General features: G+C 43.9%; 1 protein-coding gene across 2 annotated transcripts; it reads right to left on the bottom strand.

The window, feature by feature from the left end:
* Nucleotides 1-27,276: 27,276 nt before the first annotated feature.
* MICOS10 (mitochondrial contact site and cristae organizing system subunit 10) lies at nt 27,277-134,151 on the bottom strand. 2 transcript variants are annotated; one of them, XM_069240160.1, is made up of 4 exons: nt 133,997-134,148; nt 50,621-50,668; nt 34,583-34,692; nt 27,277-27,463 (listed from the first exon to the last, which is right to left on the bottom strand). In XM_069240160.1, exons 1-4 carry the CDS (start codon nt 134,058-134,060, stop codon nt 27,437-27,439), a joined length of 249 nt encoding a protein of 82 aa, XP_069096261.1. In that variant the 5' UTR covers nt 134,061-134,148; the 3' UTR covers nt 27,277-27,436. The 2 variants fall into 2 exon arrangements, with proteins under 2 accessions (XP_069096261.1, XP_069096260.1); XM_069240159.1 differs by lacking the exon at nt 27,277-27,463 and adding an exon at nt 33,952-34,089 and having other exon boundaries at nt 133,997-134,151.
* Between the last annotated feature and the right edge of the window lie 10,028 nt (nt 134,152-144,179).

Here is a 144,179-nt window from a genome sequence, read left to right as displayed (position 1 = left end):
ACAATACACGAACAGCAAATACAGACCTACCATAGTGTTCTATAGGTTACCACAGAACCCTAGTTCATTTGTCCATATTCAACAATCATTCTTAGTTTACCTTTTACATGATGGGTCCAGTAGTTTATCCAATGGGATGTGTCAAATCCAGGTCCATTTTAGTCTGGAGGGCATCAGACCACCATTGGGGCCTACACCGACACAAGGGTGCAAGCACTCAGAAGTGCATCTTCATACAACTTGTAACCCTAACCAAACCTCTATACAGGAGCACATAAAATGCGTGGTTGAGTAGAAGGTGTATTCTTGTACAATGGGGTATCAATGCTGTTGTGTCTACTATGTTGCCCTCTTACATTATTTGGTAGATCACAGGATTCAAGGTGGACAACTGTGAGGATTTGGGTGTATTATATGATCCGGATGTGGGGTATTATCATGGAATACACTCCAAAAAAACTCTTGGGTCCAGCCAGGCTTGTTTGAACAACCTTAAGCTAAACTGTGGGTGGCTATGCTTTTGATCAGCAAGGCTTGCACAAAGAAAGTTAGTGTAAAAGATTTAACAGTACCAAACAATGAAATCAAGTTACACAAGAAGAAAAAAAACAGGGCACCAATTTAGAAACAGATTATAGTTTTATGAATTTTTATGGACCTTGTTGAACAAAAACCCCAAGAGGGTTCCTGTTATATATATTTTTAAATCTAATCACTTTCAAATCCAACCACAAACAAGCTTAGGCAACAGAAAGTTTGGAAATTTTTGAAGTTTGTAAAAGTTATCTTTGGTACTCCAGCACTGTTTGGGGGACCAATTCTGACAGGATGGCAGTCTGGGGGCCCAATAATGTAGATTTGTACAGTTACTTGGCCACTAGAGGATTTTCCAGTCCAGTTCCAAACTTTACAACACAATTGCTATAGCCTACAATAGAGTGGTACTGATGCTGGGGATGCAGGATGACAAGATGGGAAAGGATACTTGGTTGCTGTGCGGTCGACCAGATTGGCTCTGTGGTGATTCCTCAGTCGACAGGTGATGTTTGGCGACTTCGGCCACAGAGGTCGGGGTCCAACAAACCCCTCTTTTAGACAGCAGAAAGACATCTGCTTCTACACTGATAGTCTCCAGGCACAGTGCTTTGAGCAAAAACCTTTGGTGGAAGCTGGTGTCCCTCATGGGTGACCAATCTGGACTCTGATGGTAATCCCAAGTCTGGATGACTCTGGTGCAACATTTTGGACGTCCAGAATTGGTCTCTTGGGTGCCCAAACACTGCAGATCATCTGCTGTGGCTACCAACATGCTGGTTCGGGTTTCTTCAGCTCATTTGTCCCTGGATCTGGTTCCAGGGTATCAGCCAACTGATCCTTGAGTCACTGCTTTGGTCTGGGGCATGACCCTTTCCCACGCTAGGAGCCACAAGCTCAGTCCCAACCTTGCTAGCCCAAAGTGCAGCTGGTGCAGTCCAGCAGACAGTGCAGCCTCTCTTTATGCAAGTTCAAGGCCAGCAGGGCAGTCCTTCTTCAGTCCCTGTTTCAGTTCTGATGTGATCTAAGTTTCAGAGTGCCAGGGGTGCCATATTTATCCCAGGAAAGTGCCCTGATTGGGCCACGCAGTCATTAGCCAATGTGCTACTAGGTCCCCCCGCCCATTTTGGGTAATTAATTTCCGGCAAAGTGTGGCATTTGGCAATCACAGGGTACACTGTTCTAGCCATCCTCAAGATGTCTGAACCTTTCATCGACTGCAAGGTGCTTGGTAGTCCACCCTAGAGGTGTGTCTTCCTGGGGGCAACACGCCCACAGGGAAACTGGTTTGGGGTGTAGCCTTCCCTCTCCAGCCCCATCTTCAGCCTGTCTACCTGAACAAAGGGAGATTCTCTGAAGTGTTATTGCCATTTGCCCACCTGTGGCGGATTCCCCCTTTGAAGCTTTAAACACCCAGAGTGGCTTCCTGCTAAAGTAAGATAACACTTCCCTCATTTGCAGGCAGCTATTGTTCCTAAGTCTGGGAGTAGTTCACACTGCTCCCCAGGCAGGCAAAACGATACCTGTGTGAGGCCACTAGACTAGCCGGGTCACAGCGTGGCAACTTTCTAAAAGTTGCCTTAACACATTACTTTAATAGTGACATTACATTCGACTTAGGCATTAGGTCAGGTTTAATGCTACAATTGATCTGATACCTTAGAGTACCCAGGTAGGTTGTCTCATTCAGAAGTTAGCCAGGCTTGGGTGCCAGCCGGGCCTTCCAACTTTTCCACAAAAAAATGACAATTTGGGAAGTGTTGCACCGGAGACATATGAAAAAAATATATGCCTGCAAAGTCAAACACTTCCCTTTGTCTGCGGTGGCAGGATGGAAGCCATTTTGTACTTTGTCATAGGGTGGGGCAATCAATGCTGCAGCCCTGGGTACCATACTCCGTTAGACCAGGGAGTCCCACAGGGGTCTTCACTGAGTCCCACCCTTTTCAATCTGTATGTGAGACCGTTGGCTGCGGTCGTCAAGCGGTGGGGCCTAACCATGGTATCCTACGCAGATGATACGCAGCTGGCGGTCACACTGAGTGGGGACTCAGACCTGGAGGCTCCCAGGTTTTGTGATGGTCTGCGGGAAGTGGCTAACTGGATGAAATCCAACTGTCTCCAGTTAAACACCAAAAAGACGGAGATTATGGTGGTTGGTAAACAGGTGGTTTTGTGGGATGATAAATGGTGGCCTTCGGAGTTGGGTGTGACTCCCCTCCCAGCGGCAGAGATATGGTTGATTCTTGGGGTATGGTTTGATTCTTCTCTGAGTTTCATCTGTCATACCAAGAAGGTGGCGGCTTCTTGCTATGGCATCATCAGAGGACTTCGACCTATCCTCAAATTCTTTGATGCACCTACAAGACAGCTGGTGGTTCAAGCATCAGTTCTGTCTAGGTTGGACTATGCCAACTCCCTACTGGCGGGGATAAACCAGTCAGAATTTCGGCGGCTCCAGCGGGTTCAAAACGCTGCGGCCCGACTGGTGACTGGTCTCCCCAGGCGATGTTCGGTGTCCAATACTCTGCGCTCTCTCCACTGGCTCCCTGTGCAGCAGAGGATTAGATTTAAGGTTCTCTGTTTTGCATTTAAAATCTTAAAGGGTACTTCCCCGCAAATCATGGAGAAATTGCTGATTCCTTATGTTCCCTCTCGCACTCTTAGATCGTTAGGCCAGAACTTAGCAGTGGTTCCGCGCTTTAAGCTGAGCAGAATTGGGGGCCGCTCTTTTCGAGTCCTGGCAGCGAGTTGGTGGAATTCTCTTCCTCCACAAATCCGGGCCATTGATGAGCTCCTTCAGTTTAGGCGGGCTATTAAGACCTTTTTATTTGTCTAAGCTTATCTGTTGTGTTTTGTCTTCTTTTGCCCGCTTTTAGTGCTGTGTTGTGTTTACCTTCTCAAAGCGCCGGGACGCCCCTTTGCTGGGGCAGCTGTGCGCGGTACAAATAAAAATAACATAACATACACTAGGGACTTGTAATTAAGTCAGTACTAGCCAATTGGACATACACTTTGAAAGTGTTTAGAACACTGGCACTGAGGTCTGGTTAGCAGGCCTCATTGCACTCAGTCCAAAAACCAGCAGCATCAGTCTAAGAATGTGGGGGTGAATATGCAAATAGAAGCCTTTCCATACAACCAGCACTAGGCGACTGCACACAATCTGTCCAAGTCAACATTAGCTATTATGTTGAAGTTTCTTCCTGGTATGACAGTGCGTAGATAAAGTCTCTGACAAATTGTATATAGGTCTGCATAGAACTACAGCTAATCAGTGTTCAGGCCATATATAGGGAGAAAGGGAATGTCAACCATTCTATTATGCCTTGCACTACTAGACCTCCCTACAGGAGCCTGACCTCTCTCAAACAAACTGGGGTGCCATCAATTTTGCCACCCCCTGGCATGATTGTCATATGAGGCAACAAGCATTTCCGTCCCAAGCTCACAGACTGAGCCTTTTCCAGGTGTGAGGACAGGTGCTTTCCTTGTAAGTATGCCACATCAATATTATGTCTTCAGGTAGCAGTAGGCTGACCCAGTTATAAACTTCCGGGAGTTATTTAGCATTTAATAACATTTAACATTTCAAAATAACTTCAGGGATCCCACTGTCAGCTTGTATGACTCAATTTAGAGGACAATCACTATCAGGTCTCTGGCCTGGATCTAAAATGGGCCAACCGTTTTCACCAAAGTTCCAGTCCCCGTTGTGACCTCACTATTAAATCAAAGCTATCATAATCTAGACCATCTTCAGAGAAAGCACTATAGAGCCATAAATCATCCAATTATTCCTTTTCCAGCTAGGTCTCATGATCAATGTCCACAAGTGCTCATAGTACCATCCAGAAGATTTCAATAAAAGATAGAGGTTGACTCATCCTATTTTCTTTAATAATCTGCTTTAGACCTTCTATAATGGCGGATGAGCCATCCAGTCTACTGCTGGGTATTTGCTTCCACGTGTCCTAAACGGAAGATCCTGTAACAACAGTCTTTGTATGTGACTTTAGGAGGGAGCAATACTTGTACTACTTCATACATAGTTTTTGGTCACAGAACTTCCCAAATCAACTTCCTGGATCCAGGTGTTTAGTTTTTTGTCCTGCGAGTGGGTTTGCTCAAGAAAAAGAAAGAAAAACGACTACCTCCCAGTTTTAGAAAACGGCATCAAGAGGACACTATCATTACTAACTTCTACTTCACAAGGATTAGGTGTTCAGTAGTTTTCTTCATTTAGATCACCTCACAAAGCTTTTTGCATAGTTGCAAACAGTAGTTGCAAGCTACAGTGTGCTTCTAGACAGAGAGGATGGTTCCTTTCTGAATTGGTGGATGAATATTTTCTATACTTTTCGTATCTTGACGTTTGTCTACTTCATCTTCATTTGGTTTTGATCACTTGACTCTCTAAAGGGAATGTGGAAAGCATGCGAGCTTCCAGGAAGCCCACCACGAGTTCCCTGTACACAAGAAAATATATTTATTTCTGTCACTAGATTTTAACCTACTGACTTGTCTAGCTGTTTATACCACGACTAATGACACATGTATTTTTACTGTAATAAAAAGGCAAAAAGAATGAGTTACTTGGCTTCAGTTTATGGTGGATGCTATCTAAATATAGATTCCTCACCTGTACAAGATACCCCAGGGACCACACTGTATCCAAATGACTTAAACATCAATGGTTCTGGGTGCCAGAGGTTCGTATCACACAAGTCCACACCCACATTTCTTCCATCTCCCAGAGTGACAAATGGAGCCACGTATAAGCACCATCCATGTGCACTGAAGTCCGTTTCTTTTTTTTAATTACTCTGTCCGCCCCTTGGACGCAGAGCCCAATAATAGCCAATAAAATCAGTAGGAAGATTCCTAGGTCGAGCCTTTTTAAATTGGAAGAAAGACCTTTTCACAGAACAAAGATATGGTAGGGCAGTGAGGAGGCTGCAGTAAAATAGAGTATCCATCAAAGCTCTACCGAAGGTAAGTTACGTGTTCATTTTGGACAACCACACTCAGTCCGCTAGTATGCCCGAAGGGCCCATGTCTGCGCTTCCATCTGTGATTTCAGGTACAATCTCATTTCCAAAATGAAATAGGAAGAAAGTGGAGCCAAAAGGGTTCTTGTGATGGATACTCCTAACTGCATATTCTCCACCAGAATGGATACCAAAGCAGTACCCTCTCAAGCTGGTGGGCAGAACATCTCAGATGTAAATGCCCTTTCCGTCAAACCTGTCAAGGCAGTAGTACTTTGTGAGTGTATGGACTGACACCAGCATCACAGTCTGACCATTGTGAAAGATGGGTTTTCTGTGTGCAAGGGCTGTGGTAACAGACTTGTCTCTGCTGGAATGGGCCTTCAACCCTTCCGCAGGATGCTTCTTGGCCAGTGTGCAGCAGATTTGATGCAGAGGACTATCTACCTAACAAAGTTTTTTTTTTTTCTTTTTTGCAGTGCACTGCCTTTCTTTGTCCGAGAGAACCATACAAGGAGTTGGTAATCTACCCAATAACCTTTGGTGCGATCCTTGCGGAAACTCAAAGCCCTTTTATGGCCCAGTCAAAGTCTCTACTCCTATGTCAATGGGTAAGGTGGGGCAAAGAACGTTGAGTGACCGCAGCAAAAAGGCCACCTTGTTCTGCATTAACTCGGTCTGAAAAGAAAAAGGTGGTATAAGATAGGTGCACCAAGAGAACTTACAGTTCGCTTACACTATGAACAGAGGGCAATGCAACCAGAAACAGTCTTCAAATTCCCGAGACGTATTAGACAGCTGTTCACAAGTTCAAATGGTGTGCACATGAGGACCAAATTAGGATTCCACTGTGGCATAACAGAGTTTGGGAAGAAATAAAGGAATCAAACCTTTAAGAAACCTCATCACAGCATGTGATTTGAGGACCAAATTAGGATTCCACTGTGGCATAACAGAGTTTGGGAAGATATAAAGGAATCAAACCTTTAAGAAATCTCATCACAGCATGTGATTTGAACAAAATGGTCTGACAAATACCCTTTAACAGTGCCCACAGAAAATCCTGGCTGGGCCAGGGCTAAAATAAATATGAAAACAAACATCTTGGTCTGCGATGGGTTAGTATTGCAGGTGACACACCAGGCTACAGTGTTTCCCCAGCACTTGGCATAGACATATGTAGAGCAGCAAGGAATGCTTGCTGTAAAATAGTTAATATAACACTTGCTCACTGCGATATAAGCATCTAATATAACAACTTATCTAGGAGCTATGCAATGACCTATGAACATATTAAGCATAGAATAATATACACATAATTATACATATACACGCACGCATCCACACCTTTAACAGGGAGTAACTATACATTTGCTAAACAGGCTTAAAGAGTATGTGTACAATTTATTATTATGAAATAGTAACTATGCATATTTCCTAAAGAACTATACATATCTATAATATACACAGTCAGATTATAGATATTTATCAACACAAGCATATGCAGCTCATTGCTGTTTGGATATGGTGGTTATGAAGGAAAGAGCCAACTCTTGAGTAGTCTGCTGAAGACAAGATAGTTATCCGTAGATCTTATATTTGGGGTAATGAATTCCACAGTTTGGCTGCTTGAACAGAGAAGGATGTACCACCTATTATCTTTTTCTAGTATGGTGATGTTTTAAGGGGGGTGCCAATCTCAAGAGAGGGTTTCTTTGTTGAATGCATTTGATTATTTTGTTTCTGGTGAAAAGCGGCCCTGTTCCATGTATAGCTTTGTGGGTGATACAAAGCAACTTGAAGGTGAAACTCCTGGCAACCGGTGACCAGTGTAGTGCTCTCAAGGCAGGGGAGATGTGGTATTGAGGCTTTACATGTAATAGTAGCCTGGCAGCTGAGTTCTGAATATGTTGTAGTTTTTTCACAATAGATAGAGATGATCCATGGTAGAGGTCCTTGGCATAATCCAGTTTAGATAGTTCAAGAGAGATGGTAGCCTGTACCTTGTGTGGAAATCCAAGGTGGGGGAAAATGTGTTGCAGAGTCTTCAAGGTGATGAAGCTTGATCGTGCTAATTTGTCTACTTGGGCATTCATTGTTAACTTGGAGTCCATGGTAATTCCAATAATTTTAACTGTCTTAGCTACTTGATGAGGTGGTCCCGGATCGTTAGGCCAGGCGCACAGTGGGTCATAATTTTTGCAGTCGCCACATGTGAGTATTTCTGTTTTGGAAGCATTTAGTTTGAGATGGCTGCAAGTCATCCACTGAGCAATGGCTCGGAGGCAACTGAAGATTTGTGAGTTCAATGCCTTTGGGGCATTCGAATTTAAATAGTATTTGTGTGCCATCTTTATAGTTGTAGCATGTGAGTTAAAAATCATTGATCAATTCTGGTAATTACATAATGTAGATGTTGAAAAGCATAGGTGAGATAGGATTTGGACAAGAAGGCGGAGAATAGGTAATATTAGTTCTGTTTTGAAGGTAGGATGTAATCTAGTCGAGAGCAGTCCCTTCTATGCCTGCTTCGTGGAGTCTTTGAACTAGGGTGTCAGTCAACATTATCAAAGACAGCTTAAAGGTCCAAGAGAAGTAGTGCAGCAACTACACTGCAGTCAACTGTGTTTTTAAGATCATCCCAGATTGCTATGAGTGCTGATTCAGTGCCTCTTCCTGGGTGGAATCCAGTTTGGTAGTCTAAAAGTATGGAGATGTCTTCAATGAAATAAGACACCTGGACGAATGCTGCTCTTACTATCAGTTTGCCCATGAAAGGTCCATTTGTTGTTGGTCTGTAGTTGTTGAGGTCATACGGGTCAAGGTTTGTTTTCTTTATTAACAGACATGTGTATGCCTTTTTCAGGTCTTCAGTAAAAGTTCCTGTGTTTAAGATTTATTGATTATTATTCTTACAGGTGTGGCAGCAGAAGTATATAAAAGAATGTTCCTGAAGATTTTGTGGTGACAAGGGTCAGAAGGTGGTCTGGCAAGAGCAAATACAGAATACTGCTGTTGGCTTGTATGAACAGGGAATGTGTGTCTGGATGGGTGAAAGTAAAGTATGAGGTTTTGTGTTGTGTGGGCGATAGCAGGATGTGTTAGTGGGAATGGACAGAGTTGTTTTTGATGTGAGAATGAAGGTGTCTTAATGCTGTATTTGTTGTGGATATATGTATAGGTGTGGTATGTGGGGTTTTGTGCTGGTTGATGAGACACTGCAATCTGTATGAGGTCTGTTTGTGGTACATGAGTTGGATGCCTTTGTCGATATTGTGTTTGGAAGTTGGAGGATGTTTAGGGAATAAAGTCCTTTCTGGTAAATGGAAAGTTGGGCAGCATTTCTGGCCCTAGTCCGGCCAGTCACAAACAGGCAACTGCCCTCTCCACTCTTAGCCCAGACGCCCAGAGCCCTAAGCTTAAACAGCCCTACTGGCCAACAGAAACCTAGTCCTAACCCTAGTATCAATCACAATAGAAGCCTTAAAACCATGGACCAATAGAAATCCCAGCCCTAGCATCAATCACAATAGAAGCCCTAAAACGACAGACCAATAGGAATCCCAGCCCTAGTACCAATCAGAACGCTAACCCTAATCCTTAAACCAACAGAAATACTAGTCCCAGCAACCATGCAACAACCAGTAGAAAGTTATATAAGGACCAAGTTAACTTAAGCCCAAAACCCCTGTGAAAGGGAGGTACTGCTCTATCCAGAATCTCCTTCAATACAGACAGCCAGAATCCACACTTCTAAGCTGGCAGAATCTACTTTCCAGGTGTGGGACAGATTGAAAAGCACTGAAATACTGCTTCTCGCGCACTCAGATATTTGGCTTTTTCAAGGCAAAAACAAGTGGCGCAGACAATTTCTAAACAGTTTAAATCGCAGATTAAGCAGTTTCCTCAACACACTCTGGTTAGCTACTGAGGCGCACGTCGCTTTTTTTTAATTAAAAAAAAAAGGGGGAGGGGGGTGGCGGCATTTAGCTTTATGCAGTCTTTTGCCACAAACTAGGAAGGACATTTCAAGCAGTCACTGGTAAAAAAAAAAAAACACAAAACAGTAGTTTAAAAAGACCAAGCTGCCTGAAACACAGGTAGCCTACAGTAGAGAGGCACGGTTAGCAGTACACACACTTTTTTGACCAAATAACAAGAAATCCCACAAAGTCTGGGGCTCTTACTGGTCTCCTAGGATTTCTTGAACACTGGGCTGTACAAAATGGAGGTGGATGTCTTGGCGTTCCCTTTACCAACGTAAAGGCCCAGAGCAGTTGTTCGAGGGGGAGCTCAGGTTGCCTGGGAGTTAGAGCGCCAATCACCAAGCCCAAGCTCCTATGGCAGGGAGGAGGAAGGTGCTGCTCTATTCAAATCTCCATGGATACAGACAGCCAGAATCCACACTTCCAAGCTGGCAAAGCACTAAAATACTGCTTGTCGCACATTCAGATATTTGGCTTTTTCACGGCAAAAACAAGTGGTGCAGGCACTGTCACCACCACCAGCTTTAGGAGGGGCAGGGAAAGGGGCTTGCCCCCACAACACCGGTTAAGCCACCACTGCAGATCCAAAGCCACCATCCCAGTCACTGGAGTCATGGCAGACAGAACCTAGGGCCAGCGTGAGCATCTTAAATATCTCCTTCCACAAGAATACGTTCAGAGAGCAGAGATCTAAAATAAGATGAAGGCCTCTATCCTTTGGCACAAGCCCAAGGAAATACCTGGAGGAACAGGCAAGTCCTTATTTTTTTTGGGTGGGGGCACACTATTGCTCCTATGGCCAAAAGAGGCAGCACTTCTTGGAGCAAGATGGACAAGAGCTCCTCTGAACGACGTTCTGAAGTGGGTGGAAGGTGCAGCAGGTAGAAAAGAAATGGCATGGCTTTATTGGACTATCTGGAGGAGTCACCTGTCAGATGTTATCTTTTGCCATTGTAGAATAAATATCTCATTCTGTCTCAGTCAGGGAGGTGGTGTGCGGCTAAGGGCAAATTAAAGTGGTTGAGGGGTGGATGTCAGATGGACAAGGAGACTGGGAAGTTCTCTCTTCTTGATGGCCGGTGTGTTGTCTGCTTGATTCCCAATGTAGGAAGGCCAGGGGCACTTGTAAGTTGTTGGGCTTTGGAGTGGGCCGTATGCCAACGTCTGGCTTAGCCTCGAAAGGAGAGAAACTGTTTAGGATGCTGCCAGAAAGGGGTAGAAATATGCCAACTGTAATGTTGACTCCAGAGGAATAGATATGTAAATCTTTTCATACAGTAATTCCCGAATCATTATTGGACCAAATGTATTTGTATTATTTTCTTTGTGTTAATTACAGACACTGTATGGAAAAAATTCAAACCGTAACTATTTTACGCATGCACTATAAACCAAATAAACTACCTTGAAAGGGGTGAAACTGTTGAGGACACTTCTTGAATGGGGTAGAAATATGCTAACTGTAATGCTGACTCCAGAAGGATAGATACGTAAATCTTTTCATACAATAATCTCTGAATCATTATTGGACAAAATATATTTGTATTATCTTTTTTTTCTTTAAGTGATAATTACAGACACTGTTTGGAAAAAATTCAAACTTATCTTAAGCATGTACTATAAACCAAACAACCTGGTTGTACAACAACCATATTTTAAAATCACACTTTTTCACGCAGTTCCTTATATAATAAATCTTCAAAAACTACAACCAAAATGTATTCAGTCCAACTTATTTGGTCCATCTGTAAGGCATTCTGTATTTGAGACCTGATTCCTGGATGTCCCAATTGTGTGTGTCACACACACACACACACACACACTTGTGGCTGATTGTCTTATCTTTTTTTTAATGCCTTGACTTTTCTCTGTGGACTCCTTGTAATCAAAAGGGTGCCTAAAGAGTATTGGCCTCTTCAGGACAAAAGAAGGTGTGTGTTTCTTACTAACATGAGACATGGAAGAAAGTCCACGCATGCAGTGGGTATACGACTCTTCCCATCCGGACATCCACCAATTACTTAAAATATTGCTGAAACAACCCATTTTGTAGCCGGAAAAATCCGGGTCAGATAAAGTCTGTGTGCTATGCTTTCGCTTTGCCCTCCACTGCCACCTCTTCTAACCCGGTAAAAAGGCTTTTTTTTAAAAAAAATAAAAAATAAAAAAATAACTATCGAAAGTTGAATCGATCTTTTGAGAAAATAGGCGAGGTACACTGAATGAGGTGCTCTTTGAAGTAGCTTGCAAGTCAACAGAGAAGCCAGTGGATCGCATTCAAGTGTGCCACAGAAGCACCATGCTAGTACCAACACTCTGCTCAATCAGTGAATCCAGTCCAGAATTCTCTCAGGAACCGCAGTCATGATCTCGCTTAACATGTCCCAGAAAGCAGAAGTATATCTCCCCAGCAAGAAATTGGCACTGACTGATATGAAGGCTAGGATGACTGCGGAAACATCAGCTGTCCAAAAGTCTTAGACTTTAGACAAAAGTAGTTGTAGGAAGAAAATTGGGGGTTCAGCCTACTGGAAGTTTGAACCTCCCACCTCTGCTTTAGGATGCTGTGTCAAAAATCCAGTTCAAATGGCACCAGCCTGCAGTGTCTGGCAATTTACTTCTTCGGCAGAGGACAGGAATAGGGCTTCAAGGAAGTGCTCATAAGGAGATCTGTCACCGTTTCATTAAATGGAAGCAAAGGTTCAGATGAAGATTGTCCTGGCTGCAAAACCTCTGTTAGTGTGTTTGTTTTGACTTCCATAGTTCGCAGTTGTAAGTCCAAAATCTATGTTGCACGCATCATTGTCACTGCAAATGAGGCACTCTTGGTGGTCGGGAAAGAACACAGTATCCAGAGAAGTGTCTAGCCCACAAGCATCCCGCAAATACAGATATAAATTATCATAATGCTGCACAATATGATCCCCTTCATCACCACCAAAGCTGGTTGGCTCTAATCAAAGCCTTAACCAAAAAGTTTGGTTTTCAGACAAAGGCATTGTTTTGTCCGAGTCAGAATAAACTGTGGCCTGGTGCGGCGGTATGGCATTGAGAGGCAATCTCAATCGGGTCGAGATGTATTCAGCTCAGAGTCAGAGGACTATAGGAACAGAGTCAACCTCAGTCACCGGTAGTATTGGTGGTGTTATTTATGTTGCAGGGACTGGTGTGGACTGTGGTGCCAGAATGGAAGTCGTCACCAGTGTCAAAGTGGAACCCTAAGCAGGTTTTGGTGGCACAGACGGAACTAAGGGCGTGCCTGCCCCTAGAAGGAGAGGAAAAGGTGCCAAAAGTATGCCTGGCGTATCTAAAGACCTCAATCTGTTGTGATGATGTCTATGGCCCTGGATATCAGGATACAGCTACAAGTTCCCAGACCATCTTCAGATTTATAAAGGCACAATCTTCGCAAGGCTTTCAGTGCATGTCAGAACTAAACACGAGACAGATCTCATGGGGGTAAAGTCACAGATATCGGTTTACGACAGACTCTACAATGCTTAAATCCTGTAGTTTTAGGAAGAGACTTAGTTCTCTTGCACACTGGGGAAAAAAAAGCATTTTGAAGGAAAAAAAGAAACTTGTCAAATGAAAAGTAAACAGTTGGGAGGAAGCTCCAGGTACACAAATGGAAAGAAAGGAATAGACAGCACACTGTGGGTGGTACTTAATGCAGTTCCATTAATTACTTCTGGGGCAAAACGAAGTCAGCACTGAGCTGTACGAACCTACTACCAGCACACAGGAGCAATGCTGTTCAAATCTTCCAGATGCTGTCTGGAACCTTTGGATATTTTAAAGGTGAGGAATCTGTGGTTAGAAGTAGCCATCACAAATCTCATTCCTGTAGAAAACCTAACGTGTTTTTTTGTCCTCAAGTGAGGCCAACATATACCGTTTCATAGGTAAATATGAGCGCTCCGCTGCTCTCCAGCAAGGTATGCTGGATACAAGCACCATCTGATATATAAATACATGTACAATCTGTTTCCTCCCGCAAAGAATTATCCTTCTCAAATAAGAATTGAATTCTGAAACAAGCCGATTAAAGTATGAGCCTACTCAGGCTTTTACTTCATCAGACCTTAACCGTGACACTTGGAAAACCCCTTTACGGAGGACTCACCTCAAGCAGAAGAAAATGGGAATCTTTTGCTTGGTTCCATTCCTATGGTAGTCAGCTCTCATATTAAGAGGAGCAATTGTAATTTTTCCCCTGAGTACTCCTATCGGCTGCAACTGACCTTTGAAATTTAAATATCGAGAAAGCATGCAAAGATATCTTGCCAGAACCCCCTTTAGATCTTAATCACATTTCTTTTGTCTTATGTGGTGGCACTGCGAGAGCACACAGCTTAGTTGGTCCACATTTGCTTGAACTGTGGTCTCCTACATCAAGTGGTGCTAGGAAATTTGGATTTCTTTTCAACTAATTAAACAGAGCCCAATGAGCAAGAGCAAATTAGATTCTGGTGGTGTGACAAACCGAGGACCCCATCACTGACACCTGTAGGGCAGATTTGTGGGCTAACACCCCCTCTGGATACTCTGCCGTGTCTGTTCCAGCAAGCAAGGACTTGAAGACTGTCTGCCAAATTTAATATTTTTTCTTCCTCTGTTTATCGCCATTAAATGTCCCAGCAATATGAGAATAGTAGTCATGATGTCAGATTACCAATGTTACATTTTTGAGGATTCCAGTCTGCCTCCTATTGCAACTAGCCACATCAGCCAACCGTGTAGTCACTTGAAAGGCTATCTGTAAGATTCAGTTTGTTTGGTAAAAACACTACATGGAGCTCATCAAGGATACTTCAGGAATCCAATCAATATTGCAAAAATTGCTTAACAGCTTAATCAAGTTGACATTTTGTTGGGTTTCCATTGATTTACATGACCAAAAGGGGTAAGTAGTATGTTGAAAGGGCCAGGAGGAATGTAAGCCCAGGACAAGTCAAGGAGTCAGCAGACACAGCAAAACATATAAAGGCAGGTAGGAGGGAGCATGGCCGTCAATGTGGTGGGACACAGATGGAGTTACTCTTCATTAGCTGTTGAGATACACTTATGAGGAATTATTTCCCTATTTGGTTTCCAAGGTAAAAAGATGTTGATGATCGGATCTCTAGAAGAAGCAGTGCAATGAAAATAAGAGCTATGAAACCATCAACTTCAGTGAATGTAAAGCAGCACCACAGAGGTAGCATATCTATGTACACTAGTAGAAGCATGTATTCAAGGTACCAGCTGGGCATATATTTGGTAAGCAGCTTGCAGCCGCAAAGAGACTGCATAGCCACAGGTTGGTTTTAGAGATCTTAGGAGTACGATTTTCCCATGAAACTGCCTGTCTGGATCTATTGGGGCAGGCAGGATGCACCCAGTTCCTTTCTCAAATGATCAGGTAGGTTTCTCTATGCTGTCCTCCGTATTCAAGGTTACTTGTTCTTACAAAGAATGTGGTCACTTGAACCTCTTTAAATTCAATTTGGAGATCATGTGAGCGCCATGGATGCACTGCATCCGTGATTTTGGTTTTAACCTGTTGACTGTATAGTTGACCAGTGTTCGAAAAAAATTCAGCAAAAACATTTTGACGTATACAAATATGAGGCTATTCCCAATGTTACTGGACTACCAAGCAGTGTGTGTTTTTATTCAATGTTGCCTCCACTGGGTTCAGTGTGGTTAACAGTTACATTTGCCCAAGCTTCGAAAGGTGAGGTATTGCTGGAATAGTCCCATTGCTCAGTTTCTCATTACTAACCAATAATGCCCATCCATGGGCACGTATAATCCCACCATCTCAGTACTCAATCCCCAAATAGTAGACTGAGGCAAGGTTATCCAGACAGACAAACGCAAAGGAGATGATGTATGAATTCATAGCTGGAGCCACAATACATAAGACAAACCTTTTGAACGAGTAACAGGGATTGAAGAGACTGCAACAAGTTGCAGTCAAAAAAGTGGGTATACTGGTGGAAAGAACAAGAGTAACACTAGCTCAACTAAATAGGAGCACCTCTAAAGATAAAAAGAGCAAGTTACTTACCTTTGGTAACAAATTATATGGTAAGGAGATAGTCTAGTTGCAGATTCCAATCTGGATCCAGACTTTTTTTTTTTTAAGCAGTACCCTTGCGCGCGGTTAGGTGGCGTTGGGTCGATTGTGTCAGTCGTTGGCATCGTGTTCGCCAGATATGACGCTGCGGATCATATATGGGCACCGCCCCAGCAAGGTGACATCAGTTTCTGTTCATGACTTTCCATGCCAGAAGCAGAGCCATAAAAAACACTGACTGGTGCGCCAGAACCAGGGCCCTCGAAGTGGAGTCTCTGAACCTAGAAATCAATTCGCAGAGCAAGGAGGATAGGTGGATTGGTAAGGAATTTGCAAATAGAATGTCTCCACCAGATAATTTGTTAGAGAGACATCTAGTTGCAGATTCCTTACTTTAGAATAGAGTACCAACCAATACCAGCCCCAGAGCTGGGTCTGCGAACTAAAACCATACTAGGAAGTCCTGCGGGACTGAATGGGCAAAGAACCTGTCCCTTCAGACCTGACTGTCCGACAGAAGTGTTTAGTAAATGTGTGGAAGGACATCCAGGTAGCTGCCTGGCAGATATCCAGTACTGGAACTTTGTGTGCCAATGCAGTGGTTGCAGCTGCTGCTCAGGTAGAATGAGGGAGCAAGCCCTCCAGGTGTTGCTTCTTAGCCAATGCTAGCATATTTTAATACAGAGGACCACCTATCTTTCAGATTGTTCTTTTCTACACTGCCTGGCCTTTCTTCACACCCACATAACCCACAAAGAGTTGATCGTCCATCCGGAACATTTTTGTACAATCAAGATAGAACTCCAACGCTCTTTTTGGGTCCAAACTGTGTAGCCTCTCCTTTTCCATAGAAGGATGTGGGGGGGCACATAAAAAGTAGGCAAGGTGATTGATTGGGCTACATGAAAGAGCGTGACCACTATAGGCAGAAAAGAAGCCCCACTACGAAGCACCACCTTGTCAGGGTGGACGGAGATGAAAGGTGGCTTCGAAGAAAGAGCGTGCAGCTCCCTCACTCTCCGAGCAGAGGTGATAACTACAAGGAAGATTTTTCAGAGTTAACAGGCGAAGAGAGCAGTTGTGAAGAGGCTCAAAGGGAGTGCACATCAAATAAGTAAGAACTAAGTTCATATTCCATTGGGGCATTATGAACAGAGAAAGAGATGGTTAACACCCTTAAGAAATCTTCCCATAATAGGCGATAAAGAGGGTTGATCAGGCAATAGGAGAAAAGCAGATATAGCAGAAAACCCTTGAGGGTGCTCAGAGCAGAGCCCTGCTGGGCCAGAGAAAGGACAAACAAAAGAATACCACAAAAAGGAGCAGATATGGGGGGGGGGGGGGGGGGGGGGGGGGACACGCCTGGCTGTCAAAATAACATTGCACACTTAGAGTGGAAGGTCAAAAGCTGTCAACTGCCGACACTCAATCTCCACGCAAGAAGGCATAGACTGGATCGGTCCAGGTGGAGAACTGTCCTTTGCTGCTGTGACAGAAGATCCTCTCGGAAGGGCAGTCTGATCAGAGGATCGATGGCCATGCTCAAGAGCTCAGGATACTCTTGATGCCCAGTCTGGAGCCACAAGAATTACTTGGTCCTGGTTGTTCTTGATCTTCTTAAGAACTCTGGGCAGAAGTGGTATTGGCAGAAAGGTGGCCAGAGTTCCACTTGAGACGAAAAGTGTCACCAAGCGATTGCAGTCTTGGAAACTCCAACACACAAAACAGCTGACATTGCAAACTCTAAGGAGGTGAACAGATCTAACCAATGCTTTCCCCACTGCTGAAAGACACCTTGCCCCACCTTCGGACGGAGATGCCATTCATGATCAACCAGGCATTGAGGGCTGTGTTTGTTCACTCTGACGTCAGAGAACCCACCAGTTGTTGAGCCACCAGGGAAATGCCCTGATGTTCCAGCCACTTCCAGAAGTGTATCCCACGCTGTATGTTCAAGTACCACATGGCAGTGGAATTGTCCGTGAACACCTGCACCACTTTCCCTTTGAGAGGGGGAAGGAATGATTTTAATGCTCGTCTGATCACCCTGAGATCCAAAAGATTGATGTGAAGCTCTGACTCCACCAGAAACCAGACATCTCCGATAGCCACCTCTCCCATGTCGTCACCCCATCCCAGAGGTGACGCATCTGTCACTACAGTCACATCTGGTTGGTGAAGGGCGAGACTGACCCAATTGCGGTTCAACAGCCACCAATGCTGATCTTGTTCAATTCCCGCCGAGATCCGGATGTGTTGGAGACTCCCCTGATGCTGCCCCACTGGACCTTCTGGTCCCACTGCAGACCCCACATATGCCACCTGGCATGTGTCACCGGCAGGATGCAGGAGGCCACGAGGCCCAGCAGCTTCAGAGTCAGTCATTTTCACCAAAACCCAGGAAAGAGGCTGAAACATGAGAATTCATAGCCTGAATATCCTGGATTTGCCGCTCGGGAGGGGGGAATAGGAGTGAAATTGCTATGTGTACAGAAAAGCTCAGTTGAAAGGGAGTGTTTGAGAGGGAGTCAGGTGAGACATCGGCATTTTTATAGAGAACCTGCAGCAAATGCAGGTGGTCCGCCACAGTCTGGAGGATGGAGACGACAGCCTGGGGCGAGCTCACTTTTAACAGCCAGTTGTCGAGATAGGGGAAAACTGAAACCCCTTAGCCTGCGCAGATGAGCTGCAGCCCCCTCCACACCCAAGGGCACAGGTAAGGCCAAAAGGGAGCACGGCGAATTGAAAATGCTCATAACCTATCATGGACAGCAGGCAACGTCAGTGGGCAGGCAGGAAAGGAATATGGAAATAAGGGTCCTACAAGTTCAATGCTACCATTTAGTCTCTGGGATCTAGGGAAGATAGGATCTAAGCCAGAGTGAGCATTTTTTACTTCTCCTTCCTGAGGAAGAGATTGAGGGTCGAGAAGAAAATAAGTTAGTTACCTGTAACTATAGTTCTCCAGTATTGGAACCTTTCATAAATTCACATGCTTAAATCATTCCCCATCGTTGAAATGGGAGTCCCCGGTACCTTAGAAAAGACAATGTTTCAAAGACATAACAGCTATAACATAAAAAATCTTTTCATTTAACAACCTATCCAAGTCCTTATGTTAAAAGGAGCAAACTTGAACCTCAGCGAATCAGAGAGTACCACCCTTTAGAGCCCTCCTGAGAGAAGCTCCAGCACCTCAGATTTTCTAAGCACTAGTGCACCAGTCAATGATTAAACAAGACATATTAAAAGGTGAGCTTCTCCCTGGAGGCGGGTGGGTCGCATGTGAATCTATGGAAGATTCCAATACTGGAGAACTATAGTTATAGGTAAGTAACTTATTTTCTTACTCCAGTACTGGAACTTTCATAGATTCACACGCTTGAATCAGACTATAAAGCAGTATTCAGAGCACATTGCATTAATCCTACATCCTCCAACTCAATCAGAGATTTCTGAGCTGTTCTTAATAGCATGAAAAGCATTATGTTCTGTACATATATCATTAATTTTCACAGACACTTATGTTATGATATAAGGAACATATGCAAATAAAACGTAGCAAACTTAAACCATGCAATGTGCAAAGTAGAAAAGGATGGAGGGAGGCAATGTGAGCTCACCGTTACGGGAACAGACATCGCAGGACTGCCTGACCAACTGCTGCATCTCCCTTAGGAATGACATCCAGACAATAGTGCTTCGTAAGCGTGTGAGTAGTCTTCCAGGTGGCTGCTCTGCAAATGTCCTGCAGGGGTACAACTGCAAACAGTGCCATAGATGCTGAGACAGCTCTTGTAGAATGTGCCCTTACAGAGGATTGTAAAGGCTTTCCAGCTGCTTGGTGGCAAAAGTTTATAGCAGCTACTCTCCACCTGGCTATACTTCTCTTGGAAAGGGCCTGTCCCTTCTTAGGGGCACTATGTGCAACAAATAATTGAGTAGTCTTTCTAAAATTCTTGGTTCTTTCCAAGTAAATCTTGAGATTTCTTTTGATGTCCAACGAGTGCAGCGATCTCTCTGCCAGAGAGGTTTGCTTCGGAAAGAAAGATTTCAGAACCACCAGTTGGTAAATATGAAAGTCTGATGGCAACTTTGGTACAAACTTGGGGGGTCATACGAAGTATGACTATCCTGTTTAAATTGGCCGAAAGGCTCCTGAATAGTCAACGCCTGGATCTCACTGACCCGTCTAGAAGAAGTAAGGGCTAGAAGCAAAGCCACTTTCCACGATAAATGCTTCAGATCCGCTTTGTGTATCGGTTCAAATGGGTGTTTCATAAGCTGAGAGAGAACAGTGTTAAGTTGCCAAGAAAGTGGAGGAGGCCTTACTGGCAGAAAAACTCAAGAGCCCTTTGAGAAATTGTTTGATTAATCTAGACGACCACAGAGATGGAGACGTAGGCGAACATCTGTAGCGAGATATCGCCGCCAAGTGCACCCTAATGAATGCATGTGCCAAGCCTGTAGATACCAGATGGAAGAGATAGGGCAGTATTCGCTCCGGCGGTGATAATAGTGGATCAATGTGCTCCTTCTGACACCACAAACAAAATCTCTTACATTTTAAAGAGTACGATTTGTTGGTGCTATCTGTTCTGGCTTTTGCCAAAATATCCCGACACTCAGGGCAAATGTCTAAATGGGCCAACTCATTGCGTTCAGGAGCCAGGCCAATAACTTGAGTGATCTGGGGTCTGGGTGTAAAATCTGGCCCTCGTTCCTTGTTAAGAGCTGTTGTGAAACTTTCAGCGGAATGTGCTCCGCCTCAGAAAACAGGAGGAGTTCCGAGAACCAATGTTGGCGGGGCCAAAACGGAGCTATCAGGATGAGCCTGCAATGCTCCGGTTTGATCTTTGCAAGTACTCTTGAGATTAGAGGAATAGGTGGAAAAGGGTAGGCAAATATTCTGCACCATGCCATCGAAAACGCATTCCCCCAAGAGCCCTGATGGTGAACCCAACTTTCATAATAGCGCCATTTGGTGTTCTGCAGAGTTGCAAGCAGATCCAGTTTGGGTTTCCCCCACCTTTTGAAGACCTGGTCGAGCACCTCCTGATTCAGCTCCCATTAGTGACAGGAGGGCGTCAGTCTGCTGAGAGTGTCTGCTGTCCAATTCTGCCTTCCTGGTAGATGTTCTGCTCGTAGACTGATGCCATTGCGAATGGCCCATTCCCAAATCGTCTGCGATTCCCGTGACAGGAGGAGAGATTTTGTTCCCCCTTGCTTGTTTAAATAATGCATCGCTGCAGTATTATCCGTCCTTATAAGAACTGTTGTGTGTTTTATTCTCAGGAGGAAAGCCTGCAGAGCCAGGGCGATCGCTCTCAACTCCAGAAAGTTGATATACCTTTGGAAGGAGTTGCTCCACTTCCCACTGATTTGAAGATCTTGAAGATGTGCTCCCCACCCCTCTAGGGAAGCATACGTGGTGATGACCAATATGCAAGCCGTCACTGAGTTGTGAGCTGCTTGAGGCGACCGCGCCTTTATTAACCAGTCGTGTAAGTAGGGAAAAATTAGCATTTTCTTCTTACTCAAGAAAGCCGCTACCGGAGCTAGGCACTTTGTAAAGAACCTGGGGCGGACTTCAGGCTGAATGGAAGAACTTTGGATTGGAAATGTCTGCCGGCTACCACAAAAACATATTTCTGTGGGCAGGTGAAATCGGAACATGAAAGTAAGCATCCTGTAGATCCCGCAACGTCATATAATCCCCATGGTTTATGCGGAGAAGAATATCTTGCAATGTGACCATGCAAAAGGTTAGGCGCTTGCGTTACTTGTTTAGGTCCCTGAGATCTACAATGGGACGCCAAGATATCCAGTTTCAGAAAGAAACAGGAGTAAAAACCTTTGTCTTTCTCCGAAGAAGGAACTCTCTCTATTGCTTTTCCTTTCTGAGCATGGTCACGACCTCCAGCCGGAGTTGTTTTAGATGCTTCTGCAAGAAGGTATGAGGACAAGAAGGTGGGCGTTGAACGAACTCAAAAGTATGGCCAAATCGAACAATGTTTAAAACCCACTGATCTGATGTAACTTGTTCCCACTTCTTGTAGAAGTGTGATATCCTTCCTCCCATCTTCCAGCTCTGTGGCAAGGTTGTAGCCAGAGCCTGAAACTTGTCATTGATGTCTGGCTGCCTCTTTTCCATGACGCGGTCTCCCCCTAGGAGGGGGTCTGGAATAGGACGTCTGAGGTGGTTGCCTTTGGGTATATTGAGGCCGAAACTGCTGAGTAGTATAGGAGGGGTAACCAAAACTCTGGACGCCCCCCTCGATATGTCGAGGCTCCCCAACCTCTGGAAGCACAAAAAGGCATTCTCTTAAATTGAAGTGTCCCTACGGACCTTGCAGTGTCTGTATCCGATTTGATAGCCTGCAAGGCCTCATACACATGCTTGCATAACAACACCTCTCCATCAAAAGGGAGGTCAAACACCTTGTTCTGAACTTCTTGGCGAAAGGAAGTTGCCCTTAGCCAGCCCAGACGCCGCAGCACTGCTCTACTAGCTAGCTGTCGAAAAGCTGTTGTCTGCAATATCCATAGCACAGTCAATCACCTCACCTAAGGTGCGCTCACCCTCCAAGAGGATCTTCTTAACTTCCGCCTTAGAGTCTTCCGAGAGGTGAACCACATACGGGGCCATATCAGCCCACAGTTGTCTGTCATACCTCCCCAGGATTGCCAATGAATTTGCTGCCCTCACTATTAGGCCAGAAATGGAAGGGAAACGCTTCCCGATGTTGTCTAGTCTTCTCCCTTCTTTGTCTGGAGGAGCTGAAAGTGGAGCTGATGGGTTTTTAGAACATCTCTGCGCTGCCTGGTTATAACGGAGTTTGGCTTCGGGTGAGTAACTAGACACACCGGGGCATCCTCTGGGGTTTTATACTTTTTGTCCAACCTAGGCAAGACTGCCATCAACGTAGATGGATTTTTCATTACTTTGAGACCCTCCTCCCAGATGTAGCCTATCAGTATGGAGCGGACACTTCTGATATGGCTCCTTGAAGTCATATCAAAAACAATCCACCTGTTTGGATGGCATGGATATCGCAAATCTCTTTGCCGCCCTCTCAAGCAAATTATGGAAACCCCCAATATCTCCTGGGGGAGTCCACAGGGGTAGGCGATGGAGAAGAGGGTGTCGGCAATATATATTTGTCCCAATCCGAGTTGTCCTGCAATTCTCCTTCTTCTCTCTTCATCCGAAGAATCAGTAACCTGTATGAAAGACCTTTGTGGGGTACTTCTGGCTGATCTCAGAGATGATCTAGGTTGTGGCACTGGAGTGGCAGACATCGATGGAGGAGGCGCCGTCTGAATGTCTGGTTGTGGTGCTGAAGGAAATCTCCTTTTGTAATCTGACAACATAAACTGTAGATCAGATATAAGGGAGCTCGGAACACAAACCATGTCCTCTGGTACATAAGTCTGCTGTCGCTGAGCAGACTAATACTGCTGATAATATTACTCTTCATCGCTTGGCACTTAACATGAAGTTGTGAAGGGCTATGGGCTGCCCCGAACGGCACATCATCATCCGAATCTTCCTCCAGAAGATGAGTCGGGATCAATGGAGTAACCTTGCTTTGGGATGTAGCTCTTGGAGTGTTATTTCCACTTTCAGACGCAGACCGCGTTTTTCTCTTCGTCGACGGTGGTACCGTAGACGGAGTCGTCTCCGATAATCCAAGTGCTCCCGTCGACTGTCGACAACTACAGTGTGGACGTAGGGATCCTCGTTGTTGACGTTTTTTTATCTTCAGCGTTGACGGTCTAAATTTTGTTACCATCGTCGTGGACGAAGAAGAAGTCACCATAGATAGACTGGTTACCGTTGTTGCCGCCGCCGATGCAGCTGCCGTGTACGTTCTCGTCAACTGAGTCAACGACGATGACCTCGTCGACGGTGGAATCGTCGTCGACCATCTATCTTCAGAAGATAAAGGCGGCTTTCTGAACACTGTCAACACCTTTGGAAGGGGTGTAGAAGGCTCTGAGGAGGATCTTGGTACCTCTTTTGATGCTGAAGGTCGATAGCTGATCTTAGAGGAGGATCTTTTTTCCTGAGGTGAAGATGAGAACCCTGTGAGGTCTTTTTAAAAGTCTTTGAGGGTTGTTTGGAACCCTTTTCAGAATGAGGTGATCTTTGCCTCTTTTGTGACTTCCTAGAAGACCATGAAGACTCCTCACTGTCAGTCTGAGACAGGGTTTTTTTTTCTTCTTGTTTTTAGCTTTTGGAGCCATAACAACCTCCCCTCTCTATCTTTCAAAATCTTTTATGAAAAAGGTACGACATACCTTACAATCAGTAGCAGTGTGTTCAGGATAGAGGCAATACATACAATCTGTATGAGGGTCTTCTGAATGGAGATTTCGTTCCACAAGTGCTGCAGGCTCTAAAGAGACTTTTTCTCTCTCTGTCAGACATCCTGCTGGTACAACAGGCTCCAGAAAGTAGGAGTGTAAAAAAGACACTGAATGAGCAAAAAGGAATTCAGATATATTGAGAAAATCTTCAACAAGAACAAACTGAGCTGAGCTCAGAGGAGAATCCCTAGCACGACGTGCAGTAGAAAATCTGAGGTGCTGGAGCTTCTCACAGGAGGGTTCTAAAGGGTGGTACTCTCCGATTGGCTGAGATTCAAGTTTGCTCCTTTTTACATAAGGACTTGAATAGGTTGCTAAAATTAGGAGATTTTTTTTTAATGTTATAGCTTTTATGTCTTTGGGACATTGTCTTTTCCAAGGTACCGGAGACTCCCATCTCAACGACGGGGAATGATTCAATTATGTGAATTTATGAAAGTTCCAATACTGGAGTAATAGGGTGGAGGCCCTTGTCCTTTCTGGGCACCAGAAAGTAGCGGGAATAACAACCACTGCCTATTTGTGCCATGGAGACCTCCTTAGGGCTCCCTTGGCCAAGAGAGCTATAACCTCTTCGTGGAGAAGTGCCAGGTGATCCTCTGTCATCCGATTGTAGGATGGAGGCATGGATGGAGTGGTAGTCTTGAAGGGGAGTTAGTAGCCCCTTCGGACTATCTGCAAAACCCACCTGTCTGACGCGATAGATTGCCAGAGGTGGCAGGTGATGGCAAATCCTGCCCAACTGGTGCCGGATGGGGAAGCATCGAACTAGGAAGGTTTGGAGGCTGCAGTGGGAGGAGTGGTAGACTGGGCAGACTGCTGGCCCCCTGATCCACAAAGATGTTCGATCCCACGTCCCCAGCCACACAGAGGCTTGGGTAGTCTTGAAGGGGAGAGAGTAGCCTCTGACACTATGGTGTTCCAGCGGGACAGGTGATGGCAAATCCTGCTGCCAACTGGTCCCTGATAGGAAAGTGTCTGACTAAGAAGGTTTGGAGGCTGCAGCTGAGGAGGGAGCGGTGGACTGGCTAGACTGCTGGCTCCCTGATCAATACGGACACTGGATCCCACATCCCAAGCCACATAGAGGCTAAGCAGCATGTGCAGTACAGTGGCTGGAGGGATATGGACGTCGCTGGAAGCCCCTTCTGTAGCCACGAAAGGGGCAAAAAGCAGACTGAGAGGGGCAAGTGACAGAAGTGAGGCCAAGGGACTGGGCCATAGCCTAGGACTCCTTAAAGCGCTCGAGCGACGAGTCTACTTGGTCTCCAAAGAGACAGGAGCCATCAAAGGGCTTGTCCACGAGAGTGGACTGGACATCGCCTGAAAAGCCAGATGTCCTTAACCAGGCATGGTGCCTCAAGGCTACTGACTAAGCAACCGATCTGCCCAGAGAGTCTGTTGTATCCAACCCACATCGTATTATGAACTTGGCTGCGTTTCTCCCATCAGCAACAGCCTGGGAGTAAATGGCTCGGGCCTCCTCTGGGACTTGCAGCAACACTTGGGCGACCATGTCCCATAAAGTACAGGTGTAACTGCCCAAAAGGCATGCAGTGTTCACAGTCCACAATCCCGGGCTGGAGGGAGAATAACTTCTTCCCAAGGTAGTCCAGCCTCTTTGATTCCCTATGGGGGGGGGGGGGGGGGGCGGAAGAGACTTTGCCTTGAGAAGTGGAGGCCTGGATGACCAAGCTCTTGGGGATGGGGTGTTCAGTCAGGAAAGCCAGGTCATTAGGCGCAAGCCTGTGGCAGCAGACGTACCTATTAACAGGAGCCCCTGTAGTGGGTTTGGACCTGGTCCCCAGACAGACATCCGTGAGCGCTTCAATGAAGGACAAAAAGGGTTCTGATGTGGAAGCCCCAGGCTGAAGCACCTTAGTCAGAAGTCAGAGTGCAGCCACCAAAGGCAGCTCACGGCCCAAGACTTCAGCTGCTTTCCGCACCACCATGGAGTAGGATGCCCTAGCCACAGTAGGGGAGAAAGCATACCAGCATCATGGGAGGTATCCAGACCACACTGGCTTCACCCTGTTCCTGAGCCCAGTCCACAGGGTCTTCGAGCTGGATTTCTAAAGGGTCCACTGGCTCCTCCATACCATCACCGAAGTCATACCCATAAGAGGCGCACGGCCTTGTTAAATTATTTTAACTGGGCAGGGGTGGCTCTGGCTCCCAGAAAGATGCTCCAAGGATGGAGGCCTGGCGCGAGGATGCTCATCTTCTCCTTGTGCTTCTTCGACTTCTTACCTGAATGACCAGAGAATTTGGAGTGGGATGAAGAGTGGTGACAACTTTACAAACAGTCTTGGGACCTTCCTCTCAACAGACAATGGGAGAGATGTGGATCGAGACACTGGGCTGCGAGCAGCTTTAGGGACCGCTCCCTCAAAGCTTTCACGTTCATGGCCTGGCAGTCGGAGGTCGACTTTGGGTCGTGGTAGCGCTCCAAGCACCACATACACCAGGTGCCGATCCGTCACCAACATCATGCGGTGACAGGAGTGGCAGGGCTTGAAGTCGGTCTTATGAGATGACATCTCGACGCATCAGAAGTAAAAGAAAAAAATAAAAAACTTCAACAAAAAGCCAGTCAAAAAGTGACTGTAAGGGTAGCTTTTCATTGGATCTGTGCTTAGGCTAGCGCGGAAAGAAAAGAACTGACATCTGTCAGCTAGGGTGGCACTATATAAGACCAAAGACGTCATACGACGACAGCAATGCCAACAACAGAGTAGGCCGACGCCACCTAACAGTGCACAAGGGTACTGCTCAAAAGAAAACCTCTGGATCCGACTGACACCTGGGGGAAACTCTATGGTAAGGAACCTGAAACTAAAAGTCTCTATCGGATACATTTAACAGCAAGGGCTGGCTGTCTGCTACACATTTAAATTGTCTCCTTTTCCATCGCGTTTCACATTTTTTTCCACTCTCATTTTTAGTCGATTTTCATAATATATCACTATGCAGCCTTTGCACCCCGACCATATCCTAAGTTTTCATCCCAAATTGTTTTCCCAAACATCTCCTCTTACATCATATTCTCTCTATCCCACTGCAGCCTTTATCTTACCAAACTACCCTCTTGTCTATTTTCCTTTTTAATCACTTCTACATATTCCAACTCCAACATTCATGCCCTTCCTTTTTCTGCTTCTGGACCTTATTCCAACACACACACACACACACACACACACACACACCTGGTCCCTTTTCTTTCTGCAGTCTACACACTTCAAATAACTTCATAACTTCCCTTTGACCCTCCCCCCACCAAACTTTCCAAAGTATGCAACGCATGAATTTTGCAGACAGTACATCGAGATCTTGCAATGGGACCATTTTATTAAAATTGTGAGGCGCCTCCACAGCATCAAGAAAACAAAGGTGCAGTAGGTCGCTGGAAATGTAGTCCAGTAGCAAGATTCCCTAGCCCACGTCTGGTGTCCATTTCTTCATGCTGGGCAGATGGGAAGAGTACAAAATCATTCACAATCTTTATGTTGCAACTCCTGCAGAACGAAAGGAAAAAGCCAGAGATCAGACAGTGTGGGACAGGAGATTTGCTCACAGGTCATATACAGGGAAGAATGCAAAGGCTGGGAGAGAGCAAGTAGAAAAGGAAGAGTAAAGGTGTTTCAGCTAAAGAGGTGCAGAATAATAAATAGAGCAGAGGTCGAAGCAAACAAACTGCCAGAGAGCAAGAGGCGGTACAGACAATATTAAGTAAAGGAGGCCTAAGAAGCAAAAGGAGATAAAAATGAGCAACAAGCATGAGCGGGGAGCAAAAAAGTGACGGAAACTGGGGCACATCAGAAGAGTGAGGTGAAGCAAGAAAGTGAAATGAAGAGCAAGAAGTCTAAAGTATGAAGATGTCTGGAGATAATGCACAGGGCTGCTGGAGTGCATATTCAGCAGTAACTGAGTAATAGGACACTGTGTGTGACAACCCCAAACATAGACTGTACAAAAATAAGGCAACACAATCAGAACACCACACAGAGTACAGGGTCAAATAGTATATAGCTGGAGGGTTTTAGAGTACTGAGGCATAGAGTAGATAGTTGCAGAGTATTGTGGTGTAGAGTGGGTCGAATTGGGGTGGTAGAGTAGGAGGTTGTAGTGTGGGGAGCATACAATAGAGCACAGAGGTGAAGGGGTTCAGAGGGGAGTAGAGTCACAGTGTGTCATGGCCTGGAGTGGAATGGAGTAGAGTCGTAGTGTGCCATGGCCTGCAGCAGAGTGGAGTAAAGTTGTGGAATAGGAATAAAGTTGTGGCGTGGGGACTGCTGAGTGGCACGGGGGGGCCCACAGAGTGGCCTGATAGGTGTGTGGGGGGTCACCAAGTGGTGTGAGGGGGGGGGGGGGGGTTGCACAGTGGTGTGGGGTGGGGGGGGTCGCAGAATGGCAGGGTCGCAGAGTGACGTGGGGAGTGGAAGATCAGCTTGGCGTGGCATACAGTGGCAGAGTGGAGTGACGTGGAGAGTGTTGTAGATCATGTTGTGGAGTATCCTAGCGTGTTGTAGAGTAGTGTCCTAGAGTGGTATAGTGTCCTAGAGAGTGTTGTAGAGAATGTTGTAGAGTCAAGTGTTGTAGCGTGTTAGATTGTCGTAGAGAGATGCTGTAGAGTAGTGTCGTAGAGATGCTGTAGAGTAGTGTCGTAGAGAAATGCTGCAGAGTAGTGCCATTAAGTGCTGTAGAGCAGTGATGTAGTCGTAGAGTAGTGTCAGAATGCTGTAGAGTGTCGGAGTAGCTAGCTGTAAAGAGCAGAGTGACAGCGCAGAGTGGCAGGATGTAGGGTGGCAAAGAATGGCATTGAGACGAGTAACACTTAAGGGAGTGGTGTGGATAAGCAGTGTGTCAGAGTGCTAGAGTGGACTGCCATAGAATGGAAAAGTGTCGGAGTGGAGTTGCGTAGAATGGAGTATGCATGGTATGGTAGCACACTGCTATTACAGACAACAAATCTGCAACTGAAATGACCGTTACATCTGCACAAAGTTTTAATGATAAAACTATACAGCGCACAAACGATAATGTGAGGAAATGGCAACACAAGTGTACTGATTTGTTGTCATCGTATTCAAATGTTTCCACCACACCTCAGAATTACAAACAATATGCTGCATTTCTGCTTTCCTAATTCTGATATTTTCTGAAATATCTGTACAGTTTATTTACAGACATTTAGATTTTGTTGTGCACTACAAAAAATAACATTCAATATCTGTCAGGAACAGATGTAAAGGCGAACAGAGAGACCCATAAACAGCTGAGGGCACGGAGGAGATCTGCAGGTAATTCAGATATATAAGCAAATGGAGAGACTCATAACTAATTGCTCAAGGATCTTCTTTTACCGCCATCGTTCAACCAGCGGGAGTAAAACAGAGTCCGATCACATCCAGCTTATGGGTTCGGAACGATCTGCTAGGAAGCGAGTGGCATGAGAACACTGGGAGACATGAAATCTAAATACCGGGTGCAGCAATTACCGGATCCGTGAAGCTTTCTTCCACCCCTTGGCTCTTGTCCGTAACAGGAACCGAGGTGGGAGTAAAACACGGTACAACACTGCAACCAAAGCAGTTTTTTGGTGGTGGTGTTTTGAATAATCAGAACCACATCGCAATAATTTGGGAGGCAAAGTGGACGGGGGGGGGGGGGGGGACAAATCGAACCAAGAAGTAGGAAGGGAGGGAGCTGAATCCGTTAAGAACCGAGGAGAAACACCGAGGGAGACTAATCGGAATAAACACGAGTCTTTGGGGAGGAGGGGAGCCACATAAGAACACGTAAAACTGGGTTTATGATTTCAGCAAATATTTCTTTAAATGAAAAACACATCATTGAAGAAATCAAACCAAACGATGAGTAAGCGGATGTTTTCCTGGGCCTCGGCTTCTTGGAAGCCAATGCCCTCGAGGAGGAAGAACATTCTCAAACAACGAAGAATTCCTGCTCCCCTCCCAGCCCCAGCAGCAGTAAGACACTAATAGTTTCCACACTGCGTCCCAAAAGAAATTAAATAATTAGACAGTTAACAGCCCTGCAGCTATTAACCATGACGACACATTTGGAGGCAATTACTGATATTAGGCATTAAAGACGCAAGCAGTTAGCGAGGCCTCTCCCTCCTTCCTACGCACAAGCCGTAGCCAGCGCCTGTGCCAGTGAAAGCAAGGCTACTCCGGCAACTACATCCAGAAACTACATGGAGAGCATCCGTGAGGCTGCCACGCACAAGAGGCCGCGAGCAGAACTCTGGGCCCAGACTACAAGCGCATGGGAAGCACAGCCGCCAGCAGCAATCGGGCTCGTGTCATGGAACCGACCTCTGCACCCCGGGTATCAGGGCTGTACCAGTGCAGGCTCGACAGAGGGGCATCTAACAGCATGACTAGACCGGGCAGATCGGATCTCTACGGGTAGGAGTTCTGTGCAGCTGTGCTCCAGGTGTCCGATACTTAGGGTTATAATCTAAGGTTAGAACAGTTCTCGGATTTTAAGTAACCATTAAGAAATGTCAGTAGCAGCGCTGGGAAGGCAGATCGAGAAGAATAGCCAGTACCCTCAACTGCATGCTGCACCGTTACACCTTGAGGAATGGACTGTCCTCCCTGGACGGGGGATCTGCACTCCTGGAATCCCCTACATCGACTCTGAGTTGTCTCAAAACAGCACTTGCCATCCCTGCTTTGCTTCTGTGCGTGCCTTGGGTCTAACTCCACAGACCATCTTCCAGGGCAGCATGTATTATACGCAACCCCGTGGTTTACTCCTCTGCCGCCAGCATTACAGAAAAATAGATGAGGGTGAGCGAGTGAAATATCTGAGAACACAAACCATGCCATAAATACCTAAAGGGGCTGCTCCCATTGCTCGAATAGCATCGAGGAAGACGGTCTGATCGGAATAGCAGCAAATAAAAGACGAGGGCATAGGGTGCAACCAAGATTAAGAAATGGCGTGAAGAGAAAAGTAGTTGCCATACCTTTCCATCTTCTTATACCTACATTGCACACAAAACTCAGCACTTCATGCGGTCTCTTGGCTTCATTTCAGTACTAACTTCAATAACAAAAAAAGCTGGGAATCGGCCACTGGTGCGGAATTGTATTGGAGGGGTGGTGGTGGAATACCTACTCAAGCAAGCAACAACCACAATCCTTGTCGGGGTGAACCACAAAAGTCACTAAATTAACCTGTGATTAATCCTCTGGTAGTTTAGCACAAAAGCAGTTAGGCTTAAATTAGAGGCAATGTGTTAAGCATTTATGTAGCACACAAATAGTAACAAAATGAAAACAACACAAGAAAAAACCCAAACCAATTTAGAAACATAGGGTAAATTTTAATAAATAAAATTACACCAAAACAAATTAAATCCAATCCGTAGAACCAGCGATATTGAAGTCCAATGTTTTCGGTAAGTATAGCACCTAAAAGCACAAAGCTCAACTCAAGGTCATCCTACTGCGGTGGAAATCCACAAGTTCTGGCCGACCACAGAAAAGTTTAGTCCAGCTGAAAAAGTTACCTTTCAAAGGTCCGGCATAAAGAGTGCACATCATAGTGGAGGAGATCACAAGGAGCAGTAAGAGCGTTGCGTATGGTTGCCACTTTAGCGTAAAGTGCACATCTCGCATTGCCAGTGGTCACTGTAGTTTGAAGAGTCTGGTTCACCAGAGCTTTGCATTAGTGGCTGTCACAGTGCAATGATCTGGATGCAAACTGGTCCATTTGTGGTCACCAAGAGTCCAAATCTTCAGGATTTGTCATTTTGTTCGGGTGGTGTGCACTCTGATGCCAGCCAAGGGTCTATGGCCTGGGGAGGCACATCTTGGGGATCAAGGATTCACTCTAGAATAGGCCAGCTGGTCTCAGGCACGTCCAGTTCAAGGAGGTCAGCTCGGTAGTTGAAATGAGGCTTCTGGAGCTTGTTTCCCTGCAGCCAAGAACAGGAGGTCAGCCAACTGACCCTTGGAGTCACTCGGGTTAGCCCAGAATAAAGGGAGCAGGTCCATAATTTCTTTTGATAGAACAAGGCAGGCCTCAAGCAGTAGGAAGTCTCAGGGGAACAAGGCAGTCCTGTAAATTCCACAAGTCCAGGAGTGTACTAAAGGAGCGTTCGGAGGGTGCACTATACCTGGTATCAGCCTTTGAATTGATGAAATTTCCTATATTACCCCCAGGTCTGGTTCTTGAAAGTTCTTTCTTTGTCAAGGCTCAAAAAAGTCTGGAGTGGCAAATGTCTAGTGCACGGTTCCTTTGTGTGTGCTGTAGGCAAGTACTTTGAAGTGGGGCCGGGAACAGCTGCCACCCACCCACCAACACTTAGTCCCCTTTTGGGAGGAATACACAAAACTCAACAGAACAGTCATGTAACCCAGGACACCAGCAGCAGGAACAAAAGTTAGGACAAGAAAATGTCAACTTTCTAAAGCTGCATTTTCAGACCCGACACCTAAAATCCAAATTTTCCATTAAAGAGGATAATAAAATAACTAATCATTTGGGTCTAAACATGATATTTCCAACGACGTTAGGAGCTTTTCACTGCTAGGACATGTAAAACTTTAACATGTCCACCTTTTAAGTACAACAAACCCTGTCCTATGAGCCTTGGGGACCTACCTTGGGGGTGACTTAGATGTATTAAAAAAAAGGAAGATTTAGGCCTGGCAACATTGCTATTTTGCCAAGTTGAAATGGCAGTTTAAAACTGTGCTACAGGATTCAGTGGCAAGCTTGACACAACTGCTTCTTGTGTGGGTAAAACAATAAGTGCTGCAGATCCACTAGCAGCATTTAATTAACTGGCCCAGGGTACATGTATTACAGTTTACTAGGGAATTAAAAGTAGATTAAATGTGGCAATTACATGTAAGTCAATTTTACCATGTTTTAGGGAAAGAGCACAAGCACATTTACACTGGTTTGCAATGTGCAAGTGCACAGCGTCCTAAAAGAAAGCAAAAAAGTGTTCGCATAGGAAGGAGGTGAAGGTAAAAAGTCTGGGATGACCCTGTAGAGATGGCAAAGTCCAACAAATTGCAACATTTTCATCACTCACCGCTAGTAGAGGGAAGGTGAATCTGGTGTGAGCCTCAGGAGAAGCAGAGAAAAAGATGATGAGGGTGAAAAAGGAAAAAACGCTGCTTGGGAATGGAGAGGGTGACCTCATCTCAACTGTTGGTGTGGGGGAGGACTTGAAGGGAAGTAGACAAACACTAAGAAGGTTTTTGAGAGGAAGCTAGTACATCTCTAATTTCATTCTGAAAACAGTTACGCTAGTAAGGCAATGGGGAGCATGTGGAATGAACAGAAACTACAGAACTTGTTGTTTTTAAATCAAAGCAGGACTTCTTGTCAGTAGCACTTAAGTGACAAACTAGTTCACAAACAGCAGGAGTACTACCCATTCTCAATTTGGTCACAAAAAGGTTACCAAATACCTTCCAAAATCCAATCACAATATCAAATACGTGGGAGGTCCGGGCAGTCTAAATTGCAGATTGGAATCCACTGACTGTCAATGCAGGTCAGGCAACAGAACCCAGAGTATGTGCTACTGCATATGTGCCGCAACACCTGGGTTCTGTTTGGTTCGTGACATTTGGGGGGCTGGTCAGAAATTCAGGCCAAAACTTTGGGATCCATGCCTGACCAGTGGAAGCAACACTGACCTTTCTAAGTTGTCCCCCGATTGGGAAGGGAAGCCATGGCAGCATCACACAGAGGGCTTCCTGTCCATACTACAATTTAGTACAGTTCTTAATCGGCACCTATAGTGGCATCATTCTTTTTAATGGAGGCTGGAGATCTGCAGCTGCCAGGCAAGAAAACAGTCTGTAGGAACTACAGATCAGGTTTTCAGTTAGGCGTAGGTCAGCAAGACTGACTAATGACAGGAAGACAACTACTAAAAAAGTACTTACCTGCTTTCAGCAATATAAAAGAAAGCAGGTAGATGCTTCTAGAGCATCCCTACTATGCATATTACTCTAGCCTGAAGTTACTGCCTTGCCTTCCTCTTATTATCTGCCTCGATTCTGCGATGTCTGTTCTGCTGCGATTGGTGATCAGCCTGCTTTACATCAGGAGTGGTCGGCGTAGGTCCATTAGAGCGGGATACCTGCCAGATTTTAATGACATCAACGTAAGATAAATTTAAATACACTGAATTTAAATTGAACACATTTACAGTCATTTATTACCTCGAATGTGCCACAGCTCAAGCCCTCCAGGCCCTACATTTTGAAATCCTTGATTTTGTGTTTCTCTATGATACTCTGATTTTTGTTCTCTAAAGTAAAATGATGTTTTCACCACTGTTTTTTTTTTTGGTTTGTTTGTTTTTTAAAGTTTACTCCAGTCTAGAATTCTGGGGTTTCGAAAATTGAAGCGTAGCCTCGGGCCCATTCTACATGAAAAGGAAAGGCAGTAGAGTGATGTAGCTGGACAAAGTAAGAAATACAATTAGAAAGTGACTGAAAGAGGTTGAGTTTGAGAGCGGAGATTAATTATTTTATTTGTCAGAGTATGCAGTGCAAGTAGCGAGTTGGAGTGTCTTATTTAGATGAAGCACAATGCTCAGATCAATAAAAAGAAGTCAATATACCACTTACTTTCACAAACTTTCCATGGAGCAGGTAAGGTGACTGAAAATCATTCTGACAGTTGGAATACGCCATGCCTAGTCCAATCCCAGAGGCAAAGACAATGGGCCAAGTCTTCCCTGCAAGGATTAGAGAAATTAAACATTAAAACATAATCGTGTTTGACCATCAAGGGGCAGAAGTTGAGTGCCGACAACACATTAATCAGCTTCTTAAACACACGCACAAAGTTGGATCCATCCCAGCAAGTGAACAGGATTCAGGTGCTGATCACTAAGGTTAACACATTGCAAGCAATAATAAACAGTAATACCTCTGAAAACAAAGTAACCGAGAAGGTATAATCAGCAGCATTAAACATCCAGAAAGCCTCACACTGTCAACACACAATACAAAGAGAAAACAACTTATTTTGGTACAAGCTAATTAACTGGAAGAGAGGGTAGGAGAGGGATGAGGGACCCGAAGCCTCAAAAGAGAGAGCTGAGAGCCATGGACCATTGGGAGAGAGGGAAAACAGAAAGTGATGGTAAGAGAAAAGGATGAGGAAAAGTGATCTAGAAAGAGACAACAGAAAATACAACTGGGAGGTAGGGAGTGCGCCAGACAGTAGAAAAGAGAAAAACATTGTACTTGTTCTATACTGTAGGAATATTCATTGAAGTCCTATCCCTTAAATGAGCCCCCGCTTTTGTTCTTGGAACAGCTCAGTCCCTGGGATAGAAGATCCTACCAGCAGAAGGTCAAATCCCCTTGACAGCTTTTTCAATTCTACCAATAGTATCAACAAGGGCAAAAATATCGATATCTACAGTGGCAGGCAAGAGCTAAAACACCTAATCCAAAGCTCTCAGGTTCCAGAAGGTAAACACATGAATGAAGAAGACCGTGCATCTTTCACCCATCCTGTTTCCCACTCGTTGGGGTCAGCAGTGTCTCATCAGGAAGAAATCAACAAAAAAAGCAATAACTAAAATGCTGAAAAAACCATCTTCTGCACTAGTTATGCAAATAGCCACTGAAAAAGTTCCACTCCGGGTGTGCACAATTTGGAGAAAATAAAGTGTATGATTAACCCTTTCGAAAGAGGTATGCACCAATAAAGAAACTAACACTAATTGGAATGAGAACTGGTTTAATTTCCTGGAAATCGGTATAAAAGTGGAAAAACAGGAGAAATGTAAAGTTCAAGAGAACTTAACTAAACAGTAGTGCACCACATCGGTTAACACCCAGGAACGGATAGATGTCCCTTACCAGGAGTCTTTTCGCAACAGAAGTACATCAGCCTTCATTCTGTCTTGCTCTTTTCATATTTTAGCCCGTCTCTGCACTTATGCTGTTGCAAAGTCGTTTTAAAAATGTTACCAGGATAATTTGGCTTTCCTGGAAAAAAATCCACTTCTGATAAGCTATTCACAGGGTGCTGTTCATCCTATGGAAAAATGGACTTTAGAGTTCTGTGCTACAGTCTATGAACACCACATCTAGTGTACAGTGCTCCAGGTTCACGCAGACAGCTGGAGATTATTCAAGCATTTATAATGAGCAACGAGGATCCTACTAGGAGGTAACATGGTGATACAGAGTAGGAATGAGAGCTTTGAGTTACGCACTGAGCGCCGCCATCGACGGCCCCATCGAGACCGGCAGTGGCCAAGCTCCTGCACTTCCGGCACAGGGACATCATACTGCACGCATCCAGCCACACTGACCATTACGTGGTTACTAACAGCAAGGTCTACATACTTTCGTCTCCACTTGGACTGTTCAGTGGCAAAGGGCATCCTTCCTGTCCTTGAAATGAAGGCTGAGAGACATGGGGTTGAAATATTCTTTACTTTTCCAGTCCCATCTTCATGTGACGCATGGGTGGAGGTCCCTCTTCTTCATGGATCCAGCATAGGACTAGATAGAGACGCATGGGGCCTCGTTGCAGCTGGGGTCCTCACAAGAATGGATACAGCATTCTCTAGGCTCACGGAGACTTCACAGCCAAAGGTGGAGGGAAGTTGGACGCTGTGTGGTCCTGTAGCATGACAAGCACCAAGCGAACACTAACCGGGCTGCAGCACTGCAGGCGGCTATGGTATGTTAGGGCGCCGCCACTGTCATGGCCTTGGAGGTCAGCAGGAAAGACGGGTCAGGCGACTCCAGCCGGGGACTGGATCGGGCGGGGCAGCTCCACCTGCGGGTCATGCCACAGTCTGCAGAGAAACTGCTATAGCACCAGAGCCCTCAAGTAACAGGAATATGGACCCGTACGAGGTGGAACTAAGTGCCCCATGACGGAACAACAGTGGATGCTTCTTTGGGGGATCTGGTCCACACAATGAACAGACATCGGAGAAGCTCAATTCAGGCCTACCTTTTGAGAACTTAAGTTTCTCTTTGCTGTTATGTTCTATGAGTCTCTCCAAATCACTTCTGTGCTTTTGCTTTCCTAGTGTTTTACCAGCCCTGTTTTTATTTCTTTCTTCTGTTTTGCCACTTATTTTTAGGTCGAGCGTGCAAAGACTTTCTGACCGGTTGCTATCTGTGGGCTTTTAACCACACCAATCTCATGCCCATCACTATCACTTGTTCGTGGGGTTGCCTTTAAAAAATCCAGTGATATCATTGGTAGAAGCTTTATATTTCTCCTGCCTTGGGGCAGTTTTGGTACCGCTTTGCAGACTGACCCTGTTACATGGATAATTGCATGACTGCCATTATACTTCAGCTTGGGCGAACTACTTTTTAGTGTCGAGCCTGCGTCGCATGTGCTTGTGCATGTATTTCGCTTGCAAGATGCTTTAGTAATTAGAAAAGGGCTTGGAGCCCCGTCCATGTCACATCAGTGTCTTTCATTGGTTCGTGGGCTTGCCTTTCAAAATCTGCTTGCTTTGATTAGTGGAAGGCACGCATACGTCATGCCTTTTCGGGTGGTTAGCCCTCCTCAAGCGCAGCAACCAAGTACTGAAAACATGTGAGACTCGCTATTTCCTGTCAAGTTTGAGGACTACTTTTTTTCACAGCGCGATCTCAATTGGCAGAAGTCGAGCGATTTGCATAACATCGACCCGGTTACATAGTTAATTGCACTTTTGCCGGTTACGTAGATAATTGCACTTTTGCCGATAGATTTCACTACGAGTGAACTGTAGCAGCGTGATCGCGCTGTTTTTTCCCCCATTTAATGTGGCAAGAAAAATCCGGTTGGGAGTTTACACTGCTAATAGCTCTAATTCGGAGAAATGCGAGACCCTATTGCATTGCAAATGCTTGTTTATTTTGTCTCTCCCCTTAGTGCTCCATGGCATTGGAGCACTGGTCACATTGTTCACACGGTTACCTAATCAAAGTAATTTCTTTTGAATTTTCCCCTTAGCGCTCCACAGCGTTACCAAAAACACTTGTAATTGATAAATGCTTCACTAAAAATGTTTTTGAAAAAACACACAGCAATCCGCTAATAGGCTCGCCTGGCACAGCGGGAGAGCTGATACAATACTCACTGCACTTGGGAAAACTCAACCCATAATGCTTTCCAAGCACTCTTCCACAACATGTCTGCCCATAACTCTGCCTGTGGTGGTCCTACTACAATAGGACCACCACCAAAACATTCAGCATGGTGCACTCTGTTTAGCTTATCTCTGGGCCCCTCACTAGGTTAGTCAGGACCCCAAAATAATAACCCCTGCCACTAATCAGTCCCTTTTTAAGCTCTCGTAAACTGGAACAGGGAGTAGTTTGTGTTCTAAGGGGCTTAGAGTTGCAGTAGGCCCGTTAGCCCTGAAAATATATAATACACCATGCCCTCTACAAGCTAAATATATGGTTGCATTGTATTGCTTTCTGCTATTCTGTTTTCCTGTGGTTATGCCCTCCAGGGGCTAACTATATGGTAAATGACCATGTTTCTTACAAATTAGATTATTATTGAGGTGTTCTCTAGAGGCTGTTCTGAGCATTACAGTCAACATACTACAATATTCACTGCACTCAGGCATCCCATAATGCTTTGCAGGGCATTCTTTTACAAAACATTTCTGATCATAATTCTGCCTTTGGTTGTCCTAGGACAATGGGACCACCTTCAAAACATTCACTACAACCTGCTCTTGCTGGCTGTATAAATCATCTGTCTAGATCATCCCTGGGTCCCCACACATTAGTCGGGACCCCGAAATAATAACCCCTGCCACCATGCAGTGTCTTTTTAAACTCTCATGGGTGGAATGTTTGTTTTACAGCTGAGCGTAGTTTGTGTTCTATTGGTCTTAGAATTGCAGTAGGCCTGTTAGGCCGGAAAATGTGTAAGAGACTACACTCTCTCTCTGGGGGCTAAATATATGGCTGCACTGCATTACTTTCTTCCATTCGGTTTTCATGTAGTATGTTCTCTAGGAGCGGACTATATGGTTACGTGACCATATAGTATGTTCTCTAGGAGCGGACTATATGGTTACGTGACCATAGTCTCCTCTAGAGACTGTTCTCAGCATTACAATCAACATACTACAATATGCGCTGCACTTGGTCGTCCGATAATGCTTTGTAGGGCATTCTTTTACAAACCATTTTTAGTTATAACTCAGCCAGTGGTGGTCCTAAGACAATGGGACCACCTTCAAAAGTCTGGGCCCCTCACTAGCTTAGCAGGGATCCCAAAATAATAACCCGTCCCACCATTTAGTGTCTTTTTAACCTCTCACGACTGGAGCTTTTGTTTTATGGCTGAGTAAATTGTGTTTTAAGGGTCTTGTTTGTAATATTAATGCAGTAGGCTTGCCAGCCCTGAAAATGTATAATGCACTATACTCTGTAGGGGATAGATATATGGTTAAACTGCATTACTTTTGGTTATTTTATTTTCATGTGGTGAAGTCCTCTAGGTGCTAACTATATGGTTACATGACCATGTTTCTTACTAATGCTGTTTTAATTGTGGTGCCCTCTAGGGGCTGTTCTGAGAATTACAGAATAATGGCAAATGTTTATTTCTGACAAAGGTTGTTCATTGGGTTTATATGGTAACTATATACGCTTTATTAATCTCTCCTTATTGCAATTATGACAATGATTCAGGCCAACTTAACATCCTTATTACACCGTGACTGTTTCAACACTTGATCTATTTGGGTGTCCCTTCTAGTTTATTTCACTTGTTACTCCTCTGTGGCGGACTTGTGTCTTTTTTTGGGGAATGGTGTTAGCTAGCCAGCAACTCGGAGGGTGGGGTGGTGAAAGTGGTATTCTATTGGAATTAGCATGGCAGATTTAAATTAGGATGCTAATTGGCAACATTTTCATTTTTGGCTGCTTGTAGAGAAAGAAGGTAAATTGAAGTGCAATAGTTATATGCAGGGCCACCGGAATTGTGTGGCAGGAAAAGACCAAATTATGAGGCGGGTTGACCAATTTATGTGTCAAGAAAAGTCCTGTTATGAATTTACAATGACAATAGCTCTAATTCGAGCAAATGCGAGACCCACTGCATTGCCAATGCTTGCTGTATTAGCACGTGTACTACCCTGGTGATGACCCTCTTCTTTTGTTCAGGTCTGTAATTGTTGCTAAATTTGGGCAGGATACTGTTTTTTATCTTGGACAGTGGAGGGGTGTTCCTAGTTTGGGTTACAGATTTTTATTATGTTATTTGTCATAGATGCGAGGATGCAGCACATCCAGACAGACACAGCAGTATCTACAACATGCTCCGAGGTCAGAGGGCAGCAGGGAAAGGGCCCACAGGGAATAGTGGGTGTGATAGGCAGTGGACCCAGTGTTAGCCGGACCTTGGATTAACACTCACCTGCTTCTGCCGGACATGGCGGCGATCCAAGTGGCGGAGCAATTCAGAGTCTGGCAGCTTAATTGGCACTTGCTGAATGTGTAGAGGCGGGCTAACCCAGTGGGCAGGGAATATTCACACTTTTGCTACATACATGAACTGCCATTAGGATTGACTTGCTGCTCACTTTCCGACCTCTGGCTGGTGCAACACATAGTGCAGAGTATCTAGTGAAAACAAAATCGGATCAATGTCCACTCCTGCTTGCGCTTTAATGGGGCAGTGAGAACATGCATTCCTTAGTGGCTGCCTAGATGTGCTCAGGGGTGTGGAATTTATTAAAATATCTACTTGTCCAGGGGACAGGTTGCTTCTCAAATCTACTTGTCCTGTAAAAAGATCTACTTGTCCCTTTGGTGCCATGTAGTGTGGCGACAAATTATGGCAGCAATCTCATTATGTAAGAGCTCTGATAATAGCCTCTCTGATTATGCCAGGGCTACTACCTTAGTAGGGCTTGAATACTTGCAGTTTCAATCCCTACTGTAGCAATTTCCTTATTTTGCCACCTTTCTGCAGATCTGCATACTGGGGCTGGAGGAAGCAGTAAGCAATAGATACAGGGCTGGAATGCCTTTGAGTCAGCAAACCTACTAACCTGCATGTTTTAAAGATTTTCACCAGCTTCTCTCTAATATTTTCCCATAATAAGAAAGGTTGGACATTTACTCCTGACAATGGCAGAATTAGAACTTCTTCCAGGGTTGGGAAGAAAGTGGCTGGAGGGAAAATGAACTTGCAAATGCTCAATAGATTTTCACATGAGCAAATCTACACATCGTATTTACCCATGCTAAAATACAGTTCACAAATATTTTATAGGAGTACGACATATACCATGGGAGCACTTTTGTGACTTTAAGAATTTGGGGCCACATGTCGGTAGGTTCAGATTTGCGACCCACAAATTGCGAGTCGCAAAGGCTTCACAAATGCTCACCTCATGAATAATCATGAGGTGGGTGGCAATTTACGACTCCCTTGCGAATGGCGGCCCTCACAGGGATGGTGGCCTGCTGGAGACAGCAGACCACCATGTCTGTGACTGCTTTTCAATAAAGCAGTTTTTTTTTTTTTGTAATGCAGTCCGTTTTCCTTAAAGGAAAACGAGATGCATTACAAAAACGAAAAATGAAACGTTTTCGTTTCATTTTTTCAGAGCAGGCAGTGGTCCGCTCTGAAAAAATGTTTACAGTGACATTCACAATGGGGAAGGGGTCCCATGGGGACCCCTTCCCTTTAGCGAAAGTGTTAGCACCCATTTGAAATGGGTGCAAACTGCGATTGGTTTGCTCCCGCGGTCACAAAACAATCCTACATTGCACTGCGAGTCGCAATTAGGAAGGGAACACCCCTTCCTAATTGCGAGTCACAAACCCGCTTTACGATTCGATAACCAGGTTACCGAATCGCAAAATTGGGTTTGTGCATCGCAATGTGCTTTTTGCACGTCGCAAACAGCGAAAGTCGCTGTTTGCGACATGCAAAAAGCTACCTACATGTGGGTCTTGGTCCCTAATTAGGTCTGGTGTTAACAAAGACATTTTGTTTTTATTAAACTTCTATTTCTCGCTCTTTCGGCTGGCTTTACTGTGAGTGATCGCATTCTGCTCTTCCACAAGGAGCATATTGGCACACAAAGTAGTTTTGTTCAGTGTCAGGAACTACAGTGGCAATCAGTGACGTAACGAAACTGGAGGGTGCCCCTTTGCAAAGAACATGGAGGAGCCCCCTCTCCAGACTCACTCCGGCCAGGTGCTGTGCTGTGCTGAAGGGGCCCCCTGGAGGGCGGCTGTGGGGCCTTTGTTATGCCACTGGTGGCAACGTGTGCTTTTAGAGTTCAAAAACGTTTTTTTTTTTTTTTGCCAGTGTTTGTTACAGTGTTGAGGGCCTGGTAGCTCCCACAACAATAAAGTGTTAGAAAAGCCATGTCAAAACAAGACACACATTGATGAAACTAAAAGACTTCTAAAAATATGTCAGATCAGTTGGCTTTGTCAGTGTTTGTTTATTTTCATGCTTCCCATAATCATGTTTAAAATTGTTACACTGATTTTCCATTAGAAATATTTTTGGGAAATACTAGCGTGCATCAACACATTTTACTAAATGACACTTCATTTGCATCTAATCAGAGAGCATTCTGGGAGCATTATACTTAGCCTCATAGCCTAAACTTTTCAAACATGTGTATACACTTTTTTTTTTTTTTGTACTGGAACCAGCGTCAGTAGTGACCTTAAAACATCTATTTACAGCACTCACCCTAATAATGAAGGCTTTCAAATAATGAACCATAAATACAAGTTCGAACAGCATTATCTTTTGGAAACACATTACCTCAACTGCAGAGTTCCACTCTCTGTAAACAGGCAGCCAAAGGGTTTGTGCTGCAGAGGGTTGGGCCTACTTGTCCCAAGGACAAAGTAAACATAAAAACTTGTTGCCCTTGACCCCAAACAAGATGTCCCGGGCGTCGGGCGATAGGAATTCCACATCCCTGTGTGCTGCACTTGAGGATACTGCGTTTAGCGGCACAATGAGGGAAGGAATTCTGCGATTCTTTGAGCTTAACATGGACCCAGCCTCTTCGCCACTGATTGAGTGGGACAAGTTCAAGGTGTACATTAGAGGGATTTGTATCGGGACCTCAAGCGTATTCTGCCCTGTCTGCCGATTCTGAGCCACCCCGAACAGTTTTGATTTGTTCCTGGTAGGAGCACATCTATGAATATAAAATAGTTGTTTCATGTCATTGGCGCCTTGTTGTCAGACCTTGGCCGCGAGGTGTTGGTAGAAATAGAAGAGGCTTTCAACAGCATATCATGGGCGTACTGGTTCGTGTTTTTATGTCACAAGGGATTTGGCCACGATCTGACAGCTTGGATATAGGTCCTGTATGCTGAGCCCTACGCAAGGGGTCGCATAGGCAGTAAATACTCAGATGAGTGGCAAATACACTGGGGCACCCGAAAGGCCTGTCCGCTGTCGCCACAGCGTTTGCGCTCGCCACGGAACAGCTGGTAAACAGTCTGTGCTCGCTGCACCTGTACCGCAAACTGATGCTGAATGGACAGAAAGAAAACATAGCGAGTCTGTGCATGAACACCAAGTTGTTCTTGTTCCCGCTAACGGAAAGCAGCGCAGGTGCACTTCCTGAGGCAGTGCCCCTCGGAGAACCAAATGCCCCTTGCACCTTTCAATATCTGGGTGTATAGATACCAGGTGACCATCCGGGAGGGCAACCGGGGAGGGTGGCTGACATCACTTCAGGCATCTTCGATGTTCTGGTGATCACTGCTGCTCTCGCTAATGAGCAGGTAGCCCTGGCAAATACCATGTCTCTGTTAAGTGCTTGCTAAAGTAGCTCTTCTGTAGCCATGTGGAGTGTTTCAAGACTTGAGCAGATGGTCTGGGCCAGAGGCCAGCAATGCTGAACTAGCTGCGCCTGCCTTTGGGGGCCAGTGGTCCCAGATTTTCATCTGTATTATTTGGTGAGCCAGCTGCAGTGGCTGATGACATGGATGGCTCCGGAGGTACCACCTAAGGATTGCTACACCTGACCCCAGGAAAACAGGATGCTGCTCTTCAAGGAGTGATGGGAGGTTGACCACGCTGTGGGTTGGTTTATTAGCCGGATTTACGGCTGAGGGGGTGCCTGCTGGTTTTCATTAGGGCTGGACGCACAGCACACTGGTCACAATGATGACCGGCCTCAGCGACTGCCCTGGGTCAGTGACTGCCCTGGGTCAACTGTCCATAGACGGGACCACCATTCCGTTATAGGACCCACGGGACATCTGACCTCCCATGAGGAATATTCCTGACCCCCACAGTGTTTGTGCGAGCTTTAGGAGTGACCTGAGGGGACCCCGGAAAAGAACCAGAGACTGACCCCGCTTTGCAGGTGCTATTGACATGCTGCTCTAAATGATACAGTGTAACAAACATCAATGCTACAATGAACAGAGCAATGAGTCCGGCATTGCTTGACCTGAAGAAACAGTGAAATCAGGATTTACAAATTGTGCTGACTGATCTGGCACAGGAGAGGTGATAGGCAATGGGCAGGTGCTTAGGATGATGCCTTGTGGCAGCTCCACTGGCAAGCCGGACATGACGCAGAGATCATGGTTTGGGATGTACTAATGGTAGCCTTTGCTACCAAGACTGACCTAGTGTATAACCTGCGCATCCTTTTCCGCCGTAAATCCCATATATGCCATTTTGATATGTTTCCAAGTAACTTAAAGCACTGTCTGTAAAGGATACTGTGAATGATAACTTATGTGCACTGCGGCATTTCACTTATATAAAATCAATAAGATAGATATACCAAGAGTGTGGAATCATAGTAAGGAGTGAAGAACACATGACTAAGAGGGTCAAGAATGAATGCAAGGCTGAGGAAGTTGTGTGCACCCAAACAAGTGGGCCAGGATGAAAACACATGCAGACCAAAACGGGCAAAAAAGAGTGTGGGCAGGCCAGAGCAAGAGGTGCAGGGAAGAGGGCGCAAACAGGCCCAAGAAAGAGGGCCGGGGAAAGACGGCGGCACTGGCAGGTCCAAGCAAGAGGGCAAGGAAAAGGGGGTGCAAGCAGACCCAAGCTAGAGCAGTGGGGAACAGCACATATGTAAGTCCAAGCCAGAGAGAAGTGGAAGATAAAACATGCCTGAGCTAAAAAAGAAGGGAAGAGTGCATGCACCTTAACCAGGGGGCAAGAGTCAGGGGGATAGTAAGCTAGAGGGGGAGGGAATGTAGAAAACATGGCCCAGAGGAAGATAAACATGAGCTAAAAGGGGAGGGTGCGAGCCAAACGGGAATGTGAAGGCGCAAAAAGCATGGAAGGGAGGGAGAAAGTGAGCCTGAGTGGGAAATAAAAACTACAGGTCTCATGTGGAGCAGGCACCTGCACAGAGCAAGAAAAGAGAGAGTAAGGTGTTAAATGGCTGTTGCACACACTCCGTAAACAAACATAACAAATTCAAAACTACTGAAAGAAAACAGCCCAGACTCTTCTGGGCTTACCATACACTCATCTACACAAGGTATTATGAACCCGCATACCGAGTGTGGAGTGTTAGGCTTCATCAATGGGTTACACATCTAGCACTGGGAAGCTATTTGTCACTACTTCCACGGCAGCCATCGTTATGGGCTCACTAGCTTGGGTGAGCTTATGACCCTTAAGTTGATATTCTCCGTTAGATAAACTATCAGCCCTATGATACAATTATATGTGAGGAAGCTAAAATAGTTTTACTGGTGTCTCCCTATCACAAGCCTAAAAACAGGAGCAATAGATGCTGCTTCTCTTCTCTCTTAAAATGTTTCAGCACTTTAACATTGCCCCTGCGGAGTCCGGCATCTTCCTGTATCTCACCTCATATTGTGAAACAGTCCCTAGTTCACAGCAATTTTCCCCAGGCCCCACTCACTGAAGAGGCCCTGTGACACGCTATTTGGAAGGCTGGCAGCACTTGCGGCATGTTTCACAAGGCAGGACACTGTAATCAGTCTGCGCAATAAAACAGGCCAGCCCAAGCTCCGAGCCATGCTTGCAGCCATGTGGGTGTGAGTGGGGAGCACACACGGGCCCTGAGCCCGGACTATTTTATTAATAACTAAAGAGGTACATCAGTTTGATTTCTCGCATATAAGTCAATGGAGCAACATTAAGGTATAGTACACCATGTCCAAGAGAGGATTTGGTGCCGTGCACATCAGAACTGAATAACTTCAAGGTGCTATCATACGTGCTTATCATATGTGGAAATGTAGACTGAAACCAAGGTCTCTGGTTCAGAGCCCCACAAATACTTTGCTCCAGGTCCCACAAAAGCTTCAAACTGGTCTGGCTTTTAATGCAAGTGCATTCATGATGTGCTTGTTTTTTCATAAGAAGGGAACACAGCAGTGGAAACACTCTTCATATAACAGGTACATCTTAGGAAGAAACAGTTCGAGCTTCCCTTTTTCAGGATGGGTACAGCTTGGGAAGCAGCAGCACAAGCTTTGCCCATTACAGTGCAGGTACAATTCTGGCAACAACAGTACACGTTTTGCTGGTAGTAACAAGAATACTTCCCTCTCACAAAAGGTAGCAAGTGCAATCTTTCGTTCTCTGCAGACTAGATTTAGTAGGTCGGACTAGTTCAGGCTTTGAATACTTGCAGGAAATGTACAGTTGAGTGACATATAGGTTACAGACATATCTGTGGAGCAGTAGCTTAAGTCGCTGAGTGATATACAGGTGCTAGAGGGAGACAATATACAAGATCAGCCACCATTTTCACCTCTACCTTTCATTCTACATCAGCATTGTGATGGTTTTGCTGCCGTCACTCAGACTGCTGTAACTTAGTAGGAGGTCATAGTAATTTGGAGAAGCTAAGTAGCCATGCTATAAACAGGCAAGCACAAGCCAATCTCTTCAAGAAGTACTTGGATGCACATGCATAAGGCTGAGTGCAATCCCAGCCTTGGTGCGGTTCCTGTTCAAAATATTGAGGGCTGCAAGTGGCTGGTACTAAGGGTCGACAAGCATGTATTTGCCTAACTGAAGGCTGGGAGATGGATTGGCAATTCTCTACTGATGCTGGAGGCTGGGAGAAGGGCTGGCACCTCTCTGCTGACACTAGACACTGAGTATGATTGGCAGTTCTCTACCCATATTGCAAGCTTGGAAGCAGACTCATCTCTCCGCCACTACTAGAGGCACGGAGAAGAAATGGCAAATGTCTGATGATACTAGAGTCAGAGGAAGGACCTGCTGGTCGGTCAATATTGCACTCTAGCACCTCAAGTGTCCTACACATAGTTTGGGCCCACTAGAGCAGTCATTTGAAAATAATCTACATTCTGAGTGCTGCCCTCTTATAGGACATCACTGTTGTTTTTAAGAACCTTATGTTCTAATATTAGTCTAGCGAGAATAAGTATGTCTCTCAAGCTCGAGTTACTCTTTAAAGAGAACAGTGGTTTTTAAAACTGATTTTTTCCCCGCTGTTTAGGATTCCCCAGTTCTTCATAATTACCTTTTTTAATGTGTTAGATTGGTTGTTGTATGTGCTAACACACGCAAGTCTTTGTTGAGTGGTTTTAGAAGTTTTATTCAGCAGGGCTTCTCTATGGTTATTCCGTGCTCTAACGTTTGCCCTGTCAATTGTGTTTGGGTAAGTTCTGCCCCTTAATTTGTCAGAAAGAATAGACTTTTTTTTTTTTTTTTACTCTGACATCAGCAGTTTCTATGGATCCTGTGAAACTGACCTACTGAGAGATTCTGAGCGATCGTGGATGGCAACTCTCAAAACCAAGAAGACTATTCCTATCAGAGGATTTTCTGTACAATCTCATCTTTAATTTGCCTCCTGCCCATAGACTACTACATAGAGAAATAGTATCTATTTATGATTTGTCGTCATGGTGAAATTCAGAAAATGGTTACAGATGTTCAACCACTCCAAGAAATAAACAGTTTCATTATTTCCTTAGCTAGAGGGACTGAACACCGATAACTATTTTCTGAATTTCACAACAAACAAATCAGGTCAGTTTATCAGGATCTGTAGAAACTGCTCTGCCTCCTAAATTAACAGGCCACTACACTTGTGTAAATTGCTCAGTTTGCAGGCTGACAGCACCCACAAAGACCAGTGGCCCTGTGATAGATACACCATGGGAACAACGGATTGTGGCAGCCACTGAGCAAACCATCTTGTACTACCCGAGGAAGGCGGAAGCTGAAACGTTGTAGTAGAAATATATTTTTGTTCTTTAATGAGATCATCTGTTTGAGTCACTTCTTTCTTGGATATTACATTTTCTTGTGGCTCTTTGTATCCTTTGGGATCCAGATTTTTGCCCTGGCTGGCTGTTGTTTTCTTGTGATCCTGCATCTTCCAATATATATATATATATATATATATATATATATATATATATATATATATATATATATACATATATATATACACACATATATATATATACATATATATACATATATATACATATATATACATATATACACATATATATATATACACATATATATATATACACATATATATATATACACATATATATACATACACATATATATACATACACATATATATACATATATATATATACACATACATACATACACACACACACACACACACACACACACACACACACACTTTTTTGCTTTTTCTCTTCCACATGCTACAGTACATCATGCTTTTTTGCCTACACCTGGTAATAAACACTAGTGCATGACTGCAGGGGCATGCCCCGCACTTCTCCCATGTAGCAAGGACGCTACATATACTGAGTAGGTTTGCTGTCCAGATGACTGACATTAGTTTATGTACAATTCAGTGCATAAATGTTTGATGAGCATGCATACACTTTATGATAAGCAAGGATAAAGTTTGCCACAAGCACGTATTAAAGAATTTTAACGAGTGCACTTAATAGAACTAATGTGCACAACAATAGGTCATGTCCTCTTCCTTGTCACAAGAAGCATGGATGTGTCAAAAGGCTAACAGAGCATGGGGAGGCTTTGAAAGCAAACATGCTTACGAAACGTGTTTTTTGTTGTCTCCTTTCTTGAAGGAAACCAAAGGAGAATAATCTATGATGATCAAAGGCAAAGTGTGCCTTAGAAAAATGCATGTTACATATGTACATGTTGAATGTCTTGCCTGTGAACTTTGAGTCTTTTTGTTTCAGGCAAATATAGGAAATAGAGCTGTCCTGGGGCACACCATGTCTTTCTTTGCACATCCTGTTGAAAGTCCTGTGTGCTTTGGCCTAGTACAAACAGAGGCTGAAAATGTCAACTTTGATGGAGTGGGCGTAGGATCATAATTTCCATAAACTCCCCATATTTTCCATTTTAATCATACCAGAAAGCACCACTAATGAAAGGGATACCTTAGGTGTTTTTCCTAAGTATTTGTACCGTAAGACAGCGGTATCCGAAAATATATTTTGATCTCCCTTGGGTATGGTTGAGCCAATCCTGGCTTTTAGGGGCCAGGAGGAGAACCGCTGATGAAGCACGACACCAATAGGGTCTTCAAAACAACACCGAACACTCCATATTTTGAATATTGTCAAATTACTGTTGTAGTGAACCAAAACTACATGTGTAGGACACTATGTGCTACAGAAGATGAAAGGAGGCCGTCTCCTATGCTTCTTTTCCTCTTGATCCCTCCGGAATTTGATTTTCTACATAACTCCGAAATATTTGTGGTAGCAGCGGTCAATACTGCAGCCAGAGAGACCTGGCAAACCCCTGCGAACAGAAGAACTAAGGCAGATTTCTCCTGCAATATTGAAGTTTGAGAAAAGGCCTATGTGTAGTTCTTAAACAGGAATATATACTTGAAGACAAGGGCAGGCAATACAGGGAAAAGTAAAAAAACATAAGCACATGCAAACAGCGGAGCAGTTATTCAGGCATCTACTTATGCAGGAGCCACAAATAATGATTTACATCAGTACCATGAGCTACAAAGAACTCATCGCTCGCTTCTATTATCTGTGGCAGTGGCATTTTCCACGCAATTATAGATTTATCGCATATCAGATTTCAACAAAAACAAAATTCTAGCTCAAATGAGTCATTTTTTTTTTTTTTTTTTTTTTTTTTTTTTAAATGCAGTGGCAAGCATTGGAAAACAGTTTGCAAACGATAACTTCTCATCTTTCAGCAGCTGACTGCTATGTGCAAGTGTTTAACTGGTACTTATGAAGGTGAAACTGCTACCTAAACAATGTGTATTGTGATTATAAAATAGCAAAATACTACCACAGATCTTGTCACCCTATGCCGCATAAGCTCAATTTTTTTGCTTTATAATAGCCATCCATGCAGCATAATTGGGCCTTGTCTTGTTAAACAATTCCATTGGCCATGCTCATAACCACATTGATACCAGAAAACAAAAGGGCCGGCATGTTCTACGGCCTAGGGAATGATAACAATTGGTCCCTTTTGCTCTCTTTGCTGATACTGAAGCCTAAGAGGACTTAAACAACTCTAAATATACAAGAATCAATCAAGAAGTTGCATATGTCTGCAGTTACACCTCGTTATACTTTTGCCAAAGATGAGGGCATATTTGTATTCAACTGAGCCAAAAATGGGCAAATCACATCTCAAATAGTGTAAATTCAGTTTGACTTGCAGGTCCCTCTACTTACTTTTAAAGAAGATCACTGAAAAAACTACTCCCAATCCAAGGCCAGCACCTGTAAATATAAGGTAAAAAAAAAAACTGTCACACAAGCACCTGTACAAACATTTATCCACCCTGAGAGAGGTAAAACAGTCAGTTTAGCATTTACATTAAGCTCACACTTTTATCAAGGATTTATACGATGTAGCTAGAAGCATTTATAAACAATACCAGGATTCCTAACAATATGGTTGTTTTCTAATCTTAACATTTGATTTTGTGGTTTCGGACCTTATCTGGGCTCTTCTAGTGCTCAGACACCACCCAAGAACCAAGCAGAAGGTAAATATAAACTTAAGTGCATGAAAGCTTCCACTGCTTATGTTTTGCATGGTGTAAGAGGTTTATCAAGGTGTCGGTGGTTTACCACACGGCCCAAGTGTGGTAAGCTGGCTCTCTATAAGATGCACTGAAAAGAAGTACACCTTGCAGAGAGTCCAGTGGATCCCTAACTGGTTTACAGAGGCAAAAGTAGATGGGACTATTTTTGTTGGAGTTTGGGCAAGTAGTTGGGCTTATCAGAGGGGAGGGCTAAGCATTAATGCAATAAGTGAGACACATTCAAAGAATAAACCAAAGACCAAACAAGAAAACCAACTTCTTTTAATATATACTTTGAAACCAAGAACTTTGTCACAGGGTAGGCACATTAAGTATACATTATTTTCACTTGCCAAAGTGGACAGAGCAATTTCAGAGGTCTTCAATATTATCCTATGGGAGGAAACACAAGTTCAGCAAACAGGTACTGGATGACTACTTATGAGACTAACCTCTGAGACTTAAGGTGAGTACTGGGCAAGAGTCAGGACCACACCAACAGGTCACTCTGGACAGCAATGGGGCGGCCAGGTGCAGAGGTATAGTTTGGTGTTGGGTACCCAATGTATTTCAATGAAGACTGGTATCTGTGGAAATAGGCTGGAAGTTCTGGCTAGGAAGCCGGTCGGGGGAAAATACACAGGTAGGTAACAAACATGGGGTGCTCGGAGACGTAGGTGCACCTTTGGTTCTCTTCACCAAGGCCCAGGGGAGACAGATGCTGAGATGGCATTTGTTGTCAGAGTTCAGCGTCCAGGAGCACTTGTGGTTGAGGGGTCCTGTGGGCTGAGCCTGCAGGTGTCGCCCTGGAGTCCCGGAGGAGTGAAACCACAGTGGACTTGAGCTCAGGAGAGCTGAGGGACGTTGTGGACACCAGAGGCCCACTTCATCTAGACCTTAAGCAAAGGGTGCAGTGGTTGCTTCAGGTGTCAGATTTCTCTCATCACAGAGGCTAGGGGAGATGGGGGCCACAGGCGACTTCAGGGAGTCCAGGAGGGGTGAAACCACAATGGACTCGGACTCTAGGGGGCTGGGTATTGGCACCAGAGCTCCACTACAAATCACGGCAGTTATGACGGGTGCTGCAGTGATGACTTTAGGTGTCAAGTCTTTCGATTCTGTAGGCTGCAGAGTCCTTTCTTTAGAGTTTGCAGGGGAGCTGGTCCACTGCTCACAGGAGTCTTTTTCCAAAGCAGGCAGTCCTCCTGGGTTTCTGGAGGTTCAGATGCAGGACGGGCAGTCTTTTGGTGCAGAGTCCGTTGAGAGTTGCAAACAGGCCAGCTGGGTTGGTACCAGTTCAGCTGCTTCTTTTGCCCCTCTTCTGCTGGTGCAACTCTTCAGGGTCCTTGGGCTTCTTAGGTTGTGAGGATCTGTGTTTCTGATTTCAGGGGTGGCACCTAAATACTCATTTTAAGGGCATTACAAGGAGTGCCAGGTGGCAGTCAATGGGTTACCTACCTTTAGGGGGGGGGGACTACAACATCTCTATGACCACTTTAGTTGGGAAGTGGCATATCCCAGACACTAGAGGTCTAATTCCATCCAAAACAAGATGGAGGAATTTAAAGAGTGGTGTCCACTTCAGTTCGTTCACCTTAGGGTTGGGACTGGCATAAGGTGTGCAAACCTCCTAATTAACTAAATTTCCCACCTGACCTGCTGCCAAGAAGCAGGGGTCAAGACAGGGGGATTGGACATCTCAGCCATCTGGAGAGACCTGGGTTGCATTACAAAGGAGGCTCGGCCTTTGAAGCTTCCTACCCTAGAATGTCCATTCTTTCTGAAGGAGGTGTTAACAACCCTACTCAATGCAGGCTTTGGTCTCTAGTATCCGAGAGCGCTGGCTCTCACCTTAGGGGGTCAGAAACATGGCTAAGTTGGCTGAACTGGTCAGGACTAGTCAGTCAACACACTAGTAGTTGGTAGGTTTGGGGACGCCTCCAAGGTGCCCTCTGGGTGCACGTATAGGAAAATCAAACACTAGCATCAGTGTGGGTTCACCAATATGAGATGATTGATACCAAACATCCCTATCTTCAGTGAAGCCATCGCGTAGTTGAGAACTCGTATTGACCAGTGTCCAGCACATGTATTTAAAATGGTTTCCCTGGTCACGTACTAGGTCTGTCATGCTTGGTGATGAGTCCCTCAGGGTGGCGCAATTCCTGCTGCAGACTGTAGGAACCCTCCTTAGTACCCAGGCCCTTGGTACTAAGGGTACTATTTACTAAGACTTACATAGGATGCTAATGGTTTTGCCAATTAGGGAAATGACTGTGCAGATTTGGGAAAGATCTGCACTGGAGACCTGGTTAGCAGGAACCCAGTCGAAATCACATCAGACAGTAGGCAAAAAGGGAGGGGGCGTAACCATATCAACAGAGCCACTTCCCTAAACTAACAAAGGGTTAGACCTCTTGGCAAGAACTAAAAATCATACTAAAATAAAACTTCACAGACAATGAAAGAGCAGTGTTCTTACAACAACAAATGCTAGAAGTATTCTTTGAAGGAACAACTTCGACCAGAAGGAGAGAGACTCGCCCCCACCAAAAGAGAAAAACTCTATATAGTGGATGCTACTTTATAGCTATAGTTAGGACCTAGTTACCATAGGTAACGGATTTTTTGTTGTGCTACTAACTTTGGTGGTCTCTGAAGAATCTTCACAAAACTTCTCCGCCCCATTCCACAAGATAAAACAAAGTTCATCCACCTCAGCTCTGTCCTCAAATGTATAGGGGAGATCTGTCAAGCAGGAAAAGCAAAACAAACCAAAAAATAAAAAAATAAAAAAAAAGGAGGGGGGGAGGGATCAAAACACCATTTCCCGGTATAATTTCCATAGGACGTTTTAGACAATGCTAAAGCCAAAACAGCTGAACAGAATTATACCAAGTTTAGCAGAAGGCTTAATCTTTACCCAGAAACCATACTTTAGTGATTTGCTGTAAATCGGTTCCGTAGTTTAAGAAATTAAGGTTCAAAATGTATATTTATACGAACCGTTGGGTTGACCTTAAAATTCAAGACTTCTGATTGGCTATGGGGCTTTTATCAAAGCGAGTGCTCTGACTGACTGGCCGCAATATGAAAATACATTTTTTGGCAGCCATTACAGCACTCTTTGATCACAAGACTCAGGGATTTGGTGCCAGGTGTTGGTGTCACAGACATTCTGAGAGTCTCACGAGGGTCTGAGAGAATTAAAAGAAAATGTGGGGTCGGTTTCCATGGGGGGGTTGGGTGCAGGGGCCTCTGGCCAGACCCTGCACTCAACATCACACTGTGGACGACCGAAGGCTTTGCGCTGTAGGTCTTTGGCCACCCACTGAAAATTGGGTATGGTAATAAGATCTTATAAAGATGTATGCTTAAAAAAAAAAAATCTATGAAAGAAAACCAAAGTTAAAGTGGGGTGAGAGTTAGATACTGTAATAATATATAGTTTGCATAAAGAAAAACCGTTACAAATTCACCGAAAAAAAACAAAGGTAAAAGGGACGTTAGTTCAGTGAAATGATAGTTAAAAGCAATATTTAAACTTTAAAAAAAAAAAAAAGTGAAATTCACCTATGTTAGTTTAAGGTAACTAGAATATGTGCCCTCGCCAACCCACATTACATGGTCAATAACATCACCGATGACACTACTCGGCATGGTAACCTATAAATCTAAGAACACAATTTCATTAAATAAGATATGTTCAAACCACGAAATAACACTACATAAATAGTTGTCTAGTGTTACCAGTAATGTGGTATGAAAACTCATCTGCAAAAAAATGACTTAGGAAATTTGTAACTTCATCTATCATATCAAGGGTGACGTCATGACCACTGAATTCGGTGTGCCAGTTATGTTCGCATGAGTGTTGAGAAAATTAACTATAGGTAGTTTGGCTAAAAGACCAACGGTTTAAACATGTCCGTGAAAAATAACACCATAAAAACATAAAATACTACGATATATATATATATATATATATATCTCTATCTCTACCCAGACCCAGCAATGGCAGAAAAATAACTTAAGATGGCAAGGAAGAGATTATGTGACCTTTTCGGTGCTACAAGTCTAAAAACGAAATATCAAACGCACACTGATTTTGTAGGATTAAAAAGGGTTTCTGGTAACATAATTCACGTCATGCGATTGGAGGCATCTGAATGAACGTATGACTGTACAGCGCAGCTCATGATCTTGGAACTGCACGTAGTGACTCATGCATACACCAAGCTGAAAATCACAGACATGAACTCTTGGTCCAAGACAAGGGGACCTTGAAGCTCATACTACATGGAAGCTACAGATCCTAAAACTCACCACCATAAAGGCCCTCCACCGACACACCACTTTAATAGTTACGCCCACCAGTACCTATGAAGTTTCTCATAGTACTGTATTAGTTTTAACAAACGCTCCCTATTTCAAACGTGCTGACACTGTCAACAGCACATATTACAGAAAATTAAAGTACTTTTGTATTTTACATGAATCTAGCAGGCAAATAAATGGCAGTCACGTGATCTAGGTGGAATAGTACAATACGGGAGCTTTCGGAGGTCTCAAAAGAGAAAAATCTCTGAAGTCACAAAATATAAATATGCAGACTTTCCTACTGGGGCTGTTTGTGATCCTAATCACAGTGGATGTGGTCTACCATTTGGATAAAACTGGTCCTGCTGGATCAGGACCGAGACTGATTTACAAATGGTTGATTCCCGTAGTGGGGCGGGGGAAGGGGTGGGGGATCCGAACTGAACAACCTCAAGTGGCTGACACTTCAGCAAGCAACCTACCGATCAGCCGATTAAGTCCCTTCTGTCGGGACAAGGGGTGATCTAGCTTTGGGTCTTCTCAGACGACTTTTCTGTGACCTTCTTTATCCATCGGGCTATTTCAGTAGCTTAATAACTATGTTATTACTTAATTTCATTTTTGTACAGCTATCGTCAGCAGAGATAAATGTAAGTAAGCCACATGAGGGAAATGCATGAATGAGGAGACCTAGTAACTACATATTTAAAAGGAATGAAAAGAACCAAAACTTCAGTTTGAGACAAAGGAAAGAGGTAGAAAAATGCCAAGAGGAAGACCGTTAAAGATGTAGGAGAAAGTAAGATGAATATATTTGAAAGGAGGCATAACGTGGAGATGAGGGCTTCATGTCAGAGTTGAGATACAGATCAAAGTGAGCACGAAGGCATTCCACGATATAATGTGAGGCAAACATGAATGAGTCTATGAACACACTTAAAGTCACAACATGGAAATTAAAAAGAAATTATTTGATAAAGAGGAAGCCAATGTAGCAAGCTTAACCCCTTCTACCTTAAGGATGATGTCAGAAGCCATATGAACCACCGACAGACTGAAAAGACCGAGGCAGGGCACTGCAAAATTACCCATCAGAACTGTACACGGTGTTTTTTTTTTTTTTTTAAAGCTGATGCAGCAAATGCTTTAGAGCTTAAAACCATCTCAGACTTTCCACTGGGATGTTTATCTCTCTCGCTCTTTTGTTTACATACCCTTGTATCCCAGTCAAATCCATTACAAGTAAATTGTTTGAATAATGAACTTGGGTGGTGACCTAGAAAGCCATGTGGGAACTTCATGTGATCCCAGGACAAAGGGCGTTGACTCCGAAAACGTCTGCTCGAGTCAGAGAAATCTTAGTCTTTTATTGGAGTGGTCCAGTGATTGCTCTATTCCTAATGGCTGTCTAAGGGTGCACATCAGAGTAATGAGAGTGGGGGGGAGGGGGAGGGGAGGGTATTTGAGGAAATCGCTGCTAAAAATCAAAACTTATAACTTCATTTAAAACAGTAGCCAGCAGTGAAGGGCCGAGAAAGGGATTTCTTGACTCCACCGCTACAACTGAAACGGCCAAACTCTTAAGCAGCACAAAGGAAAAGCTGTAGAAAGTCATGTGAAAGTATCAGACACTGCTGAAACACCAATACTCACCATTTCAAGATCCTCCCTCCACTGCAAAGATCACTCCAGAGTAAATAAGCTTTTCATACCGCCTGTACCCTACCTCCATTAAAAAGAAGAACTTAGCCGAAGTGGAACACTTCTAGCTCACAGGACGATCACTGCATAGCATATAGTTGTTCACCCCCCCCCCCCCCCCAAACTATATAGCACGCTGAAACAAAGTATTGCTTGATTACCTGAGGATTTAATAGTATAGAGATTGTAACCTCCTGTCCATCAGAAGCCAACTGAAGCCCAATACTGCTGGATAAGTAGTAAAGTACCCATGAAAACACACAATTTTTTGCGGACCACTTCACCGCCAAATACAATGATGATCAGTACACAGCAAACATATTCCAATAGCCTCCTGTGTTGTGTTCCAACAGAGAATGTGCTTAGTGGTATATATGATTTGGAACCAAGTGGCTGGCATTTATAGGGTGGGAGCATTAAGGAAATACTTCAGCTGAATAGATTTATGATAAATTGAATAACGGCCTCGATTAAATCTATAATAAAAGTTAATGAAATATACTGTTCACATTTTAGCTTGTTGCACACCTTGAATGAACCTGTGATGTCAGAGAAAAACAATAATACAAATCGGGAGGTAGGAGTGATAATTTGGTTTGGTTCCTTTATTCTTCGTTCTTTGACAACAAGCAATTATTAATTGATTGATAATTACTTGTTTTTTAAGACTATAAAGTACAAAGAGCCAACACTTTTAGTCCTTTGCACAGGACTTTTGCAAGGCGAGGAAAATCATAAGAAATCGGTTTTGGGGGCTCCTTATTTACATGATTAAAAAAAAAAAAAGGAGGATAATATTTAAAGAAATTACATGTTATACATGGTATGTAAATAAGAGTCCAACTTAAAGAATGTGGAAAAGTCCCACCTTGGTAGCTGTGAACACCTCATTAAAAAAAATTGGCAAAGCTAATACATCTAGCATGCTTTTGGAGTCCTAAACTATATCAAAAAGCCAGCTGCAGCAAAACAAGAAAACAAACCAAAAAAAACAGATTGTATACAGGAAGCAATGCATTTAAGAGATAGAGAGTTTACATATATGATGATTCGGAGTACTTTTAGGATGCAAATAGTCATGTATCCATTGCAACACCAGCACTGCATGGCAGGCGTAATCATAAGCCAAACGGCCAATAGCATGAGGTGAATGAAATACTAATTTTGGAGACGTCAAAACCCAGTCTATGTATATTTGAAAGAACTGGTAACAAGAGGGCAAGTCACCGCAGCACCGCATGCCAGACCCAAGGAGCCGTGGACAAAACATTTCTTCATTGCATTACAAAGCCAGGACTAAACATTTTTTCCATGTGGATTTAAGAAGCAAACCTACTATCAATATGCCGCTTTTAAAGATTTTACAAAGTGACAATCACAGAACACTGTATACGTTTTGCCATGGCCCTAGCTAGAAATTGACAGTCGAGTGCAAGCTTAAAGCCGGCCGTACACTATTTCTGACTATATGATAATAGCTGCATGGTTAATTGATGACACAAAAAACATTCTGGGAAATTTGACCTATTGCTCTTATTCTAGTCTCTGCCGTCACACATCCAAAATTACTATGGTTTTATCAGGCATAACCACGTTTATGTTCATAGCATGCTTTGTATTGTTCGAGGTTTAACTTATAGTCCAGAGCAATTATATACCTCTATTTTTATACCAGAAGTAACAAAACTGAAGGTAGTTCTTTTCTCACAGTTCTTACATTTACTCAAGACTTTGAACAAAAGATACAAAAAGAGATGCACTTGGTTAGCGTCTCTGAACCGGGAGAAGTCACTGTCTCATAATTGGAATTTCAAGTTTAACTTGTACAGAGCGGTTTTGTAGCTACTTTTGGGCTATATATATATATATATACATATATATATATACATATATATAGTTTCATTTCAATTAAACAAATATTGATTAAAAAGCAGGGAAATCTGGTTCATGTGGTCCTTATGCAATCGTGGGTTACTGGACTCCAATTGTGTCAATTGAGACACCTACCATGGGTGTCCTGAGCCCACAGTGCCATTGGAGCTCAAAGTGGCTAACCAGTTACCCGTTTTCATGACAGAGGAGCAGAGGAGCCCAAAACTTATTCTTGGAGACCAGGATTAGACTGCCAGGCCACGGTAAAACACAAGTGACCTTAATAACTGGGTATACAGTCAGTGTTTTACTTTATAAAAAGAAAATCACTTTAATACACAACTTTAAATACCAGAGTCGAAATAAGGACACAAAAGGAACTATAAAACTCTAGCTCCTTACTGGCCATAAATCTGTTCCAAAACTAAATTGCAGAGGCTACACTCCAAGAATTAGACTTTCACTTAAAGCTGGATTCTATGGCGAGGCCAACGCTAGTCTATGAATGTGTGCGCGATCAACTGCCAATCTCAAGAGCATGGAACAATGGCATCATAAGGCCTCGCACAATACCCGTGTTTCGCGTGAGATACAACTCAGGTCTTCAGTTCAGGATGCTACATTTGAAAACGAAATGTATCTCTAGGTTTGAACTGCTGAACTTGATGCTAATCTTTAGCGTTCCTTCATGTGATTTCAGTTGCTGGTACTGTCAGTTTTTAGGAGATCTTGTCATCTCTTCCACAAAACCTTTTAAGCCCACAACGATGCAACTGAATCATCCCAAAGTGGGCAGACAAGCTAGCCTGGCAAGATTCAGTGACTCAGATGTGCACCCCTGACACAGACTGCACGAGTCCCACTGTAGAAGACATACCTATCAGGAGCCTTCCTTCCATGGATTGTCGAGAATTGGACGAACCCGTAAGCAAGAAAAAAATAAGAGGCCCTTGCAGGCCTCCTGCATGGGAAAACTCCTGGGCCCAGTGCTTTCCCTTTTGAGTTATTTCAGAAAAAATGCATCCCACTTCACTCCCTGACTCCCGTGTAGCTTCAAGAAAGTGCATAGGACTGGGATACCATGACCGGATCTGAGGAGGTGCGTCTGTATCAGTTATACTGGAGCCAGACAAGCCCGTTTATGACAGTGCATCATATCGTCCTATATCCTCTGTTTAAAGCCAAGGTACTTGCCAAAGTGCTGGCCAATAGATAACTTTAATGTGTGGTCTGGTGGGATTGACCAACAGCTTTCTACCCAAATACAGCACATGACACTGCCTGAGGCAACTTAATACAATCCTGGCCAGGTCACTGGATTGTAGGAAGCAGCAAGCCCTGGTCTCCACAGACTGTGAGAAAGATTTTGATTCAGTGCATTGGCCCTTCATGTTATACCCCCTGGGAAGGATACATTTTGGTCCACTTTTCTGCCGATACACAGAACTAATGTTCACGGAATCTTGGAACAGCATAAGGGCTAATTGTGCGATATCTGAACTTTTTAAAATTAGAAGAGGCATCAGGCAAGGGTGTCCCGTATCCTCACTTCAGCTCTTTACCAATAGAACCCCTGAAACGAATATATATATATATATATATATATATTTTTTTTTTTTCCTAACTCACTTAACATACATTTGAAATTTTTTTGGAGATGCCTCAAACTTCTCTGTGAACTGGGTGAAGACTATTTCCCAGTGCCTGGGGAACACATTGACCTCAAAAGATCAACAGACTTACTGGGCCCCAAACATTTTAAGTACCTACAAAGTGACCCTTAAACAGCGAGCATGGGATCTGAACATTACACCTTTACTTAGCTGCATTAAGTGAGACATGGAATCCTGGAACTTGCCGCCAATCAGTGTGGCAGATAGGTGGCTTTTTCAATAGAATCTCTCTTCGTCAACTACACTATACCCGCCAGAACTTCCCATACGAACTATCACAATCTTTTTTCCAAAGCCTGAAATCGGCAAAGCTGCAGTTTATGTGGCCAGCAAGCAGCTTTAAATCGTGTACATGAATTATGTATTGCCATATGAGGGCGGCCTGAGATTAACAGACATCCAGTTCTATTCCTTCACGAGACAAAACCTCCCTGTGAATGACTGGCTATTCTCTGACCTCGATGACCAGCGGTGGCAATGCACTGCATAGAACCGTATGGCCTTTTACCCCTACTACACAGGACACAAATGCTCCCATCTCCACTGGATACTGGAACTACCCTGGCCTGTTGGCATTGAGCTCTCCGATAGATTAGGTGGGACAGAGAACAGACAGCAGAAATGTCGACTGTGTGGGATGCTCCTGGTTGGAACACACTGTCAAATTGTCTGGCTTTACAGCATGTAACCGCATCCACATCTCCAGGCTTGGAGACATGTAGGAAAAGTGCCACACCAGACCTTTCTTTTTTCTGGTGAGGACATGCAACATACATTGCACACAACTTTATTAATATCTGCCATTGTGCCATGCACTGGAAGCATATAGGGGCACCCTTCTTTAAACTACCCGGATCATAATCCACTAGAGGCACAAACCACAGATGCAGCCAATAGGGATCAAAGGCATCTCGACTACCTCACACTGGTCACCAATACCCCCGGATCCTCTTCTGACACATGGGCGCAGAAAGTCAGCCCTGCAGTTGATGCTGATTGGGTGAAGGCATGAATGCAGAACAGGTTTACAAATCCAGGGGTCATATCCCAAAAACACAAAAATATTGGGCAATTGGCTAAATTTCTCATATACAGTAGGGGTCGAGGAAAAGGCCACTTTCTATATGTATGTATTGCATTGCAGCTTTCTTTCACTATGTACAGTACTGTGCAGTATTGTGATGCAAGATTGTTTTGTTACCATGTTACCCCAAAAACAATGTGGTAAAAAAAAAGTGATGTGAGGGGTTAAAGATGGTGCTGTGCCCATACACCAGAATTCCAGCAATAAGGCACAAGATATATGAAAGAACCCATGTCTTAAAAAGTATCAGTTAACCTTTATATCTTGCGTGTCAGAGTGACAGGTCTTTAAATCCTGGAGATCCCTGCAAATCTTCAGCCAAGACAAAGCTACAGATAACAAATCAGGGATTCAAGGACAAATATCTCTAGAACAACCTCACAGATTTTGGGTGGTGTCAGTAGTTCCAAACTTAGGACGACCTCCCAAAACAACTCTCCAAGTCTCCCCACCATGGACTGAAGCTCAGTTGACCCCCAACAGTCCTGGACACACCTGGAAGGCACACACAGCTGCTGTTTCATCAGGAATGAGAACAAGACAAAGCAGGTTCACAGTCCTAGGAGGCCCGATTCTTCCTATGGGTACAGGGTGATGCTTTCAGATGCTGGGTTTCTTCAGCACAGCAGCTGGGAGAGGCACAGATGGTTACCGCAAATCTTCACAGGCAAGTGGGTTGCAGGCAGTCCAGTGTTTTAATCCACATCAGAAGGTAAGTTATGCAAGATTGTCAATAGTTTTAAATTGCTCTATTGTGCAGCTCCTTCCTTGATGAATAGCCTATTAGTCAAGAGGACCAGTATTTATGGAGAGAGCTGCCAGTGCACGTCTCCTTCAAGGTACAAACTCTTAGAGGCTCCTCCAATCACAGATTGCATGGACACTGCATGGTTTACTCTTGCCACAGTCAAGGTCAACTGGAGCCTCTCGGGCTGTATCCAAACCAGTAATCAGTAGGCCTAATCTCACAAACAAGGCAGGATAGGGCAGAAGCTGGGAGGACCCTTGCATAGGCACTTCAGCAAATGAAGGATGAAATGGAACAACCCCACCAACCAGAGAAATTTCACTTTTCACGAGGGCAAGAAAGGGAGGAAATCGAGTGCAGACTCAAGTCAACAGCGTTCTGGTCAGCCTCACACAAAGCCCTCATTTTAAGTTGTTCACACTCCATCGGGCACTCCAAAAGACAAGCAGAAGGGGCTCACACTTGAGAAAAAACACAATGTGTCTGGCATCTTCCATAGGGTTCCCTCACATATGGAAGTAAAAGTCACAGTTAAAGGAGATTAGCCGATTTTTACACGTGCGAGGCTATGTGGCATCTAAGAGGGCCGTCCATTAACTAATTCACATTGCTGCCACTGCAATCCCAACAGAGCTCCAGAGAGAGAAACAGCCACTCTCCGAAAATAACAGCATATGTTATGCCTCACTGAGCTCGAAGCACTGCAATGGAGTCGCAGCCCATTACATCAGAGGAACACAGTAAGCGGCATGAGTGACCTGCTCACTGAGGAAACAAAGACAATTCAGACGGGAACCATGGAAACGCAGGGAAAGTAAGCTGAGGACTACATGAGCCATCCAAGGAGTTTTATGTCCCAAATACAACAAAGTACAGCTTGTAAATGAGATAGAATTAGCAGTTAATGGAGATGTGTATTGTTAACTATGGTTGCGAACACAGTTAAAGGGTTCTCTTGTAAGCAATCACGAGCCAATGATAATACGCAGTCCTAGGGTGGAAAAGTTTCTGTACGGTTGTGGTGAATATGGAAACTACAGGGGTGGGCAGAGAACAGCAGCATAACCTTAATGTGTAATGGGCTACTTTCTTAAACAGGCACGAGGTGGTGCACTGTGGTCCAAGTGAAACGAACAACTAGGGACGTCACAAAAAAAGCACAAAATGCTGTTATGCCACCAAGAAAATAGAAAGACAGGCCATGCTTTAAAAAAAATATATATATTTATATATCACAGCAAGGTGATGCAAAAATGTGTGTGGACAGTTTAAGAAAAGCAGGAGACGGAGCAAGGCGGGGCTATTAAGGATTAGCTTCATAACTCATTGAGAGCTATTAAGGATTATCTTCCTAGCTCATTGAGAGATAAGGACAGCAAATGCAAGTGGTCATTAGAGGCAAACATAGGAAGGTGAATTTGTAGAATGAATTGCACGCTGGATGGAGGGGCTTAATCTGGGTACAAACACCGAGGAGGTATTTTGTCAAGTATGTGAGGTGGGTAAGGTATTGCAGGTGTATGCACAAGATTGGGGACAGATGTATGGGTCCAGCACCAAGTGTTATGGGTGCAGGGGTTAAGCGTATGATGATGCATTACGGCACATGCCGCTGACTGCCAGTGTTGCAAGTAGGAATGGGAGGACACATTACAGTCATGTGAGAGATGGAAGATGTACTGTAAGCAAGCCTGGAAGGAGGGAAGAGCTACCAAATCCAGATTATGGCTGGGAAATCGGGTACAGAAAAGCAAGATTAAGGTGGTGCTGTCAGCTGGAGAGGGAATATTTTGAGCCTCTGCTTCAGATGAACTGTGCGTAAAGTGAGAAACTGGAGATGGTAAAAGACGGTGTGCTAGGGCCCGTGTGCTAAGCTGGGGTTTTAACGTCATGGGTTTCCCACTGGAAGCCATTAGAGAGTAAGACCGGTGGAAGAGAGTTGGTAGCACCGGTATTTTAGGTTGCCAAAAACTAGGAGCAATGTGAGCCTGAGAAGTTGTGCACCAGGGATGGATGGAAAACAACGGCAGCTGCTGGAGAACTGGGACACAAGTTGAAGAGAAACTACAGACAACAGTGTGAGAGATGGGGGTATGGGCACACGCAGTAGGGGCAAAAGAGGTTACCAGGGACATGTGCTAAAGTGCCCGGGAGGGTCAGGTCGTGGAAACAAGGTGGCTGGGGCACGAATACACAGCTGGAAGAAGCATTGAAAGAACGGTGGTTTGTTCTCAGTCCTGGCCGCCGCTGAAGCCAGACAGCCCCTATAAGAGCACAGCTGGTGTTTATGCCATCAGGGATAATTACGGTTCATGAGAATCCATAAAATGGACAAATTGCTTGACATTTGACCGCCAAACCCTTCTGGCTCAACTTTTTTGTTATTTAGTTTTACAAATGGGAATTGCACCTGATCTGGAGCACGAAATGCAGGCATGGGCCCTTGGGTCCTACTGACAGATGGAGCGTGCTAGTCTCAAATTAACAGCTTACCTTCAGTACTGCGGTTTGTGGTGGATATTCTATCTAACCATAGATTCCATCTAAAAACATCCTTAAGTGCCAGACTGGACCTGGAGAATTTTCTTAGTAGGGCTCCTGCACGAAGATAGGTGTGCCATGAAGCTCCGCGACAACGCCACACAAGTGCCACTTCTGCCCACTGACGTCAGTTCCTTTATTTACACCCTTTTCGGCCTGAATCCAGATAACCAGGGATACTCTTAAGGTGAGGAGTTTGCAGTAACGTCCTGCAATGAAGTTGGAACACCACATGGAAGTGGAACCAGGTTATTCACCAGGTTGTGGTGTCCTGGGGCCAGACAGAGCACACCAGAGCAACATAACTATTCAAAGTCATTGCATATGGGGCAGAGAATCAGCTTAGCACACACTCAAGCAGCTACAAAATCACCTAACCCCACAACCCTACTTCCAATTAGTGTCGCACCTTATGAACCCTGTCTCCTCACTATCGCTCCAGTGACCTTGTCCATCTTATTCCACCTTTCACGCTGTAGCCTGCCCAAACCACCCTTGTATTTTAAACAGGAAGGTTCCACCCCCTTTCAGTTTGGACCACATTACGTGAAGTTGCTCCTACTCCGCATTCATTTTGCACAGGTCCAGTCGTTTAAGATCACACCATGCGCCAGTGGCAGAGTAGGACTTTGTGCACATTGTGTTTAATAGTTATAAAAAGAAGCAGTCAGCGCCAATAACATGAATGGAGATTGACTGCAACTCGGCTCCACTAGTAAGTTGTACAGGACTGTCTGGCCCTGCCGCAACACACGTTTTTGTCCTCTTTGTAGTTTGATTCAGTACCTTTAACAGGGCTTTTCTTTAAGCAGTTGGTCTTTTTCTGCACCCTGTCCTTCTGTTCCATCGCGGCATGGCATAGGCAGCAAATCGTAGGGCAAATATGAGGTACAGTGAGGTCAGACAAGGATGAGGCACCAGAGGGTTGTTCTTGTGCTCCGATATCACGTGGTCGTTGAGGAGAAAGGGGAGAGGTAAAGGTGATATGCAGATAAGGAAACTTAAAATGGGCCCAGATGCTCCAAACCAAAGTCTGATACAGAATATAGAGAACAAAATAGCTGATGTAAAAGAGAGGGGTCGTCGTTCAGAGTTAACAGTAACGCAGTGCTGATGTAAATAAGAGGTGGCTTTTTGGAGACACGGTACAGCATGAGGTCATGTGATCTGAGGTAGAAACCATCTATTTTGTGATAGTGGACCAGCTGAAGTAACGAGGAAGCAGGGCTGGTCTAGCGTGTACAGGTATGGAAAAGCATTAGAGAGACGCATTATAGCTAAATGCCCCATTAGAACTGGTTGGAAAGGAGGCATTGGTGCTAGGGCGGGACGGGTGATCGGAGGTGGGGGTAAACTGGAGACAGGGCTGATGTGAGGCAGAGGTACGTAGGGCAGGACGGGGGGTGTTCAGTCCTCCACATGTTCAAGTTCTTGCACGCTCAATTTGCTTTTAAAGGGAACATGTTCCTTCAAAGAGCGGCCCGATGCTATGGAGCCCTCGGGCCAGGCTTAACATCAGACCATAAAACATGAAAGGCACATCTCCAATGAAAGCAAGGAGCCTGGAGAGCCGGGGGAGTCCGTGGTGAGGGGAGAGAAGCACATGGAGAGGATTATGGAGGGAGGGGAGCACGCGGAGTGAAGCACATGGGGTGGGGTTGCCCACAGGGGCCTTGTAGTCAGCGTAGGGTGGCGTACAGAGGGAAGAGAAGAAATGGACACTAAACTATCGCTGGGTATTTGGAAGTAAGGGCGCTGGGCTCATTGTAGAAGAGAGAGCAGAGAGTACACATAGATGAGGCGAGCCATGAATGGCGGGGCAGGGAAGGGGTATTGGTAACCAGCAGCATCGGGTGAGAACACCTGAATCCCAGGCTCCGTCTGGTCATCCCCTGCCCAGTGAGATGGCGTTTGTCCATGGTAAAACTATCCACTTTCAGAGAACTAACAGGTACTGCTCCTTTCAAGAGCCCCACTCGAGTGCGCTCATGAACACGTGGATGCAGCCAGGGGTCTAGAAAGACACCGTTTCATCCAAATTGGACGCAACTGGTACATTTTTGGCTGAGGTAAGGCTACAAGATGGCTGCCCGTGATTAGGGACATAGAGCTTTCTTTTTTAAATGGCTGTTTCCTGATGTGCGAGTCCACCAGGTTTACTGGAGGGAAAGGTGGGAATCAGAGGGAGGCAGGGCCTATACGGGGTAGATGGAAGAGGGCGAGCCAAGACAGAGCCGAGCCACAGGGCGGGATGTAAGGCAATATAGGAATAAAGGAAGGGGTGACAGCATAAGGGGGAAGAGTCCAGAAAGAACGAAGGACCAAAGAGGGATGGGGATAGAGAGAATCCTGCCCAGACAAGCGCACTTAAGGAGAGACAAACTAAATCGGTATGGGCATTCGGGGAAAAGGGAAGGACCTCTCTGGGTGGGGGTTGTTAGGGAGTGAATGTGGAGAGCAGGGGCAACTCCTCCATTAGGACAGTGTCACCCTCCCCGCCAGCTGCAAAATCTTTAAAAGAAAACTATAATAAACTATGTTTATTATAGTTTTCTTAGAAAGGAGCGGGGTCAGGGGGCCACTGCGCATGTATGTTTGGCCGGCCCACACATGCACACAGGGCTGCCTCCAGCCCAGCAACAGTTGTTGGGCTGGAGCGAGCCTGCACAGGCTCCCAGTCTGCCTGGGAATGCCCTGGCTGGACGCTCCCAGCCAATCCTGAGGCTGATCTGAGCAGCATCAGGATTGGCCGCAGGCTGGGAGCCTATGCCTGCAGCAGGAAGACAGAGGAGCAGAGCGGAATGGCACCACGGTGAGGAGGTATGTTTTTTTTTTGTGTTATTTATTTAATTTTTTAATCCGCTCTGCTCCGTGCACCACCCCACCCCTTCTGTGCCCTGCAAACCACCACTGGTGGAGAGAGAAGCAAACAACAAGCATTGGCAAAGCCAAGAGATTTTGTCGAAGCAAAATTTATTGTCCTTGCTAATGTTTTTATTATTAGACATGTTGCGCAGCAGCGCAAACTGCTGTACAACATGGCTTAGAGAAAAAAAATAATTAAAGAATGCTACGACGGTCAGTATTGACCATGTCATAGTGCTTTTTTGTTCCCCTTTAACCTCTTCGCTGCCAGGCCTTTTCCCCTCAGGTACAGATTTTTGGGGGGCTATCTGGGGTAGTTCGCGCTGAGACCCTCATAACTTTTTGTCCACATAAGCTACCCATGACAAATTTGCATCCTTTTTCACCCCCAGAGGTACCCAGAGTTTTTGGTTTCTCCTGGAGGAAACCAAGAAATTAGCCAAAATACAGCTAAAATGTAATTAAAAAAATAAATAATAATAAATAAAAAAAAATGGGAAAAAGGGGCTGCAGAAGAAAGCTTGTGGTTTTTCCCCCCCTGAAAATAGCATTAAAGGGCTTGCGGTGATAAAATCCCCATCTTCTCAGCTTTCATGAACAGGCAGACTTGAATCTCAAAACCAAATTTTTTCAACACAATTTTGGCATTTTACTGGGACATACCCCATTTTTACTATATTTGTGCTTTCAGCCTCCTTCCAGTTAGTGACAGGAATCGATGTGAAATCAATGCTGGATTCCGGACAGCTAAACATTTCTGTAAAGTAGACAACATTCTGAATTCAACAAGGTGTCATTTGTGTAGATCCTTCAAAGTTTCCCTACAGAAAGTAACAGCTAAAATAAAAAATATTGAAATTGAGGTGAAAGAAAAGTGCCATTTCGGTCCACGTTTTCTTCTATAACTTTTTCCAGCTTTTTGAAAGCAATATACTGTTACGTCTGCTGGACTCTTCTGGTTGCGTGGATATATAAGGCTTCTAGGTTCATCAAGAACACTAGGTACCCAGAGCCAATAGATGAGCTTCACCTTGCAATGGGTTTTCCTTGTATACCGGGTATACAACAATTCATTTGGTGAACTATAAAGAGTGAAAAATAGGTATGAAGGAAACCTTTGTATTTCCAAAGTGGGCACAAGATAAGCTGTTGAGAAGCAGTGGTTATTTGCACATCTCTGAATTTTGGGTGCCCATACTAGCATGTGAATTACAGGGCATTTCTCAAATAGACATATTTTTTTACATGTTGTCTTACATTTGGAAGGACAAAATGTAGAGAGACAACGGGCAATAACACCTGATCTTTTCTGGGTTCCTCCAAGTTTCCCGATAAAAATGGTACCTCACTTGCGTGGGTTGGCCTAGTGCCCAGGAGAGGAAACGCAACAGGCACATCCCATTTTTACATTGAAATCTGATGTGTTTTTGGGAAAGTGCCTAGCTGTGGATTTTGGCCTCTAGCTCAGCTGACACCTAGGGAAACTCACCAAACATGTGCATTTTTGAAAACTAGACACCTTAGGGAATCCATGATGGGGTGACTTGTGGGGCTCTCATCAGGTTGTTACCCAGAATCCTTTGCAAACTTCAAAGTTCTGTGCCAAAATAAAAAATATATATATTTTCTTCACATTTCGGTGATAGAAAGTTATGGAATCTGAGAGGAGCCACAAATTTCCTTCCACCCAGCATTTCCCCAAGTCTCCCGGCAAAAATGGTACCTCATCTCTGTGGGTAGGCCTAGCGCCCGCAACAGGAATTGCCCCAAAACAAAACATGGACACATCAAAATTATCAATTACAAAACTACCTGTTTTTACGGGGGTGAGGAGGTGGGGGCTTTTGGTCCTGGGCTCAGCAGCCATGTAGGAAAACCTACAAACCAAGACATTTCTGAAAACTAGACACCTGATTAAGTCCAGGGAGGTGTGACTTGCGTGAATCCCCCAGTGTTGTCTTACCCAGAATCCTCAGCAAACCTCAAGTTTAGCTTTAAAAAAAAACAAAAAACAAAAAACAAAAAACACACACATTCACAACACCAGCACAAATTTCCTACCACCCAACGTTCCCCTCAGTCACCCAATAAAAATGGTACCTTCACTTGTGTAGGTGGGCCGAGTGCCTGTGACAGGGAAGAGCCAAAAACATGTCGAAACTGAGGGGGGAACCAAAGCGGTTGCAAAAGGGTAGTTTGAAGAGAAAAAAAAAAAAAAAAGTTTTTAGACTGACAAGTGGGGCAGAATTTTTATCGGTATAGATGTGACAATGCTAGGTGGTAGGAATTTTGTGGATTTCTTAAGATTCCGTAAGGTTCCATCACAAAAACGTGGGAAAAATGTGTGATTTCAAGCAAAGTTAGAGGTTTGCAGGGCATTGTAGGTAAGAAAATGGTATGGGGTGCATGTGAAGCACACCACCCTCCACTCACCCAGATTTTTAGTTTTCAGATGTGTCTAGGTCTCGTAGATCGTTCTAGGTGGCAGCGTCCCAGAGTCCAACAAGAGCCACCCTCGCCATTCCAAGTGGGACGATTTTGAGAGTTAGCCAAGCTCCATGGCCCAAAAAAGCCATGTCTTCAGTTCCTTCATGAAGTTGAGGAGGGAGGTGGTTTGCCTGGAACGGCCTTCCTCTCTACATCAGACAGTGGCTGCAAGGTAGGAAAAGGAGCGTCCACCACCCGCTATTTTAAAGTCCCTGGCATCTAGTAGGCTTTCTGCTCCCCGGAGAGTGGATCAGGGGTAACTGCCCCATCTACACACCTGTGGGCAGAACAAGCTTGTCCCCATTTTTTTGGGGTATTGCCATACCCACAGACTTTTTTTGAAAAAAATTCTTCACCGGTGTCTAGTGGGCTTTCTGCCCCCAAAGGGGGTAAGAAATGGTCAACAGTAATGTGCCACCATGGGTAGCAACCCTGGCCTGAGGGGCTTCCCCTGCCAAACAACACACACACCAATCCCTGGTGCCATAAGTGGTTTCTGCCTCCCTTGGGTGCAGATGGGCCTAATAGAAATAGGCTGATCTGCCCCCAAGGTGGGTAGAAAAGGCATAAAATAAAATTGCCCCCCAGGGGAGCAAAGCTTGCCTAAGGGATCGCTCCCCATCTGTAAAAAAATAAAACAGTTAATCCCTGGTGCCTAGTGGTTTTCTGCCCCCCCTCCGGGGCAGATGGGCCTAATTAATATAGGTCGATCTGCCCCTGAGGTGGTAGAAATGGCAAAATAAAATAAGATTTAAAAAAAAAAAAAATGAATGCGACCCTTGCCCAAGGTGCAGCTCCCCTCATGTCAATTCAATTAAATGAAATGAAATGAAATTAAATTAAATTAAATTAAAAAAAAAAAAAAAAAAAACACACACCTCTGGTGTCTCGTGGGCATTTCTGCAGCACGATGGCTATGCGACCGTGCTGTGGAAATGCTCAGAGACTTCGGAGGAAAGGAAAAGCCTTTCCCCTTCCATCCCTGCCCAGGTGAGTATGGTGGGAGGCCCCTCGTGGGCAGGGTGAAGGACGAGCTGGTTACGTTCTCGGGACACAAGCACCGTGGCAGAGAACAAAACCAGCTAGTCCTCGGCACCCAAGGTGTTAAGCCATGTTGCACAACATCCCGCATTATGCAATATGGCTAAACACATTAAACAATGCTAAATACTAAATGCATCTGTGCAAGCTATTGGGCTTTGTTTTGTGGGCTATGGGAGTGTTGGAGGGGGCAGAGGAAACCATGGGAGGGTGCCTCAACAACACAACGGACATGGGGAGGAGGGTAGTAGGGCAAGCAACACAGATGTGTTGGGGGGAAGGGTGGGAATAGCACCACAACAGAAGGGTAAAGCAACAGGTGTGAGGGGAGGAGGGAGGGAACAGGAACGCGATGGAGAGCAGGGGGTTGGGGTTGGGTCAGGGAGGGACAGGAGAGACATGCACTGTTACAGAGTGTACAAAGGTTGTCACCAATGCACAAGCCTACCTTGAACACAAGGCTACCTGCACTGTGAGGTCACATAATGGCAGAATGTACAATAGGAGTTCAATAAAACGTGACATGTCCTTTGCTTTTCTTGTCCTTTAGTAGAAAGGCTAGTAGGAGCCAGCAGTATCCAAAAAGTGGGATATGCTTTGCCACTCTTATTAGAACGGCACTTGCCTGCAATCACAATCTCATGGGGCAGTTGGAGCACAAAGGGTAAGCTACATTTGTCGTTTGAGTTCCAAGGACTAACACAGGAGACACTTTCAGGATTGGCACAAATGGAGCACCTCGGGTCATCATGTTAATGAAGAAGAGAAAATTATGCCTTCCAAGTGTTTCTATACACGTGCTGCCATCTTGCCTAGAGGTGCTGCAGGACAATGAAATGTTGAAGGCATTGCAGCAGGTCCCACTGGTTAGGGACTGTTCTAGGTAAGGATTTAAGTAGTTTAATAGGATTTCTCCACTTAAGTGCAGCACTTCCGTATACAGGAATTACATTCTTCATTCGTTCTCGGTTTCCTCTTTTCTGACCACCCAATAGCGAATTCAGGGCGACTGACCATTTTTGCAAGTAAGTGATGGTCAATAATCCACCATCGACCCAACTCTGTTTGCGCCAAGATATCCTTTCTAAATGGAGCTGCCAAACACTGTCAGTTCGCTAATGATACTTGTGTCTTGATGTCAATCATTGCCTACCCACAGACAGCAACTCACATCATAGACTTTTAGGCGACCCAGACATTTTGCTGGAGAACTGCTGCACTAAATATGTTTTATCGATTTCAGGGAGAAAACCTTTAGAGTTTTACTGAACAAAATTAGCTCAAACGCAATCCAGGCTGAAATGATTTATCTGGTTTGCACGTGTTACAATGTTAAGCCAGGATCGTTTAATTAAAAAAAAAAAAAAAATGCATACATAGAGGGACTTGAGGTCTGCCTCTTCATCCACTGTTCTATTCAGCTGCCATTCAATTTTGGCCTCTGCTCATCACAACGTTCAGCATGGAGTAATAGGTCAGACAAATTCACCCACTGGGTGTCTTGCACTATGACAGTGCTTTGTGTAATCACACGAGCATATTTGTCTAAGGAGAAGGTGCCCGTCAATGTCAGCTCAGTGTCAATACTTTACTTAGAAAATGCTATTTTTTTCCATTCTTCATCTATTTTTTGTTTTTTAGACGTTCCTGTGCATTCAAACCATCTCTTCTGGTTACACTAATTCAAAGCCAAAAGTACTTTTTCTTTGTGCCAGCAAAAGTAATAGTTTCCAGTGATGTGTATTAAAAGTAAAAGGGATTTCCATAACTAACTTAAGTACAACGAGCTGTTAGGGACCACCCAAGCAGATATATTAAAATTGTAGGATATGGCTTATTTTTGCTTAATTTGATTTTTCTACTACAAGAACGTTCCCAGCACAATGAGGTAGAATTTTTTATTATAAGACATTGTAATTAAAATATATATATTTTTTAAATAAAAGTAACCATCGCCCTGCTTCAAAAGTCTAAACCGTTTGAATTGGCTAAGGAACATTGCAGGACACTCAGTTGCGTTTGAATCTAGCCTGGTATGTGATTTTTTTCGTATGTGCACTTATGATACAAGTATTTCATATAAGAAAATATAAGGAGTCCCGTAAAAAAAAAAAAAAAAAAAAACACTCTAGAAGCACTCAACTCAAACCCAGTTTTTGAAGGCAAACATAACACATATCGCACTCCTTTTCATCAGTGTGGAATGTGAATTCACATAATATACACGTGAATATCCTAAGCATTCATGTGGAATGAATCTTGCCAAACATTGTGGCAGATGTAGACACCAAAAGAGGCAGTACAGCAAGACTGAAAGATAGGGCACATCCAGCTGAAATCGCATTTTTCAACTGCAGAGCAAAAGGAGTACTGGTAAAGCCAATAGAACGTGTCTTGCAAGTGAGCATTTTTTTTCTTTGTTTTACAACCGTATTTATTATGCAACTACAATTAACAAAAATGTTGAAAGCAAAAGTAGCCCAGCATCCCAGGTGCCAACCCTTGCACTAAAGTGTATTTTTTTTTTTTTTTTAAAGCACTCGGTACACATGATCATGAAAATGCAGGCGATGAATGAAGTGGGATGGCCCACTAGTGTAAGGCTAAGCTGTACACACGGTGGGTGGATACAGCATGTCCATGACACATGAGCTGAACAATGGATGAAAAAGGCTGACCAAAAGCTCCTTCATGTATATGGACACAGTTTTATTAAAACATTATTGGAAAACACAAAGCTGGCGACATCGCTGCCGGTAAAAAATAGTGAACAATTTACACCGAAAACAATAAAAATCAAGAGCGGTTTTGGCAGGGGTTTACAATGGTAAGTGTTCGGCCTTACAGGAACATGTGCCTGGAACCTTGGCAGCGTCTTAGCGTTTTGAACAGGTGCAGCGGTTAAGTGGGCTAGAACAGCGCCTGGTGAGTTGTGCACCCCAGATTCTACACGGGCACACAGATGCCAATATTTAACACGTGTGTCTACACTCAGCATAGTTACGTAGGCTGTGCTGTTACAAATAACAATGACCTACCAGGTAACGGCTTCCTCTCAATATGTTGAAAACCATAGACTCAACACAAACCCAAGGAATTAGTAAATTGTAAACTTTCAGACCTTATCAGCAGGGTGTCTTCGTCCAAACTGTGGGACACAGCATTTTTTCCACCAACCTGATTTTCAAATAAAGTGACCACTCAACCTTCGACCTGATGACCGAGATCATAAAAACCAGCTTCCCTTTAGTGTATGTGTGTATCGGTGTAAGAGTGAAGAAGGGCAAGGACTTGTGAGAAACAAGATCTGAGAAAAAGTGATAGGAGCGAGAGGGCTCTGTGTAAGACAGGTTACGTGCGTGAGAAGGGCATGTAAGTTGAGTCAGCGAGGGAGAGGAGAATTTGAAAGAGGAAAAGAAACGCGTGCATGTGTTTGTGAGAGGAACATTTCATTGAGAGGCGAGTGTGAGTGCATGCCATTAAGTTAAACCTGGATGGTAAGAGGAGTGTGTGGAACACAAAGGAGGATCTTTGAGAAAAAGGTGTGAGGAGGTTAAACTAGAAGGTATGTGAAAGGAAGATGTGAGAAAAGTGTACGAGATACAACAGTGAGTATGTGTTGTGAGCACGAGGAATGTGATGAGGATAGAGAGAGCTTGGTAAAGGAGAATGGTCAAAAATCAGTGTGTGAATGAAAAGTGTAAATGAACAATGTATCAGATACAAACAGGGAGCTGGAGGGGTAAGGGAAAGTGTGAGGCTCGTGCATTTAAGGGAAAAAGGAAGGGAATAAGCATTAAAACAGCTCAAGAGAATAGCCTTGAGAAGAGGGGTGTGTGAGACACGAGAGCAGGGGTAATTTTTCAGGAAGAAAATATTAGGTAGATATCTGGGCAGCTACCAGGAAGGGATCTAATATTTCCAGTATAAGTAGCAATGTGGCATCATTATTAGAGTGGATGGTACAGAAAAATATACCCTGGACTAGAGATGGCAAATGCCTTGTGCTGGCCCTAGGTGGTGCAGACTCCGATAGGCGTAGTAGAGACAAGAACAAGAAGGGGTGTGTGAGAGATACACGATATGAGATAGTTGGAAAAATCAGAAGAGTGACAGAGGTATGTACAACAGATTAAAATTGGGATAGAAGAGGGGAGAGTGCAGCAGGCTTGAATGGCGAGCATGCATGCACTGCGGTTAAGAGAAAATGGTGAAAAGATAAATGAAAGTGAAACGACAGAAAATGAGAAGAGAAGACAGAAATGTAAGCCGAAGAGGTGCATGTGAGAAAATGTGAATCTAAACAGGAAATGAGAGAATGGATAGAATTACAGTTTGTATAGAAAGAAAAGACTAATTGAGAAGTGGGGGTTTGGAGACACAATGAGCAAAGGTAGGAGAAGAACAACAAAGTAGCAGGTTCTTTTGCCACTTTTGTCCTTAAACAAACCTTAATGGGTATTTGTAACTTCCGCCAATCTCTTCCACACCACAAGTAGGGAAGGTCTATGTATTGGTATTGCTAGGGCGAGCATTCGACAAATGTGCATGTGAATCGCTGCAGTTGTATCTAAAGGAAGTGATAGCACAAGACGGCAGGGTACGACACCTGTAGTTACGGCACGTCACTGAGTGGCAGGAGCAGAACTTTCAGGATGCTGATGTAAGTGAGAATTGTGTCCGAACTTGCAAATTCACTTACTCATCGTCTTACACATTCCTCCTAGTGAGTTAGACACCCACTCCAGAGATCCGCCTGCAACCTACTTGTCACTCGTGCTTTAACTGTGCATATTCTATGAGAGAAGAAAATTTGTACTGGTCTACCTCACTTAACCTTGTTCTGCAGGGAATGGAAGACTGCACTATGATTTCGTTGAGAGAGGCAAGCTGGATTTGCTACTACAATACTGTACCTGTTCGTGGGGAAGCAAAACTTGCATTGCTCATACCTGATTTGTATGTGTCTCGATAGGCAAAAACCTGTGCTGCTGCTACTCTAGCTATACCGGTCTTCTGATGGACCAAACCTTACACTTCTGTCCAATATATGCCTGTTCTATGAAGAAATGCTGTTTCCACTGCTGCTGTCCCATCTTAAGGAAAACCAAAGAATATGGTGATTGAACTTGCAGAACGTTGCTCATGATTCAAGGACAGTTTCACAATAATTGATACCAAGATATTTATTACTGTGGAAGGCACCTAACTGTATGGGCTATTTTTGAGCGTCAAAATATGGTCAGGGAAAAGAAAAAGATGGATCCATTGCTTGACCCCTCTGTTTTGAATCTTGTATAAGGGAAACCCTGAGTAAAAACATTTTTTAGCTGTTTCACACATAGTGTTAATAAAGGTCTCAGTTTAACAAAGGGAGAAAACAATTGTCGACTTGACGAACAAGCTCACTCCTACAAAAGGAACCCAAAAATAAGAAAAAATAGAGCCAGTCAACAACAGTGCTCTTGGATGCTTCCCCATGCAAACCATTGATTAAGCATACCATTCTATGTAGTTGCTGGTTCATCGTCTTATTTGAGTAAATGAAATTACTTAGGAGCCTTACCTGGTTCTTCTAGAACCAGTTTTACCTCTTGTATGGTTATGTCTGTTCACAGAAAGCGTACATTAATTTACCTCTTCTTACTCACTCTTTAGTGCGTTTGCTACTGTTCTCCATTTGTGAGAGAATCATGTGATGTCCTTCCTGCAACCTGTGTTGTAGTTATTCTAGATTAATATTGTGCCACTGCTCTTTGTTGTGAAGCTCATTAGTTAACATGCCACTGCACAAAAGACAAACAAATTGCATTGCCAATGCCCGATGTGAATGAAAGCATGAACCCTCAAAATATTTGAGGGGAGTTTACTTTTGGCTGTATGGGTGAAACTTTTTTTTTTTTTTTTTTTAAATCTACTAGGATAATTAGTATAAAATGTAAAAAAAAAATATTTGTTGTGATGATGTATAAAATATTGGCCAATTCTGTCACTGTAGTCCACAGCACTTTGCAAGCTGGGGTTTTGAGCCCACAATGACAGCACACAAGGCAAAACATTGAGTCCCACAATGTAATGTGGTGTAATCTAAAAAGCCTGGGGGGGGGGGGGGGGGGGGAAGAGAGAGAGAGAGAGAGAGAGAGAGAGCGAGAGAGAGAGCGAGAGAGAGAGCGAGAGAGAGAGCGAGAGAGAGAGCGAGAGAGAGAGCGAGAGAGAGAGCGAGAGAGAGAGCGAGAGAGAGAGCGAGAGAGAGAGCGAGAGAGAGAGCGAGAGAGAGAGCGAGAGAGAGAGCGAGAGAGAGAGCGAGAGAGAGAGCGAGAGAGAGAGCGAGAGAGAGAGCGAGAGAGAGTGCGAGAGAGAGTGCGAGAGAGAGTGCGAGAGAGAGTGCGAGAGAGAGTGCGAGAGAGAGTGCGAGAGAGAGTGCGAGAGAGAGTGCGAGAGAGAGTGCGAGAGAGAGTGCGAGAGAGAGTGCGAGAGAGAGTGCGAGAGAGAGTGCGAGAGAGAGTGCGAGAGAGAGTGCGAGAGAGAGTGCGAGAGAGAGTGCGAGAGAGAGTGCGAGAGAGAGTGCGAGAGTGAGTGCGAGAGTGAGTGCGAGAGTGAGTGCGAGAGTGAGTGCGAGAGTGAGTGCGAGAGTGAGTGCGAGAGTGAGTGCGAGAGTGAGTGCGAGAGTGAGAGAGTGTGAGTGTGTGTGTGTGTGTGTAGCAGTGGAGGACAGAATTATCATTTTAGAGCTTGGCGAGGATGACACTGTGTCAATCCTATGCTTAAAGATTTTGCTGCACAAATGGCAAAAGACTTTGTCCCTATCTAGCTCCGTGTGGATAGCACTGTGCTGATCCTATGTTTAAAAACTTTGTTAGATAAACAGACATTTGAGGTGAGCAAATCTAGTGTCGCTGGTGTTGAGGGGGGGGGGGCCTTACTGGAACTGCTCTCCACCTAGACTTGGGAACTACCCAGAGTTCTCTTTTCTTTTTTTGCATAATTTATGCATCACTCTAACCCTGAAAGGGATTTGTTTTGATATATATACACACACACCACATATACATACATATGGCCAATGAAATTATGCAGCAGTGGAGGACAAAATTATGTGAACGAGTTAACAAAATTATGCAGCTACGAAATGTAAACAATGCAGCATGATGCAACAAAATCTGTAGCATTATTTTTCATTTATGTTACCTTTTAGCATTATTAAAAGTGTCAGGACAAAGCTGCACCACTTTAGTACCAGTTAACAACTTTCAGTCTTCAGAAAATGAAAGTTGACTCTGCAAAGTATCTGCCACTGGTCAGAACTGTGAGCAGTCGTTTTGTTTTATAACCTTTATCAGTTTGAGCTCGAAACACAATGTCTTTTGTGGTGAAACCTTTAAATTGTGCAGCAGGTGGTGCATTAAATGGCAAATGAGGAAAATCCACCAACATGCAGAAAATGCTCCAGCTGCAGAAATGCATAATTCTAGTGACCCCGATTATGGCATAGTGCGAACTGTCCGACAACTGGAATACAAAATAAAATATACTTCTTGACTGCAGAAAACACATTTTCTGCATGTCACCACAGATTTTCTGACTCATGCGGAACCCTGTAGATGTCCTGGCTTTGGAACTCTCTGCACATTACCCATACTGACTAGTAGTTAAGGGATTGTGCCTCTCCCCCCTTTCAGTCATGGCTGAGTTGACTTACTCCTTACTGGTATAATTAACATATCTGTAAGTTCCTAGTATTTAGTACAAGGTGTACCAAGGGCCTAGAAACTAAATGTCACTAGTGGACTGGATTACCTATTGTGTCGTCCACTACAGTGGTACCTCGAACATGGCTTCAGGCCTACTAATCGAGTGCGACTCTAGCAGTCTAAAAACGTCAATTAGACCCAACAAAATAAAACAGTTTATCAGGTAAAAAACTCCCTTTTTATTAATATTAATAGGGGACCTCCTATGCGGGCCTTGTAACCCAAAAGGCAGGGTTCATGGTATTTAAAATAAGGACATGGAGGAATTTTATGTTAACCCGTCCTTATAGTGACTACCACCCAAAAGCTAGTTTTTATTGTGGCAGAACTATCTGTCCTACATAGAAAAACCAGATTACAGGTTAAAATTATACTACTGTTTCTTTGTAATGGGACTAGCTAAAAAATGATGAAACCACTATTTTTAATAGTTATTAAACATCCATATTGATTGTGAAATCAGATTTCAATAAATATTAAGGAAATTTAACTTTTAGAAAGTGACCTTTTCTTTGCTTGAAATTCCTTGGAACTAATGTGCATTAATTTGCCACTTTCTACCCACCAGCCTGTACTTAACTTGAATAAGGTGTGGAATTCCTTCTGGATCTACAGAATACATCACTGTGAGTGGCAGGTCCACTCACAGTGAACCTTGGCTCTTGCTTTGATGAAAGGGTCGGTGTAAATGCAAGACTGCACAAGAATGTGGTTAATGTGCTAATAGTGAACACAGACAAGATTACATTAGTAGCTATCATACGCAAGAATATTAGCAGTGATGGCCTTGGTGCCTCATGCAGGGTTGCCAGCAGTAATGAAAGAAACAGACCGTCCGTTTTGACTGCCTTTACATGGGTAAACTTAACAGCCATAGCTGCAAAGCCCCTTGTGTTATCGCAGTTTAAGTCTTCCTCATGATACACAAGCGCTGGCACATGATTTGTCACTGCACAGAGGAGAGCTACTCACAGGTAGCTTGAGAGCTCTCAGTATCCCAGGAGCTGCCTCTGTTGGAGAAGCCTCATCTGAAAAGACACTGAGAAATGACAATGTACTTGAACTCCTCTTCCGGAGCCAAACATCGACCTAGAGGTTGTGTGATTTAGGTGGAGAGCCTAAAACATGTCTTATCTAATAAGTGCAGCACATGCTGCTCAATGAGTACAGCTGCCATGGAACCACCCCTTTGAAAGGCAAAGTATGGCTAAAGACTCATTACAGGAGATGCCCTGGGATACAGTACCTCATGCATTCCACCAACAAAAATAGAAGGGGGACATTTATTACAGTTGCTGCTCCTTTCCAGATACAAAAGCCGCTAGAGAGCAAGCTCCCTTTCCTCTGTCATTCAGTTAGCCCAGCCCTATCAAAAACCAACTCTTGTTGAGTAACAGCCTCCATGAAACCTACAGTTAAAATCAGTGATCGCCATCAGAAATAAACTGAATTTCATAACTAGGGAGGTGTGCATACCTAAGACATTTGTACAGTGAGGGGAAAAAAATTGCTTGTAGTACTAGAATGGCAAATACCCTGAGAGGGTTTTAGGAGTGGTTTGGGGGACTTTTATTGCGATATAAAGCTTTTTCTGCAAAGGAATTCCCAGGTGTGGTTTAGGATGTCTGAATATTGTTTTCAAACTGGATTTAGTATCTTCGTTTTTATTTTGACATTAAACGGGTCTGGGCTGCTAACACTGCAGAACCGGACTGCAACCTCGAAGATTGGTGCACTTTCAAAAAATGATGCACAAGATAAAGACATTTAGGGCCAGATGTATCAAAGGATTTTACCCATTCTGTGCCTATGGGAAAAAGCTTTCGTACATATGGCCCTTAGTCTCATCATCTCTAGGATCTTAGTAGACCCAAAGAACCACAGTGCTTTATATTGTTACAGCAGGATGCCCCAGAGGATTTGAGAACTGCTCTTGCAGTGACACCTTGTGGCCGAATGTGGCTGATTAAATGTCTTGGGGCTAAAATACCGCTTATGAGATCCCCTTAATACTCCTGCTGGCCACAGTTTTGAAAGCTTGTAATTAACAGTCTATAGGCACTAGGGATAATGGAACAGAATAGCGTTGCTGTGTCAATGTCGACAATAAACCATGTGTATCTTATCCCGCACTAGTTATCATTAAACCGTTTTAAAACACACTATCACTCAAATCAATGGTACTAATCAAAAATTTTAACAGTAAAAACCTGGATACTAATTTTCAGATAAATTCATATAAATCTAACAGAGTACCATTCAAACTGAAGCAGAACCAAAGCTATATATAACAACGTAACGTCTTTTAGGGTTAGAAGCCTGTCTCCAGTCAAGGCAATTTTCTTGTCACAGGTAATGATGAACTTTCAGTGCGGGGCTGCTAGTCACACAATCCGCTGGCCAAGCACAAACATGCAAGCTAGAACACTCTCTTACGTACATCCCCATTAGCAACCATTGCAATGTCTGCCCCAGAAACTATAGAGGTCTGTGCAGTCTCTCTCTACTCATATACCTGGGTGCCACTTAAATTACGCGGGAAAAAAAGCTTCAGCCGCAGAATCGCGTACAAATGGATCTGCCGCATTTGCCACTAATCCATCGTCTGCTGCATAATCTGATTCCAGTTGCTTACTTCTGTATTTTGATGTTAATCTGGTATTAATGAGGTAAAATGTTTCCCCAGACATTATCATGAGAAAAAATTGCAACAAAATTAATACTTTCAAGCATCTGCTGCATTATGACGCATAATCTGTTTTTTCTTGCCGCATAATTTACTCAACCCCATTGCATAAATTGGAGCTCCCTTGCCATATAATTCCAGTGGCACATAGCCTGTTTCAGACTGTAAAGTGTACAAATCACCCCTACAGTTCTGACCCTTGATATCCGCACACAACCGCTATACAAGTCCGGACTGGCCATACAGGACATGCGGCGTTTCCCCAGGGAAGCTTGAAGGGTTTGGGGAGCGGGGAGGGGCTGCTTTTGTTACCAGGAGGCTGGTTTTGTAGCAGTGCAGCAGTTTTCAACGTACTGCAAAGTTCCCTGCATATCCAACTGTTTTCAGGCAACAATAAAAGTACCAAAATAACTGATTATTCATGAACCTGCTGGAGAAAAAGCGTGATTTTTTTCTAGTGAAAGTTTTGATGAATGTAAGGTAGCGCAGTGGGTCAATATACCTCCAGCAAAGAACGTGTACTATGCAGATCACATAATATTTTATGTGCATAGCTCAGTGGGATACTGTTTTTGTCACATACCTCATTTTGTTGTTGTGCAGTTCATAAGCTACAATCATAACCTAGCACAGTGAGCAACTGCCATCAAAGAGCTGCATGAAAACTGCATGGTAAAGGTTAGAAAATAATGGCCTTTACCTAGTCTGATTATCCTAATTTTGCTAAAAAGGATTGTTTGGGTAGAAATAAATTGTTTGGGTAGAAATAAATTGTTATTAGTAAAGTCAACCCTAACCACGATGGCCCTTCGGGCAACATTTTCTATACACTGATTCACACCCAAGAGTCACTGCTTCTGTATGTGTGTGTGAGATATGAAATGTTCCAACATCCTACACTGGTAAGAGGTGCTATAAAACAAACTACACGCGAGAGAGAGGCTAAGAAGAGATAGAACATTTAGGGGGTGATTATGAGGGACTCATTAAAGAACACCCAAAAAAAAAGATTGCCATCCTAGTGTACTGTAAAGTAATTTACTAAGCTTTAAAAACGAATACAAACTGAATATATGATGAAAAATGTGTTTTAGAACGCACCGTTTTTGTCGTTTTACCCCAAATTTTCGTTGAGGTGGCGGGGGAGACCACACAAGTCCCTCTGTAGTGGTCGGGCTCGCTATGACCCTGTAGTGGTTGGGGGGCTGGGGGGGGGGGGGGGGTAGGAGGTTCTATCAATCTTTTCTAGGGCTGCTTTGGGCTCTTAGTCCGTGCCATGTGCACAATTCCCACTTGCATGCACAAAGGTACTCCTTCAGATAACCCATTCGTATTTATACGGACTGGTGTGCACAGCCCTGCTACACAAACACAAACTGTGTCTTCATACGCAGGCCATTTCACGCTACCCACATAGCCCCCTCCCTCCAACAATAGACACACGGGTCCACGCACAAGGATGCTTGCATTACACACAGCAGCTGTTCTAATGGTTCCCAATTATTCGAAGAAATATTATCCCTAGTTTTATCTCCTGCGCTCGCAGCGCCAGCATTTAAAACTTCAAAAGGAGGAATGTTGGCCGTCCGCGAGCTTCGTGATTAGATGAGCCGATCGGACGGGAGCCCGGTTTGAAATGTGCGTGAGCTGGAGACAGGTCTTCAGACGCAAGTCAATAATTAGACTAAACTATTCAACGTCTTTGGACACGTAGGGGGCTAGTAGTGCGGTGCATGTCTCTCTAGACTAGAGAGACATGAACAGCACGTCAAGAAGATTTTGCTTCTGGTAGCCCACTTGCAGGTACCAGGGCCATCACGGATACGCGACACTGGGGCGCCTAGTGCACGCATTACAGAGGGGCCTGCAAGTGCAACATAAGCAATGTGAGAGAGCTTAGAAAAAGTTCTATAAAACGGGGTGCACTACTGAGCACCTATCCAATCGGAAATGCACACCCTTGAATTGCATGTTACAGCTAAGACCACCTAACAGCCAACGAATTATCACTAAGAGGCAGGGGACCACGACAGGTACCCTAATTTCATCTTTGGTTGGGCGGAAAAAAACTGAAATGCTGAGGTGGTCCAATGTGAAAGGAGGCAGCTCGGCCTCTAAGTGAAAGACAGGAACCTTGACCTTCTGCATGTGCTTTGGTCTTCCGCGAAAAGCATGGCCCCAGCCAAATACCTCCCCATCCCGCCTTTTTACATTTCCGACAGCAGCTCGCATTCACAGGCTTCCGTGGCCAAAATGTAAAAACTACTTTTAGGGCACGAATTGGCACGGTCACTGGGCTACCACTACCTCACCGACGGGCCCTCTTACCATATCCAGCAAACGCCAAGGTAGTGTGCACTTTTTTTCGGCATAGAACCAGCCCTTTCGAGCCAGACAGGGACACTCCCCCAAAGTGCAAATAGCATACAATAACCAATCCAAGGCCATGTCAGCTTTGTATCGGAGACTAAATCTCAGGATGTTTCTTCAAATCACAACACCATATTTGAAAATATTACAAAAACAATATGCATAAACATCAGATATGAACATGAATTTATGTCATGGTGGGTGTAGAAAAGTAGATCGAGAAATTCCTATTGTATAATCCTCCCAGGTCCTACCAGAGTTTGCCTTCTGACTGACTACCCAACTGCCTCCCCCTCCCCCAAAACACCACCACCACATCACGTATATCAGGCCCCCTTGCTGTATCCAGTGAGTTAAGGAGGCAGGTGAGGGAGTCAACTTGCTGATTTCTTAACAATATAACCTTTGGTCCCAAACCAGCACGAAGCACCAACTGATACCCCAAAAAAAACTCCCAGATAAATCCCTGCTCTCCCATTGCATTAATGTGGAGGATTTGCAAAGGACTAGGAACAGTAACATATCACCACCCCCTTCTCCCGGTAACTGTTAGAACACCAATGTTCACACCGCAGAGCACCATCACATTAAGAGGAAAAAGATACAACATCTAAAATACTTACGTGGTCATTACAACCTCAGCGGTCTTTTTGCAAGACCGCTGAGGGACCGCCGTGCTGAAGACGGCCAGTGCAGGCGGTTTTTCCGCTCAGCGAATAATGACTGCTGGCAGCCCTCCGTCCTTTTCCGGATGGAGAGCTGCCAACAGCCATACTGGCGGTTGGCGGGGAAGTGGAGGTTGCTCCACCTCAACACAACACCGCCCACCGAATCACGTTCCGTGCTTCGGCGTGGCGGTGTTCTGTTGACGGGGTGCTGGCGGCGGAGCAGCCCCCATGGATCCCGTCCCCTCCCGGACGATCAACGGACCAGGTAAGTTGATCGTCCATTAGGGGAGGTGGGGGGGGGGGGGGGGTGTTGTGTGCGTGACTGGAGGTGTGTGTGTGAGTATGTAGAGGGTGTGTGTGAATGTATGCATGCGGGGTGTGTTGTGTTTGGAAATGTGTGCATCTGTCTATGTCTGAATGGATGTGTGCATGTATGTGGGAGTGCGTGTATGACTGTGTGTGGCTGTTGGCATGTTTGGTGATATGTGTGCAGGTATGTGTGATGGTGGTGTATGCATGCATGTACGGTGTGTGTCTGGGTTGCGATGTTGGGGGTAGGGGAGGGGGGTCCTGCCACCTTTGGGAGATGGTAGGAGGGCAAGGGGTGTGGGGGGGGGGGGGAGGACGTGGGGGGAGGACGCAGGGGTGGGGGAGACCCCTAGCAGTGCCAGGGAAGGAATTCCCTGGCATTGAGTGTTTACCGCAATGGATTTCATGGCAGCTCCCAACCCCATGAAATCCATGGCGGTCAGCCGGGTCGTGATACAGTTGGTGGTCTTGTGAAGGCTGCCGGGCTGGAGACCTAAGTCTCCAGTCCATCTGTCGTCTCCACCCTGGCAGTCGGATCGGAGAAGTGGTGGATGGCCATGGCAGTAACTGCCATTGTCATAATTTCAATTTTTTTTTACCGCCACTTCTCCGCCAACCGCCAGGGTCGTAATGAGGGCCTTAGTCTTGAAAAGAAGGCCAAGTAAAAAAAAAAAAAAAAAAAAATAGCTTCAACATATTTCATTTATTCTCATAAATCCTATTATGCAGCACCTTTGACGCAAACACATGGCTCAGCAAACACCGCAAAAGTATCACAGAGCCATTCCACCTGATATCATGTTGGCATCAACACAAATTGTACTGGCAAAACTGGAGGAGGCCTGGCAGTCATCCAAAGAAAATCAACAATAACATATCAAAAACTTAACCATGAACTACTGAAAATCCTTGCTAGTAAGATGTCACCCAATTGCAACTCTGTAATTTTTCTTCCTCCTAACAAGCAATGCAAACTTGAAATATGTCTATGTATATATAGTAACCAGGACTATTCTGAACCACCCCAACCTATATATTCTATGAAAAATCTAAATCTGGTCTGATAAGAAGAATCTTACTACACCAAAGCCATCACAACCAGTGTTGATGCTTCCAGCTGCTCACAAATTGCTTCAGGCCCAACTCACTCCAGATGTAATTTGTCTTTTCGGAGTGGCCACAGTTAAAACTAAATTCCTCTGTAATGTGGAGAGACCACAATATCATTAACTTCATGACAGGCTTACCTAGCAACTATCAATAACACTTAAGGGGAAGAACAACCACCAACAACAAAAAAGAGACTTTAAAAAACTAAACTCATCTCAAAAGAACCTCACTAGTTTTGCAACCTCAAGATATATAAGCTTCTACAACTGGATCTCCACTGTACTAGACAAAAATATACTGAACACCATATCCAGGTCTGGCCACCAAAAGGAAGACTACCTGGATTCGTAATTACATCAGAAGAATGAAAACACAATTTGACATATTGCAATGCAGCTGGAGAAAAATCGAGACGAAAAGGACAACCCTACTACACCGGTATACCAGAGCATACAGAAGAGTCATCGTAACCACAAAAAGGCAACACTTCCCCATATGCATTATTGAAGCAGAATGCCCTTAAGGAAATTTAGAAGAGGCTTGAAGAATTTCGTTGTCAAGACTCCCAAAACACAGGAACATTACAAAAGCAAGTCTTCTGTGCCAAATCTATATGGAATTGATCTAAATAGAAAATGTAAAAGAAAAAATAACCTTAATGAAAACTCAGCTAAAACTCTCCGACACCAACAATAAAGAAGGGAAAAAGCGATCTTACACCACTTAATACTTTCAATACCCTGTCAGAAAAAGAATTCCACATCATCACAAGTAGACCAACAGGATCATCTTTATACACACCACCTCTAAAACCTGTAAACACCCTTTGCACACGTGCAAAGCTTAATCAACAAGTCATTGTAACAGGGTTCCTTCTCACCAAAATATAAAACTTCCTACATTAGGGCATTCCTCAAAAAGAAAACCCTCACCCTAGTCAACCCAGTCAAATAGACCAAATCTAATGACCCGTTCCTAGGTAAAATATTAGAAAAAGGAGGTTTTCCTCGACATTCCAAGTTTACAGAGTAAAAAAAATACGTCAGACCAGGAATCTTGATTCAAACAAGGTAGAGTCACAGAGTCAACCCCTGTAACCACTCGAGATGACCTAGAACTCACAGAGGACACGAACAGTAAGACCATCTATTGCTACTGGGCCTATATGCACCATTTGACAGTGGTTACCAGCTCCGGTTACTGCAAAGACACAATCATGTCAGTAGAACACAAATGGTATAAAATAGACTGCCTTTTCCCTCCCTGTCAGACAAAGCTTGGTATTCTTACCACGTTTCACATCAGCTCCTCACACCTAACATGGTGGCATCTCTCAGGCATTCATCAAATCTACTTTATTATGCAAAAGCTACTTAACCACCTTAACAAACACAATTAGATCATTCAACCGCACTGGTTACAACTATACAGATGAGATTATTCTAAAACTTGTTGGCTTGGAAGGACTCTACAAATCAAAACTTGGCAACTATCTTTAAGCCACAAATGCAGGGATGAGTAACCTATTGACGGTAGGTTGGGTTGGATGGTACTAAAGTCTGGAGGCTTTCCCTGTTTCTGCTACACCGTGTTGTGCAGTGATAGCCACTATCAATGAGACTGGCCCAGAACTTTTAATGCAAGAAAGGTAGATTGGGACATTGGGCTCTTTCAACACCCTCAGGCTTTTGGGGATTTTGTGGGCACTTTTGCAAGTTACAGGTCAGCGCCTAGGCCATAAACCCTTTGGGAGAATGGTCAGTAACATCAGCTACCTACATTTGAATGTGTCTCGGAGCTTTACACTACTGATATCGTTGAATGCCAATTATTATTTTTTTTAAATAAAATAACATTTGCTACCTACTGTACATTTATATAGCGTCTACTAAGGCTATGTGAGGTCCAGAAGCTGTTGCCTACATGGGAAGCATGCTACACTATGGTTTGTGGCTGGAAAGGTGTAGTCTCGGTGGATCCTATGTGGGAAGTGTTTCCTTGGTGCACTTGATATCCACAAAGATGCAGTCATTTTGTTATGTGACACAATGCTTAGGAGTTTGAATGATGAAAGTATAAGAGATGCATGCAGTTCATGGTTTTCAGTAAGCTACCACCTCTAAACAGCCCTACAAGTTCATTTTTGTAATTTCTTATGATCATACTCCACTAAGCTGGTTACGGCACTGGTTTGTCTATTCTGGGATTATTAGGCCTTTTGATCAGGACAGACTTTTGCCAGGCTGCTGACAAGGTAGTGATATAATAGCATCCTTACTTGACTTCAACTGGCCTGGCTTCAACTTAGTTCGGTGGACCTTGGTGACAGGCAATGCTGGTCAAACTGGACCACAATGGTTTGGAGCAGTCGGTTGAATCCGCTGTGTGTCTGCTTCTGCTGCTAGGCTGTGCGTGAATGGCCCAACCTTTCTTCACTCTCTTGACTGGTCTTGGTAAGGACTCTGGGCTTGGTGTACATACTAGAATGGTTGCAGAAGGATACATGGGGTCCATAGAGCTCAAAAGTCTAGTAATGTGATGTGCTGCTCACTTCTTTAGTGAGCCTTTCAGCACTTTGAGCAAGATATTAACAGGTCAAACACAGGTTTTTAAGCATATCCAGCACAATAAAAACTGGAGAGATTTCCTTTTCTTCCCACACTACACCTTTCCAAGATTCCTTGCCAACAAATTCCCTCCTGAAATATGCTAAGAAACTAACTGTTAGTGCTACACACTATAAAACTAAACAAGATTGCGCTGCATCGTTTTTATGACAGTTCCATTTATATCCAAACATTTAGTAAATTTTGTTTGGTGTACATAATCTCAAACTTGTTTTTTCAACCACCTTTTCTTTAAAAAGAAAAAAGGAACGGTCTGTAAAAAAAAAAAAATTGTCGGAAGAAAGGCAGAAAAACTCCTATTTGTCGTTTGATCATTAAATAGGCATTGATAGTTCTATGATTTCTATCACAGTAAAAAAAAAAAAAAAAAAAACGCTTTATAATGCCCCAAGTGTTACCCATATTCTCAGGTTACGGCCTATGCTTTTATTGGACTGAATGGATACAATGAGTATTCGGCCCCTCTATCTGCCTTCGACACCTATATGCCTGGGGTTCTATAGTGGCAGTGAACTACTGTTTATTTGTTTTACAAAAAAAGCCAGTGAAAGTCGGCTGTCTGCTCAGTACCAAGCGCCTTGGGTACCCCAACCTAAACTACATGGGTATTAAATCGCGTGTGGCTGCTTGGCCCATGCGCAAAGGCTGTAGATGCCGGTTCCATCCCTTGGCATATACTTCACAATGAGCCCCGATGCGTTCCTTAACTGTACACACTGCTAACGCCTCCCTGCGACCCCTATTGTGACACTGTGTGCTGGAGGTGTATCGATTAATCTTCCAACCATAACGGACATTATTTTTTTTGCAAAAGGGAGATACATATTCTGATAATATGAATTAATCAAGTACTTCTGCTTAATTGTTGGCTGGCGAACAATAAAATGTGGCATTGTTCAAATGTCAATTCTGCTGCAAGACTACAGGTACCATTACAGGGAGTGCAGAATTATTAGGCAAGTTGTATTTTTGAGGATTAATTTTATTATTGAACAACCACCATGTTATCAATGAACCCAAAAAACTCATTAATATCAAAGCTGAATATTTTTGGAAGTAGTTTTTAGTTTTAGCTATGTTAGGGGGATATCTGTGTGTGCAGGTGACTATTACTGTGCATAATTATTAGGCAACTTAACCAAAAACAAATATATACCCATTTCAATTATGTATTATTACCAGTGAAACCAATATAACATCTCAACATTCACAAATATACATTTCTGACATTCAAAAACAAAACAAAAACAAATCAGTGACCAATATAGCCACCTTTCTTTGCAAGGACACTCAAAAGCCTGCCATCCATGGATTCTGTCATTGTTTTGATCTGTTCACCATCAACATTGCGTGCAGCAGCAACCACAGCCTCCCAGACACTGTTCAGAGAGGTGTACTGTTTTCCCTCCTTGTAAATCTCACATTTGATGATGGACCACAGGTTCTCAATGGGGTTCTGATCAGGTGAACAAGGAGGCCATGTCATTAGATTTCCTTCTCTTATACCCTTTCTTGCCAGCCACGCTGTGGAGTACTTGGACGCGTGTGATGGAGCATTGCCCTGCATGAAAATCATGTTTTTCTTGAAGGATGCAGACTTCTTCCTGTACCACTGCTTGAAGAAGGTGTCTTCCAGGAACTGGCAGTAGGACTGGGAGTTGAGCTTGACTCCATCCTCAACCCGAAAAGGCCCCACAAGCTCATCTTTGATGATACCAGCCCAAACCAGTACTCCACCTCCACCTTGCTGGCGTCTGAGTCGGACTGGAGCTCTCTGCCCTTTACCAATCCAGCCACGGGCCCATCCATCTGGCCCATCAAGACTCACTCTCATTTCATCACCCCATAAAACCTTAGAAAAATCAGTCTTGAGATATTTCTTGGCCCAGTCTTGACGTTTCAGCTTGTGTGTCTTGTTCAGTGGTGGTCGTCTTTCAGCCTTTCTTACCTTGGCCATGTCTCTGAGTATTGCACACCTTGTGCTTTTGGGCACTCCAGTGATGTTGCAGCTCTGAAATATGGCCGAACTGGTGGCAAGTGGCATAGTGGCAGCTGCACGCTTGACTTTTCTCAGTTCATGGGCAGTTATTTTGCGCCTTGGTTTTCCCACACGCTTCTTGCGACCCTGTTGACTATTTTGAATGAAACGCTTGATTGTTCGATGATCACGCTTCAGAAGCTTTGCAATTTTAAGAGTGCTGCATCCCTCTGCAAGATATATCTCACTATTTTTTACTTTTCTGAGCCTGTCAAGTCCTTCTTTTGACCCATTTTGCCAAAGGAAAGGAAGTTGCCTAATAATTATGCACACCTGATATAGGGTGTTGATGTCATTAGACCACACCCCTTCTCATTACAGAGATGCACATCACCTAATATGCTTAATTGGTAGTAGGCTTTCGAGCCTATACAGCTTGGAGTAAGACAACATGCATAAAGAGGATGATGTGGTCAAAATACTCATTTGCCTAATAATTCTGCACTCCCTGTATATCCAGGGCTACTGGAAAAAGCAAATCCGCAGTCGCGGCTGTTCTCCATGAATATTAATTTGTTGCACTTCTACTCGGCTATCTGTAAATTATGCAGCAAACGTTAAGTAAACAAAACATGCTTCCAGCTCAAATGGATAAAACGTTGCGAAAATATCACTGAACGGAAGGCAGGGAGGAAGCTGCGAGCCTCTCGCTGCCGACGCTACGACAGGTGACTTGTCACATGTTAACAGCTAACTCCTGTTCGGAGGGTTTTAAAACGGTGGTAAATTTGCCATGTGATGAAAAATCCCTAACTGATGGGATGCGGAGGCGCTTTTCTCTGCACTGCTGCATGAACAAAACTTAACTTTATTTAGATGTGATTCTGTTAGCGTACCCCGATCTCACTGCGCAACAGGAGTGCACCAACTATGCCAGGACCGGAGGAAGGGATTATGCGTGCTTCTCTTGAAACTCAGCAGCTCAGTTAAACACAGTAAACATCTATCTGGTGGTTTATACTCCATGGTGCAAGCTACTCAAAAGATAGTAGATATTTGCAAATAATACTGAGTATGTTTCTACATCACCCATGTGTATTCACTGCTACATGTTTCCTGCAACATGGTACGATGAATGTCTGCCATACACGCACCATATCAAACCATCTTACATATACCTCACTGCACTCACACACTGTACACCCATGCAACAAACAGCATCTACTGCTCAAGGGTTGCCTCAACTCGTGTTGCTTCTTATTACGGGTAAGGACAGTGCCAAAAGAGGAAAAGAGCAAAATTACTTCTAAACCACAACATCAAAACACTCCTCATATAGGCCATACGATATACAGGCTATACAGCAATCTCAAAATGTTAGCATGCAACCTGTCCGCCTCAGTTCTGCACCAGGGGTGTAAGGTGTTTTGTTGATTTACTACCCAGTCAAGGTTCTGCTCAGAAAAGCTCCAGCATCTTCTGTCAAGGAATCAGGTGTGTACCAGAGGAAAAGGAAGGCGCAGGGTGCTCCTTCGGTGGACCATGTACCAATGGGATTGGAAGTCCAGCATTTCATGAAGGTGGCATAGTCCATCGAGAAAACAGTTTGCCAGTGCCACAGCTCTGCTGCAAGTGAACAGTCCTGCTTGCCCCTAGAAAGACTCAATTTATGTACACCAAACTGCTAACCACACATTCCTAATGTGCCAAATTCTGAACTCTCCTTATCCATCACCCTCCAGGTGCCACGTCCGGCTGTCAAGCTACACCAGTAGGCAGGAGACGACATTAAAAATAACGGTTTTTGTATTGTTTGAGAGTTCTTTTGGTTTCACATATTTATGTTTGTATACATTTTCGTAGTTCCTAGATTTGTGTAATACAGGCCCAAAGGCCCTGAAAAGAAGGGAGGTGGATGCACAGGATTACTTGAAAGAGGACCATAAGAGAATACAAGCCTCTTGGGCCATCTGCACTTTCATACAATACAGTCTCACAGCAGTGCTAAAGCCTTCTGGCAAACACCTCTAGGAGTAACTCCATCCATAAACCAAGCCCACCTCACTTTCCTCGCCTAAGGGAAGCAGGACTACAGAAGCTTAGGACTTCCAAAGTTCGCGTCCAGCTAGATGGGCAGGCCAACAGCAAAGTAAAGATTCAACTTAGCCATACAACAGTGGAACTTCTGAAAAGCTGGAATCTTTCTAGGCACACTTTGGCTTTTCGCCTGGCCAGTTACCATAGTGACTATGCTGTATAGGAGATCGTCACTGGTGGCTGAGGACTCCCTTTATTCCAAGAAGATGAGAGATAGAGAATGACAAAACATTGGGCGAGTTCTGTACAACAGTTGCAAGAGCACATCTATGCTGCTTGGGTAACTCTGGCAAGAGTAAAGTTCGATGGTGAGGGGCTTTAAGATAAAAGCAACCTAGAAAGGTCGGATGAGCTAGCAGGGAGAAAGTAAAAAAAATATTAAACTCTGATGAGATCTACTAGCAGAGCTTTTCAGATTGAGTGCCCTAAGAAAGTGGCACAGCATGTAAATAAGCAAAACTACGGAGGTCACTTAAAGAGGTTTGAAACCACTTGAAGGTGGAGATGTTCTAGGTAGTCATTGGATTGTGCCAATAAAATACCAACGTTTTAAAACATATTCTTGTGGCATCCAAACCAAAAAAACTTTCTTGATTAGCTTGTTCAGGCAGTTTATAATCAACTATGCCCAATCTAAATTTTGGACAATGCTAAAGAGGGACAGGACATAATGACTCCTGACTGCACAGCAATTCAAAGTGCACAACAGTGATGGATAAGTCGAACACTTACTCAGCACAAGCCTGAAATCGGAAGACCAGCAACATTAGAGGCAGTCCGGTTTAAAACTGTCCTCTGCGGCCATATCACAAACTAATTGCAGAAGCCAGTCTTCAAATTGGGACCTGGAGAATTACATAGCAAGACCGCAAATCCTCAGAATTTTAGAATGAGCTTTGATCCTTCTACAACAAGTTTGGTCTTTATGCAAAATTAAGGGACACAAGTCAGCATTTGGGTGCAGGTATCTGGAAAGGAATATTGAACTCTGGAAGTCAGACGTTGTGAATATAATTCATTTTCTTAAGGAGCTGTTAGAGGATGCAATGGCTTACAGAACTATTATTTCATTCACATCACCTAATTCTGCTGGCCACACATTAGAAGGTGATTTGGTGGATGAAGCACCTGCGTTGGCATGCCGATCACTTCAATGATCATTTGTCCAATGCCCCAGAGCAAAAATATTTGCAACTAATAAATCCTAACGTGGTCCTACATGTATTTATTAAAAGGGTCTTTAACCAGAAACTTTCCAGAAAAAAAGCAGTCAGCTGACCGGACTATTCTCTTATTTTCTCTGGAAGGGTGTCACATCATCTGGACGGGTCCAGTGGGATATTTCCTGCTGACAACAAAGTTTACTATTACAAGTAGGACCTAGTTCAATACTCACTATGGCCCCGTGTACTTTCTGCTAGGGATGAAAATGAATTAGCTTCCCAAAAGCTTTAATTCGGTTTTATTATGCACACACATCACCGAGGAGAAAAAAGGTAAAAGTGCTACATGAACTTCAGTGCACTGGTTTCAATTTGCAGCACACAAGTCAGAGCAGGCCCCAGAGCCTGTGGAATCCAGGCTGTCGGGCCAAACGGACAGGGCCTCTGTTCCAAAAGTGAGGGAGAACATGGCAAGCGATGAAGGCTGGGCTCAGTCTGTTTACTCTGGTATTAACAGACAAAGCCAGAACAAGAGGGAGAGCGCGCAGGAATAAAAGAGGAGAGGCAAAAACTTGCAAATTGGTTCCACACCCTTCTAGGCTTGGGTGGAAACTATGTGCATGGGCCTGTGCCAGCCCCGGACCTGCCTGGAGCAGACTGCGAGAACAGGTGTGGAGGCCCAGAGAGGCCGTCCGTGGTCAGAGCAACAAGCAGCCAGCCTCACTTTGGCCAGATTTTTACTCTACGTTTTATATGAACTTAGAGGACGAGCACAAACGTGTGAAAACACGACTTCTGGCATGCCTTTTACTTAAAATTATTAAAAATAAGATGTGGCTTTTCTTAAAGAGAATAAGAAAACTCACACCTGCTTGTACCTTGTTTGTCGACTGAACATCGCAAGCAAAGCTCTCTCTGATATGCACACCATTCTGTGGGTATATTTTCCTTTTGCACCTTATGGTGGACGCATTCGTCAATTAACTGGTTCCAAACAACGCTGAAGTAGTTTAGCTCTTGCATACAGAATCTGTTGAAGTTGCTGGGAAAGACGAGGCTGTCTATAGGAATGTAACTACATTGATATCGAGCACATCCCTACAATGCTGTAACCTCCCAACATACTGTTATTTTTCAATCACTTAAAACAAACCGCACTGCGGCAAATGAGATCTCAATTGGTCTAACGCTTTAGCCTGGAGAAGTGGTAATCCAATGGGCACACCAGGGATTGCTGCGAGTGGTCAATGTCAGTCAGGGGGTGTCGGACTAGGTACAGGCCTTGTATTTTCGTCCTCGTTTGACGCTACCGCGAATGCGATTGAGTTCCCTAAAGACAAAAATATTCCAACTCGGTCGTAAAAGCAATCATTCACCTTGCACCATTCCGCATAGCCTGCGCACTAGGCCATAAAGCAATTTTCGGCAAAAAGCAAGACTTTAACGGTACTCGGAAAGTCTGTTTCGAGCAAATTGTGGTCACCAATCTATTATGAAATCAATAGAGAGATCTTTTTGCAGTTGAACCTGGCAGACTCTTGAGGTGTACGCGCATCAAACTAGGGCACCGAGGGCCTCTGCTGTCTTCAGACAGTAAATGCAGCCTAATTAACAGCAGGAGTCAATTCGTGGGCCTGAAATCAAGGGCGATTTGGGAACGACTGTCCATTTACAGTATGAAATATCCGAATTCAAAATACTCACCCCCGCCCCCCCCCCCCCCACCCCAACACACACTCTCTCTCTCTCGCAGGTTTGCATTCGAACACAACTCGAAACACTGAGTTTTAGACTCGCGCCATTTTGCAGAATGGACACAACATCTGTAACCGTGAGCTCCGTAAGCGGACACACGACTAGAGAATGCAGGCAAGCACGTTTAAAAGCCAGAGATCCGGCTCTCTCTGAGGCAAAGTACGAGCCAAGCCAACAAACGATCAAGCATGTAAATCGAGCAGCAAATGTCATGAAAAGATGTGTCGAAGGCTCTATAAAGTTAAAATACGTCCGCACATAAGATTTTTCACTGTCCTCAGTTACATTTATTGAAAGTAAATAATGAAATACTGTAGAATTCGATTTTAATAGAGGCTCAACAACTTAAGGACCGCACTTAAATAATTAGCAAAATAAAGAGATTCGCGGAGACCCCGTAGAGTTTGCTTCTTGGTTAACAGCTGTTGAAGGAGACGCAGGCAAAGTGCAGAATGGTAGCAGACAGACTTGTTCCATTGCTGTGTAGGACCTCCAGTTTATGGGGAAAAAAAAAAAAACTCCAAAAAGAAGCGCACACTTAAATCTTAGGACTTAAGTAGGCTGTTTTTGTATGTTTTAGCAGTTTGTGTCGTCTAAAAACGGAACTGGGAGGGAGATGTTTGGCTTGGCTCGATTTGGGCGCAACAGCATTCACGATAGAAGGGGACAAGAATCTGACGCTAGGCTTAAGCTTTGCTTGCCATCATCTTTACACAACAAACCTCTGGTTGTCTCAGCCAAATTAACATGGTTCCCCTGGGCCACAGATGAGATACTGTGGCTCAACCCCCAGAGCAGCGCATACTTAATGACCTGCAGATTTCATTGTTCAAATACATACACTGTCCGGATTTTCAATGATCCCATGCTTGAAGGTCCTACCTGAAGGATTTCTGTTGCTTGGGGAGAGAGAAATGGAGGGGATAAGAAGGGTGAACTGAAGGAGGACAAGTGGGGAGAAAGAGGACCAGCAACAGAAAAAGAAGGACGGAAAAAGGAGGGTGAGGAGAAGATATGGGTGAACAAGCAGGACCACGAAGAACAGAATAGAGGCAAAGCACGAAAGAGAACCAGTAGCACGTAGATCAGGACTGCACCCAGGGCAAAAGCAGGGTGAGGAACAAGAGAACCACAACGCAAAGTACACATCTGGAAGATCCTTAGCACTGAAACTGGGCAGGCCAAGACCAATAAAACCAGGAAGAGAAGGAGGACCAGTACTACCAGCATTAGGACCACATTCAAGTCCAGAATGACCAGGAAAGGATCCTTAGGATAACAAAGACCCGCTACTGAGGACACCCTTTTTGAGAATAGTTCTAAATTATGTTTCTTAAGCAACATCCTTCTTTTGAAAAACATCCTTTTTAAGCCAATATAAAGCACTGCATAAAATGCAACAGACATCAAAACGCCAAAGTAGAACCAACAACCGTTCCAAAGGCTGAGCACAGGTTCTGGGTCAGACTGCTTGTTCTAACATTGATATTGTAGAGAGCAATCTGAATGACGAACACTAGGCTCAACAGTCAGAGGGAGATTAAGGATTGAGGTGGAATTTACTGAATCGCCAAATTTCAGTTCTTTTGAGGTCTACCCCCACAGGTGGGTTTAAGTCAGATGATACACTGAAAAAAATGTATAGTGATTTATTGACATTAAAATGGCTTGCAACATCAGTCAAGAGAACCTCAGTCTCACCTTTCACAAGGGCATCAAGATAATAGCAATTACTTTATCATCTGGATTATGGATGGTGAACTCAGTTTTTTTATTTTTATGGGAGGGGTGTCGCTACTGCCAATTAAGAGGTCTCACAGTTCTGTAAGTAACGTATGTTACAATTACCTAACAGTCAGCCCAAGCAAGATTCAAACCTGTAACATCTGAAAAGTACTGGAGATGTGGGAAAAGGGATATTAATCACATTATTTTGTGCCTGCATTTCGCAAAAAAAAAAACCCCTAAGGCCTACTAATTGCACAGAAGCAAAGTTGAAGAAGGGAAAACAGGCTCTTTGAAATACCGAGGGAGCTTGCAGACAGTAGTGAGAGAAAGTACTAAGTATGGGAGAAGAAGACAAAAAGAGGGTGGGAGTAAAGATGGGACTGAAGGAGAAAGGGTGAATCTAATGTTGAACAGCACACAGCTATAACGAGGAGGTTTGAGGTGATGGAGGAGAGAGTAACGTGGGGTTTGCAGTATATGGGTAGGAATGAAAGTTATGTTATGGTTGTAGCAGCAATACTAGTAGTGTCATACCGTGACAAAGACTTAAGTGGTGGGTGGAGGGACCTCAACATCAGAGGGATAAGGCTGGGTGAGAATACATATGTGAGGAATCCAAGCTATTTGTTTGTGCTTAGTTTTGTAAAAGGACAGCAAGAGAATCGGGGACTGACTGAGGACACGGGCCATCCAACCATCCACAATGCCTGCTCCTCTCACTCACTTTTCTCCTTAATCAATACACTTTGAGGGTTACCAGAGTGGAAGTGGTCTACTAGGTGCAAAATCCTTAATGTCTACTAGCAATCACATCATGGTTTGAGGGTGAGGCCTTCACCAAATTGTTAAGGAGCGAGCAACAACAGTCTCCTAACCTATTTATTTATAGGCAATTTACAAAGTCCTGTATGCTGTAGAGACTCCTTAATGTGCTCAATGGCGGGAGGGAGGAGACCCCAGAAGGAAGAGAGAAGACAAGAGGAACACAGGCACCAACACCCAAGTAAGGTGTTGATGTTGCAGTCCATGTGTTCACGAGGGGATGGAAGAAGGAGAAAAGTCCTTACAATCAAAAGAAGAATCCAGGGAAGCCACCAAGGAGTAAGGGAAGGGAAAACCACAGGAGAAACATAAGACACTGGACCAGGATCCAGGCAGGTCCTCCAGTAAATGTTTAGAGAAGGATTGGCAACATAGGTTGGTTTTCACTTCCTTTCTTAATCTGAAGGGCCCAGCTGATGACAGAGTTCAAGGGGAGGATTTTTCCACGAGGATGATGTTCCACAAATGCTCAGCATTTTCCGTATACATTTTTTTTGTTTACTAAAGCCATTGCAATCCTATTGTCCAGTGGAAATATAAACAGATGTGAATGCTTGTAACCTGGGGAAAATGTTAACAAGTACTTTGTGGCCTGGGACTAGTATGGGGAGTGCAGAGCCACTTGAAAGATATCCTTTGTTTGATGGGAAGAGTTGGATTGATGTGCTCTGATCGTTTATGACTTACTTGATTCTGAACTAGCTTGAGTTGTAGGTCCTTATTGTGAAGGCTAGTTAATATACTAAATTAGTATATTGGGTTGGAAATTTGCACTCCTGGTCATTGCGTTCATTTGATGGTGCGAGACATTCCTTGTTCTGCATAGAAGAGGGTATGTTCTCGATGCTCTCCGGACATTTGAACGAAAGGTGACTTGGGTTAAGGCTTACTGAAGATTAGAACTTCAGTTTTTTTGGGGGGTGGAGCAAAAGGTCCAGTAATCAGGGCCCCCCAGCTAGGATGCAAAGGAAAGGAGGTGGTCAGGAGAGTCAGCACGTAATGCTCAAGGGGTGGGGAGGGGGCACAAAAAGTGCAGCACCCAGACAGTAAAAAGTAAAGCCGTACGGCGAGCAAAAGGGAAGTAGCAGGTCAAAGGGATTTGCCACTTTTCTGCATATTTATTTTTTTATGAAGATTTTGCTTAAGAGGTGGGAGGGCTACCAGCCCATGCATACCAGCAGTCATTACTTTCAAAAGATTCAATCGGAAAACAGCATAACAGAGTATTATGAAACGCACTGAAAGCAAAATTACCCCAACAGGCTCAGAACGTTCAAATGGCCTTTCTGGATTTACATTATAGAAAGAACAGCCCCAGCAACACTACAAAATCTAGCACTGTTGAAACAACTGAAAACGGGTAAGTAGGGAGGAAGATGCGAGACCTGGTTCAAGGAGTTTACAGGCAAAGGCTTGTTATGTTTTGGGCACATATTTCGGAAAGTTTGCTTGGTATTTATCCAGGATGTAATCTCCAAGCAAAATAAAGCAGTAGAATTAGAAATTAACTGGTGCATTCCACTCACGAAGACCACATAAAAACAACTGTTAGATAACCAGGGTTCGAGCTGCAGCAACATAAGTGCACAAATATAGCAATAGCCTTGGCAAAACAAAAGTAAGTCTTTCAGACCAATTTGCTAACTGGGAAAACCACAGAACAATACTGCAGCGAGGCTCAACGAAGCAACTGGAGGAGGACCCTATAAGATTATGTGCAAAGCAGGTTCTACAAATTTACCCTCCATTTAACCACACATTAACTTTTCTGCAGGTCTCCCCAGTGCCAAGAAGCACTTAACACAACAAAGCTTAGTGAACCCAAACAAAACAACTGCAAAGTATTTTTTTCAGGTTTGTTCCGAAGACGTGGAACTACAGTCCCTGGAGTAAAGGCAGGGCCCTTCTATCACTTCTTCTAACACATGCAAAATCACATACTTCTGAAACCAATGGCCACATCCTAATTGAGATAGCAACATTAATGCTACATAACAGTTATCCACTATGATTGCATGCAATACCAATACCTCGTGATCTCATCAGATTGAGACTTACCAGGACCTCTGTAATTATAGAGCATAATACTACAAAGTTTTGTCTGGCACTCTTAGGATGTACCTAACTGTTTGAAACACTACTATGACTATATAATTCTCTTATTTGACATGTTTTAGTTCTATGAAGCGCTTCAACATTCTTTTGGATCATGCTTGTGGTATAGAAGATCTTGAAAGAGAAAAACAAGAAATGAAAAATGAGCCTCGGCAAAATGAGGTAAGTGCGCAAGACGTCTTTTCAAGGAAAATGGCCTAGACAATCCATGCTTCAGCCAATCAAATTCCCAAATAACGAGGCATTGCTGACTCGGCAGCTAACTTCATCAACTGTCATACAACTCTGCAAAACAAAAGGTATACAGATGGACAGAGGGGAACGCTGCAATCGAATAACTGCAGGTGGAAGTTGCAATAATACTTTACAAAACTACTGCACAGACTGCTATTAAAGCAGTAGAAAACAAATATAAAGACCTGCAAGATCAGTGAACAATAACAAAGCGACTCCACAAGGACATCAGTAGGTCCATACAAGACAACTGATGAGGAGTGCAGCAAGAGCCACTGGTAAAGCAACTAGAAGAGGGGTAAATCAAAGGCATCTGAGAAGCAACTAGATGAGGAGCACAGCCAAAGAATGAGGAGGGCAGTAAGAGCCTCTGAAAAGCAACTAGATGAGTGCATCAAGAAGTTCTGCAGAACTTCTGTCAGAGGAATGCAAGTCCATACAAAGCAACTGCACAAGCACAACAGCAAGCCAATGCAAAGTTACAAGAAATGACATCAGTAAGCTGCTGCAAATGGGTTGCAATAAGCCCATGCAAAGCAACAGCAAAAAGATTGCAGTTGTAGTGTCTTGCATGATTTAAAATGGAACCTTTTTTGCTCCCGAGGACTCCATATCAGTGGGATGTAATAGCTAGCTAGAATAGACTTCAATGAAAAGTTGGTTTGGAATGTTGAAATTCATAGGTACATGTAGCGGAATAAAGATATGCGATTTACAGCTCCATGTGTGTCCTAGTTATTCAGAGGGTAACATGTTGGGGGAAGATGCTATAACTGGAGACGAGATAGAGAATAAGTACCCAAAGAAGAACGGGATTTCCTAGAGAGTTTGCTGTGGTCCAAGCAAACTGTTTTCTCATGCCACGTGTGCCTTCGTCTTAGTGCAGAGTATACAATTGGCACATGTGGCATCAAAGCAGAACTCCAGCCCGTGTAAAGTGTGTGAATGGAAAGAAAGCATCACAAAAAAACTCTATACATCATTGATCAAGAAACTACTACCAAGATCATACAAAAAGGCACGTGCTGCCATGCAAGTATAAGATATACATGGTAGAGTGTTAACGGTGAAGACTGATTCAATCAGACTTACAAAGCGTAGTTTAAGACAATCGAAACTTGCTATTTATTGTTCAGAATATTCTCCAATAGAACTTGGGTCAGGGCAGACTGACGGAAAAGCGCAGGATTCTCATGGTCCACTCCAGCCGGAAGCCCATGTAAAAGGAAGCCTCTTCGAAGGAGTCAGGTATGACTTTGGCTCATTGATCAAGAACCCCAAACAAATCAGGAGGTTTCCCATTATCTGAAGGTGGACTACTGCTAGTGGTGATGAGCCCGCCTTCAGTCGCCAGTCATCAAACTATAGGTTATTCGATACTCCAATAAGCAGCAACCACCACCATCAGTTTCTCCAACACCAGAGGGGAACAGGTACAATTGAAATAGAGAACATCAAACTTGAAAATGCCCTGGGCCAACCCTCAACCACTGAAAAACTTATGTGGGACTACAGGATGGACACAAAAGTATGTATCCTACAGGTCCAAGGCAACAACCCAGTCATCAGGATCTAAGGGGCACAGAGCTTGTGTGAGCATGAGCATTCTAAATTTGTCTTTCCGCATGAAGGCATTCAGAGGGCAACAATCTAAAATAGACGAAGGCCTCTGTCCCTGTTTCCATGGCCAGCACCCTCTCGATTGCCCCTTTTGCCAGTAAAGGCTGCACCTCTTGAAGCAAGTTGGATGGGTGAGCACCTGGAAACCGCTTTGATATGAGAGGGTGCTGAGGTGGGTCGCTGATCAGTATAGGGAAAGGTGCGGAAGACATTGTGACGCGAAGGGTTAATTAGCTTGAGCAGTGAAGATGAGCGTTATGCCTGCTGAAACCCCCCCCTCCCCCATCCCCCCAAACAACGTGGAAAGGTTCAGGATATTATTTTCAAGCTTGTTTGTGTAGAAGACTCAGTCTCAAGCTTGAGAACGAGAGTACAGGGAGAAGATGGAATGAAAACAAAGGCTGGAGAAGGGCAGAGCAGCCAAGTACTGATAACATAGCTAGAAAATTCCAGAAAGATATAGAATCCAAGCTTCGAGTTATTTAAGCACTGAAGTGTGGGTGAGGGACTGGAAGCTCGCAGACAGAGTTGTGAAAGCTGCCATGGCCCAGCGCTGCCTCCCTGTTTTGCTGACCGTGATGCTTGACGGGGAGAGAGGTCCAAGCAGGCGGTAGAGGGCTTCCCAGCATTTCGTGGACTAAGTTAAGTTCCACACAGGGATGAAAGGCCTTTGTTTCTCTGCTCTATTATTATGACTGATTATTTATGCAGGACTAGCAAGCTGGGCCCCGACTTGACGCAAGGATGGATGGAAAATTAAAGGCACCCCCATTTCGGGAGGCGAACAGCTATGGGAAGAGACGTGGGAGAAAGGGCAAAAAAGCCAAATCTATGTGGGACATGTGGACGCCCATTGGACACCTCACTTGCATCTCTATTCGACAACACCGTAGATCAGATGGCCAAAACGCGAACGGTGGTCATCAAATAGGAAGCTGAAGCCGCTTTAGCAAACAGGACCCATGCAACATCTGGACATCCAGGAGAGAATGGCACTTATGCATGGGCACAGCTACGGCAAATTCCAGCCACTAAAGAACAACTTCAAAAAGCAGTAAAGGAGACCCCACATGCAACCAGATTAGACAAATGCCCTTGCAAAAGAAGCCTAGCGGCCATATCAGAAGAGGAACTGCAGCTACTACAGTGTGGCAATTGGACTATATCGGGCCGCTACCAAAGGAAGGAGGAAAAAGCTACGTATTAACCATGGTGGACACCTACTCTGGCCTTATGTTGGGTATGCCCTGTAAGTCTGCAGACCAAAAGTCCACTTTGCGAGGGCTAAACTACCTGATAAAACATTATGGGGCACATGATGAGATCCAAACAGATAGGGGAACACACTTTTCAGGGAAAACAGTGCAGGGCTGGGCGCAGGAACAGGGAATTCTGTGGATTGTGCACCTTAGTTATTATCCACAAGCTGTAGGCATGATTGAGAGATATAACGGATTGTCGAAAGAACAGCTAAAAAAGTTATCAGCACATGGTAGACTTGCACAAGTGATTTGTGAACAAGCGTACACCCCTCACATTGAATATAAATCTGCCCCCCCCCCGATAACACCCAGAGAGGTGAGGGAGGATTTGGAAGCACAGGAAGAAAAGTATGGGTGAACCATCCAGGGAAAAAGCCAGAGGCAGGAGAGCTATTGAGTCAAGGGGTGGGGAGTACGTATATTATACTTTTAAAGAACTCAAATGTACCTGTATTTGTACTTGCAGTGAGACTTACCCCACGGTCATAAATGATGACATCTGCATCGATGACGTGGTTCATGATTAGAACCGGAAAAAGTGTATGAGTCCGACCGAATATAGTCCGTCATGTCACTTGTGCACCTCAAGCAGCTAACATAACTGATGACCAGGGAAATGTTTCACTTTGCAACGTGGAGGTACTTGGAGGCAAGTGGATGGCTGCCTAAGCGGTGACCTGGAAGGTAACTGGACAGCAAATCTGACATGCCAATGGACTGAACAAGGTGGAGTGGACGTCAGCAACAGTACAGGCTTTGAGTTACATGCTAAACATGATATGTAAATATTGTGATACCAGGACACATGGTGGTTGTTACAATGAAAAGCAAAAACTCAAAAAATGGAGAGGGTCCAAATTACTATTCTCCTGTGCTTAAATCCCAGAGTGAAAAGAAAATGAACCAGTGCTAAAACCGTTGGTTTTGAGAAATAGAAGTGAAGTTAGTTGATGAGACACAAGTAAAGGAATAATTAAACCAAACAAGGTATATCGTAAGCATAAACATACATTTGTGATATAGGTCAATTACTTTTTGTGACAACTATTACTGACAGTTCTTGAAACCTTTCTAATATTAGAAAAAGTAGTCATAATACTCATAATGTCAATTGTAATATAGTTAATTTGAGTGAGCACACACATTTTATATTTAAGCCATCAGAGCATATCTTCGATGTTTACGGGGCTCATTGGTCGCAAGTACTACCTTAATGACAATGAGGTAAGTTTTATTAATTAACTAAAATAGTACACTAAATCAAAAAGGCAGTCTCCGTGTATAGCAAGGGCCGCTCTTTTATCTTACCTTGAGATTGTATTTAGTGTCGGAAACGCCGACTGATATAGGCGGAAAGTCATAAAGAGCCGAGACGGGCGCATTAAGCGTCGCGCTCGTAATGAGCAAACCTTTATTGGCTGGGGAATTCCTAGCGTCGTTCAGTTTCAAATAGAAACAAACGACGGACTGTTATCATTTTAGACATAAAGAAGAAGAGGAAAACGGTAACCACCATTTTGTCACGGTACAGACGATCGAGAAACCAGACATTAGGACATCTTTTGTGAGTACAGAGAGTATATACATAATTACTATGCCATATTTAGTAGCAAGCACACCACGTGAAATAAGTAAACGTAAAAAATAGGACAAAGTTAAAGTAAAAAAAGAGAAAAGAGAATATAAAACAAGATGAAAAGGAAAATCAAACTAGAACTATGGTTCAAAACGACAAATACATAATGAGTGAGTCTGAATGGGGACTCATGGCCAACTTATAAATATGAGAAACAGAAAAAGAAAAAGTGAAAAATAGAAAGAGTAAAAATGAATGAAATGAGAAAGAATAGCTAAAAAGATTATATCAGAAACAATATTAGAACATACATTAAGCTTAATGGAACGTTTCTATAATGCGATATAGAATAGGATGTAAGCAAGTTCTGCATGCAAGCATAATTAATCGTATTGTGTTACAGATACATTTTGTCAAGGGGAATGTCTCCAAGTACGATCTATTATGTGCACCATGGACACCACAGTTATGGCCCTTGCCAAAGTTACGCATTAGAAGAGATCAAGGGTCCTTGATAGCTGGGGTCACTGGAATCGGGGTAGAGGCCCTGAATTCTTTTGATGTTGAAGCTATTAGGAATAAGCTATCTTCTACAGGATATAGTACAGGAGAGGCCATAAAAGTAATTTCTCAACGGGGGCCCACACACTCACAAGAAGTATGGAAAGTCCTGCGTGGGTTGTATCGCAATTGGCAATGGCATAATTTCACTTATGAACAATTCGGAAAAAAAAAAGCTTTTAAAACACACAAGCAGTGTCCAAGGGTATCCAGTGTATACTATGGCAAAGCATTGTTAATCAACAGTATGCAGACTTTAAAGCAGAATGGGGACAGCTTCAGGGTGAATATTGGAGACAACAATTGCATTTGCCTGAAGAAATATGGGTAAAGCCCATACAATTTCACTGTGAGGAAGAAATGTGTTATGCTCTTTTTAATATAGCAAGAAGTGATCTTCCTACTGACATATGGTGCCCCTTTATATTGCTCCCGTAGTGATAAGTAAAAGAATGGTGGATACCTCACACTGACAAAAAGTGGATTGATTAAACAAATCACACTGTAGATGCCACTAGATGTGCAGATTGGTCTAAGGGGTGGGTATGTACCCACACTGGACGGGTGCTAGATTCATGTCTACACACAATACCAGTAGAATGTGAATGGTTACCTTATCCTATTGAATGACACAGACTTATATCAGATAGGGACAGAGAGCATATGTTATGTCATTAATCAACCCTTACCTATTAACAGATTTATACAAACCACCGGAGAGCAAGTAATGTGTATGCGCAATATTACCAGCATTATTGACATAAGCACTCACACATCTTGTACCGACCGACCAAGTTCACCATAACCACATTACAGACGCAAATGCGTGCGCAGTTAGAGTGGAACATCTCGCTTGTTGTTAAGCTACCCAGATTAGAGGCAATCAGGCACTACGCACAAGTTACCTTTGCTAAATTTGATATGGCAGCTAAATACACCAAGGATACAGCCATACTGATGACCATAAACGCTAAACAGCTTATGCACACTGCTTCATGCATCCAGCAAATAACTGAGCATCATTGGTATGACATCTTCTTAGGCTGGGCACTAAGAGCTATGAAGACGCTAAATATAGTGTTACAACAGCTAATTTGGTTATTGATTGTTTGTGTTACGCTAATGACTATACTATGTAGACTATATGTATGCACAAAACAGCTTTAAACTAAAGATGCAGGCGCTTAGAATAACGCTGACCAGTATTAGCAGCAACCTAGCTAGTGGGATGTCAAAGTAAATGATATCCGTTTCAGCATGCACCACGCTCATCTAAGGGGTGGAGTGATCAGTATAGGGAAGGGTGCGGAAGACATTGTGACACGAAGGGTTAATTAACTTGAGCAGTGTAGATGAGTGTGATGCCTGCTGAACCTCCCTCCCCCCCCAAACAACGTGGAAAAGTTCATGATATTATTTCCAAGCTTGTTTGTGTAGAAGACTCCGTCTCAACCTTGAGAACGAGAGTACAGGGAGAAGATGGAATGAAAAAAAAAGGCTGCAGTTTCAGAAATTAACACTTTTCAAAGCTCTCTCAATTTTATCCTACGGAGGAAGACAATGTTCAGCAAATACAGGGTGAACAACTACTTACGAGGCTGAACTCAGGAAGCAAAGGGAAGTAATGGGCACTGATCAGAACCAAACCAACAGATCACACTGGGGAGCAGAGGTGCTGTAAGGCGTGGAGTGCCCTTTGATTGTCTTTAGGAGTTGGACCTCATGACAAACAAGCTTCAGGTTCTGGGTAGGAAGCCAGACAGGACCAACAAGCTTTTAAGTAGTTGACTTGGGATGCTCGGGGAAGTGAGAGCACCTTTGGTCCTCCACTCCTATGCCCACGGGGCGACAGATGCTGGGGTGTCTTCAGGCATCAGGTTCTAACAACCAAGAGCACTTGTGGTCAGGGGGCCCAGCGTGATGATGCTGCATGCGTCGCCGGGGAGTCTGTCAGGAGTGGACCCAGGGTGGACTCGAGCCAGGTGATGTCGTTGGCACAGATAACCCACCTCAGCTGGGGTCATGGGTGCAGTGGTTGCTTGAGATGTCAGATTTTCTCTCACCACAAGCCTGTGAGAGAGAGGGCCCTGGTGCAGAGGCTGCAGGTATCTCTGAAGTGTCCAAGACGGGTGCGACCACACCAGACTCAGTATCTGGGCAGATGTGGACCCGCGTTGGCACAGTTTGTTGGCGTCACCTCAGGTTGTGGACATCAGATGCAAGTGATCACTTCTGTTGTCGTGCTTCTGGGGTCCACCAGCTGCAGAGCCTTTTCTTTAGAGTTTATTCTGGTGGGCAGGTCCGCTGCCCATGGGAGACTTAAGTCTTTATTGAAGGCTGGACGAGATGGCTTCTTGTGCAGGGTCCTTTGAGGTCAATAGGCAGTCCGGCATGGTCAGCTGCTTCTGTTTTTACCTAGTCTGCAAGTGCAACTCTTCTTAGTCCAGGTCTTCTTAGGTTTTCAAAATCTGAATACTAAAGTTTAGGGGTACCACCTAAATACTCAATTTAGGGTCATTATAGGGAGTGCCATTCAGTGGCCAAGGGGCGGACCACCTTTAGGGTGACTACATCCTTCTTATGAACACTTCCGCTGGGTAGTGGGCATAAACCGGACGGCCTAATTCCTTCCAAGCAAGATAGCGGAGTTTGAAAATTACGGGGGTGTGGAATTCCTATAGCCCGACACCGAGGACATACTGATTGGGGTCAAGGACAACAAGTTTTTATGTTTATTTTGTCCTTGGGACAAGTAGGCCCAACCCCCTGCAGCACAAACCTTTGGGCAGGGAAGGGAACTGTCTGCAGTTGAAGTAATGTTTGTGTCAATTTGTTAATGCTGTTCGAACTTGTATTTTTTGTTCATTAATGCAAAGCCTTTATTATGAATTTGCGTGCTCTAAATAAACGTTATGTGGTCGGACTGCACTACTTACAGTGGTTCCAGTAAAAAACAAAAAAAAGTCTACACGTTAAAAAAGTTTAATATGAAGATATATAGAGAGAGATATATATATATATATATATATATATATATATATATATATATATATATATAATGCTCCCAGAATGCCCTGTGATTATATGCAAATGTTTTAGAACCTTAAGCAAGATAGATGATTCTTTACTTTCAAAATAAAATGTTCAGAAAAAAAATGCAAGTAGGAAAAAAAAAACAGTTTTGCTAAATTAATGTGAAATTTTAGGTAAAATTTCTTTGAAGAACCATTTAGTAAAATGTGTTCCTGCATTGATAAAGAGAGAAGTAGAATTTTAATCAAAATAAAATGTTTTGGATTAAAGCCAGGCCTAATTGGGGGCCCAATTCTCAAAGAAAGTCACAAAAGTACACCCATGGTATAGGTCTTTGCATTAGAGACTTTCATGAATTCACAAGAATTTAAAAAAGTAGACCAGAAAGTTGTTCTCCTAGAAAATATTTGTAAAGTGTATATTAGCATGAGCAAATATAAATCTGTAGATTCGCTCATGCGAAAATCTATTGAACATTTACAAATTAATTTTCCCTCAAACCACTTTTTTCCCCACCCCTGGAAGAACTTCTACCCACTTCTGCCCTTGGCAGGAGTACATTTCCAACTTTTCTCAGTATGGAAAAGATTAGAGAAGAGCTGGTGAAAATCCTTAAAAACATAAAAGTTTGTAGTTTGCACAGATTCAAAAGGCATTCCAACTCTGGAACAGTTACTTACTGCTTCCTTTAGCCGAAGAGTGCAAATCTGCGGAAAGGTGGCAAAATAAGGAAATTGCTCTGACAGGGCTTGAAATTGCTGGAATTCAAAGCTCTATTATAGTCTTAGCCCTGGCATAATCAGAAAGGTTATCATCAGAGCTCATACATAATGAGATTGCTGCCATACTTTGTTGCCACACTACATAGCACCAAAGGGACAAATAGATTTGTTTTTACAGGACAAGTAGATTTAAGAAGCAACCTGCCCCATAGACAATTAGATATTTTATTAAATTCTACACACCTGAAAGTAGTGTCCATTTGAGCTCGTCCACCTTAGGGGTGGGACTAGCATGAAGCAGGCACTCCTCCTAGTTTAACTAATTTTCCTGCCTGTGCTGCTGCCAAAAGTGGGGTCAGGACAGAGGTGTTTGGTCATCTCTGCAATTTGGAGAGACCTGAGTCACATTACCAAGGCAGAAGGGCATTCGAAGCTCCCCGTCCTGGAATGTCTGATCTGCCTGGGAGAGGAGGTCATACCTCCCCCCACAGTAGGCTTTTGCATCAGGACCTTGAGAGCGCTGGCTCTGAACCTGGAGGGCCAGAAACACGTCCGTGGTGGCTGAACTGGTCAGGGACAGTCCGTTAACACACTAGTAGTTGGTTGGTTTTCAGAGGACACCTCTGAAGGTGCCCCCTCTGGGCATTTATTAATAAAGTCATCACTGGGCTCAGTGAGCGTTTATTATTCGGAGGTGTTTGATACCAAACATCCCAGCATTCAGGGAAGCCATTGTGTAACTGGGGAACGCGTAATGACCAGTGTCAAGCAAATGCATTTAAAATGACCTCCCTGCTCACTAGGTCTCAGAATCGGCAGAGACATAGACGAACATCTGCTCATGCATATGTGCCCTCACATGTGTCTTGATGCACCCCGCCTTAGGGGTGACTTACACCTGACACATGCAGTGACAGAAGACCTAGCACACAGGGGTGTGTGACAGGTTGCGTTTTCAATTTAGCCTGCACCAACACAGTCTGCAATGGCAGCACTGTGTGGATTTGGTGAGGAGTCTCTGGGGGTTGCACGACTGGTGCTGCAGCCTCCAGAGACCTTCCTTAGTACTCCAGGCCCTAGGTACCATTGGTACCATTTACTAGGGACTTACAGTGGTAGCTAAAGAGTTTACCAATTGTGCAAAGCAACTGTGCAGTTCTGGGAAAGATCTGGTATTGGGGACCTGGACAGCAGGGACCCAGTGCACTAACAGTCAAAGCCACACCAGAAACCAGGCAAAAAGTGAGGGCTAACCATGCCAACAGGGGTGCTTTCCTTCAGAAAGAAATAGAAATGCATACCTCTGCTGGACACTCTGGGGAACTCTTCTATCAGATATGATGGCCTTCAACCCTGAAACAAAATGCTTAATCCTAACTCCCATCAAGTGGCTCCGCGTTGCTAAGGTCAAACTAAAGCAGCCTGGTGGTTAATGGTGCAGGGGTGGATAGAGGGCTGGGTGGAACGGTCTTCCTGATGATCTGCACAATGTCTGTTTTATTCCCATCCCTCTCCCAAGAGAGGAGGTTGAGTGCTGCTGTGGTCGCGGGACATGGTGGTGTCTGTAATCCAGCCCTCTGGAGTAGCCGCAGAAGGGTTTGTTCTGCTGAGGAAGCGGTCAGGCAGGAGTTGAAGGGCTAAAGCAACACACTGTGTATTCTTCGAAGCATTCGAGAGCTAAATCTCTGGAATATCGATTAGACATGCATGCATGTCCCCAGAAAAGGTAGTGGATCATGTCCACGTGTGACAGCGGAACACCATACTAGTGCTCACCCAAAGAAGTCAGTGATTTCCAGGCCAGCTCTAATAACTGAATTTATTACATCCTGAAAGTCTCAAATGGTTTGAGCCAAAAAAGGCTCAAAACTCTGCCAGAACCACCACAAAATCTCCCTGGCCATGTCCCAAAAGGTCATGTCTATAACAGGCTACTAGGGAGACTGCATTGAATGACCCCGAACTCCAAGATGGCAGAAGGGAACATCTGCTTCCTGAATACAATAATCCTTTTTGACCTGCTGCCTGGAGAGGTCCTGGTTAATTCATTGGGATTGAATTTGCCAGTGGAATCACGGAACAGCAAACTCTCACAAATCAGATGCTGCATAAGAAGTCCTGGTCGCCCAGTGTTAACTTATGGGCAGGACAAAGCTTTGCCCAATCCATCCATAGGGTTATCATTCTGAGCTTCTTTAAATGTAATGAAGGGCTCCAAATAAGCTGGTCCAGGCTGTAAGACCTCAGTCAGGACGTTAGCCAAAAATATGATTAGGCCTCCCAGGAAGGACTGTGGAAGAATATTGTCTGAATCGGAGACTACGGGGACTGGGGGCACTGCGGTAGTCATAGCATGACCTCGGTCAGGGCTGAGATGGATTTTGTTTGCTGATGGTGGGGGTGGTGGGGGGAGAGCAGAGGATGTGGGGGGAGGTCATACACAGTGGTAGGGTCACAACCTCCATGCAGTCCAAGGAGGAGATACCAAAGGTATTGGAGCCAGACTGAAGTTGGCACCAGAATCGGTGTAGAACCAGAGAAGGGTCTGAAGAGCAGACCCACCGGAGGTACTGCTTCTGGAGACCCCTGTGGATGCTTGAGCCCAAAGGCAAGCCAGAGGGTGCCAGAAGAGTGGCAAAAATATGCAAAGTCTCCTTAAAGAGCTCAACTTCATAACTCATTATCTATGGCCCAGGAAATTGGGACCAGTTATGGAACTGACTCCTTATGTAGGGTATGTGGGGGGGCTGCGGGGGAGGGGGAATAGAAGATATCAATTTCCACCATATCGCCATCCCGACTTTTCTTTGAATAGAGAATGGAGGAATGGGGTGTTCTGCACTGTGACTTCTTATTTTTGGAAAATAGGAAGACCTCCACCATGCAGAGTACCTGTCGCAGGAGCAAAGAACAAGCCTGAGCCCTGGACTGAGTAGGAACAGGACTCAGATGACATCCCCAATGTTTTTAGTGTTCACTAATATACAGATTTGTTTCACAGTCCCGGATTGTCTTCATGTTCATTGGGGCACATTCTTCACATGCCTTGGAGTCGTCCTTGATCCCAGACACTAGTCATTCCTCATGGGGGTTCAGTCACCAAAATGTGTTTCCAGAATGACAGTATATATTAAACCCAGTAGTCTTCAGTGGGGATATTATTCCCTTGCAGCACACGATTTTTTGGGGGAAGGAATCTATTAACTAACAAAAAGGTAGCGAGCTCTGGATCCATATTCAACATTCCAGAGAAAAAGCAAACAAATGTTGGGGTGAAGGGGTAGCACCTACATGCAGCTCTACTCAGTCTCTTCCAATGCAGAACAAGGTCAAAGTGAAGCCACACAGTGCCACCTAGCGGGCAAAGGAGCACTGCTATAAAAACATCCAATCCAGTCAGGCGGTTGGGAATGTTCTAATATTTTAAGGATGAAAAATCTGTGGTCAGAGGTACCCATTAAAAATGGGTAAGTATTCAGTGGTCGCCTGCTGGCAAAATCATCCTTTGACAAAGAGGGCAGAATATAACGTTACAGGACAGAGCTAGACCTCCAATACGAAAGACAAACGGCAGGAAAGATGTATTGCATCTCAGAAGGAAGCTACCTGCGCTACATTCACAACAAAAGGGGGCGTGTGGGCAGCATCGGCACTCCAACCTTTAGCTTCAATATGCCTCAATTTGTTATATTTTTGAGGGAGTTGGAAAACTATCACTGCAAGCTGAGGTTAGAAGTGTGGAAGGAAGCAGTAGGGAAGAGCTATGCAAATGTTAAACTATACCAGCATAGGAAACATGAATTAGGCATACCTTATCATGGCATCGAATTGCACACCTATAAAGGTCACAGAAGCTCCAAAGTATTATAATCCATTATTGATCAAAAGAGGGGGCTTAAGGTTTATCACCTGAGGTGTGCAGGGCCTAAATAAGCACACAAAGTGAAGAGTTCCCACCCAATTGCTGAGACACAAAATCAACCTTGCCTTATTGCAGGAAACACACGTCACCAGCAGAGAAGAAACAAACAAACTGGATGATACCAGCCACTTTGCATCATAGAACACAAACTCATCAAGGGTGGCCATTTAGATTAGTGGAGCTTACCAATGCAACTACTGGCAGAAAAATAAATGAAACTGTGACACTAAAAGGAGATTTGAAAATAGAAGGTATAATTGAGGGGCAACACTTAATACTGTTAATATAAACAGGCCAAACCTGGATTACCTACACTTATTTGATAATTGGTATTTCAACATTATAATGGAATACTGGCAATAATAGCTAGAGCTATTTGTTACATTATGGAGACAAAGTCTTGTAGACGCTTGAAGACACTTGCACAGTAACAGGGAGTTAATGTATAAATCAGTTCATAGGGCTCATTCATGTAGAGATTAGCAGCTACTTCTGCCACTTAGTTGAGAACTGTAAGCACCTCCTGTCCACATTTTTAACATCCTGGTGATGCTTTAACTGTTGATTCCTGCCTTTACACACCGAGCCGAGCCAGAACAAAGTGTTTCCCACCAGAGGAACTACTGGCTTCAGCTTTCAGGGAAAATATTTTTTTTAAACAAAACAAAAACACAAAACAAAACAAAACAAAACTAAACTAAACTAAACTAAACTAAACTAAAAAAAAAAAAAAAAAAAAAAAAAAAAAAAAACTTATTTTGAAACTAGTGTTGTCCCAGTGGCAAGGCACCATATGGAAAGCCTTCAAAGTCTAGATTAGAGGTTTGTACATCTATAAAAAAATATAAATTTTTGTTTAAAAAAAGTCAGGGATACCTAAATTAATACCAAACTACTTAAAACACACCAGAAAAAGAACAGGCGATCTGGAATGTCATACACACAAACACACCTGCAAACAGCACCATCCAGAAGTAACTGGCTGCATTTTAATATGACACAAATTGCTATCTAAAATATCTGGGCAAAGATGCAAGGGATAAGCAGTACAGGGAGGGGGGGAGACTCAAAGGAGAATGTTAACAAGGATACTTAGCCCAGGGTAGGCCTCAAATGATGTAATTGAGATTGAAGTGTACAATGGTGAGCCAGTATTTGATACAACAAACATAATGGAGTGCTTCTATGATTATGGAAACGTTTGCTCTTCACAAGTAGATTATAACAGCACAATAGAAGAAGAAAACAGCAACTTAGTAGCACTTGCCTAGAGAACCAGGATAGATAATATAGTGGACTTTGAATAGCAGCAGAAGAAATAACTCAGTCAAAGACATGCTCAGCAGCAAGGCACCAGGCTCTGATGGACCAACAGTAACCTTTTACAAATAATACATGGATATCTTGGTGATATATATATTTAAATATACTAAAGGAGGCATGCAAGACCAGGCGCCTTCCCCTCTCCCTCAGGAAACGATCATAGTTGCAATATTTACACCTGATAAACTAAAATCTTAATGGGAATCCAATAAACCACTCTTCTGAACACAGACATCAAGATTTTATCTGAAATCATCGCTGGGTGGCTGCTGCATTTCATGGCAACCTGTAGCTGACCAGGTGGATTTCATTCCTTGAAGATAAACAACATATAACCTAGATAATTTCTTGGAGTCAATAGATGAAAATGCCACAGACATGCAGGCCACAGTAGCTAGGAGTGGGAGGGGAAAAAAAAGGAAAAATCGATGGCCCAGATATCACTACTATATTCAGAGCTGGTTGCAAGAATTAAAAACATTGGTGATGAGAATCTCAAGGGGAACCAGCCAGGGATGTCCCATTCCTCCTGCTTTATGAATGGTCTACAGAGCCTCTAGCATGTAGGATTAAACAGCACCAGTCAGACAGAAGTCTCAGATGGCAGAGGGCACACACTAATCATTATACACAGAAGATATATTAATATTTATTTTCAGATATCCCCAAGAATACCCAGCACTAACAATAAAGGTAATCACAAAATTTGGCAGTGTTAGAGCTAAAACGTAACTGGATGGAATCACTTATATTCCCAATGACACAACACCAAGGTATGTTTATTACACAATTCATTACAACTGGCCAGTAGTCCAGTATGGTACCTGGGTATTGAAGTCCATAGAGACACTGGAGTAATTTGTAGAAAAAAACTGAACCGCCACAGACAAACTATCAAACCACATAGACAAATAAAATGGATCAAACCACCATCATCATCATAAGGGGGCTGGATAGCCATCATGAAAATTGTAATATTGCCTACATTATTATATCTACTTAACAGGCTCATAGCTCCAATACAATAATTCTTTGCAAACTTATAAACCTTAATCATCAGGATGTCTTGGGACAGCAATCTCGTAGAAGAACATTGGAGACTCAAGACATTACCTTTCGAAATGGGTGGTTTAGCAGGGTCAAAATCTAACTACCCATTTCTATGTAGCACAAGTGTTCTTTCCACATTTCGTGTACCACGGCAAAAACAAAATCCCACACACTTATAACTGAAAGCGCAAAAAAGCAGATCTGTACTCACTACAATGACTAAAGACAAACCAAGGTAAAATAATAGGCAAGATTAATACAGTGAGGTACATCGTCAAGGTATAGCAGTTGCTAGAATGCACAAAAAGCCTACCCATACTTACTCACCAAAACATCCAATTCTTGGCAATCCATGGATAGCTAGGCATTTGAAGTTTTATCAAAACCAATTATGTCAATGGTATTTCAGCTTTTGATTCAAGACTTATTCACAGATGGTATATTTAATGGGCTAGAGCAACACAAAGGGGAGAAAGAATTTATATTTCATATCTTCCTCTATTACAGAATATACAGTACATTAAGCGATGGAATGCCACAATGCTGAACGTCTCGGCTTGTGAAGCATTCAAGGGCATTGCAGGAGCTTCAAATTCAAGACAGGTTGCATTGTAATTTATGGAAGCAAGTATGAGACTAACAGGTGTTAAATGTGCTAATGTGAGGTGCTCAGGGAAAGACTTAGCTCAGCCCAGCCCATTCGGGACTACCGATGAAAGTACTGCTGCACCAATACAAAACATTTCTCTAAACAGTTAACAGACGAATACCGCTTAAATTTTTTAAAAGAGTTTATCATACACCTGGCAGTCTGCTTATTATGACGATTAAACTATATTATAGGAGCATGCCAATAGTATAATGAGATAGATACGTGGTTAAGAGACCGGATATGTGTTAATGCTGCTGATAAACAGGCTACATTGTTATACAAAAAGCCCACCCTCTAAAAAGATGGTCCCGATTGAAAGACTATTTAGCATCAGCAGATAAAGATGCATAACTCTAGAATCTTGTAAACCATTGAGGTACACTGAATACAATACAACACATACAGTAAATTACATGACAATGTTTTAGAACACTGGCTACACCAAAAAAGTGAGGGATCACAGATGACTGTTCACTGGAATGCTACCAGGGGCTCCGTAACTACAGGGCACCACGATAACCACACATTGGCAACAGAACCATGAAGTCTACATTAGAACACTTACTATGTAACAAACTCAGTAGGATACTGTGTCATGTCTAACGAGGCCGAAACTCTGGTGTAAATAATGCTGTTCATGTTGAATCACAATGTACGTAACAGTATAAATAAAGTTTTTAAATAACACAAAATGGTGCTACACACAATAGATGTACAGATCCCACAGGCATAAGTAGATCTAAAAATCAGACAGAGCAAGTCCAAAAAGAAGATTATTCAACATGCCACAGGGTAATTTTGCAAAAGAGTGAGAAGTGGGCACCATTAAAATCTTTAAAGGCGAAAGGAAGGGCAGTGTACTGATCGCACACATTTAGCCTCTTTTTTATATAACCTAAATGAAACAAGTAAGCAATTCAGGAATACTGTTGTGTAATTGGAATCTAGCCCAACCTGTCAATGACAGCAGAAAAGGCTGTATTGCTAGCTCCTACATAGGTTGGTGCCCTTAAGCTCTTTACAGTCTTATATTTATACAAAGACACATAAAATATGATTATAATTACTGCACAAACTAAAGGTACATCACCTTCTAAAATCGTTGGTTAGAATAAGATTCCAAGTGCAGGACATCATGACGTGGCTTGTCTATCTTGGAGTTAGATTTACTTCTAACTCAGGTTGGACCCAACCAACAGAGCAAAGCTCTAAAGATAGGATCAGCAATATTGTGGCTGTTTTATGACTGAACAGGAAATTTGGTGGTTGTGTTATTAAAATGTTTTAAGGTTTATTCCATCAAATCAATTGCAACTGCAATATGGTGCGGAAATTTGGGGTTACTTTAGCTCTAATTGCCTGAGACCTTAGGAAAGCAAATTCTTTATAAATCTAATAAAAACCTTCCAGGGTAACACTCAAGATTTGCTGGAAAGTTGTTAATAGAATTGTAACTCAGACAGGTCTTTGGACAACAGAGTCACAAGAGCAGATTCAAACTGATCCATATGGTGAACATTAGACAACCACACTGTGTAACATTAATAAAGCCAGAAGGTACCGCCCAGAATTGCCTCATTAAATAAAAAAACACTTATCTCACGAGGAAGGTGAGATAATTCGAAATAGCCAAAGTCCTTAACCAACACAGTAACTCCTTCTTTGAAAGTGTCTTTCAGGACATGGATGTAGGAGAAAAACCTTTCTTAGCTGCTGAATATTACAACAGATCGTCTCTGGTTCTGAACTATTCTTGAGCATTGTAACCCCTAAATTAACACACAGATGTTAAATTTAGATATGCCCTCACCCCCCATACAGGGCTAAAAGGCTATATGACGGGATACCACTAGATTAGTGCCGGGTATGCAGAACCTTTATAGAGATTATGTCTAACTTCCTATGGCTGGTCAATATGCAAATTAGGCACAAATGAATTGCCCAGATTCATTCAGCAAGGAGTCAAAATGCATGAGAAGTAAGTTCACATAGTTGGGGCCCCTTGAAAATATAGGGGAATTCGGGGCAATCAGATGTAACAATGATAGGTCATGCTTTTACTTGTGACTAATATAGTAATGCAAGGATTTTTCTATTATTGCTGTAAATCTACCCGTCTAATAAAGTAAACATTTATAAAAAATAAAATAAACATGTTTTTTTTTCGTTTTTTTCCCTGCATGCCTCAGATCTGGATCCCCGGTATCCACTTATAGGCTTCAAAACAGTTTTTCACCCCCTTGTACCCTCTTCCGTTTCATGCGATCATATTTCTCGGGTACATGTAAAATACTATAAACCTCGCTGTAAAGGAGCACTACACAACAAACATTGGCAGACCCAATGGGGCTCTGCAATCCGAGAGCTATAGGCGTTGGCAATGTTAATGCATTTGTGTATAGCAACAGCCCCAGATCCATACACAAATACATTTCTTACATTGCCAACGCCTATAGCTCCCAGATTGCTGAGGCTTTGCCAAAATGTTCCCATAATGCTCAACCCAATCCTCTTCGAACACTATTGATGGTATCTGTGACAGAGCACCCTGACTATACAACGGTCAGATGATAGTGGTCTAAATTAGGTAGGTCTCTTTATTCTCACTGGCTGGAAGCAAATTCTCCCATGCCTTTTCTCTCAAAGTGTTTTTCCTATTTCTTAAAATATGTTTATAATTGGTACGATAACAGATAGCAACTGGGTCCCTTGGAACTCAAAAAGGGCCTGTTTTAAAGTCGGGGGGGGCCTAATACAAGCACCATCAAACCAACCTTTAGAATGTCTTGATTTCAAGGGTCTAGGGTTGATTAACAGAGCATCAACTTGAGCACAGATTCTCCCTCGTGCATATATGCAAGCACTCTGTAATGAGTGGAAGGCTACACCAACCAGCATGAGGTAAAAGTGAGAAACTATTCCTCTGTTTGGAGCCAAAGTACACACTATGTATATTTTAAAGGAATGATTTCTAGATCGAACACAGAGCTGCACTGCCAAGCCAAACCTCACAAGTATTTGCAATGCAACGGGTCTCGCGTTTGCTCATTTTAGAGCTGATAGCGTTGAAACTCCTAACCCGACTTTTCACCTATCGGCAAAAGTGCATTTATATACGTAACCGAAAAAGTGCAATTAACTATGTAAAGCGCTCAACTTCTGCCAAGCGAGATCGCGCTCGTAAATTAAAGAAAAAGAAGTCCACGAGCCCGATGGAAAACAGCGAGCCTGGCATGTTTTCTGTACTTGGTCGCTGCGCTCAATGAGGCTAGCCACCGGAAAAGGCATGCCGTATGCGTGCCTTCGACTAATGAAAGCAAGCAGATTTTATTAGGTAAGCCCACGAACCAATAAAAAACACTGACGTGATGTTAATAGGCTCCGAGCCCTTTTCTAAACACTAAAGAGTCTCGCTGCGATACGCATGCGCGAGGGCATGCAACACAGGCTCGACCCTAAAAATGGGTCACTTACACGATTTCTGTATGTATTAATATACAAAGGAAAACAATACTCTTCAGGAGTAGTAAATGAGTAAAACACTAACAAAAGAAAGTATCTTCATCATGCATAATGATTTGTGTAGAACTACTGGCCATAAACAATAGAATAATGACTCTTGCAATATTGTGTCACACAACAATGCCAACAGTGACATGGTAGAATTCTCATTTAAATTCAGTGCCGACGAGATATGAGCATCAAAATGCTTCGCTAAAAAGTGAAGCGAATACCCCTATACACATATGCAAGTTTAAAATATGCCAGTAATAAAACAGATTTGATCCATAAAATGCCAGTCAGAATTGCCTTTACACTTGATTATTCTATCACAAACTTTCTTGAGTCACATTCATTATAATTAATGCCCCAGAAAAATATACTCAGTACAATTAATTTCGAAGTGAAATGTGCTGTCAAAGTAAATGGAGAAGAAGAACATTATCACTACAATTATTGTGCCAGAAGATATTTCCAACTCATTAATTAAGGCAGTGTCTATGTCAATCACACATACTATTCCAGACAAAATGTCCATCACATGTATATCGCACAAATTATTATTATTTTTGTATTTATTTGTTTAAACTATTGTGCAAAAGAATGTGTACATCACAATTACTGGGCCATCACAAATATAAGTGCCACACGTATGCTCTTAGTGACAAGGCTAAAGAATATTCACATTGTTGTGTCATTGAATGCATAGCCATAACAAATAATGTGCCACAAAATGTGTCTTTCTAATGTGACAGAAAAACATCCATTACGTTTTTTCCAGTAAACATGCCCATCCATTACAGTTATTGCACCAAGAGTACGGGTCAATCTCGATCGCTTCACCAGAATAATTAACACTACAAAAGAGCTTTTCCCGATGGCCACACCGATTACCGAATTCCAATTGAAGGAGACGCAGACCACACAACGCGTGTGCCTGAAATTAGAACTGTGTGCAGCTGCCAATTCAATCATGTTTGACAATTAGGGGACTGCTAATTTACATGCACATACCACACAGTCAGAAATGCTGAAATGAGGACCATACACTGGGCTACTGTGCCGCATCTTCTGCACTACTGCCCTCTATGGGGCAATGATTATTTAGAGATAATAAAATCCACTGAAATTACTAGAGCCAAGGGACAAGTCAAATGTCTTCAGTTGGGCATGTATACTGCTGTCCTAGAATGAGGAGGTGGCAAGCCAAGGGCTTGGTTGTAGTCGAGTCTAGGACTAAGATGAATTTGCAACATGTTCCCAGACTGCAATTTATACCTGTGCAGAAACTCTAAGAGGGAAAAGGGAGACCCCCACCCCACGCCGTTCTGTTCTTCAGACTTCGATATGCAATGCAGGCCACTTATAAGTCTTTCTCATCAGAACCCAATTCACAATAGTACTCACTCAGGTGATTCCAACTTTAAACTCTAAGCATGTTATCAAGAATATTAACAACCAAAGCGAATGCAGGTCCAGTGACACATATGCAACACAGCGTGCTGGGATAGGGCCCTTGGTTTTTATTTACTTGCAGAGATCAATGGGCTTCCTGATGTACACAGAAAAGGTTAGTATCCCTAAACAGAAGACAGACTGATTCACTTCAAATTTCTGCAATGGACATACTACACCTGATCATTTTTTTAAAGCTTTGGTCCAAGCAGAGGGTCGAGCCCGTACAAGATGTCATCGCCGGATTTAATTTCCTCCATCTGGCCTTGCAGTGAACCCTGTAAACACATTCTGGTCAGAGATTTGTAGGGAACTAACATTAACGGCTTGGGAGAGTGTTAAACGGTTTCTACTGACAACATTACTTCAATACATCGGGGATGTCACAACCTCAGTTTGTAAGTTTGTGGCCTTGGCTTTCTTTAATCAGGCATGATGCAATAATACGTCACTGCTTCCAATTAATTTGGGTCTATGAGGTATGTGAAGCCCTTAAGCCAGTACTTGAGTTGAGACCTTATTTCACGGGCAGGAAGCTCACCTTAAAGTAAGGACATTTACTGATGGCGCAGATGCCTCATTATACACAACTGCTTTATAAGGGATTATTAAGGGGAATGTGTCAACTCAAATATATTCTCCCGAGGCAGAGGTGCAATAGACCACATTCAGTGGAGATTGGATAGTTATTAGATAAAGATTTTGTGAAGTCGTCCCTCTCATACTTGATACAATGATATTCATACTTTATAGGGCATGGGTTGGTGCTGTGATACGGTAAGTGATGTATAAGCTGGCTATGAAGTACATAAGTCATTCCTTATGGACGAAGCGTTAAGTAGTTACCCCTATTTGAATAAACCGAAATAAAAGTTTTTAAAAAAAGAGATAGTGCACCATCAAGAAAGCTAGCAATCAATAGCAGATGGATTCTCAAGGGCTAGGTGTGAGATAGATCACTACAGTAACTATCCAAGCAGGCTCTTTAGACTTAGAATCACATCTTCAGGGCAATCATTAAAGGAGGCAAGCTGCACTTTCTGCACGGTCTTCAATTGTCTCCTGCTTTTCTATTAATATTAAGTACGGTCAACGTTTAAAAGTTAAATCTACCAGGTAACTTGGAGGATGACCATCCAAGTGTGGGAACTGTATCTAGGTTTACACCCCTGGATACCCATTCCATAGTACACCTGTCAATTCTGGAGGCATTTTGAATTGACTATTACCGTTTCAACTTTGATTACCGACTACTTCCTTGCATTGCTGTTCTCCTTCCACTAACTGGGTCAAAGTAATATTTGATGAAGAGCAAACAGAAGGCATGGTAATTTCAATTAACAATATAGTATCCTTTATTTCTTGAAATGGAGAGCGTTAATTTCCTTATCTTCCACTATCTGCCCTGTGAGGGAGTCAGCAAAGTAGTGCAGGGTGCAATGTAGAACGAAAACTTAGATACATTTCAGAAGGGGTTGTTAATGGACAGATGCAAGGTAACGTAAAAAGAACTCCATTTGGGATATATACCTTACCTGTTCAAACTGCTGACACTCACTAGTGTGTCGCAGGAGTAAAAGGGTTACTAGTGGAAACCCTGAAATTGAAACATTTTCCAGCTTTGAAACAATCCTTCACATCTGAACCTCTTCCACCTCATGTAACAGCCAAAACGAAAATCCTAACATTCAGGAAAGCAATCTCTTCTCGTATCATAATCATCTTTCTATTTTTCCCTTCTTCATGAAGTAACAATATTTACATCATCATTCAAATTTATTTCGCCTTTCCTCACAGTTCATCCATATCATTTCAATTGTAAAGTCTCCATTTGTTCAGTGTAAATTATGCTAACTACTTTTAGATGAAACAACCTTATGGAAAATCGTTAAACATAACTCCATATCAGTCAATTAAAAATGACCACTCCGGGAGTTGATCCACGAGATGAAAGAACAACTTCTATGCCTCACAATGTGTATTTAACGAAATGGCCATTCAAATAATACACACCATAAACTGAATAGTTGGAGCAAGTTGTATTAAACAGGCCTAGTGATCTGCCACTTAAAACATATTTCTAATGGCTTGAGTAACTTTTAGCTAATAAGGGAGTATGTTTATGCAAACGTGGAACCTGCTCTTGATAATCCAACATAAGGGTGCTCGTTTTACCAGCTTCTGCAACTGAATGCCCAAGGCGACACTGCGGGGATCTTAACATGTACTCCGATCCACAATCCTACCGCCCTTACATGCCTTTAAAACGGGAGGTAGGACACAGCAGTTCCTTCACTTCCCACCAGGTAACGAGCAGGCAAGTTTACTGGCCTTTTCCTGAAAGTGGCACAACTAGACTTTTCTAAAAATTGGCAGACGTCTAACACCCTTTAAATAAACTAATTTTCATAAATATTAATTTCTGCTTATTTGCATAGTGTGAATAACGTACATTACCGTCAATGGTGCTATTTTGAGGTGGTTCGCCCTATTACAGTCGTAAAGCAACATTTCTTATGTTTTAAAGGCCCACAGCTTTTATATACCCATGCCTATTAAGTGTAGCAATTTTTTTGGGACTAAAGCATTTTGAAGAAATGCCTGAATCACTACGGGGTCTGAGACTGCTCATGAAATTTAACCAATACATATTGTGAAAGAATATAATTCTCTGTGTCTCAATGAGAGATCCACTATCCTTGCTTATTCACCAATCACAAAAGAGCCTCTGTGAGCTGACAATTAACTATGGTCTACTACTGACACCAATTACTGTTGCTTAGCCTTCGCTGTAGGTTGCAAGTGCAAACATTGAAATGATTCGACTCATGCTAGGCATTGTGGTTCATTAAGGCATGCTGCTGCAAGGCCAGGCTAAAGTGCGTGTTTTGGAGGCGACAGCATGCAAGCAGAGAAATGGCAAATAGCACTGTGTCAAACACTGTGAAGGGGCTTTTATTTTATCATATGCAGGCTTTCAAACTCTTATCTTATTCTATTAGAAAGTGTGAAGTTCTAGACATGAGTAGAACTTAGCATCACGTCTGCCTCCCATCTAGGCAGAGATTTGCATTGTTTATACCGTAGTTGCTGCCATGTTAATATGGATCCTAACAGCGGTGGTTAAACTGTCAACATGTGAATTGAAATAAAGCATTCATCATTATAATTATTTTGTCTTATGGGACTTTAGTGTCGCCAAACTTCTAAACATGAATCAAACCGATTAGGTGCCATAAAAACCCTTGTATTCGGACTGTTTGGAGAGGCTTTGCAACAGATCTATCAGGTCAGAGATCATACCACCTACTGCAAACCAGCCCTAGTTGAGGGGTGCTACGGGGCTCCGAGGGTAGCATAGAGAATAGGCCTTCAGCTCAGCACTGCTTACCACAGCCAGACAAGTGTTGGGAAAGAGAATAGCTAAACAGCTAGTTCTTACTAAAGAAAGGTATGTCATGAGATCGATCTTAAGAAACAGTTTAGAAGCTTGCTATTTACTAATTCTGTTAAATTTTAGCCCAGAACTTAGAAGTACGATAAGGATGTTAGGGAGAAAGGAACGTGCCAACCATTCTAGGACTTAATACTGTATTCACTCACTGACCACGTCACGCACGGCTGCATTTATTTTTTCCATTCTGTGTCGTTACTGTTAATACTATATGCACTAGACTTGGGTTTTAGTAAATAAAGTTCTCTCTTGGGTATTTTAGGTGAGTTATTCATTAATGGAGTAGTCTGGAGTTCCACGGTGTCCTCTAACCGATTTAAAAGGGACTAATCATGACCAGAAAACACCAACCGTTGCATATTGCTTACTGGGTTGTACACAGATCGTAGTCCAACCAGATTTCTAATTGGTGTTGGTGCACTGATTTAAGTCCTTGCACTCTGGCTTAGAAATCTGGCCTCTGCAGCTCTGGAGGGGGACTCCAGATTATGACAACTTCTCCTGAGAGCTATCCTGTAATTCCAATTGTCTTCTCCCAGGTTGTGGAGCTGCAGCAAATGTAGTGAGCTCTGCTTTATGTTCTCATCATATGCTAACGCACATTACACTCAAGTTCGGATTGGCAATAAGTAAAACAGACATTTCCTGAGCCCCCTGCCAACCCTACTGTGCATACTGGATAATGATCCACTGGCAACTTATTTGAGGGGGACAAGGGAGGAGGATTCAGAATCCCATTTAACAGCTCCAGTCATATTGTTTCGTTATAGGCAGACCATATATTGATCTACATGAGACAAATTTTGACTGACCTATCAGCGACAGTATACATACAACATATTCCATAAAATATTAGGATTGTATATTAATTGGACTGAGCGGAGTGCCACTGCAACTTCTGACCGCTCAGTTATAGCTGGAGTTAGGGTGTGTTAAAATGTGAGAGGGATCTGAGACCTTTTGTTACTTTGGGATGAACATTTACCCCTCTATGGCCGATATCCTATATCACCGAACTCAAGGTGCGGTCCTCCTGACATTTACATCCAGCGCCCAGGTCAACAGCAGCACTTTGATGCTGTTTACTTGGCTCAGCACTAACACTAAATAAATAATCAGCAAAAAGGCAAGTATTTATCTAAAGGCTAATTAAAGTTAGGGAGTAACTAGGGTGTCCTGCACCCCTTAACGTTTGAAATTCCTTGGAAGACACCCTGAAGGAAAAGTATAACGGTATAATAAGGTCTCTTCTGAATTTTTTTTTTTTTAAGTGTTTTTTTTTAACATGCAGAACTGTTTTCCCTTAGTACATCAGAATGTATCCGTGCATTGAGAAATGTTTTCTTTTTATGTGATAGTTTTCAAACATGAATTTAGAAATATTAATTCTTGGCCCCTCAATCCAACAACAATGTGAATAGTAAACTGAGAGGTAAGTTAGTTGTTAAGTGCACTCTTTAGGAGGCATAGGGTTCTATTATACATAAACAATGTTATAGTTTATTAAATCAAACACAGAAGGTTTTCTACAGCACCTGAATTTCAAGGTACCCACGTGATACTGAAGAGGTGGCGTGAAATAAAAATAAAAAATTGTCTAGGATCACACAAGGTGGCTAAGTGGAGAAGCCAGAAGTAATCCAAAGTTTTTGGTTTCATATTGTGCAATTCAGACACTAGATGTATCTCCTACAGCCACCTTACCTCCAACCCCTAACACCCCCACCACGGCCCCCTGCTGGCATCCATTGAGCCCTCTGTCACATCACAGACCAAACTGTGTGGCCCCCGGGAAAATATCTGTGAGTACCTATGTCCTAGACGGCAATCTTGGAACTGCAGTAAGTTCATAGAATCACAAACTTACATTCTGTATCACATTGCCCTTAATAGATCGGACGCATGATAATAACAAAAATTGTGGTTTTAATCCATCTGTTTCATTATTTTCTTAACCTGCCCCTGCAATTACCTACATAATTTTTCAAAAACATTAGACCGGTTATTAGGAGAACTAATTTTGGGCTCTGGTTAGGCACGGAGTGCCATTAGACACACTTAAAAAGCATGTATAGCACAGAGACTTAGGAGTTCCAGATTTTGAGAAGTATTATCTGACTGCTCAACTCCAATGGACCACTAGGTTGCTGACAGGCTGTCCGCTGATGGAAACCGGTCTGGAGTTAGAACAACTTAGAGATGGAACCCAAAAAACACGGATTTTTTCCCCCAAAGTGAAAGTCCCCGTTACTTGTTCAAGGCTGATTAACACAGCAATAACATGTCGGACGGACAGTGTCAAACTTTTCAAAAAACGAAAATCAAGCAAGGTGCATTCTGGTATTTCTGAGCATATAGTTACAACGTTAAAAGGTAAAACTACACATAGCAGAACACAATGTAAAGATGACTACATTAGCCTATTCTTACAGTGTTAAAGTCAAAAGTATGAGTGAATAATCCATGCAGTTAAAAATAACCCCAAACTTGGCTGAAGGCCTCATACATGACCTGGAACCACTTGACAGAAAGTAAACAAGGACAGATGCATTACTAAAGAGTGCTATTTTTTTGGGTAGATACAGACACAAGGATGATATAAATCGAGGTACTGCAAAAACAGAAGATATTTTTTCAGTGTGTTCATGGGTAAGCTGCCTCAGATAACAGTTCCACAGATGAGTGGATGCCTGAAAGGGAATTCTTGAGAGGAATGAAGTAGAGTGCTGGTGGAAAGACTACTTGAGGTGAATGGGTACGAGTCTAACTTGGAAATATGAGATACAGAAAGGCATTGGAGGTTACGGGAAAATGCCTGAGGGATGTGAAGGACTGAGTATTGGGAACGGGAAAATAATAAATGAGTGATCAAAGAGGAGAGAGCACCTGACTAACATGTAAAGAAGTGTATACGCGAAGTAAATACGGAAGAGACCAACTAAAAGGGAGAGAGCTGATCTAGTTTCCGGGGAACAGAGATGATGTGTGCTGGAGGATCAGAGTGTGTTAAGGTTTATCCAGAGAAATAGGTTTCCAGTGGGAGATGAGATAACCAATGTTAATGCGAAAAATCGAAATATTTAAAAGTGTCTAAGAATGTAGAAGAGAGCCATTTATGATCCCTCTAATTCATTAAGCCAGTGGGTGGGAAAACTTAATCCATTTAAAGGATAGGCTGATTTCTGTAGCATACTGACCTTTGGATTAGTACATTTTTTTAAAATATCCACACCCCGGGACCACTCAAAAGCACGTCTACATGCTTGGGGCTTGAACTCTGTTTTAGGGACCATAGGCTTGTTTGAGCATACTGGCCAAGTAGGGGATATTTCTTTATTTTACTCCGGAGGAATGGATGATTCTTGTCAAAGTATTCCTAAAAATCTGAGATATGGATAAACAACGCAGCATGCTTCCTACACCCCCCCTCCGAGTGTGCTCAGGAAAAAAAAAGCAAAATAGGCAAAGTTTTAAAAAACGTTTAATAATTTATATTGTTCTTTTTAAAAACGAACACATTTCACACAATATTCTTACTTAGGACCAAGTGCTATCCGGCAACTGCCATTTGCTTTTCAACACAAGCAGAAAAGAGCACAGCCGTGAAAAATGTCCCGGTTCTAAGTGACAAGTCCAGATAATTCAAACGCTGGCATTCTGCAACTGGGGTTTTCGTGTAAGAATTATATAGTCAAAACACCAACTGTTGGCCGAAATGTGTGATTCTAGAAATGTCACATCATGTCACTGCTTCTCAGTTAAAATAGCTTACGAAAGAATGGTGAGGGCTTTCAAGAGTAGAAGTGTGTTTTATTCATGTAATTTGTGCTACATTTTCATAACTTTGCCCCATTAGTTAATATGGGTGCTGTTTAATGCTGCTCATTCCCCTCCTGCTCTTCACTCTGCCATCCTGTTCCCCTGTGATGTCTTCTCTCCACAGAAGACGACAATCTTATATCAAAGTGCATTTTTCCAATGTGCACGATTTGTGAATTAACTTTGTATTGTTTGTTAAAAAGTTGTAACAAACTGAGCTTTTTGTTGTTTCGTCCGCTGTAGTGTTACTGAGCTTAACACTCTTGGTGTATGATCTACTATTTAAAAGTGTTTCGCTTACTATGACGTTGTGTTGTTGAGGCTGTTCAATGCTTTCTTTGATAATGGAATAGTGCTAACGTGTAATGTTATTACATGAATTTCTCTTATTTGTCGAAAGAAATGTTACATGGGATCTCGCCATGGTGTCACTGGTTTGCTAAATTCCAAAGTGAAAAATTATGTACAAGAACCCTATGGGGATGAGCCAAACGGATTAGATGACTATCCTGTTATACTGGGGATGCCGTCTGTTCCTCTTATGATTTTGATGTCCACTTGGATTTGGAATAATTCGGATTTTTGACTATGTATTTGGGAATCCAGGGCATACATTTTGCATCTGATCTAGAACCCAGTTAATGAGTAGTCAGCTATTTATTTGCTACTCTGCTAATCTTATGTATGGTTAATGCTGAGGAGGTTCACTTAACGCAAGATCAATCCATCAGAAGTGGAACCGCCAGAAGTAGTATTTGGGCAATGTGTATTTCTAGGGTTACCTTGGATTTAGGGTTCGGAGTTCCGCTTCCACAAAAGACTCATCTAACCACCATTTTCTTCTACATAAATGGGGTTGAGGACCTACACACGACCAGTATCACAAACCTGTGACATCAATTTTTTTAATATGACAGCAAGCTCTATTTTGGATGTTAACTGAGCATTTAGTTGTTTTTTGCTGATTGGGACATGGAAAGCGAACTCCGCCCTTCAACAGATTACACAAAAGGAAGTGGGCTATCTACAAACTTTAGCAAATTGCTCCCAAACTTCAGAATCTTTTTACAAAACAAAAACACTGAGACGTACATTGCATTTAAAATACACACTTTACAGAATGAGTCGTTAATACAGCAGATTATTTTATTGTAATACTAAAATCATAGTAATGAAGTAGTTTTGCAATTTGGATAATAAGCCACAAAACTGAAACCTAAGCAACAACATTCCAGAATGAACCTGTCAAATCTGTCTAGCTTATTTCTCCTTTCATATTCTGAGATTGCAAGATTTTCGTGATTTTATTTTACAGGAAATTCTCAGTAATAACCTACAATAATGAAACCATTTAGAAGGGGTGGATGAAAAAATACAAGGAAGTGAAATGCAGTAGTACGGACATTATGGAAATGACTGATCACGTAAAATTACATTTCTCATCTGCTTGTATTGAGTTCTTTTTTTTTTTTTAGGAAATCATCCTGTAAATGCACTAGTTAACCACAATTTTCATGACTAAGAAACCATCCCCCATTACCACCACCAATGTACTAGCTGTCAGTACAACTATGATCCTCCAAACAATCCCTTCCCTCTAAACACAGGTTCTTAACTTTAATTGGAAGACCGCTGGGTGTCTGACACCTACTCAGTGGGTCCACAACTGTTTATTCATCTGCTAATATAATTTATTTCATAAAGTACATACAAAACAAAAAGAACTGAAAGTTTTAAAATACTCTGAATTTGACATCAGAACCCAAACTTCAAGTTGGGATTCTTATCTTGATTTGTGGGAGAAGTACAAGTACAGCGCACTGAATATAATATAAACTAATGGCATCACTTGAAGCAGGCCTGGTAGGAGCAAAAAAGTTAAAATGATAAGTAAGAGCCTAAATTATCACTTCATCTTTTAACAGAAGCTACATTTTAAAATTCTCCAAACTTACTATTAAAAATTTGATTTGTTAATGTTGGCTTGTGATGTGTATTTTTTTGAGGTATACTCTACTGTATTTTTAGGAGCGAGCGCAAAGTGCTCCGTCCCGTGTTGTAATCTCTCTTCGGGCTTCAAACCACTCCCACGTTACGTCAGTCTCTCATTGATTTGTGGGCTGCCTTTTAAAATCTGCTTGCTTTCATTAGTGAAAGGCATGCATATGTCATGCCTTTTCCGGTGTTTAGCCCTCCTCGAGCGCAGCGACCAAGTACTGAAAACATACGAGGCTCAATGTTTTCCATCCAGTTTCTGGACTACTTTTTCTCTCTTTTTTCGCGGCGCGATCTCACTGGGCATAAGTCAAGCGCTTTGCATGACATCGATCCTGTCAACAACAAAAACAATGAGAGGGCCCTCCTAAATCGATCACCAAGGGCACAGGGCACCGTGAACAAGGAAAAGCGAAAATCCCCAATCCTTGAAATCTGCAATAATCAATCAATTCAACCTTCGCTACACTCATAAAACCTTAAATACACATCAGACACCCACATCCACTCCATACTGCAGTGATGAATCTCCAACAAAAGAATCAGTACAAATAGTAATTTAATAAATAAAATAAGATCATACCCCGTTCGTATAATCAATCCATAAAATCCCCATCTGTCTACAACATATGAATACAAAAATATTAAATAAAAATACCACCCAACATCAAAAACACCACATATAAGAAAAACAAAAGAGCATCAGTAATCATCTGATGTCTTGAAGATGTCCAAAATTTGGTATGTTCAGGCCAATCAATCTCTACACACACAGGTCCCTGTTTGAATTTAGGCCCGTTCCAATAGGTCCAGCAATCCAATGGAGATTCATTGAAGGTTGAATTGATTGATTCTTGCAGATTTGGGGTATTTTCGCTTTTCCTTGACATCAATCCGGTTACATAGGTTATTGCACTTTTGCCAGTTACATGGAAAATTGCACTTTTGCCAATAGGTTTCATTGCGAATTAACTTTTATTTCACTTTGTGTGTCTGCTTTGCGCGGATGGCGACAGCCAGCTTGCCTATGTGAAACTTTTACTTTTTAGTTTATGGCAAGAAAAGTCCAGTTAGTTATGTGAAACTCTCTTACTTTTCATTTTCAATTTATGTGACAAGAAAAGTCCGGTTAGGAGTTTACAGTGCTAATTGCTCTAGCTCGAGCAAGCGCGAGACCCATTGCATTGCAAATGCCTGTTGTATATTGTTTTGAAGTTTAAATAGTAAAACTTGTTTAGGTATGGGGACCCTGGCCCCCAGTATTGATGCAGTGGGTGTCTACAGAAGTCAGTGTTCAGAAAAACTCTTAAAAATTATTGCGATAGGAAGTTGAAATAGGGCTAGCACTTCCAAGTTTGAGAAGAGGACAAACACTGCAAATAACATTTAGGGTTAAAAATGGTGCCATGTGAAGAGAGTTGGGTGTATAGGGATCTTAACATGGCTCGCTGGCCTCGTGTGGTGCTTGTCAAGTGGTCATGTATCTTGGCAAGGCCAGCCTTTAGCTTGGGCAAGTTGGACCCAGGAAGCCAATATTCTTAGGGTTGTATGGAGCTGGATGCATTAAAAGGTTATAACAGCAGCGCTATTTTCAACTTGTTCCAGCCGTGTCCTTTCCTGCACGTTTCTGTCTCATTTGCCTTTTTAAAGTGGTTTTAGTCCTTCAATATCATATCACGGGTGATGTTTTAACATCGGTTTAGACCCCTTCCTTTCCGTCCCTTCACCATCTCTCCCCTGCTGACACACACCAACAAAACCTCATCCACATGAGGAAGATAAGCTGGTGATTTAGGTGAGCTGGGGAAGGTCTGATGAAGGGTTGAGCTCAAGGGCCAGTCGCTCCTCATCCAGCTACTGACCAGTGAACACAAAAGGGACCTCTGCTGCCTCACTTAATTCACTACCGCGAGGGCTCCAAAATTCTCTCCGCCCATGCCCAGGAGCGCTACCTTAGCAAAGGCAGGCTCCGTATCCTGGATATATCTGGTAGACTATAATATCAATTTAGTAATTAACCCTTTTAAGGGCGTGATGTGTCAAATCGCCTGCTGCTTTGCTCTTGGCTATTAAAGTCTGGATATAAAAAAAAAGTTACATTAATTTAAGAATTCTTTCAACAAAATCTTCGCCCACACATGCCTGCGATGTGCGATCCCCAACCTCCATTTCCGTACTGGCAATGACCGTTCCCTCAAGAATGGTCTTCACCTGTATATCCCCCCTTTGGCCATGTTATGTAGCCACTCTGGTCACTCGGTTACACTTTTCTGCCTGACCTCTGACACCGCCCCAGTTATACTATGTAAAAAGTGGCAAATTGTAAAAGTGGGCTACTTTTTGCGTGTCTGAACCGATTTTAGTCCAAATCTAAACCCTAAATCACTTTGTAAAAGCGTGTTCACTGCTTTTCCATGGTACGTTTGATTGCTGTACGACTTGGATACATTATTTTTAATGCTGTAGCAACGTGGCGATTTTATGAGGGGTGCTTTAAAAAGGGTCTGTTCTAAAGTTATGTTTACCCCAGTTGAGGTTTGTCTGTAGCTGAGCTTCTTTTATTAGAGCAGTAGATAAGGACAACCTTCACTTCTTATGCCTCGCTCCAGAAAGCACACACACACAGATAATTTGAGCGAGCGTTTCTTCGAAAGTGAGTTGATGACCTTGCAAAAGCACTTCAGGGACAACACACTATTTCTAATCTTGACCATTACGCTGCTCAAAAATATATAAATGTCACACGTTTGTCTACTGAAAAAAGGAAATGCGGTTCATAAACCGAAAACTCGTGAGGCTATGTTTGCTACTTTAGTGAGTCGGATCCTTTATTATGCACACCATCTAAGGATAGTGTATCTTAATGTCACACTTTCTGGATCCCACTGTCTTTTTATACCCGGGCCAGCGGCAACAGTCCCTATGACACGCCACGTTGTCCTCCTAAATTCTCTCGGAATACTCCTCGTTCATTCAACCTACGCCTCGTTCTTGAGAATACCTGCGTATCTATCATCCACCCACATTATAAACAATAATCAGGGAACCGTTACCCCTACAAAGTGTAAATCCTAAAACCACGCCGGCGGCTCTCTCCTCATCAGTACACACATTCGGCATACTCAGATTATCCCTTCCGTAATGTTTATACTTCATATAAACCTACGATATCCCCATCCTACCGTCCCAGGTCACCCGAAACCTCAGAAACATTATCCAATAGGAACCACCAGTTAATACTAACAGGACCAGGGTGCGCCCCTCTCCCTCCCCTTCAAAACAGGGCCGCGTCCTTTGGCGCTTGTGTCACCATGCCTGCTGACTGCTCACCCAGCTTCACGGCGGTGTCCCCCAAGCACCGATCCCATTTCTTCCCAAGCTCGTTTTCCGCCATCTGCCCAACGCCGGTCCTTCCACCAAATTCTCGCGAGCCTATCGGCTCCCCTACCACGCGGCAAGAGACATCGCGAGACTTGCTCGTCCGCTATTAACAAGTAGGTTCCAAGGTTATCCTGAGATGCAGCCGGCAGTCTTGCGTTTCAAGCCTCGATCTCACTTTTTCCAAATGTATTCTACTAAAATTTGAGATTTGTGGTCCGAAAAAAGAGTAGAGTTGTCGGATAAGCACTTATTCGAACTTGCAAGACGGTTTCGAAGCTGAACAACTGAGTGCCGGAGAGTGCTTTGGAAACACTGGTCACTGGACAGTTTCGTTGCGATAGTGGCAGAGTCAGCACTGGTAATAAAAGCAACCAGTATGCGAGATGGTTTGACTTACAAGGGCAGGACTTTTGGGAGCGCAGTAAAGAATAGTATCGCATAACTGCCTTGTGCTTTGATTGCTTAAGTGTGACATTTTCCTCCTTTCAGCATGTGTATCAATTCATCTTTTGTAGAGGGCAAGACTGTAACTCCTAGGGGTATGTTTATGTGGGCGCTGAGGTTGCTGCTTCTGCGTCGAACAGGCAGGTCTTGAGTTGCTTTCTGAAGACTGCCATGGAGGGTGCCATCTGGGGGTGGAGGGGGAGATCATTCCAGGGTTTGGCAGCGAGGTAGGAGAATGCGCGGCCCCTGCTGTGGGTGCAATGAAGGCAGGGGATAAGAGCGAGGGCGAGTGAAGTGGAGCGCTAGTGTCTTGAAGGAAGATAGAAGTTCAGCCTGTGGTTGATGTGGGATGGTCCAAGTTTGTAGAGGGCTTTGTACGCGTGTGTGAGAGTCTGGAACTGGCATCTTTAATGGACAGGTAGGCAGTGGAGTTTGCTGAGGTGGGGAGTGATGTAGGTCCAGGATGAATCTGGCTGCTACGTTCTGTATTGTCTACAGTCTTCTGAGGAGCTGGGAGGAGATACCATTCTATAGTGCGTTGCCGTAGTCGAATCGGCCGGTGACGAGAGATTGTGCGACTCTCTTTCTGGTGTTTACTGGCATCCATCTGAATATCTTGTGGAGCATGTGGAGGGTGTAAAAACAGGAGGAGGCAACTGTGTTAACTTGTTTCATGGTCAGTTGGCTGTCCAGGATTATGCTGAGGTTGCGAGCTGGGTCAGTCAGTATGGGAGGGGGTCCAAGTTCTTCTGTGGTCTCAGGCGGACGTGTTCTTACCAAACATCAGTACCTCGGTTTTGTCGGAGTTTAATTTGAGGCAGCTGTCTCTCATCCAGTTGGCTACGTTGTTCAAGGTGTTGCAGAAGTTGGTTTTGGTGTTAGAGGGGTCTTTGGTGAGCGAGAGGACAAGCTGAGTATCGGGGGCAAAGGAGATGAAGTTCATTCTATGGAATCTGATGATGTTCGTGAGGTGGTTCATGTAAATGTTGAACAGCGTGGGGCTGAGCGATGATCCTTGTATGAGTGGCATTATATTGATAAACATGTGATACTTTGTTGTGAGTAAAACTAAGCAACGGAGACCATGTAAAAAGATAAATATTAGAAATTATCTGTTGTGAACAGTGAGAGGCTCAAAAAAGTTCTTTAAACTATAGCAAACTCCATCAAATGGAAGGTCGGAAACTGACTTGGTGCTAAATGTACTTGCCGGAGAACTCTATGGGTAGTATAGTCACAATTGACTCAGCATAAAATATCATAGTGGGTTAAAGCACCTGCTGTACAACACAAGATATAACATGCAGGTCAAAGATTTATATTTTATGCTTACAGCTTAGTTGGTTACTGATTTTGCTACAGAATGTTTAGTGTTCTCTGCAGGTCACAAGTTATAATTACTGTACAACAGCTCAGTGAGGTCTGAACTGGCATCAAGGTCCTACATGCAAAGTGAAATACATGAGTATTAAATGTTATTGTTTATTTCTCAGTCTTTCATTATGCTGAAGTTGGTGAAAAAGGTTCTTTTGAATAGTAATAAATATGTATTACTAAGAGCTATAAATATATATTATACACGTACACACAAACATATATTCACACAAATACAATTATTATTTAGCTATTACTGATAAGTTACTAGCAAATTTTTAGATGTTTTCAAAACTTTTAAAAATATGTTTTTGTCAATGTATGCATATTACACGTATAAAATGTGCATTCTTAATCAACTATACATATCCACTGCAATAACGGCCTGCTGTTTGTGCTTTTTCATATTAAAGAGTATTAACACAGTTACTCTTTGTCTTACTACACTTTTTATCTGCAACCATATACATTTACTCTGACATTTTCAAAATTGTAAAGTGAGCAATGCCCTTGATCTAGAAGAATGACCCACCGGTATCCTGCTACTGCTTGCATGGGGTTGAAATGCATATCTCTCTTCCAAGTGTCATTTACTACATAGAACCACAGCTACCTTTATCATTTGCGGCTCATTTATTAAAAAAAGGTTCATTTTCCTTATCTGATTAGTTTATTAGGGGCAACTTAAAGAGAAATCTTCCTGATCACAGGCCTGGGATAGAGACTATTACTAGCCTGAGCGCAATACCTTCTAAAACATTGAAAGTTACTTTTTATAGCCCCTCTGGATCCAGCAGCCTCTGACTAATGTAAGTGCCTGCAATATCCTCCACCATACACAGCCTTCTTCCTACCTCCCTGTTTTACACCAGTCAAGTAATCTGATACACATAAATAACGAAAAATTGGCACCTAACCTATTAACAACCTTTGACCCTGCTACTGCAGGCAGGTCGCTCCCCGCTCCGCCTTCCGCGCTCCATCCCGTTTTTCCTCCGCTCCTTCAGCCAGTTTTCCCGCCACTGCGTCCCCTGTGGCCCCTCCTTCTCACCGCTCCTTCAGCCAGTTTCCCGCCGCTGTGTCCCCTGCGGCCCCTCCCCCTTCCTTCTCACTGCTCCTTCAGCCAGTTTTCCCGCCGCTGCGTCCCCTGCGGCCCCTTCCCCCCTCCTTCTCACCGCTCCTTCGGCCAGTTTTCCCACCGCTGCGTCCCCTGCGGCCCCTCCCCCCAGCCCTCCCATTGGACAGGCCCTCCCGCCTCCCAGCTGCCACACCCACCCTCCCCTCCTCTTATGCCAGCCGCGGTGCGGTGACAGGGAGCAACCTTTGACCCTGCTACTGCAGACAGGTCGCTCCCCGCTCCACCTTCCGCGCTCCTCCCATTTTTTCACCGCTCCTTCAGCCAGTTTTCCCGCCGCTGCGTCCCCTGCAGCCCCTCCCCCCTCCTTCTCACCTCTCCTTCAGCCAGTTTTCCTGCCGCTGCGTCCCCTGCGGCCCCTCCCCCCAGCCCTCCCATTGGACAGGCCCTCCCGCCTCCCAGCTGCCACACCCACCCTCCCCCCCTCTTATGGCAGCCGCGGCACGGCCGCGCAGCTGGCGCGCTGAAGGCACACCAAAGGCAAGCACGTCCGTGCCTGGACTGTGCAGAGCGCCACCCCCCGGGTCCGCGAGACCCCTGCACCTCCAGACGCCGCTACACGGCCGACCAACTCAACGCCCTCAACCCGGCCACATCACAGCATGCTCCCAGCCCTCACCAAGGAACACCCACGGACCCTTTGCATGCCGCAACTGCAGATTCACGTGCGACAGAACAACAAAACCAACAAAGACCGAAACTAACCACCTCCACTGCATACTCCTCAACAGCTGCTCCGCATGCAAGCACGCCATCGAGCTATGGGACCTGCTCGACTCCACCGCCCCAGACGTAGCCTTCCTTACTGAAACCTGGTGGAACGACTCCTCGGCGCCCGACATCGCAATAGCCATCCCGGACGGCTACAAGATCATCCGTAGGGACTGCTAAAACGGAATCGGAGGAGGCATAGCCATCACCCACAAATCCTCCCTCAAGGTCGACACCCACACTGACGACTCCCTGAAGACCGCCGAACACCTACAATTCCGCATCCACACCGACCCCAACACCACTCTCAGAGGAACGCTCACCTACAGACCCCCCCGGACCGCGAGCACCATTCAGCGAATCCCTCGCCGACCTCACCAGCACCCACCCAGTCACCTCAACGGATTACATCCTCCTCGGGACCTAAATTTCCACCTGGAGAACAACAACGACACCAACTCCACCACCCTGATCGACAACCTCACCAGCCACAGACAACTCGTCAACACACCGACCCCACATCGCCAGCCACACGCTTGATCCAATCTTCTCCTCAAGCGCCCACGTCACCTTCAACCATACCACCGTTCTCCATTGGACCGACCACCACTGCATCCACTTCACCTACAAGAAACCTACCGAGCACCACCGCACCCAACAACCACCCCGCCGATGCTTGAGCAAAGTTACGGAAGTCCAGCTTACCAAGGCCCTCGCCCAGAACCCACCCCGAATCCACCGACCCAAACACCGCCACCAACAACCTCACCCTGTGGATCAACAGCTGCGCCAACACCCTCGCACCACTCAAAAAACCCACTGACAACCAAGCCAGAAGAAAAGCTGCCTGGTTCACCGACGAGCTCCTAAATTCCAAACGCGACTGTCGGAAGCTAAAAAAGGAATGGCTCCTCAAACGCACACCTGACAGCCTCACAGCCCACAAGGACGCCACCCGCAAGCACCACCAACTCATCAGACAAGCCAAACAATCCCACTTCAAGGACCGCCTGGACAACAATGCACACGACAGCAAAGAGCTCTTCAGCATCGTGAAAGAACTCTCCAACCCCAGCGCCAACATCAACGACATCCCTTCATCCCAAGAACTCTGCAACGCACTGTCCACCTTCTTCCACCGGAAGATCACCGACATCCACGACAGATTTGACGCCACTCCCACGCCAGACCCCACCCCCGAACACTCCACCTGTGCAAACCACCTGACCTCCTGGACCAATGTGAACGACACAGAGACACGCAAGATCATGAACTCCATCCCCTCAGGATCTCCGTCAGACCCCTGCCCTCACCACGTATATAACAAAGCCGACTCTACCATCGCCCCACAACTACGGAAGGTCATCAACATCTCCTTCGAAACAGCGACATTCCCTGAAAAATGGAAACACGCCAAAATCCGCGCCCTCCTCAAGAAGCCCAAAGCAGACCCCAATGACCTCAAGAACTTCCGACCCATCTCCCTGCTCCCTTTCCCAGCAAAGGTGATTGAAAAAATCATCAACAAACAACTAACCAGCCACCTTGAAGACAACTGCATCCTAGACCCCTTCCAGTCCGGCTTCAGACGAAACCACAGCACCGAAACCACCCTTCTCGCCGCCACAGACGACATCAGACGCCAAATGAACAACGGCGAAACATCAGCCCTCATCCTACTGGACCTATCTGCCGCCTTCGACACAGTCTGCCACTGCACCCTGAAATCACGCCTCCACAAAACCGGAATTCAAGGTAAAGCCCTCGACTGGATCGTCTCATTCCTCTCCGGCAGAACCCAGAGAGTCCGCCTCCCCCCCTTCCGCTCCGAAGCCACCGACATCATCTGCGGCGACCCCCAAGGCTCATCCCTCAGCCCGACGCTGTTCAACATCTACATGGCCCCCCTCGCTCAAGTGGCCTGACAACACAACCTAAACATCCTCACCTACACCGACGACACCCAGCTCATCCTCTCACTCACCAAAGACCCCCACACTGCCAAAACCAACCTCCACGAGGGAATGAAATCCATCGCCGATTGGATGAGAAACAACCGTCTGAAACTGAACTCAGACAAGAAGGAGGTCCTCATCATCGGACCCACCCCCTCCGCATGGGACGACTCCTGGGGGCCCACCGCACTAGGAACCCCGCCGACATCGTCCGACCATGCTCGCACCTGGGCTTCATCCTCGACTCCTCCCTCACCTTGTCTAAACAGGTCAACGCAGTTTTCTCCTCCTGCTACAACACACTCCGCATGCTCCGCAGAATCTACACGTGGATCCCGACAGAAACAAGAAGAACAGTGACACAGGCCCTCTCGTCAGCAGCAGGCTGGACTACGGCAACGCACTCTATACAGGCATCCCAGCAAAAAGACCTACTACGCCTCCAACGTATCCAAAACGCCTCCGCCCGGCTGATCCTCAACGTACCCCGCCACAGCCACATCTCCCACCACCTGAGAAACCTTCACTGGCTCCCCGTGGACAAAAGGATCACTTTCAAACTTCTTACCCATGCTCACAAAGTGCTCCACGACACCGGACCAGCCTACCTAAACAACAGACTCCGCTTCTACACCCCCACCCGTCAGCTCCGTTCCACTAACCTCGCCCTCGCTGTCATCCCCCGCATCCGAAGAAAGACCTCCGGCGGCAGATCCTTCTCATACCTCGCTGCCAAAACCTGGAACACCCTCCCCACCAACCTGCGACAGACTCAAGACCTACTCACCTTCAGAAGACTCCTCAAGACCTGGCTCTTCGACCAGTAACACCAGCTCTCCCCCCCCAGCGTCTTGAAACCCTCACGGGTACGTAGCGCGCTTTATAAATTCAATGATTGATTGACTGATTGACAACAAGAGGAGAAAATAATTGGTATCTGTGCAATGAATGAAAGACCGGAGCATTTCACCTCCGTTATTAACAGGTACCTGCGCTTTGAAATCAACCCACCTCTTTTGCAATGTTTCACCCCACCTTAGAACACCAACATACTATAGGTTGTACATTCTTCTCCGTTCAAGCAGCCAAACTATGGAATTCATTACCCCCAACTATAAGATCCACAGATAACTATCTTGTCTTCCGAAGACTACTCAAGAGTTGGCTCTTTCCTTCATAACCACCACATTCAAACAGCTATGGAATGCCTGTGTTGAAAAATATTTTTTGTCTGATTATGTGTAAATTCTATATATATATAGTTCTTTAGAAAATATGTATCACTACTATGTCATAACAGTAAATTACACACATAGGGCCTCATTATGACCCTGGCGGGCGGCCGAGGCCGCCCGCCAGGATGCCGCCCTCCAAAAGACCGCGGCGGGTATTACGAGTTTTCCCCTGGGCTGGCGGGCGGTTGCTGAAAAACCGCCCGCCAGCCCAGGGGAAAACGACCTTCCCACGAGGATGCCGGCTCGTAATCGAGCCGGCGGAGTGGGAAGGTGCGACGGGTGCAGTGGCACCCGTCGCGTATTTCAGTGTCTGCAAGGCAGACACTGAAATACTTCGCGGGGCCCTCTTACGGGGGCCCCTGCCGTGCCCATGCCATTGGCATGGGCACGGCAGGGGCCCCCAAGGGCCCCGCGACCCCCCCTACCGCCATCCTGTTCATGGCGGCTTTCCCGCCATGAACAGGATGGCGGTAGGGGGGGTCAGAATCCTCATGGCTGCGGAGCGCGCTCCGCAGCCATGGAGGATTCAAACGAGCAGCGGAAAGTCAGCGGGAGACCGCTGACTTTCCGCTTCTGACCGCGGCTGAACCGCCGCGGTCAGAATGCTCGTTGGAGCACCGCCAGCCTGTTGGCGGTGCTCCCGTGGTCGGTGGCCCTGGCGGCCACCGGCCGCCAGGGTCAGAATGACCCTCATACTCTTTAAACCTGTTAAAGTAAGGTACATTTACCTACGGTTAAAATATGTATATGTATGTACAAATATATATATGTATATGTGTATGTATTCATGTGTTATGTGTGTGTGTGTGTATATATGTATATATATATATGTGTGTGTATATTATTCTATGCTTAACATGTTCATAGGTCATTGCTTAGCTCCTAGATAAGTTGTTATATGAGCTACTTATGAATCCCTGCTCTCATTTTATATCACACTGATCAAATGTTTATTATCATAGGTATTTGGCTATTCAAAAATTGAGTAAAGATAAATAAATGTTAGACAAGTACACTTATTAATTAACTTCAAATATTACAAATCTTGAAAGTCTGCGTTTATACAATACTACTTTTCTTCTCATATTATACTCATTATTATATTCCTTGGAAATATATTCCCTTACTATGTAGTTACTTATCTATATATTTATTACTCTAGTCCTACTATACTAGAGAACAAAATTAAGAAAAATACAATAAAATCTATAAATAAAATTCAAATTATAAATACATCTAAAATATATATATATTAATAATAATAAAGAATAACTAAAATAAAAATAGTGATAAATGTGTATATATATATATATATATATATATATAAAAATTATAAATAAAAAATATTATGGTGGTCATTACAACCCTGGCGGTCGGTGTTAAATCGGCGGTAAAACCGCCAACAGGCCGGCAGTAAAAAGTTTGGAATTATGACCGTGGCGGAAACCGCCAACAAAGACAGCCACTTTAACACTCCAACCGCCACGGCGGTACAGACAAACAGCGCGGCGGTCACCGCCAACAGACAGGCGGAGGACAATGTACCGCCCACAGTACCACAACAGGCCAATCCGCCACCTTTTCCGGGGTGGATTTACCACGGATAAAAACACGGCGGAAACAGCCATTTCAAAGTGAAAACGCTCACCTCTACACACCCCACGAGGAACGACAACACCATGGAGCCGGAACTCCATATTCTCCCTGCAATAGTCTTCCTGCTCCTATACGAGGATCAACAATGCCGGCGGCGAAGACCACGGTGAGTACTGCACCTACGACATAGGGGAGGGGGAGGCAAAAACACAGGGACACACACAACCCTCACCCGACCCTCACCCACTACAACACACACACCAATGCATATCCAAACATTACAGTAACAACCCCCAACCCCCCGGAAGAATGCAAAGACAAAAGGAAATTAGTTGAACCATTGTAATATATCAAAATGCAGTAACCAAATATATACATATATATATATATATACACATTAAACAAAATATACACCACAATTAGTAGTGCAGGTAATGCACCATTCATTGTCCGTGGAGCACTGGGCCCAAAATGCATGGGCGAGGCCCACACTAGATACCTGATCAAAATGGAGAGAACACTGCAGGGGCATCAGATAGAAATACAACAGGCACCTCAGGGGGAAGGGAAGGGGGGACACCTCAGCCGGATGAGTGCACTACGCTAGATCCACGAGGGGGCTCCATGCCCATTGATGTATCCTGGGGAGTGCAAAGCCACAGTTTCGCAAGTCTCTACAGTGGGTGGTTTGCCCACTGTACCATCCTGGGAGTGCAAAGCCACAGTCTCTCAAGTCTCTAAAGTGGGTGGGATGCCCACTGGACCATCCTGGAGAGTGCAAAGCCACAGTCTCTCAAGTCTCCACAATGGGTGGGTTGCCCACTGTACCATCCTGGGGAGTGCAAAGCCACAGTCTCTCAAGTCTCTACAGAGGGTGGTTTGCCCACTGTACCATCCTGGGGAGTGCAAAGCCACAGTCTCTCAAGTCTCTACAGTGGGTGGTTTGCCCACTGTACCATCCTGTGGGGAGTGCAAAGCCACAGTCTCTCAAGTGGATAACAGTCTCCACTGGTTCTGGAGGGGGACTGGTGCCCAGAGTGCTTCATCCTGTGCAGGACAGGCCGAGTGGATGCATGTATCCAGTGCTTCATCCTGTGCAGGACAGGCCGAGTGGATGCATGTATCCACTGGTTCTGGAGGGGGACTGGTGCCCAGAGTGCTTCATCCTGTGCAGGACAGACGGAGTGGATGCATGTCTCCACTGGTTCTGGAGGGGGACTGGTGCCCACAGTGCTTCATCCTGTGCAGGACAGACGGAGTGGATGCATGTCTCCACTGGTTCTGGAGGGGGACTGGTGCCCAGAGTGCAGCACTGACCCCGTGACGGTCCCAGTTGCGTCACTGCCCCTGCCGCTAATGGGCTAGCGGTGCTCGCCTTGGCGGTCTTTGCCCTGTTCGGCGGTCCTTGCCCTGTACAGCGGGGCTTGCCATGGCAGTCTTTGCCATGTTCAGCGGTGCATTTCATGGCGGTCTGTGCCCTGTTCAGCGGTACTTGAGTTGGCAGTTTCTGACCTGTTCAGCGGTGCTTGCCCTGTTCAGCGGTGCATTCCATGGCGGTCTTTGCCTTGTTCAGCGGTGCTTGAGTTGGCAGTTTCTGACCTGTTCAGCAGTGCTTGCCCTGTTCAGCGGTGCATTCCATGGCGGTCTTTGCCCTGTTCAGCGGTGCTTGAGTTGGCAGTTTC

Source organism: Pleurodeles waltl, chromosome 6 (genome assembly GCF_031143425.1).
Source record: "Pleurodeles waltl isolate 20211129_DDA chromosome 6, aPleWal1.hap1.20221129, whole genome shotgun sequence".
In the NCBI taxonomy this organism is placed as follows: domain Eukaryota; kingdom Metazoa; phylum Chordata; class Amphibia; order Caudata; family Salamandridae; genus Pleurodeles; species Pleurodeles waltl.
This window is presented reverse-complemented; position numbering and strand designations above follow the sequence as displayed.

Bases quoted from the DNA above. Each gene is read 5' to 3' on its own strand.
- MICOS10 (XM_069240159.1), bottom strand. From the start codon at position 134,060: ATGGCGGAAAACGAGCTTGGGAAGAAATGGGATCGGTGCTTGGGGGAC. The intron at 50,669-133,996 runs GTGAGCAGTCAG...TTATATTTACAG, and splicing joins GGACACCGCCGTGAAGCTGG to GTGCTGGCCTTGGATTGGGA. The intron at 34,693-50,620 runs GTAAGTAGAGGG...TAATCCTTGCAG, and splicing joins TTCAGTGATCTTCTTTAAAA to GGAAGACTTGGCCCATTGTC.